General features: G+C 47.9%; 1 protein-coding gene across 1 annotated transcript; it reads right to left on the bottom strand.

Moving 5' to 3' along the window:
- Positions 1-35,504: 35,504 nt before the first annotated feature.
- Positions 35,505-121,275, bottom strand: LOC142575403 (ferric-chelate reductase 1-like). Its single transcript, XM_075684763.1, has 3 exons — positions 120,729-121,275; positions 38,335-38,542; positions 35,505-37,472 (listed from the first exon to the last, which is right to left on the bottom strand). Exons 1-3 carry the CDS (start codon positions 120,961-120,963, stop codon positions 37,379-37,381), a joined length of 537 nt encoding a protein of 178 aa, XP_075540878.1. The 5' UTR covers positions 120,964-121,275; the 3' UTR covers positions 35,505-37,378.
- Between the last annotated feature and the right edge of the window lie 22,904 nt (positions 121,276-144,179).

The following is a 144,179-nucleotide window of genomic DNA, read 5'->3' as shown; positions in this document are numbered from 1 at the left end:
ATCCCGTCTGCGCCTGTCCCGTCTCGCTTGCTGTGTGTTGTTTTTTTTCGGCGCTATAACCCTCTTCTGGAAACTTTCACATCTTACTGCTAGCTGCACTTAACTTGCTTCACCATGGTGCTCATTTATAAATAAACTGGAGCACTGAAAAGCGTGACGCCAACTTATCAGAGCAGCTATGTGCATTACTTCACCTTTGAAGTGCTGTATTATCCCATGCAGCTATGTAACATATCCCCTGAAGTTAGGTAACATTTTCTACTCGCAATCTGTATGTCGGCTGTTCGAATCCAGGCTGCGTGGCTTTTTTTCTTCGCTTCATATTTGATAAACGTCCTGAAAACACTTCGTGATTACTTCGACGTACGTCGGAAAGATTAGGGTAGTGATATAATAAAAGAGGCCCTTGGGTAAAAATAATACAGTGTGGATTTTGGCAAAACACATATTGTGGAAAAGTGTGTAATCCCAAAAAATCACCCGTTCAAATAGGTGTACAAGATTCGCCTAAAGACCCTTTTTATGGGTGTAAGGGGGTGAGCTATAGACAAGCTAAAGCACCCTTCAAGGTGCAATTTTCCTTGGGGTGTAGGAATATGCGTTTTAATTGCGTGATCCTGCTACCACTCATTCTCCTACAATGTAAGCACTATTGCTATTATAGTGCTGCTGTCGCTGTAACCTTGCTTGCGAACAGCGAATCTAGTTTTTCGGCATCGAACGTAACGTCACGTTTAAAAGTTCATCTGAAATATCTCCATTATTGTCGCGTCTTTACTGCGAGGAAGTTGTTACGTGTCGATATTCAATAAAATATAACTCATAGAAACCTTCGCTCACGGGTGCCGCCGTGGTGCCATTTCGCTGCGTCAAGAAAGTCAGTAGGCCGATAGTTATATTCGAAACACAGTTAAGCTTTTCTGTGTGAAACTGGCCGAACCTCATTAGGCTCTCAAAATTAGCAGCTTCAGCTTTTCGCATGTCTGGAACCAGTTATAAACACCTCGGATTACGGGCCTTAAACCATGCGCTGAGAGATCAATCCTGTGATTCTTTCGCTTATGAAATGTAACTAGCCTAATCTTTCTAATTTAGTTGTCTAATTACTATATCGAGTCATTTCGAAAGGTATGTCTCTGTGGTCGATGTATTCGCGAGGAAATCACCTAGTCATCGTGTCTTCCCTATATTTAGGAGAATTTCGAATGAACTTTCCGAAACACCCTTTATTATCAGATGACTGCAGTTAGCATGTCTCGCTACCAGAAAATTGGTCTAAATGGCTCACAATTAACGAAGTCCTGCCGTATATATTTCCATGTATACCGCCATCCAGCTATCCACACTAACGCACCGATGGTACTGCCACCTATAAGTCGACCTAGCGGCAAACAGCGAATTCATAGTCCTCTTTTACTCAGTTTTTTTCCTCCCTTGGTGCAGGTTAGCCAGCCGGGCTCAGTTCAGGTTTAATCCCCTGCATGCATTTTGTTGTGCCTTTTTCTCTCTCTTTCTCTCTCTCTCTCTCTCTCTCTCACTATGTGGCTCGCCTAACCGTTGCAGCCGCCCCGTAAAGGCAAAAATTTTATTCCACAAATCTGCATAACACGTAGTACATTAAAACAAGTTAGGAAAGCTTGCCGAAGACAAAGTGTCAGATGCGTGCAGCCCCTGTCATCATATCAATGGCAGATAACTTTGTCCCTGCGGTGTGAAGTTCATGCCGACAACATTATTTACAGTTTAGACTGGCACCGCAACAAAATTGAGACTTCAAGGAAAGTGTTGGCCGCTTCTGGACACTCTGCTGATCTTACGTATTTAACAATAAGAAAATACAAATTTTATAAGATGCGAGGTTCAGTGCGCAGCTGCGACGTACTGACGCCTCTACATGGTACGAAAATTTTACATGCGGTGTCCCGTCACCAGCTTTACCGGACGTAATGCGTTGATTGAGTGTGCCTTTTGAGGGCACATCGCTTCGCGTTATGCGCCGTGGAACTTCGCAGGACTGACTTGATTCGATTACATTGAAAATGTGAGAATTTTCGTCGCTGGCTTTCCCGCTTAGAACGACTGAGAGTTGAACAAGTTGGTAGGAAGAAATGGGCCGCATTCACAATGCCTTTCGTTCGTAAGAGCATTTTGCCATTGGCAGGCTTTCTTTCCTAATAACATGTTCAGCATTGGGACTGGCTGGCATTTTCTCTTGCGAACAATTTTAGCGTAAGAGATTTTTTGCGAATACAGGCCTTTGTTACTCAAAGGCCGGGGTGCAAACACAGACGCAAGTAGGAACGAACAGGATCACACAGACGCCGACCATAAATTGAAAGATCAATGGTGGAACAAAGGAAGAGACACAACCTTATCTGCGCATGCTCAAAGGAAGGCAGTGTCGACCCGTCAATCATGGACACGTGCGGGCACTCCTGAAATTAACTGTTTAGGCATGACTATGTTTATTTGTGCAGGATCTTCGAGAACGTTTTATTGTCAACTGAACAGACATATATGACATAGCCGAATAAGAAAACACATGCACACGCAGGCATACACTTTTCAGAATATCATGTCGTAATATCCCGGCGCAATGAGCTAGGCGCACTATATCATTGCTCGGCTTGTCTGCTAATGCGCGTCGGCGCAACTGTGACGACATTAATTACGGCTTAACAATTGAACATTGCGGCTGCTGCAAAACAGTACAGTGGGACAACGGCGCATGCCTGCATGATTTACCAAGTATAGTAAGGAATATGCTCCCAACAAATGCCTGCGAAAAGCGTTTTGACTCGCAGATACAAAGCTGACATATAAATTGCTCGACACATTACGCGAACAACGTGTGGGATCCCTTACCGACGTGAAACCAAGGCGTTCGGCTCTGCAGTTGTCAGATGCAAGCTTCTTTGTTCTTTCTTTTTCTGTGCAGGCCGATGTGACGTTGTGCGCTGCCGGGGCTGCCCCACTGGGTCCACGTTAAGCCCCGTGCCGAGTGACTGCTGCAGATGCGTTAGTACGTAAACTGTGTTTCCTACGTGTTTTCTACGCGTTGCCTCGCATCTTGTTTCGGGAGGAATAGGGGTGAATTTATATATACACGCGTACGGGAAAACAGCAAACTTCTGAGCTTCCTGAGCAGCGACAGGAAGCAAGAAAGCTTAAACACTACATACCGACCGTCGTGGCAATCCATTCCTATTTGATTGTGCCATGACTATGAACTTGGGCAAGCTTCCACCGTGGAATTATACATCAATAACCACTAACAAGACAACAAAGCTCCGCCGACGGGTTCAACCAATTGCAATAATTGAAACGACCGTACCTACGGGATGCTGTGTCATATGCATGGACGCGGCACTTCACTTAAGAGGACAGATAGCTTTCTAAAGTCCAACACATCCTCAGATCCAAACGACTCGCAGCTATGCAACGGACTTTTCGCACCCCTTATTAATTGAGCTGCAGGTCCAGGACCACAATGCGATAGAAACCCTTTTCAATTTGCCGAACATTAACGAAGCGCGCATATATACTGACAGCCTGAAGCAGTTAAGCAGCTCAAAAAAGTTACAAAACGTAGCGTATTTGCGAGCCGATACAAAAAAATTCACAATTCCACGCGTGTGAACATTACTGTCGACTGGGCGCAGGCACGTGGTCATGACCACAACAATGTCCTTGCGGACCGCATCACTCACTGTTTCTCGACACTTGTAACTCCTCCTCCTCTCGCCCCCCCGACTCCTCTCCCTGACCCCCCCCCCCCCCCCGCCCTGCTCTATTTTCATTGCCTGAAAAGCCATCCTCTGGCACGGGTGCCCTCATCCCCCCGCATGTTTGCTCCCTTCCCCACAATCTTTCTCGCGTGGAGGAAGTCCCTCTCCGGAGGCTTCGAGCCGGGGCGGTCCTTACACGAACCGTCACTTGTACCTGGGGTCAACCACGAGAAGATCAAGTCCAGTGTCCCAAGTGTTCCGCTCCTGCGTATGCAGCGGATGACAGCCATCTATACTTTGGACGTGACCGGGGACAAAGACAATTCACGATAGTGTACTTAGAGGTGTGCACTTGAACAGTGATCAAGCTGAAGACTATGAACGATGGATTGTGGACAACACATTCTATAAGTCACTGTTGCAGTACCCGCATGAAACGGGCCTGCATTTTTAAATTTAATTTCATACTGAGGTTATGCCGCGGCGCAATCCAAGCGCAAAAAACGAACTTAATTAAGAGACCAAGGCGCATACAGGAAACTTCAGTACCGATCTTCAAGAAAGGATGCGCAAATCGATTTTATGCGGGTATCATCTGGAAGTGACAGACTGTGATACCAGAATGGGATTCTCAGGACTGGCCTTCGCAGGTTCTATATATATATATATATATATATATATATATATATATATATATATATATATATATATATATTACAAGTTGTCCCATATAACTTGGTCATTGCTGCCTTCCGCTCCCCTTTTATTCTCGGATTATCTTGGTGGGTGCTTGAGTCTTTCCTTCGCTTATGTATACATCGAGACACATAACCAATATCAGGGTTCGGTTAATGTGTAGTGTGGAATTTACGATGGCACTATCGGTGGCCCTGTGTTTTTTGGTAACACGCTTACAGGCGAAAGATACGTCACCGACATCCTTAATGGGGCACTTGAGGATTTTCTTTGAGAAGTTTCATTGGCTAGGATCAAGGATATTTGGGATCAGCATGATGGTGCTCCCGCGCATGGCAGCAGAAAAGCTTGCAAATGGCTCCATGAAGCATCCCCGTAGCAGTGGATTGGACGGCATGGGCGCAGCGCTTGGCCGGCACGGTCGTCAGACTTAACTACCCTCGATTTGTTTCTCTGGGGCTACTTCAAGAATCAAGTATACCGGACACCAACCACAACATCACAGAACCTAAAATAAAAAATAAGACAAGTCTGCAACTCCATCTCTGATACCATGATCAAGAACGCACCGGAAGATGTTCCTATGACATGCCAATTGTGCATTGCAGCAGATGGGGACCTCTTCGAACACGAATTATAATCAAAGGGCGCTTTTTGGACCGAAGGTCACTGGAAAATCATTCCGGCCCTAACGCCACCTCCTCCCCCCCCCCCAACCCCATTACACTTTGTCGGCAGGTTGCCAGCTCTTGACCATTTCAAGCATCAAAAAATAAAGCTATGTTCTTCTTTTGTCTCCTTACACGCTTTATCGCTTCGGCACCGCTCGGCCAGCAGCAAGCATTTGCGCCGTCATGCGATAAAAGCCGCATGCCGAGATGCCTACACCAGACATAACGCCCTGTCGCGGCCCTCTCGGTGCAGCCAAACTTGTTCATCCATCGCACGCGTGAAAGCAGCACAATAACAATGCGCAATCGGCCCGTCACGTGGTATTTTTTTCATATTTCGCGGGCTTTCTTTGGAACGCGGAAGAAAGGACCACGTGAGATTTATCGCGTTGGAAACAATTTATTGAGAGCTTTCTCAAGGGGCTCTACAACTTTGCGTATCACGCTTGGGGACCGCAGCCAGTACTTCAAAAGTTGATTAATTAAACATAACCAATCCTATAGTTAAAAGGAAAATAAAACATTGTCTGAGTAACTCTAGGCCAGTGCCAACATTATGCATTCGGTTGAACACGCGTGCGGAGTGCCTTTCATTTTTAAAACTTTGGCTGAAGTTATGTATGACAACCTGGATATACCACTATTCATCCTGAAATAAACGTTCTTAATTGGAGTTGTTTGTGTATCGTGCAAACGTTTACACGCCTTCTTCTGTGTCTTAAGGAAGCACGCCAAAATATCAACAAAGATGGCGTCAAGAATGCGGCGATATATTCCTTCTAACAATACTGGCAGGATAAAGAGCGATGCCTAAGCCGCTCTTGCTGTATTCCTCTCAGCAAATTATCAATGAGCAAACTGAAAAAAGAAAGCAAGACCTCCTCACTTTTATACAAATTCGAGCAACTCACACATCAAGGGCAGCGAAGTTGTATAGGAGAATCCTCCCACCCTTCGGAAGCCCTGGGTGCATTGTACCATTGCCCAAAAATCTACCCAAGACTTAGCAAACGCTTCACTACATTTGGTGCAATTGCTCCGATATACCCGAGTCTTTTCAAACACTTTACTGCCTCCGAGCTTGGTATTTACATACTCTCCACTATAGACTTTTTAGTGGATGAGGAGTAAAGGACGGGGGACGAGCGCGCGGCGGGCATTTCCAAAACTTTTATGTCTCGTGCGAGTGAACGCGGTACTGTTTGAACGAGTGGCCGTCGCGGGGTGTGGAATAATTTCGAGATGTTTTTTAGCATGTTCTGTTAAATAGTTACGTGACGTGAGCTCATACAAGGTGGTGGGACAACTACTGTCTAGTACATTAGAGTGCCGGAATAACTGCGGAAAGCGGAAGCTCGTGGCTGTGCAAAAATGGGACCGTCATCACCAACTACGGGGGGGGGGGGGGGGGGGGGGACGTCGTTGGGAATTAGGCCGGCAGCATCGGTTCCCACTCGAGAGGAATAGCAGCCGAGTCTATGAATTTATTTATTCTATGCTACTGGCAGCGCCAATAGGCAAATCTTATTACCTTGAGCAAAGAGCGATGAAACGAAGAATGCTAGGCATAACGTTAAGAAATAGAAAGAGAGTGGTTTGGATCAGAGAGCAAACGGGTATAGCCGATATTCTAATTGACATTAAGGGAAAAAAACTGAGCTGGGCAGGTCATGTAATACGCAGGTTGGATAACCCGTGGCCCATTACGGTTACAGAATGGGTACCAAGAGAAGGGAAACGCAGTCGAGGACGGCAGAAGACGAAGTGCAGCGATGAAATTAGGAAATTCGCGGGCGCTAGTTGCAATTGCTTGGTGCAGGACATGGGGGGTAATTGGAGATCGCAGGTCGTTGTTGAGTTGAGTCGTCTAATTTGCTTAATTAAGGTAAGTAAGGTAAATGTAAATGAAAGTGGACGAAAAAGCAACTTGCTGCCGGTGGGAGAGGATGTGGGTTCCACACTGCCACAATATATATATATATATATATATATATATATATATATATTCAAGTATACCTATGCACCGGCCCTACAGAACCTTTCCTGGAATTATATATATATATATATCTTTGTGTGTGTGTGTGTGTGTGTGTGTGTGCGTGTGTGTGTGTTAAAAGTGCAGGCGCACGTACAAAAGCAAAAACATTTATTTTCGACGTTTCAGCCGGGGTCCGGCCTTTATCAAGAGTCAATCACACAGTGACTCTGATGAAGACCAGACCCCGGCCGAAACGACGAAATTAAATGGTTTTGCTTTTTTATGTGCGCCTGCAATTCTTTAAGTTGATGGAACACCGGATCCGAAGAACTGCTTCCTTAACACAGACACACGCACACATGTATGTATGTATGTATGTATGTATGTATGTATGTATGTATGTATGTATGTGTGTGTGTATGTGTGTGTATGTATGTGTGTGTATGTATGTGTGTATGCATGTATGTGTGTATGTATGTATGTATGTATGTATGTATGTATGTATGTATGTATGTATGTATGTATGTATGTATGTATGTATGTATGTATGTATGTATGTGTGTGAACGTTCCGCATGTAGTCGCGCGCTTATAACTAATAGAACCACAGCTATCGATTTATTTCGACCACCTCAGTACGACGCAGTATGATGGGGAACACTCCATAATCAAGTGCGCACCCGTCCAACCTCCACCGCTCCTGTAAGGCGCATCTCGACATTATGCACGCGCCACTCCGCTGCTCTTCCTTGCCCGTTTCTTGTCCCGTCACTTGGCCTGCCGAGAACAGGTCTTCCTGCATCGCAGAAAACGATGTTTTGTTATGTAAATGCTTCCGAATTATAAATCGCGAGAGGAACGCACATCGTGCACTGCTATTGGGATCGGCCCACCCATGCCTGTGCGATTACACCGGATCTGGGATAGGCCCGTGTTGCAAACGTGAGCGCGACACTTACGTCCCAGTTTTCAATCCGTATAATGCTATTGCATTAAAAACAAAAAAAAAACGCACCCCTTTGCTACAACCCCAAGATAATTCTGTATCACTCAGTATCTAATCTAATCGAAAAAAAAACACATTGACATACTATCGAATCTTGTTTCGACTAATCAAGTGTCTTGTATATCCTTTCCTTTCAACTCAAGCCGACTGCAGCGCCGTGTTCTGCGGCCCCTGTCCGAGGGGAACCATCCTGCGCCAGACTCCAGGAAACTGCTGCCAGTGCGTGAGAGGATAAGACAACGACGGCTCCCGTCGCACAAGACCAGGACGAAGAAATGTTTAGCGGCTCGAGCCTTACGGCCCAGAGCTTGTGTTTCTTGGGTATGAGCGAATAAAGACACTTATGTGAGCTTTATCAAGACATGTTGAGATTGATAACAACACCCACACGAAAACGATTTTACAAGTCTCATCCGCAGTCCTAATGTAGCTGCAAGTAACATAGCTGTAATGGGGTCATAAGCCTGACTCACGAAAAGGAAGGCGCTGCGCAAAAGGATTTCGCTTAGTTCAGCTTTCAGATGATAATTTTTTCAGCAGCTCACGTTCACTCCACCGTCTCAAAAATTATGATAATACATTATTTGAAGCAATAATATTGCAGGTTTTGGGGTTGTGCTGTAATCCCCACTATTAATTCGTTCGCAGAAATCACAGACAGGAGAAACGAGTGAGATAAAGCAGAAAAGCCCCTACGGCAATAGAAAAATGGCTGTGCACCTCCAGTACTGAACAAAAACAAAAAGAAAACAGGTGCTTTAACATGGTTGCGGTTTTTCTATGAAAGGTGAACGGCACCGCGTCTTCTATCTTTTCAGATGGGGATAAGCCAACCAATTCGGACTTCGAAGATTCCAGTATTCGGCCATCTTACAAAAAGAAGAAATAAAACCGTAGAAGCAAGGTAATTTGATCACGCGGACATAACCAGCTTCATACATCACGAGGGTCATTCGGATAATTCTTCAAATTACTCTAATTACCCTTTTATTTACTGCGTTTAGGGCATATGCTTATATCGCAGATTTGAAGCATGTCCATCGAAGGCGATTCAGCCTTGCAAAGTTTTTCTAACACGACTATCCGCCGAAATATCGGCGCACGAAAAAATACAGTTCATCGGCTTGATTTGAGAAAAACGTAGTGCGTCACCCACCACGGCGACGGCGCGATGCAGGCACGCAATATTCAAGTGTCGCCGAGCTAACAGTATCCACGCGCGCCTTGTCGGGGAATTCAACCAATGCCGCGAATGTAGCCGTCGAGTGGAAGAAAAATGACATGACATATTTATCCCAGAGGACATCACGATGGCCATGATGAATGCATTTACATCATACTTCGCGGGGTATTTCTAACCTGGAAACAAAAAAAAGCAACACACAGAAAGCAGATCGCCGCAAGCAACTGATATTTCTTTTCTATCGTAGTACAAATCTCAATATTGAGATTGGGCCGCAACGCTAACGAATAAGGGTTATCCCACTATTTCTTTTTCATTAGAAACAAATAAAAGGCGGCATGTGGCCCTCTTCAAGAGGCTCCCAACACCGAGTTGCTTTCATATACACAGAGAATTGGTCAATTTCTTTTAACACTTGCTGCAAGTAATGAGATTGACAGAGACAAAACAGAGCACACAACGTGCGAATCCTCAGCGTCGTCGTCGTTGTCAGCACATGAATGGAGGTCTCGCTCCTCCACTTGCTGCGCCGCGTTGTCAAAATACATTCGCTTTATGACTTCACGCCCCAAAACCTTGCGAGCTGCACGAATCGCATTGTATACCGCAGGAATTGCATTGTATGAAATGGATTAAAGATAGAGGAAGCTTATTTCATATTCTCTTTTCTATCGCAGTAACATGAACATCCAAACGTTCTTACTTGCCTATAGCAGCTATACTACTGCCCTCCGCGGAAGTCGTAAATGGTGTGTGGGGCAGCGCTTAAAAAAATACTGGCAAAATCGAAATTTTAATTATGGAGTTTAACGCCCCTCCAAGCCGTAGTTTTCGTCTCCTTATTAATTTCGTTCAACGGGGGGCTCTTTGCAGTGCATGCAGTGTACGGTAGACACGACCGCTTTTTGTGCGCTAAGGACGACACACATTTCCGTTTCTGTGTGAAGGGAAGCTGTTACGAACCGATCAATGATATGCTATAAATTTGGTAATTTCATTCCTGCGTCTTTGGCGCAAAGAAAACTGAGGCGCGCGCATGTGCTCGTGCGCACATGTGCTACGCAATGTGACAACTCACACGTTGGCTGCATGGTATTTCTTCGTTGCGAATTGCAGAACGGGCGGACGATCTCCCTCATTTCTTGCGTCGGTAAAGCGATGGAGCACGCCTGCCTGAGCAGGGTTAACGGCTACCTGGAGTCTAACGACACATACCGCAGCAACACGATTGGCTTCAGAAGAGGGATCCCTACCCAAGACGCCATGATACAATTCAAGGAGCAAGTCGTAGACACCACGGGGCTAGGCTTGAGGGCAATAATCGGACTCGATCTAAAGAAGGCCTTCGACAAGGTCGAGCACGCGGTTATCCGCGACAGAATCGCGCAACTCGACCTGGGCGAACGAACCTATAATTATATCAGAAATTTTCTTGCGGGAAGACGATCAGACTGGACGAGGAGCAGAGCATCCTGGTGGACTTGGACAGCGCGGGCACATCCCAAGGGTCCGTCGTGCCACCGATGCTCTTCAACCTCGCCATGATCGGACTATCGGAAAAACTGGAGCGAATAGAAAGCATTATTCACACCGTTTATGCAGACGACATTACGATTTGGACCACGAAGTACGCAAGCGAGGGTGACAGGGAGAACAGACTTCAAGGGGAGGTGGAGGCAATCGAGAATCATCTGCAGGGCACCGGACAAGAATGCTCGCCGGAGAAATCGGAACTGCTACTGTACCGCCACAGGAGGCTAAGCAATCTGTCCAGAGACGTGTGGAACTGCACAAAAGGGGAATCAAAATAACAACGACAAAAGGCACGAAAACGCCCATGGTCCAAAAAATCAGTCCTGGGTCTCTGGATCGAAGCCAGGGGAACAAACTCAGAAACCATAACGCACTTGGAAAAGAAAGTCACGCTGACCGTTAGGCTAATACAGAGAGTCTTCAACAGTAGAAGCGGCATTAAAGAAAGAAACTTCGTACGGCTTGTCCAGACCTTCGCGACGAGCTACGTCGCGTACGCCGGCGGCATTCGTCCACTGGAACAAGGCTGAGAAAAACAAGGTCGACGCGCTCATTAGAAAAGCGTACAGAATGGCCCTGGGTCTTCCGTAATACAGCAGAAACGAAAGGCTACTACAACTTGGGGTACATAACACACTGGACGTGTGTTATGGACGTGTGTTACACTGGACGTGTGACTAGCGCAGCTCGAAAGACTATCCAGAATGAAAGCGGGCAGAGAAGTCATGTAAAAGATCGGCATAAACTACCACGGAATGAAGGGCCCCAAGACGCAGATTCCCCCAGACGTCCGAGCCGCGATAAACCCGGGAAACATCCCGAAGAATCTGCACCCCGTGCACAATGTCGAGAGAAGAAAATGGCGAACTACAACGATCCTCAAAAAACCTCGGCGCGTGGGAGGATGGGCTCTTCGTAGACGCCGCCCAGTACCCCCGAAATCGGGACGACAGTGGTGGTGTCGGCGGTGACGAGGGTACCTCCCTCTTCGCAATGGCGGTCGTAGACACGGAAAGAAAGGCCGTGACGGCGGGCTGCGTAAGGACCGGATCGTCGGAGGCAGCGGTAGAAACGGCAATCGCATTGGCTGTAATCAACAGTCGGCAAGAAGACAGAACAACAATCATCGACTTCAAGACGGCCATTAGGAACTTCACAAAAGGCTGGATGTCCACCGAGGCAGCCAAAATACTGAACCGCAGAGCAGAAGGCTTCAAGAACGGCAAAATCCCCTCCAAATACCTCAAATGGACCCCGGTACATATGGGGCAAGTAACCACAGAAGATCCAAGAACTCCTCCTAACGTCAACGAGAAGACCCACCAAGCCGCCCGAGAACTAACCCACCGCGGCTCGGACAGTGACGGCTCAACACACCGCAGCCCCCGCGGAAGGGGGAGAACTGCGGCGCAGCTATGGAGAACGTGGAAGAGGCGACGACGACGAAGCAGCAATTTAAGACAACAGGTACAGACTGGTTACGTTCCACGACATACTGACACACTATACCAAACAAAGAGAAGCACAAACAACTCAACAGGTCTCAAGAAACAGATTGGAGAAGGTTGCAAGCCAGAACCTTCCGAAACTCAGTTAACTTAAACAAAGTAAATTCCAGACAATACCCTGAAGGTGAGCTGCAAGCTTTGTAAGAACGAACGCGCCGACATGGCACATATCTTAGGGAAATGTACAGAGATCAGAGCAATATACATAAAGGACAACATAGAACCGGACCATCTCGAGGAGCGATGGCTGAGCGCTCTGGCTAGCTCGGATCTACACGACCAACTATTGGCAATCCAGCGGCCCCGGCAGCGATGGAAAGATCAGCGATGGATCACCGTACATAATGCGCGGGTGACCTCAGCCCGGGCTGGCGACCTCGCAGGGGCTTTTCTCAATAAAGTTTTTCCGTCCGTCCGTTTTCATTGCGTCTTATATATTTTAAATGTACCGCCCACTTCTTGACCAATCCCCCGTTGCCGGCGTGTGCCATAGTATGCAAATTATCTTCATGAAATTCCATGAACTCTAGCGGAGCAAAAATAAGCACACAATGAGAAGTGGAACACAGATAAAAGAACTAAATTTCAACAACAAAATTTTATTTCGGGTACGGTTGTGCTTAAACGTACGCAAGACCACGTGCACAGTGACATCAGTGCCCACAGAGTAACTCTATGTCAGTGCCCCTATATGCTATACTACAAGCAAGCATGACAAAGATTTTCAATAACAAGAACAAAGCCAGAAAAACCCAGTTAGTGCATTGCAGATGTAATTACCTCTCTAGGCATGTTCAAATAATCAAGCTCTTTGACGGACAATCACAATGAAGGTTGACTGTCAGATTTTTCAGTGGCAGAAAGGATACGCTCTTTTTCTGGAATTAATGTTATAGTTTCACATTTACTTCTGCCTACAATAGCGATGTCCTCTGAAAAGAGCCGGCTGCGCACGTTTTGCAGTGAAACGCTGGAAAACCATCACCTGCTACACTTTTCACTTTCTTTCTGCGCTGTATCTTTTTGACAGTCTCTTGATTTCCGAAGATCGCTCTCGCGCATATCGAGAACGCTTAGGGGTCTTCGCTTATGTTCGCATCAAAGGAAGCCCTTCGCTGCCTTGGCCCTCTACCAATGCCGCTCGCAGCCTGAAGGGGCTGCAGAGTTCTGTGCGCAGGTTGCTGGGTATGTGATCATCACTACGCTTCTTGGCCAATACACCGTGTGGGTATGGGCCGTAGTATAATAATCATACTCATCAATACACGGGGATCATCTCAAAGAGCTAGTTGGTGTTGGCATGAAAGATATGCGGTTGTGTCTTCGTCATTATAGCCTCGGGTTGTTGCGCTGAAGGGCCGAGGCTCGAATCCTGCCGGCGGGCACGCTTCATATTCTTTGTTTAAAGCTAATATGAATCGACTGTGCGAGATACCGACAGAACGACCGACCTACACAGGCAATAATTTGCAATGACAGGCAAAGAAAGCTCCGCTTTAAAATAACGTCGGGTAAAAATCGGCGAAGTCTGCTGTACGTCAGCAACAGTAAACTCAAGGCAGGGGTCATGCAAAGATGCCTGCAGCCGGCCAAAGTGCACCTAAATATGTTGCAGTTTGGCCCGTAAGGTGAAGCATCGATTGCGATAGTAAATTAGTAGACAGCTATACGAAGTCAGGATAGTAGTTTTATCGGCCGTATAAACTTGTAAACATTCGCTTACTAACTGAAAATCCTCCACAAACTGAAAATAAAAACGAGTTCCCGTTTCTGCCGACTCGCCACACATGTTGAAAGGAATCTGCGATAGGTACAGAGTCTAGGCGCACCGATGGCTGCTAGCTTCGTGTGCGCTGTTCTCTCACTGAAGGTCAATTCGCCCACTGTTGCTTCCGCACTTTCTCGCGCCAGCGTTTTGACAGCGAGTGTCCGCGGTCATCGAGTGAGATGTGTTCATGTTTGTCTGTGGGCGCGTGACACCATGCTTGTTAATTTAGTCAGTAAGCGAATGTTTGCAGGTTTTTTTTCGGCCGATAAAACTATTATCCTTACTTCGCATAGCTGTATAATAACTTGCCATCGCAATCGATGCTTCGCCCTTCGGGCGAAGCTGCTACATCGTTTTCTGCTATGGAAAAATGGTGCTAAAGGCAAAACCACCCGTCTAAAGAACGTTCTCAACAAGGTGACAATATTTCAGTGGAGTCACTGCAGCCTTCACTGTCGTCTCTCCGACTTTAGATGATTTGTATACAAGTAGCGCTTTCCGGGGATCGCCATTTCAGATTCCCGAGCACGCACCGGCATTCGCCTTTTTGGATGCACCATGACGCTTTTATCGACTGGAGCGGACACTAGTAGATTTCTTTTGGCTTTTTGTAATGATCTAACCTTCAACACTCACACCATGCCACCTGATACATCAAACTAGTATGCTGCCGTGACAGTGAAGTGGGATGGCATGACCTTCATGGTGATGGCAACATACGTACCACGTCAGGCTACATTTGATGAGCATTGGCTGCAGGACACTTTAGATGAAATACCTGTAGTGCATATACTATTTGGGTACTTTAATGCGCATTACCCCGCATAGGGCGGTAAGAGGTCGTCAGGCCGTGGTCGACACCGTTTAAAGAGGAGTTTTCTTTGCCTCTTCCTTCGACGTTCTCGTTGCTACTGCTGGCTGGCTGACTGCTGTCTTACTGAATAGCTCATAAACTCTGGTGGCACTACTATCGTTATACCTCTACTTGCGGTCGCTCCAGCGTTGTCCAGTCGCCATGGTTCTTCAGCCGTCATTATTCTGTCCTAGTTATTACACTGTCGTCATCCCATTGACGTCATGCCCACGGTTTGTACTTAGAGAAGGTGATTTAGGCATGGAAAAAAATTGCAGCGCGGGTTCCATCCGCCAGCATCGGCCCGGATCGACATCGCGTTATTGTTATGTCATCGTTGTCACGCCGTCGTCGACATACAGTCCTCGTACTAGCGTTGTCATACAGTTTTGTCGTCATACAGTCGTCGTCGTGCCATCGTCGTCGCACAGTTATCATCGTTGATGACTGCTGGTCCGGGTCTTGCATGGCTGGCCGGCACAGGACATAGGACAAACACTAAAGATAACTAAACCAGCGATATCTCATGTTTTCGCCTATCTTTTTCAACAATCTTCTGCTTCAGGATGCATTCCGGACTGATGGAAGATAGATAAAATAATTACACTAATTACAAGTGATGGAAGGACGATAATTAATGATGATGGAAGATAGATAAATTAATTACAAGTCTGGTCATCCATCATCTGTTTCTAACTATAGACCCATTTCACTGACCAGATTACAATGTAAATTATTGGAACACAATATACCATCAGGAATTATGAAATACCAAACAGAGCACAATCTTCTCTTCGTTAACTAACATGGGCTTCTACAGGCTCGTTCATTCGAGGCGCAGTTATTCGAGCTAGTCTCCGACCTTATACCTAGCTATAAACTACTCATCAAAAATAGACGCTATATTTATTGATTTTGCGAAGGCTTTCGACAAGGTAGCTCACAACCGTTTATTAATGAAGCTTCCTTATTTTAATAATAATAATATGACTACGAACTGGTTTACTAACTTTTTAACTAATCTGTACCGATTTTCATCTGCTAATAAATTTTCTTCTCTGCGATCACTAGTAAAAACCGAGGGGCCGCAGTGCTCTGTGTTGGAACCGATTTTATTCCTCCTATATATACGGCAACGACATCAGCAATAATATTACATCTACAGTTAGATTATTTGCTGATAATTGCGTAATTAATAGACGAATAATCAACCCTTCCAACGCTGACACTTCGCAGTCTGACCTGGCGAAAATTACCGACTGGTGTAATCAGTGGCAAATGTAAATAAATGTTTCAAAAACTAAGGCTATAGCTTGCACTAGAGCTACTAACCCCAGAATCGTCTATTACACGACGAATTGCTTAATTTTGCAAGTGCGCATGAAATAAAATACTTGGTAATTCATTTATGTTCAAAACTTTCATGGAATCAACCCATCGATGCGATTAATGAGAGCGCGTACGAAACTCTTGGCTACGTCAGGAGTAATTTATTCTCGGCAAACAAGCCAAGGCATTAGCCTACACGACGCTGGTTCGTTCAAAAAATGGAGTACGCGTCTTTTACTTGAAACCTGCATCAGTCGTACCCCATCAATAAGTTAGAGTCAGTGCAAAACAAAGCAGACCGATTCATTACGAAAAAATTGCTCTCGAACGTCTAGCATCACTAACATTAAAATATCTCTAAATCTGCCTTCGCCAGAAAATCGAAGACTGATAGGACTTCTTTCCCATTTTCACAAGCTTTATGACCGCACGCAGGTCGTATGTCTTTCAGCACTTGCCACATCAGGTGCACCCATCCAATCTTCTCGCACCTGGATCATCCCTTTAAAATGCAGCCCGTTCTTGCGTGCACTAACTTCCTCAGTCACTCGTTCAAGAAGTCAGTGTGTTCTTGTGCTCTCTTGCTTTTTTTGTTTTACCATATTTTGATATTCCTTGCACCCATGGCTTTGTTTGAGGTCAGCACCAAGTTCCTTCTTAACATATCTACAGCGAAGCTGTCTATGGCTAGGATCTAGAAAAAGTGTGTCCGAGATGCTGACAAAAAGAAATTATCATGTGGGCCGATCGTGGTGATAGTGCAGAAAGGGTCCAAATTCAATTACACATGCCCCTGTGAGCTCGGGGCCCTGTAACGCGCCCTTGAACTACCCTTGTCACACGTGGGAACCACATGTCGAAACGTCAGTGTATATGTGTAGGTAGAGAAAAGGTAGAAAAATAAAAAATAAAAAGAATTGCCATAAGAAATACAAATAAATAAATAAATAAATAACAAGGCGAAACAAACAACGAAGTTATGCTGTTGGCAAAAACAATGCGCCGGAGCGATGAACGCCGTTGCCCAAACGCTAGTCTGTGACGATACGTGTCGAAACGTCAGTGTACAAGTATAAACTAAAAAAATGGTAAAAAGAAAACGAAGTAAAGCATAGAAAAAGACCAGAAAAGTTTAAAATTTGAGGAAATAAAAAGAAAGAAATAGAAGAAATACACAATATTAGTCACCGGCGTTTCGCACCGACCGTCAGAGCAGGGCACGGACTCTCAGCACGAGCGGCGTCTCCTTAGAAATGCGCTCGTGTTCCTCTTCTTAGCTACAATATTTAAAGAAAGACGAAACCAACAACGATGTGTTTGTGCCTTTTTTCGACCAATATAGCATAGCCACCATAAATACAGAACTTAATAAAGCCATTGAGCAATACAGCTTCGCTGGTCTTCCGTCTTCACGTAGTAGAAGGGCTCTGAATTTTTTTCTTCTTGTGTTCTTTTATTGTAACATGCAGTATCTTCTGGAATGTGGACTTATTTTAACAAGCGTTATTCCTTTGAATTATGCATTCTAGGCAACCTGGATTTATTGTAACACCCCATGTAATGGCCACATATGTCTTCAAGGTATTGGATGCGTCGTATCTTCTTTCTTCACGTTAAGTTCGATGTAGCGTTATTAAATTTCTTTCGCTTGCGTTCTTGTAATATTCCAACATGCATGATCTGTTTGAATGCGTGTACTGAACTTGTCATATCATTGATTTATTGTAACACTCCTATGTGATGCCTGCGTGGACCTTTACGATATCTGAACAAAAAAAGACACCGGGTATGCGCGTATCGAGATGGTTCGCAGCGGCAAGTGATACACGCACGCGTGGACGTGAGCGCCAGCAATAACATGCCGTCGTAGTGATGCCGTCATCCTCATTACACCACCTTCATGCCATCGTGATCATTTTTTCGTTGTCGTGTCATCGTCATACTTCCACCGTGTCCATCCTGTCGCTGTCTCTACGCTGTCCTATCGTTGTCCTCACGCTAACATCTTGCAGCCATCGTAATCAAACCATCATTGCCGTTCAATCGTCACCAGTCTGTTGCCATGCCATTGTCGTCCTTGCGTCGTTGTCGCTGTTTGATGTTATGCAGTAGCCGTCGATCATGCCAAAAGTCGTCGTTCATCGTCGTCATTTTGTCGTTGTGATTTCACTGTCTGTCATGCCTTCTTCGTCATACAGTCGTTGTCATTCCAGCATCGTCATACCATAGCCGACATGCGATTGTAATTATTTTAGCAATATCATCCCACTGTTTTCACGACACCATCGCCATTCTAGTTCTGTCAGCTCATCGTCATATTGTCGTCGTCATGCCATCGGCATGAATTGAGGATCGGTATCACGTACGTTGTCATCACGCCGTTGTCGCCACGTCGTTGTCGTCACGCTGGCTTCATCATACAGTCGTCGTCACACCAGCGTCATCATCCCATCAAGGCCGCGCCATCGTCGTCGCATCGTCGCCGTCAGAATTAACACTGTCGTCACTGTATCGCAGTCAAGCAGTCGTCGTCATGCTGCCGCTTTTGTTCCATCGTTGTTATTCCTTCGTCGTCATGCCACCGGCATCACGTTGTCGGCTTGCCGTCATCGTGATAACATCGTCGTCACTCTAGAGTAGTCATCCCACGATCGTCATGCCATTGTCGTCCCATCACTATCGTCATTCCATCATCGTCATGTCATCGTCGTCATTGTATCGTGGTCATGCTGCCGTGGTCGTTCTATCCTGTGATTTCGTTGTAGTGATCCCAGTGTCATCCTACATTGTCGTCATGCTGTTGTCATTTTTCATGCGTCATTGCGTCGTCACCACGCAGTCAACTTCATGTCATGGTTGTCGTTCCATCCAAGTTACGCCTGGCACATGCACGATCGAACGCAACAAGTTTATGCTGAGCGAGGTGGTTGCCATTGAAAATATGTCCGACAAGGTCGGGTAATCTTTACTTACAAATTGTCGCTAAGTAGGAGCAGCGTTCTTCACAAATACCAATGAAAGCTTCGCATAAACTAATAGCTACAGCACTTGGGATGCGAATTTTTTTATTTAGCACATCAAAATGACCCGGAGGTTATCAACGACGGACAGCCAACTTTCTACAATTGAGATCGAGTCAGCGCGCTCGACGACACCATGATGCTTTCGCGCCTCGTATCTACGGGGACCTGGTTCGCAGACACAGAAAGTCATAGCAGTGACCACGTACTAACCTACATCTCTTTGGCCTGTTATACACGCTACACTCAAAGAAGGGCAGTTCGCTGCGCTGACTGGCAGGTATATGCGGCGCTATAATCGAGGATTGATACCTACTAGAATTGACGTACGAGGAATTTGTTGGTGCACTAAGCCGGGTAAAACAAAACAGCGCTAAACGTCTCGAGCCACCTGGAACATGATCGTTCAAAAGCTGATATTGGGTATGAGAGCCTCTGGGCAATGGGCCGCTAATATGAGAGACATGCTCCTAAGTCATTGTCTGTAGATGACATACGTGCCGCTGGGCAAGTGCAAAGACATATCCAACGTCACCTAGACAAGCTGGACAGGGGGCAATGGCGGCCTTTTAAGCTCCAAACTTGATCCCAGGGAGACAGAAGTCGAAAAGGCAGGCAGGTTAATGAGAAGGAAGAATTTGGCTTCTTGGGAACGGGGGAGGGGGAGAGAAAGCGGTAAGAAAGTAGAGAAAGAGAGAGATAAAGGGAGCTCAGGAGCACAGCCCAGCTGGCCACTATCACCACAGATTACAGCAGAAAAGTTGCCCTTGTAGTGCTACGAATGACAATTCAGGCTACAGAAGCTTGTGCAGGTCTGTTTATCCAAGAAAACCGATGTCAGAAATGGGGATTCTATTGCGCAGCCTGAGAACTACGTCGATGCAACTGCATCATTTCTGTTCTATTGCACTGACCAGTATCATCAACAAATTGGGCGTGGCGCAGGTTTTCTGCTCCAAGATCACTGCTGCAACGGCGCCCGCAATTTCGCCCGGACTAGAACAGAAGACCGATTACAGCGACAGTGAGCACTATTGCAACAGAGAAACCTTTCTTTATTGTGGAGCTACTTGGCGCATTGGCGTCTGTGAACGAGCGTCATTTCCTGGCCGTGACTGCTTCAGCTACACCGACTTGTCATTTCGAGGCGACAAGGCGAAGATTACTTACTATCTGCTACTGATTACTACTACTTACTATCTGCAATGGCAGCTAGAATGACCGCCTTGAACCTTGCTATAAACGGACTCGTATCATCGCAGTCCTAAATCATGTCCAACAGATATCAGCTCCTACCTTCCGAGAGGTGTTCTCAGCAGTGTAGGAAAAGTTATGGAGAAGATGGTATTGATGTGCCTAGACTGTGTGCTGGTGAGTATGTATGTTTAGCTTTTGCAAATGTAGGGTTTGAAGAAGGGCTGCAGCAGCATAGATAACGTGATTAGCCTTGCTAACTACGTCATACTCAATAAAGGTGCACGTGACATTACTATTGCTGTATTCCTCGACACGAAGGGAGCGCTCGACAATGTGACTCACGAGGCTATCTTACACGCTCTGTCACCTGTAGGAGGTGGTGGCTGTATGTACCGCTGGATATCAGAATACCTTACTGATCGACCATTGTAATTGTCCAGAAAAGATGGGGATAACGCTCCGCACACAATGCACCGATAAGTAACCCAAGGTGATACATTAAACCTGATTCTATTCAACATCTCTCTCATTGGCTTAGAGAAGTGTGTTCCTACAACTGTTGAAATCTCGTTATATGCAGATAATATTTGCATATGGAGCTGTGCTCACAACCTATATTTCCTACGAGCGACATTGCAGAAAGACAATAATTCTAAGGAGGCATTTCTATTCGCATGAGGTTTAGCGATGTCAGTGGAAAAGTGTGCTGCCATCGCCTTCACTAAGCGTGATGTCTCGCGATACACTTTAAAGGTTGCGCACTCTCCCATTGTGTACGTGCGACTAGTTTCTGGCTGGGATATTGAACAGACTAATCACGTGGAAAGCTCATGTTAAAATGTTAAAGAGAAAAACAAATAGGCTCATATGCAAGCAACTTCCCTATGCTTCCAAGAAACACTGGTTGCGGCGCCGTGAAGGCTCTATTACGCATGTATATGGCTCTCTGTGAAGGCCTTCTGCAATACAGCCTTCCGGCACTACTGGGTCTACAGCAGGAGTTTCTTCGAGTTCATGTGCGCTTTGTTGCGACATTGCTGGGTCATCCACTTTCTGCAGTGGTCCTGATGTGCGGAGCATGCTCTCGGCGAATTATCAAAGCCATTGTATACCGACCATGTCCATTATCACGTAAGTGCCTGGGTTCAAGAGCAAGAGAAATACTCTCGGGCCAGCTCTGACAAGTATTGCTCTAGAGTATATCAACCCCTGCTACAGGACTCAATATCCTATCTACACTGATGTGCCTCCTAGACCTACATCATCCGCCATTGATGTGTGGATTCCGTCTGCGAGCGTCATTATCCCTGCCACTCTCAGTCACCGTACTCCAGCTACAGCCACCGAACTAGCTGCACTGTGCGCAGCCTTTGTTTACATTATGAACCAGAGAGCTGAATCTTCAGACAGATTCGCTGACTCACGAACGGCACTGCACTTCTTGAAGTCGTCACGCAAGCAGAGACGACTCGTCGTGAACATCAGGCGTTTGTGTAGAAAATCCTATGAAATACATTACAACGTTGTGTTTCAGTGGTAGCCCGCCCACTGTGATATATAAATCAATGTCCAGGGTGGTTGCGGTGCCAGAGCTCGAGACAAAACTTCGACAGAAACGATCCTGCTCTTGCGAAAAGACGCCGCGACACTATTAGCTGCCTTCGCTTGGCTTTTGCAGTGATTCCTCTGGTGTGACGCAAGCCACCGGTTCGGACCCTCCAGAAAATTGATCCGTCTTACGACTTTTATGTGCCGCGAGGCCTCAATATGCAAGATCAAGCATGCTTTCACCGCAGCAGACTTAACGGAGTCTACAGAATGGCAGCATGTTCTGTGAAGCGACACTACACTTACTGCGTGACTCAAACTTGCAGTTGCGGTACATTCTCAGCCTGTGGCAAAAGCACCACCTGCACATTACGCGATACGAAAACAATACTGATGTTTCTGAGGTTCACGGGCCTAAAGGGCACGGTGTAAATATATCTATTGCCTGTGTATGTCTGCGAGTGTATGCGCTATTTGTGTGTTAATGTGATCACTGTAAGTATCATAAGTATCGTAAGTATCACCCAACACTTGGAGAAGCATGCCAGGCGATCAGCCAGGCTAAAACTTATAGCATATCGTTAAATTATGTTTCTCTCTCTCGGAAACCCTCCTAACTGTTAGCCGTGGAAGTCTGACAAGGCCCACGCCCTGCTGCTGCGCTGCACATGTGTACATGCTAGGCGTGTGGTAAAGCCCATCTAGTGGCCCGTATTCTATTTTGGTTCTGTTGAAGGCGCATCACTTCGGCTTTCCACAGCGAAATGATCACATTACTGCGTCGCAGTGGACAACTGGACGTAACAACTCCTAGCTTGCGGATAATAACTCTAGAATCACCTTTTATGAAGTCTTCGAAGTTCACATCCCGTAGTAATGAGGGGATGCAAACTCTTTGCGTTTCTCGTAGCAGCCTGCACCATAACTCACTGGACTCAACCAAGCCAACCTCTGAGGCGCCATCGTACAACAGATCCTGACAACAGTGTTTGCCTCCTTGATAAATTGAAGTGAAGCAAGCATGTTGCATCGAATTCACATTGCCGTCGCCTTCACTGGAGACTACGCACACCCAATCGGCGGTGTAGATAATCGTAACCGACGACATTGACAGGTAGTAGAAACCCTGCTTGCAACGTGTGTTTTCTGACTACCCTCCTTTATGCATGGGAGCAGCAGGCACTCAGCTCTTAACTGCAGGCATCAGAAGGTAGATTATCCAGGAATAATTATGATTGCAGTTTGCATGGCTCGTGACCGAACACCAGCAAGAACGTCTGCGAAGGTAGTTCAGGAATATTTGCAACGCCACTAGCGTGTTTATCGTATAGCATACGCAAATATTCTTCCTATTCTCAACGGCACATTTGGACACTACTGCCCCTTCCTGCTTTCGCTGAGCAGACCTAGTGCACGCTAGTTGGGCGCCTCCTCTCTACCTTTCGCGCAATAATTTTTTAGTTGGTCGGCTTTCTCTCAATGCTCGTGCGCTTGGTGGTAGAGCCAAATGCGTGAGGCAACGATTGCACTGTGTGCATTTACGGCATTATAATACTGCTAAGCAACTCACCTGACTTTTCGAAGATTCCAGCGATACCTCACGTCACGAAGCTCAGTTCTAGGTATGCGTTTTATGCAACTGGGCAATAACATTACGTTTTGTTCTACTGACCGTTTCTACGAAGTACTAAAACGAAATTGTAAATATATAGCCATTGATCTTGTGACTTAGTGTGTTATTGCTTTTATTGTGCTGGTGTTTGTTTAGAGGTAGTTTGTGTTATTTTTGCGGTTTACTGCTCAGAGTTTATGCTCATACTGGCTATTTGGACGTAACGAGTTGCTACAATAATATACTTTGCAATATTGTGCAAGAAGGTCAAGTGCACGTAGGCTAATTAGGATCATGTAACCCCTTTTATCTCTCTAAGAAGCACACATGCACCGAACAGACCATATTCATTTTCCTATGTGATCATATGCGATTGTGGTGCGGGGCACATGGGTATTTCTTAATGTCACTCTCTCAATGTGGTGGTAGTCTGACTATACCAACAATACACTGTGTTTCTGGTGTTTCTGGTATGTTTGCAATGAACAGTACTTTCGGACAATCCCATTAAGACTTGTTCTTTCATGATGCAAATAGGCTGACATAGATCATTCTGCGATTCCGCATTGGTTCTGCCCTTTTATTGTAACACGGCTGCTGGATAAATAAACTGCTGAGAATCAAAGTGTATGGGAAGGACGGGCGGAGGTGGGCCGCAATATTTTCAATTAATTCAGATTCTGTTTGCACGTCTACCGCACCCTGTCCCACACTGGGCCAGGTTGTGCTGCTGTGAGCATCGTTCTTTTCTTTCTTTTTTGCCCATTCACTTGTGGTGCAGCTAGCCGCATTGGAGTGGAAGTAAGGTCAAGAAACCGTGGCGTGCAAATGTGTATGACGTCAAACGTCAGGAATAATTCCGGCTCAAATTATACCAAGAATATTCGCCCAACGATGAGCGCCCGCAAGCGAGGCTCTTCGAATCTCTTGTGAATGCTAGAAACCAGATAATTACGAAAGCATCGAGCAGCAGATTATTCAGTGCATCTCCACAACTTGGCTGCAAGAAATATAGAAATGCATGGGTAATTCCGACATCTGCGCCATTCCGATGCCGTTCCGGAATCGCCAATCATATATGCATAAACAGACACAGACGTTCCTCCTACGAGTGGTGGCCTTGTGCCCCTTTTTATGTACTTCCGTATCTGAATCGACTGGTTTATTGGTGCCTTCCGACGCATTTCATCACCGCCGACGCGTATCGTTGCCGGTTGCATTGATCTCTTTTCGCCACAGTGCCACCGCACTCTTTGAGTGGAACGCGCTTTCGTTGCCCTTATCGCTGCTCGGCGGAGCCATATATCCAACGCGTCGATCACATCTTCCATTTACATGCTGCTACCGACTCTCCAGATGCACAGCTCTCCGCCCTCTTCCTTATTCGCCCGGCAGCAGATTATTCCCGAGGCTTTCAACCGTTTGTTTGCGATGGACTTGGCGCGATTCAACGAGAGCCACTCCTAGCCCTTCTGTGGAAGGATCGCTCTTTTTACTGGCAGCAAGCTCCTCTTGGCTGTGCAATATCCGTTACCCACCACACTGGCACGGGCTCTCATGCACCTCTGTGGCAACGACCCTATCATGTCTCACCTGTGGAGCGTCATGTCGTCACGAAGGAAGTTGACGAAATGCTTCTGCGTGGCGTTAAGCTTTCTTCCTGCAGCCCATGGTCTTCACCTGCTGTACTCGTGAAAAATAAAGAGGGCTCCATCCGATTCTGCGTTGGCTATCATCGACTCAACAAGGTTAGGTGCAAAGACGTCTATATTTTGCCACTTGTCGATGACGTCCTAGATTGCTTACAAGGCGCCGAATTGTTTTCGTCGGTGGACTTGCGTTCCGGATACTGACAGGTTCCAATGGCTGCTTCTGACAGTCTCAAAATTGCTTTCGTAACGCTTGACGGCCTCTACAAATTTAATGATATGACATTCGGACTATTCATCTTTGGTTAGCTGGGCGACGATCCACATGAGAAGTAAGAGAAGTGACAAGAAAGAGCGCAGACTTAAAATTTTTTTTGCGCACATAAACCAGGCAATGTGGCACAGCAGAAAGCACCGATACGTGACACGTGCACGGAACTTTGCTTCCAACAGACAACATACTTTTGTTTCAATGTTTCACTTCTTTATCACACAGTGACAATGAAGGGGCACTTACTAGCGCTCTTCAGACTTGTTAATTGCGTCCGCTTCAATAATCCATCCAGTTTGTACGATTTTGTGGCGATTAATAATTTGTGTGCCTTCGAATATAGGTCTGCATTGATGTTCTCTGCAATGGATGCCAAGATCAACAGAAACGGAGTTCAAAACAGTATTGTCGTGCTCCTTTAATCGTTCATTCAGACAGCGTTCCGTCTGGCAAATATATTCCCGACGTCAGGAAATGGGAATGCTGTAAAGAACACCTACTGCACACGCGACAAAGCGGTTCCTATGGCTGCTTCTGCAGCCATCTTCTTTTTTTTTGGGGGGGGGGGGATCGCATTTAACCTGCCGGCATAAGCGCGACAGCTTCTCTGGTGCCAAAAACACGACATGGACGCCAGCACGCCGACCAATTTTCTTGAAATTATGGGACAATGTGTGGATGTATGGGATACCACTGGCTTTCTGGGTATGGTAGATTCGGGGTTCCTAGTTTTGTCTTGATTTTGCAAACTTCCCGCTACTGACGTCACAGACTACCCGGGTAACCCGATTGCCGAAAGGTTGGCTTATGTGCATAATAATAACGTCGCAGTTTCACCCGAAAGGCGAAGCATCGATTGCGATAGCAAATTATTCGATACCTATAAGAAGTGAGGATAGTAGTTTTATCGGCCGTAAGAAAATGACAAACATTCGCTTATTGACCAAATTAAGAAGCATGGTGTTCCGCGCGCACAGGTAAACATAAAGACATCTCGCTGGATGACTGCGGACACACACTTTCAAAACGCTGGCGCGAGGAAGAGCGGCAGCAGCAGCGGGCAAATTGGCCTTCGTGCTGCCTGTCGCTTCACCGCAAACTAACCGGTGAGAAAACAGCACACACGAAGCTAACAGCCCTCGGTGCGCCTAAACGGTATCTCTTGCAGATCGCTTTCAAGATAGGGCCTGCGCGGTGGCGCTCAGTCGCGCCATATGCAGCCGCCGCTGGAGTAGCACGCCCCACCGCCGTACTTCCGGTGCCTTTCGTGCGATGGAAACCTTCCAGATTCCCACCTTCCTCCATTGCCCGCGCGAGATCGAGCCACCGTCCTCAGCTCACCCTCGGGCGCTTTCACTCTCACCCACAGCACAAGGTGTGCGGCCGGATGTTATCGCACTTGTACTTAATACTAAACATCACAGCGATGGCGGAAATGCGCCTGGAGTGTCCATATAATTGCTATCTGAATGAAATTGTTGTGTCAGCGCTCTTTTCTGTCGTTTCTCTAACGCCCCATGTAGATCGTCCCACTGCTAACCAAAGATGAAACATTACCAACATGCCCGTTCATAAACCCTTGCTGACTATGTGATTCTCCTGCAAGTTCGAATGCATGATGGACATCATCTCGTGCAACCTCAAGTGGGGCATTCGCCTGTGCCACTTGGACAACATCGTAATTTTTTTCTCCCTAATTCTCAATACCCATCTCACTCTCTTCAAAGATTCTTGCGTTGCCTCACAATTACCAGCTTCTAATTGAACCTGAAGGAATGTCCCTTTGGCGCCAGGGAGCTTACCATACTTGGTCATGTTGTGTCCAAAGATGGCGTCCTTTCTAACGCAGAAAAACTTCGCGCTGTTACCGACTTTTCCAAGCCAACTTCCATCAAACCGCTACAAAGTTTCTTATTAATTTGTTCAAACTTCTGTCGCTTCGTATACGAAACTATGAGCGAAGCTCCTGAGCTCATAGCTCCTGAACGAAGCTGCTGAGTGGCCCGAGTGACCTGACCACCCTCGGGCTCTCCGACCTCAGTCATTTCATTTTTCTATACGAGGTGGCCTACTCTATTGTTGAAGCTACCGCCTTGACGGCAGGAAGTGGCTGTTCATCATCCGTGTCACTTGCGCCCTGAGCTGTGCTCTCACTTCCATACCGACTAGGAAAGCGCCCGCGCTGGCTTGCTTAATACATACGAGCGTCTACGCCTCCGGTATTATTGGCGTGGAAAGCACCAATTTGTGCGCAAATACGTTCGCACCTGCACTGCCTGCCAACAATGCAAGCCGCTTCCTATCACTCGACCAGCCCGCTGCAGCTTTTGTCGTGTCCTTCACACTTGTTCGATCGAGTTGGCATAGATCTGTACGGTCCCTTACCGTGTACAACAGCCGGCAATCACTCGATCATTGTCGCAGTAGATAATTTTAACCGATATGCCAATATTGCAACTGTTCCCGCGGCTACTGCTTGCGACGTCACTTATTTCTTGTTACACAATTGTGTCCTCCGTCACAGGGCACACCGGCAATCGCATCACCGACCGTGATCGTGTATTCGTTTCGGTAGTCATCAGAGAGCTCCCAGTTGCGTGTTGGAGTGTTCATCGTGCGACCAATGTCTACAATCATCGGACCAACGGCCTCAGTGAGCGCTTGAATCGTACCCTCGGCGACAGGCTTGCGAGCGATGTACATGGCACCCGATTGCTCCGACTGGGAAAAAGTTATTCTTTTTGCATACGATCACCACCGGTTTTTCGCAGTGTGTGTGTGTTTTCTTTTACACGCTCGTGAACTCTCATGTACCCTCGACGCAATCCTTCCTTGTCATCCTGATGCCTCAGAATACATCGCACTTTGCAACGTAGCCTAGCGTGTTGAAGAGTGCCGTTAACTCTCCCGAACATTCACCTCCGACCCCCAAGGCTAACAAAAAGACCTGCGAGACAGCCCCCATTGTCATCCCACATTTACTGACGACTCCCTTTGTTTGGCTCCCCCAACCTCCAAGTTGGCAGGGAAGTATCAAGGCCCTTACTGCATCGTGTAACGTTATTCCCCCGTGAACTACATCGTTGAGCCAGTCGTGCCTTCATCTGATTAGTGCCGTCGAGGTCGCGAGACGTTTAACGTTAGCTGCCTCAAACCTCATTACGGCCCCTCGGCGTGTCCGTGCCTTGAGCCTCCAGGATGTATCCCCTTCGTCGCTGGGGTCATCGTAGTGAAGCAGATGAAGCTTAACGTTAAAGCAACTACCATCGCTTTGACCTCCACTGCACGAGCTGTTGCTCCTGATTAGCTGTTTCGTAGTCGCCAGAGAGAGTGAGGGAGATATATAATTTATTAGAAAGGCAGAGAGGCCGGCCTGAGCTAGCATACTCTGGCCTGCTACTCTGTACAGAGGATATATTAAAGGAGACAATAAAGAGCGATGAAAGAAGATCATGAGGACAGGAAGAAGGGATTCATAATACACTAACACAGTTGTTTCTTCAATGCATTCTGTCTATTGCGGTGATGTTCAAGTAGTACAGAGCGGCCCTTGTAGAGAGACAGAGGAAAGGGGAAAGGCATGGAGGTGAACCAGAGGGGAAGATCCGGTTTGCTACCCTACGCTGGGGAAAGAGAGGAGGGGGAGGTAAAGTGATAACAAAGTAGAGATAAAGAAAGAAAGGAGCATAGACACACAGTCACAATTGGTCACTGTCACCGCACAGCACAGTAACACTCGCAGCACTATAAACATCTGATCAGGCTACAGCCGCTTGTCCAATTCTGTTGCCCTTAAAAACTGCAATGGTGCCCTTGTCGCCCTCTGCTGCGATGGCTTGTGATGCCGGCATTTTAAAATAAGTTCCTCTGTTAGAGGTCTTCGGTCAAAGCACGCTATCGCGGTTGCGAGCTATCGTTTCTGTAAATAATAGCAAGGACAGTCACAGAGAAGGTGCTGAAGAGTCTCCACGTTACCACAGTCATCACACGAGGCGTCGTCGGCCCATCCGATTCGGAAAGCGAAAGACTTGGTGAACGCCACCCCAAGCCATATTAGACAAAGCAGGGTAGCTTCGCGGCGGCAGAGTCTAGCTGGAATGCAAAGATGTAGAGAATAGTCTAGGTTGTGCAGCCGGTTGTTGTGAAAACTTCCTGTACTCCACAAGGAGAACGTCATATGAAACATATGAAACGGCTGAGCATTCGAATTTTTCTAGCGGCATCTGTCGTTGATAATGGTATCGGCTCCTCTTCGTCGCCTTGAAGAGCCGACCGAGCAGCGTTATCGGCGTGTTCGTTCCCTATGACGCCGCGCTGACTTGGAAGCCACTGAAACGTCACCTGGTGTCCTTTCTCAGTCAAGGTATGGATTAATTCTCTAATCTCGAATACCAGTTGTTCGTGTGGTCCACGCCGCAGGGCTGATAGCAAAGACTGCAATGCTGCCTTCGAGTCACTGAATATTGACCATCTTCGAGGTTGTTCTTAGCTGACTAGACGAAGTGCAGCGCGAAGAGCTGCAAGTTCCGCAGCCATCGGTGTCGTTGGGTGACACGTCTTGAAACTGATGGTGGTGGCTTTCGCTGGGAAAACCACGGCTCCAGAGGAACACTGGATAGTTGCCGATCCATCGGTATAAATATGTACATTGTTGGCGTACCTCTCGTGCAAAAGGAGCAGAGTTAGTTGTATAAGAGCAGGTGATGACAGCTCAGATTTTTTCCTGATTCCTGGTATGGTGACGTGCACTGCAGGTCGAGCCAAACACCATGGAGGAATTGAAGGCTTAGTTGCGGGGGTGAAGCCTGATGGAAGGCAGGTGTAGTACTCCGAAATCGTAGTACAAAATGATGCCTGTGGACTTTCTGACGGTAGTGTTGCCAGATGGTAGGAACAGGCATGGGCAACATGCCTAATGTGCACTCTCAACACTTCCACCGCAATGTGTGTTTGTATGGGTTGGTCCAGGGTGATCGCAATAGTCGCCACTGTCGATGTGCACTTTGAGAAACCAAGACAAACCCTGAGAGCCGAGCTTGAATAGCCTGTAGAGCACGAATACTTGACTGGCAGGTGTTGGTCAGTGCGGGCAAACTGTATCTCAAGAAGCCCGTAAAAAGAGCCCTGTGTAATCCCAACATTGCATGCATTGACATTCCCCAAGTCTTTCCGCCCAGAGACTTGAAAAGCTGGGAGATTGCTGTCAGACGCTGTTTCAAGTAGGTCACGTGCGGGCTCCATGAGAGATCTCTATCAATGATTATGCAAAGAAATCTGTGAGTCTTCTCGTAAGAAATTATCTGGCCATTTATTGAGATGGCGTAGAGTGTCATTGGTTTGCGAGTGAATGCCATCAGTGCGCATTTGGCTGACGAGATCTCAAGACATTGGTTGCGGAGGTATATATATACCTTTCAGAGTAGCAGCTTTTTGAAGTCTTGCACGTATCTGAGGACGGGTCACACCTGAAGTCCATAGACATATGTCGTCTGCGTACATTGATATCTTGATCGCTGCTGGCAGATGATCAACGCGACCAATGAGTGTGAGGTTAAATAAGGTAGGGCTTAGTACACCGCCTTGAGGAACACCTCGGTAGGTGTAGTGTCGTGCGGTTTTACCATCGCCGGTGCACACAAACAAAGATCTGATAAAAAGGTAACGAGAAAGCTATAGGAAAACTCAACCACCTAGGCCAACCATCTCAAGAGCATCGAGGATAGCCTCGTGAGACACGTTATCGTGTGCCCCCTTGACATCCAAGAACAAAGCTGCAGATAATCTTTTGCGTGACTTTTGATGCTGGGCATACGTAGCGAGATCAACAACACTGTCTACTGATGAGCGATCTCGACGAAAACCAGCCATGCAATTTGGTAACATTTTGTAGTGTTCCAGGTACCACACCAAGCGGGCAAGGATCATCGTTTCCATTATCTTTCCCACACAGCTGGCCAGCGCTACTGGGCGGTATGAGGTGAGTTCAAGTGGGCACTTGCCTTGCTTCAGGAGAGGGAACAAGCGGCTTGTCTTCCATTCTTCGGGTACCATGCCATCTTGCCAAGATACGTTGTATAGATGTAACAGTTCTCTCCGTGCGCCATCACTCAGGTTGTTCAAGGCGCGGTAGGATATTCCATCTGGTACTGAGGATGAAGAACGCCTGCATAGAGCAAGAGCCGCATCTAGTTCCTCCATTATGAAAGGAAGATCCATGCGGCAGTCACGTGAAACAGGGATGTGACTGGAGGCTGGAAAGCCTGAGCCGGTTGCTTGGCCAGCGATCCTTGCACAAAAGTCATCTGCAACATCAGGCTCTGGTCGCCCCTGGAAGAGCGCCAGTGCTTTGAAAGGGAAGCGCTGTTCAAGGAGGGAACGTAGACCCCGTATGGTTCACCAGATGTGGGAAAGTGGTTTTCGGGGGCCTAGTGACTGGCAAAACGTTGTCCAACGTCGAGATGCCAATCTATCCATGCGACGTTGAATTTTCTTTTGTAGTTGTCTGGCTGTCCTAAGGTCTTGGATGGATTTTGTACGCGGGTAACGCCGCTCCGCACGACGACGGAGTGAACGAAGTCGCTCCAACTCTATATCCAATTCCGTGCGCATCGACAAAACCGTGACCGTGCGCGTGGCGTCTGGTAATGCAGACTTGATTGTTTACTCTAATCCAGAGGACAAGCCCTCTTGACAAGCATTTTCCATGGCGGAAGTAAAATTAGTCCAGTCAATTAACCGAATGGTGTTCTGTGGGAAGGACCTGGACATCCCTTTGATGACAAGGTACGTGGGAATATAATCACTCCCGTGTGTCTCAATATCCGCAAACCATTTAACGCATCTTGTGAAATAGCTGGAGACGAAAGCTAGGTCAAGACAGCTGCCATAATTCACGCCCCGTGTAAACGTTGGGTTGCCTTCATTCAGGAGTGAAAGGCCGTGGTTGCAGGCGAAGTTTGCAAGTTTTTGCCCTCTTGTATTTGTCCTTGTGCTTCCCCATGCCATATGGTGCGCATTAAAATCTCCGTTGAAGACATATGGAGCAGGGCACACCGACAAGATGTTCGTTAATCTTTTGGGATCAAAATTACTTGAAGGCGATATACAAACGCCTACACGTGTAAACATGAGTTTGCCCTTTTTAATTGTTAGGCAAACATATTGATTGTTATCGTGAGGCGGAATTGGCTCATGGGAACATAGGTCAGTTCTCGACGAATATAAACGATGACTTTGCTGCATGCCTCAGTTGTTCCGGCTATAACAGCTTCGTATCCCGATAATCTGACTGGTTTTGACACGTTAGGCTCACATATGACAATTATTGGGAACAAATTAGTATATATATACGGACGAAAGTCTGAAAGGCGTGACTTTAGTCCTTTTGCGTTCCACCGGATAATTGACGCTGCCTTGACTTCTTCTCGAAAGGATGGGCGATGGTTGGCCATGTCTCTATTCGAGAGACTCAAGCAGTGGGCTTAAGGCGTCCAGTACTTTCAGTGCACTTCGAGCAGACGTGGTTCCAAGGTCCGACAGAATCACTCGAATGGCATCTATAAGGGGACGCAGCATTGAAATGACTTGACGATCTGCTTTGGGTGTGTCATCAGCGGCAGGAGTAGGCTCCCGAGCGGGCTTAATAATCTGTGGTTCTGTGGGAAGTTGTTGGCTCGGATGCGCAGGCCAGTCTTCCTGAGAAAGATTCCTTTCAGCTGACTTTCTTGTGCTGTTATGCCCCTTTTTGGCCTGATTGGAGAATGTGGGTGCTACAATGGAAGGGCCCCTCTCCTTTCGTGTGTCTGCCTTTTTTGAGGAGGCTCGGTGACGCCGACGCCGACGCCGGATCGTTTCAGCTGCCTCCCTGTGTGTCGAATTGTCCCGATCTTCTGCTTGAGAACAGCGACCTCTTTCTTGATGCGAGGACAGTCCCTGGACGAGGCAGCATGGCAACCATTACAGTTGCCGCACTTTAGGACAGTAGACCGGCACGTGTACTCCGCGTGAGGTTCAGCACACCGGGGACACAGTAACGAGTTTGGACAAACCGCCTTGACATGTCCAAGCCTAAAGCACTGATGTCATTGAAGAGGCTTTTATACGAAGGGCCGAACAGGGTGTCGGAAGTGACCGACTTTGACGTGAGATGGTAGGCAGTCTCCCTTGAAAATCAGCGGCCCTTGTAGCTATTGATGGTACTGTATGGTCACAAATTGGAGACAAATTAGTATTTTCAGACAGTGTTTGCCTGCCAATGCTCGCTAGCGCAGAATCCATCGTCTTCCGTTGTGATGCCTAAAGAGGGCAGTCGCAAAACAGATGTTTGAGTCTCAGGCCCTTGGCAGCGTTCATAATTCGGCTGTCCGCACGGCCATAGAGTTATGGATAGCGCTGAGTGAAGGCGACGCCCAGAAGAATCAGATAAAGCATGCTTGCTTGGCTTCGCTTGACTTTAGCCGGGAGGCGAAACATCCTATAAAAGTCTATTTCCTGCAGGCGCCTCTACCGATGTACCGGTTGAGCCCAATAAGGTGCTGCGCAATCTCGCATGAGTGCACCCAACAAAGAATTTACATCCCTTCGCCAGTATGGGATCTTTACGTCGATGGCTTTAGAGATAGCGGTTCTTGCTTCCCAGCTAGCTCGTTGCCGGCCATGTCACAGTGACCAGATACCCGTCATAGTTGGCTTTCATGTGCTGAATAATGGGAATAAACCTCCCTTATACGTTGAATGTAATTTATCAATTTCTTCTCCTAAGTAATTAATACAGACCAGAATTGCTTGTGTTCGGGGCGATCGAACTTCTCCTGTCATTTTCTTCAGCAAAAGTCACACTTAACGAACAGCAATGACAACAACTTACCAAAACATGGCGCTTGTTTACGGACTTGTTCAACGCGAACTCCATGAACATCACCTTATCCTTATGGGGTACACTGTATGCGCTGCTAAAGCTGAAGGCAGGCTTTTGTTCCAGCCACATTCAGTAGCTCCGTGTCGCGTACTCACCTTTAGTGCATATAAGTCACCGTGGGTTCGGGCGAATGAGGCGAAACGATGGCGTATGGACAAGCAATATTTATTGCTATAGGAACGGTAAAGTAAACACACTTGGGTAATGACGTCCGCTTTGTAATAAGGAATGGCGTCACATTTCGTCACACGAGATCGGCCTGGCGACGAGCTCAGTCGCCGGTCGGATACGGTAATCCAGACAGAGTTTTGTTTCGGCCAAAGAGAGCGAGTCTCCCTGAGGGACGTCCTTCAAATCTTTTTACTTTCGCGAGAGGGCTCTCCTTCTCGCGAAGGGATGAGTCTACGGATGCATGAAGGATGAAAAAAAAAGACTAGGATGGAGTGTGACCTCCGGCCGCTAGCCTCAGCAACGCAACCTTCTCTCACGCCTGTTACGGTTCGCTGTGTGCGGCGATGAAGGAGACGGATGCCAAGTGCCTGAGACTCGACGTGCCTAATCGTCACGCTCGTCAACATGAAAAGACTTGTCCGTCGGGTGTGTGCGACGGGATTATGCGCCAGTGCAAATCCTACTTTCCTTTGTCCTACGTTCACCCCATCTACTATAGGGAGTGGTTTCTCTCTTAATTCCTGCGTGTGGGTTGACCAATGAGTTGACCCCACGTGACCTATGCTCCCCACCTCTACACCAGGGAGTTATTTTTCTCCGTATTCCTCTGTGTGGATTGCCAGGCAGTGGTTTTTCTCCGTATTCCTCTCTGTGAATTTACCAGTGTGCTGACAGTGCTTTCTACCAGTTAGCAAGAGAGAATGAGGTGTCCCGGATGGTGCAGGGTATAAGGCCAGCGAGGCGTCACGGACACATCTTCTCTACTTTCGCGTACAGGACGTTTCTGTACTTTTTGTCTTGGAGCGCATCGCTGAGCCGTAACAATGTATTAAACTTTTGTTATTGTTTTTACATCACCTCGTCTTCCCTGCCGAACCCTCTTCGATGGTCATTCTGGTGCGAGCTCCAAGCAGACGCTGCTGAAGGTCGCCGAAACCCAGTCTCCGTAACAACTAGTACCAGCTCGTAACAACTGGTGGCAGCCTTAACACACCACACCTCAACTCCCTTAGGGGCCCATTTAGGAAATGGCTCTTAGGAAATTGGGCTATTGTACATAAGTTTTTACCCACAGGGATAGACTTGTGAAAATTTAATGCGTAGATAGAATACAGCACACAGAGACTGACCACATTTTTTTCTGGACGTTTTTTATTAACAATGTTGCTCAACGTTTAACAGCGCCACTGGAAACCATTTCCAGCAGCTCCAGTGTGGCTAATGCACAATGTCTTGGTTTCTTTCTGTCGAACTTGTTAAAGAAAGCATGGCTAATAGCGTTCCTGTTAAGCTCCACTGCAAGCTGCGTGTTCTTTGCACACAAAGCTGGACCACACAATCTGCATCATTCCAAGCCTCAAGTCGAAATTGCGCACTAATAAATACGTTAAGTATAGAGGTACGCTTGAATAAAACCGACTGCAACAAATGACGCATGCATTCATGGTATATCTGTGGGCCCGTAGCGGTGTCGTATGGCGAGAGTATTATTATACAATAGACCGGCGAGTGCATAAAAAATAAAAGCAATGAGTTTCGCTTGTTCTTAAAAATAATCTTTAACATAACTATTCTTGAAACAAAACTTAAAATACACAATACAAATATAGGAAGTATGGTACAAAAGAAAAATAAACTGCTAGTGTTAAGCACACACGGTAATCTGAACGAGCAAACATCATCCCTGTTATATCTATATCCTAGTTTACTTGATAGTAACACACAATCTGTTTTATCGTGGATAAAATGGCGTAAAAACGGATGGTGCGTAGCCTCCCGCGTGCAAAGCAACGTATTCAACGCAACTAAATATGTAGAAATCTATGGCTAGTTATTATAGGCCCAATTTTCCAACTGCACTGACGCTGTAGCTTCGACATGTACGATTCAACGCTGCCAAAACGTTCGACGAGTATAAAGATTTCTGGAAGAATGTAGCGTAGACGAAATCTTGCTAACTACATTCCTTTCTTTAGCAAATGCGTTCGAACGAAGCTCTTCTTTTGTATAAAAGTGACTTTAAAAACAACAAAACAGAACGATGATTCCTCACAGCGCAACTTGCAACTCGTCGAGACACGCTCGTTTCTGTACATGTTTGCGAATCCCTGGCGCCACTCAAGCACACGGGCTGGCTCTCTGAGAGCAGCAGAGCGCAGAACGGACACGTGGGCGATTCACCTCTACAAGCAAGGACTACTCTGCACAGCAACTGCGCCCAAAGTTCCAAAGACTGTCTTCGTTAGAGCCATCTTGGTGGTCCTAAACCCTTTAGGCCAAGCATGCATGCGGGCAGTACCGCGCGTATTCTGTGACAGGGTAAAAGCGCCGACACGCTGGGAGTAGCTACAGTTTGTAATGTGCCTCTATACTACATATAAGCACTGCGCAACGTGACTGTGAGGCCACGTCGCGCACGTTCCATGTTGAAGTCGCCTACCTTATGGGCCCCCATAGGTGCACCTTTCAACTCGCCACGCCCTTTGATTTCATTTCAAACACTGTGCAGGTTAAAAAATAAAAGAAAGGCTCTGTAACTATGGTATGAAAACTCTAATAGTCAAACGCGCTGTGCTAATCAACGAACGCACGGCCGGTTCCGGCTGTTGCTGAACGCAGACAGCTTCCGGAACTTTGGGTACAAAAAAAAACTGTTCTTCGCTTGTGGAGGTGAACCCGGGCGCGTGTATATGGCTGTTGGGTGCACCCCCTCCCGTTCTTGTTCTAAGTGTGTTGGCTTCCTATTTCTTCTTGATGTACTGCAGCGTCGGCACGGCAGGCACGGCTGCCACGAGGCCAGTGTAGTACCGAGCGTACGACTCCACGACGGTCGCCCTGTGGGTGAAAAAAAAAATGGCGATGTCAGAGTAACTTGACTTTGCGTTCTTTTTTTTTTATTACTCATATGCACACGCACACACAAAGTTTCCTTCTGGAGTATCGTCTAGCAGGGCACAGAATCAACGCCAACGTACGATATGGCAGCTGAAATTCAAATGCAGGGGTGGACATTATCGTTCTCGTGAATGATAGCCAGTGGGGTGGTTAGAGTGGCAGGTGAAAAATGCAGCAGTCGGCGGCCGCGAGAAATAAAGATATTTTACCGCCGTATTTTACAACGCTCCTCCGCTCGACACTGCACCGTCTCTTCAGAAAGGGGAACGCGGCGCAACCCACCACCCCGTTCCAAAGGAGATGTTCATAACATCCAGCCATCCATACATGGATGTATGGTGAGGTCCCGGATAAACAACTTAATTACTTGGTGATAGGGAGCCTACAGGCAAGGGCTGTAGGCTTCCTACTTGGTGGAGTCGACAGTTCCGTTTGTGATTATGTGGGTAAAGAATTTATGTCCGGATATGGGAGTGAATACATGCTAAAACATTCACGCCCGGTACAGAGCAGACGCAGTTGGTAAAGCACAGCAGAGATATCCGTACTTGCTTTCCGACTAGTCCGTACTAGGCAGTACTATTATCGACACGGCCGAATTCTGCCATGTTGTAGGCTTCCGCTATCTCGGCGTTTACAGCTAATCAGAGAGGCCGTGTATAGCTGCATTGTGAACCAATCAGAACTGGCAGTGATAGTGAATTTGACAACATGGCGGACTTCAGTGGTGTCAGCAACCCCATGGTTTTGAGCATCGACCGAAGCGGCGCGACTGCTCGCGAGATGGAACAGCGGTGCTCACATGAAGACCACCTCTCCCTCGGGCTGGTTCTGGGGCGGCAGCCAGAGCAGGGACACGTGACTCTTGGGGTGCGCGTCGTTGTGCGTGACGGCGCTGCAGCTGACCGGGTGGGTGCCCTTCACCTTGAGGAAAGTGCCGATGCGCTTCTGGGTGCGCGGGTCCATGGCGGCAATGAAGAAGCCCTTGAACGGTGCGCCGCCCAGCTCGACTGCGAAAAGACACAAGCAGGGAACGACGGTGAGCCCAAGGTTCTGTGACGTGCATTCTAGTGCAGGTGTAGCACACAAGCCAGCCTGGTGCGCAGCGAAATTGAAAAATAAATGAATAGAAATGTCGCGAAAGTCACGCCTGTACTACGTGGTTTATGCATTACTTGACTGAAGATCTGTGTAGCGTGATTTAGCCGTTACATAAGTTATTCATTGTGCATTACATGAAACTACGATAGCATTTCAGCGTTTTGCTTTCGTATTTTTTTTTCCTTTTGACAACTGCAGGGAAGTGTCCGTACATCTAGAAACTTCGTTTTCTTTTTCGGCAGTAGGGACGTATATAATTATGCGCTGTCAATTCTACAGGAAAACGCTATTATTTCCTAAATTCTTGCCATTATCCGACAGCAAAAGTCAATCGATATTATCCGTGTCGCATTTCCAATACGCGCTTCTATATCACTCCGATATAAATCATGCAGCGATATCAAGATGTGGTGACGAAAGTGAGAGATAACCTTTGGAGCAAAATTTTAAAACAAAAACAACAATAATAATAAAAACATAACGCACACAGTTTGTGTGAAAAGATTCTGCGAGCGTAAAACGCACAGAGATGTAACAGTTGTCAGTACCGTATGTCCCGTCTGTCGCGCCCTCACATCAGGCCCATACCCGCAGGAGGGGGGGGGGGTTGCACCCCCCCTCCGAAATCAATCGGCATACCTCCACCTCCCCGCCCACACAACCACTCCTTACACACATTCCTAAAGCGCCGCGAATTCAATCTCGAGATTTCCCAGTTATGCAGTGATCAACATTTCGCTGCCTTTTTCACTCCTTTTCGACAGCGGTATTTATCGGCATCTCTTTGGTGTGAAGGCGAGTTTTCTAGGTGCGCGAGCAATTAACTCGATATGCGTTCAGTTGTCACCATCTATTCAACCGTCACACGCATCGCTGTTGCTTCTTTAGTTCAACCTTCTTTATTTAGACTGATCCAGAGACAAGGAAACGGATTCGGTTCGTAGTGAGTTGGTCTGTATGCTCGTGGAACAAGCTGCGGCTTCAGAAAACTCCAGTTGCGTTTAACTTTTGCTTCATTGTTTCGTCGGGTGACGGCTCGCCGCGATGCTGGAAGATTCTCGGAACCATATACCCGCGATATGGGTTAGATAAGGTGGAAAATAAAATAATACGAAACAGCGTCCATCATCAAACTCTGCAATAACCGTTAAACCCATAAGCAATATAGCTGTAACTCGTTATCTCGCCTGGTTCTTCCCTAATTGTACAGAACTTCTCGTGCAAAATTGGCAACTGGAACCAAGAGTCCAAGGAGTTGAGAAATTGAGCGATCTACTAAGGGAGAGAGCAGAAGCAACAGCCAGACAGGAATGAAAAGCGAAAGTTAACAAATATAACCGTTCTTTGTGAAAATATTTATGGATCAGAATCTTTTTATTTAAAAAAGGAAGTAGATAAAATGCCGCTGAAAGTGGAGAATAATTCCGTGTGTTTTGAATGATGCTTCTACAGAAATCAGTCGAGCCACCTGACGTAGCCACTTCTCTGCTGTGGTTATGTAGGTGTTTTTCTAACTTTCCGTGGTGGGCGCAGTGCGTCCAGAACCGCAGCATCCTGCGCTCTACGCGGTTGCACGGGACTGGCCGCCACGCATCGTTACGCAATTTCCCAAATAACAATACAACTCGGTTTTGGTAGAGCAGTAAACGAGGAATCCAAAAGAACTGTGATTGTTCCGCAAATACAGATTTCTCTACAGTTCCTTCAGAGCTACTTAAAAAAAAAACGCTACTAGTTTATTTTTACACTTTCGCTTTTTTACTTGTTTTTGGCAGTGTTCTTCCTGGGCTTCTTTCCCGCGCGAGTGCAATTGATGTGGTTCCTTGTTTGCCAAGTAAAGGAGAGGTGTATCTCATAGGCGTACCTGTGAGATACACCTTATTTCATTACCTTTTGCGGCTTTACGCGTCCTTATGGCGAAAGGTGGGCATTATTCAGATTTGTATTAGTAAAGGTACCCCCACCTTCATTTGCATAGAAACGTTACCTTGGGTTGGGTTCCTCCCGAAAAAAAAAATCCTAGGCACGTGCCTGCCTCACATTGTCCCGTATTTCGCGCTTCACCGTACTCAAATATACACCAACTAAGTTTCGCACCATCATCATCATCATCATCATCATTCTGGTTACGCCCACTGCAGGGCAAAGGCCCCTCCCATACTTCTCCAACTACCCCGGTCATGTATTAATTGTGGCCATGTTGTCCCTGCAAACTTCTTAATCTCATCCGCCCACCTAACTTTCTGCCGCCCTCTGCTACGCTTCCCTTCCCTTGGAATCCATTCCGTAACTCTTAATGACCATCGGTTATCTTCCCTCCTCATTACGTGTCCTGCCCATGCCCATTTCTTTTTCTTGATTTCAACCAAGTTTGGCGTTCGCGGAGTTTTTTTTTTTTTCAAGTAAAATTCCCGAAAATACGACGAGACCCGCCGTGATTGCTTAGTGGCTGTGGTGCGGCGCTGCTAACCACGAGGTCGCGGGATCAAATCCCGGCCACAGTGGTTACATTTTGATGGGGCGAAATGCGAAACCACCCGTGTAGTTAGATTTAGGTGTACGTTAAGGAACCCCAGGTGGTCAAAATTATTGAGGAGCCGCCACTGCGGCGTGCCTCATAATCAAATCGCGGTTTTGGCACGTAAAACCCCACAATTTCTACAATACGACAAATATAAACAAAAAGATTGCTGAATGGATATTTAATTAAATTCGGGGTTATTACGTGTTAAAACCACGATCTGATTATGAGGCACGCTGTTGCGGGAGTCTCCGAGGATAACTTTTGCCCACCTGCTTTTTTTTTTTTTTTTAACGCGCACTTAAATGGAACTACACGAATGTTTTTCTGCATTTCGCCCCTCATCGAAATGCGGCCGCCGCGGTAGGATTGAATCCAAGCGGCCACTTCGAGTTCAGCAGCGCGAAAAAAACGTCATAGCCACTAAGCGGAATGAGCATTAAGACTGTGCATTGGGGGGGGGGGGGGGGGGTTCACTTGAGTTTGAAATCTGCCCTTAAGTCACACATGAAAACGTAAATGTGGCGCACCAATTCTCGCGGTGGCGCAGCCGAACACAATAAGAAGAGGTATGGGCAAAGGCGGCTAGTGTTTTGGCGCCTATAAGACGCCAGAATGAATCTATACCAACTAGCTTAAATTTAAGTTCGTATTCAACACCAAATCCGCAAACGTTTCCTCACGCGCCATTAGATTTCAACAAACGTATATGGTTGCTATAACCTCGATGTGCAGTACGTAATAGCTTTTCTGCAGTTCCTGATCAATTTGTTGCTCGCTTATGCAAAGCGCGGAAGTATTCAGGCTTTCTCACGAGTACGAATTTTCAACGGAGATTGAAGCATTTTTTTTAAAGAAACATCACTTATTACCTCTCCTTGCTGTAACCCGCCGCGGTTGCTGAATGCCTATTATGGCGTTTCGTATTCCGATGGGGGCAGTATGCTGGAACAATCGTGCACCGTGCATTAGGTGCACGTTAAAGAACCCCAAGTGGCTAAAATCGATGCGCAGTTCGCCACTACGGCGTCCCTCATAAATCACTTTTTCGGAACGTTGAACCCAACAATTCTTTTTTTCACCTAGCCGTGGTTTTTCATATCTATTTCTTCTTCGGATAAGTTCAATATCAGCAGCAATCTTCGATTGCTTCAAAAGCCGTGAGTTCGCAAGTAGTCAATAATGTTTTATCAAAAACCTAATTCACCTTCGCGTGGATCACGAATGTAGAATTGAACATTCGTAAAAAAACGGTCGTCTTCGCGGGATCACTATCGTAAATAAAGGCGTAATTACAGAGTTTATCTACACGACCGGGAAGGCCTACAGGTCGGCCAATTTGGAGCCATACGGTTCTAATAATGGCCACTGATAGCGCGGGCACTGACCGGCGGCGTCACGCAAGTCGGCACCCTCTAGAGTCAACGCACGTCTCCCACGTTGCCGGCAAAATAAGTGGTGGCTTCCCACCGCCCCTCGAGGAACGCCACAAGCTTTCTTTGCGAGCGGCAAGCACGGAGTAGGAAAAAGACGAAAGCACTGTACCGCCTTTTTTTTTCGACATCCTGATCTCACGTTTAGGCGAGCTTCCAAACTTCGTGACTGCCCGGTTAAACAAGGTACGAAACCCGGAACCCCGCTCGGCTTATATACGCGCTCGATCGCCAGCTGCTTTCTCCAGTGGCTCTCGCTTCGTCTCCGCGATCTTGCGTTCGGCGGTCGATATGTCGCGTGCGCGCGCGCTACTTCGCATGCGTGCCGTACGAAACGACGAAGCGAAGTGTGGGACGAAAAAAAATAACAAAAGACAAGAATGCGAGTGGCGTGGCGCGGAAACCTTCGAACGTTCTCCTGACGACTCTTCGAGCGCACGAAACAAACAACGGGGTTGAGTTGCTGCTGCTCTCATTTTCGTCTTATTGTTTTGCGTACGCCCTGACGCGACTGACTCTTTGTGGTCGGCCCCACGGGCGAAAGAGACACGAGCTGTGTCCGACGCACGTGATCACTGAGCCATGTACTTTTTTTTTTTTTTTTAGCCATCAGGGCGAGACGGTTCGGAGCGCGAGGATCACGTATGCACTCGTTGGGTCTCGCCTTACCGGTCCAATGGCGCCTTCCGATAGGCCAGCGGGTGAGCTCGACTAAATGTGTTCTCGCGCGGGTTGAAAGGACCCCGTAGCCAAAATTTTCCGGACACTTCGAAGTGTTCCTCTTTAGGCCGCTTTAAAGTGACTGCGTTTTAAGGAAACGTTAACTACTTCGATACAATTTTCCCGACGTTATGGTTGCGAACCTCATTTCCATGTCGTCGAGTTCGTCTCTGCCACCGTAAGAAGCCCAAAAGAAGAGTAATACGACGATGGTTTATTTGAAAGACCACCGTAATCGAGTAACACCTTTGCCGAATCTTTGCCGAACACGCATCCGACCACTTCGCTATATCGCTGCATTTCAGTGGCATTCTTGGCTATCGTACAAAAGTGAGCGGCGCACACTGAATTCCAGGATCGTTCTCCTTCTATTAGCATACAGCAACCTTATACAAGAAAAGAAGCGCAGTTGTTTAATCTGTACCAGGGTGTCAGAAGAGGCCAGTCCTCGAATGCGCGAACTTTGGGCTGCAGCAAGCCATTGCACCCGAAATCCACTTGCAGTGTGTAATCGTGCACAGTACTACCTTTCTTTTAATGCAATAATTGCTTGAAGGCCTCATTTTTATTGATTACAGTACCTTACCACATTTACAGTAATGCAGTGAATTGGGACGTTTATTTTCAGCGACATAAAACTGTTAAACAATGAGCTGTGCAAATAATACATGTGCGGGCACACCGCATCAACCAGATAAAGGATACGCATTGAATGAAGAAATGACTCGTGTATGCGTCAAAGGTGCCCATAATCTCGCATTTGACACGTCTATCCCATATACGCGTGGTTTAGCAGTTAGGACTTTAGTCCCTCGCAGTGCAGACACTGCGGGTGTTGCCTTATTTCCTGTCAATTAAGGTGTCTCACCGCAGTGCCCGTCACGGATACTCGAGGTACCGATGCAAAGAGCCAATGCGCATGCTTCACAACGAGGGCTGACGTTCTTTTTTTGTCAACGGGTAGTTGCTGAACAACGGTCCAACACAGTCGACTGCGGCGAAGACTTTCACGGACCGCAAATACCTTTATGTATACACACGAGACCTTGCATAGAGATCGCAAGGGACGCGCACAATGCCAGACAGCTCTGCCCAAGTTATGTTTGGTACGAGGCAGTTCTGTCTGACACTTAGCTCCCACTTCTTAAGAAGGTGGTCGTACATACGTTTCCCTATAAGGCGTCGTATGCGGTCGTGAGGCTGTCATGTCCAACTGTGTAAGCAATGCACGAATGCACAGCAACATCGCCTACGACCACCATTTCGTGATCAAAATAATCCGGCTTAAACATACAATGTCAAAATATTGTATGGCGAAGCTCTTCTGCATTGCCGAGATAGAATTGTCCGTTCATTATTTGCAGTAAGCGCTCTACCTATATCATTAAAACTGCATAGAATGAAAGAGTGCGTGTGTCTGTCGGCGTCTCTTATTGCTTTTCTTTTTCTTACTCTTGCGGCAAGTTGAATGGAGAGAGGTCGCTGTAGGTCATCCATTGCTCAGAAACGAATCTTTGTACCATTTTAAGAACTCGCTGCGTTGGGACCAACTCGGTCGCACGCAATGAAGTGAAGAGGCGTCACCTGCTGACTAGAGTCTATATATGTTATTAGGTGACAGTATTTTTGTGACTTTCTTGTACTGTGGAGTTATTCAACATCTATACCGTATGCACCACGTATTTTTTACGCCATAGTGTTACTGTGAAAACGTTGCTCGACAAATTGTGGTGGTTGTAGGAGAAGGTAGTTACACACGTAATCTTGAACCCTGTATGTTGTAGGTAAGACCCGTTCAAGAACCAAGGAGTGGCCGGCGCCTAAACTGCGCGTCAACGTCTCCTTATACCATATCAATAAAAAAAAAGATAAAGAGGCGCCGAATTCCCAAGGCTTGTCGTTCGGAAGTGCATTTTGCCATTGGCCATATAGCCGCTTTCGCTAATAGTATGTCCAGCATGAGGACTGGCAGTAATGTCCTCTTACGAACAATGGTAGCGAATGAGATTTTTTTGCGAATGCGCGGCCCAGATCCACGTGCTACCTTCGCGCTAGATAAGCAGTGCTTCAGACAGCGCACTGTTATCGCAAGGTCAAACAAAATGAGCAGCGCTGCACGATGGCCAAAATATGTCACAGCGAGATAAACTAATGGCTCGACTTGGCGGCGCACGCTTTGTTGTGAGCTGTCCCCATGCAAACGGCCAACGATAGCTCTTTGGACGCGTTGACTGTGCTAATAGGGTCAGCCAGGGTTGATCGACGTCAAGGTCGCGCCTCCCGAGCAAGAGCAGACCCGTGGAATTAATTGGCGCGATTAATCTCGTCGTGCAGCAACTCAAGGCTGCCACTACTCGACCACGCCTGAGCTTCGGCCGCCAGAAAACGGTGTTGCGATAATGTCTTGAAAACAGCGTGAACACGACCATCAAAATAATAATAAAAAAGGGCTAGGTTGAACAATAAAAACACACGTTCTACTTCTGCCAGCATCATTATTGCCTCCCTATATGCCCCCTGGCCATTCTTAATAGCCAAACGGCCATCTTGATTTATTTTTGTATTTCTTTAAACACATAGCTATATGTAACACTATTACGCCCACTGAATCAAGGCTTTTCTGGGCCGAATGTGAGCTTCATCTTTTGCAATGTACTCTCAAAACAGCTTTTAATTGATTAAGTAAACTATTAATTTTATTTTTTTTTATTAAGAGCCTCCACTTAGCAGTTGAGTGAAGAAAAAAAGCGGTAATCCCTTCTTCGTAATAGAGGAAGTTTTGTAACTCATTTCGAGACAAGTGTACCTTTTCCACCGAGCAAGGACACCGAAACGAATTGTACGCCACGCCGGGGAATGACGTACCCCAACTGTGTCGCCTTGACCCATGAAACCACAGACGGTCGTCTAGAAACAAAGCCACTTCTCATGCGTACGTTTGACGCGTCTGTGGTCGTGCTCGGGGTCATTTGAAAAGAGGAGGCGCTCTTCTCCCACCTGAGCCAGTTCCTTTCTTTTTCTCTTCTTGTAGCAGAGACGCCTCGAGCCAAATGTCCACCGAAATTTAGCGAGTTGAATGCAATGGGGCTCATTGTAGTGCTCTTGACCGACGGACCTAACAACTTGCACACGTAAGGGAAAGGTTATTCTAACAGTCGCTATATATACCAACTAGTAAGGGAAACTCAAGATTATGCATACAGTTCGGTGCTTGCGCATCGTGTGTAACTCGCGCTAAGCGAGTCTCGGACAATCGGTGCCGGTTTCTTTCTTTCTTTTTTTCTTCTTCTCCCCTCTGCCGCTGTGTGCCGACCTCGACAGCCGGCAGTAAACGAAAGCTAGACCGTCACAGCGGTCGACGCACGGAGCGGTCCTCGACTCGTGTCTGCGCCGACGCCACGAGCCTCCGAGCTGCAAGCTGCCGCCGCTGCAGCAACCGCGGACATCTGAGGAAAGAGCCTGCATTCGTGAGACAAAGCTCGCATTCTTCTCTAATGGCGACGCTGCCCCGTATGTGTACACGCCCCCGTATCCCGTGCAACTACGCAACGCGCGCTTCCTCGCGTTTTTTTTTTTCTTTTTTTATAAACAGCAGGGCCGTGAAAGAAGCGGCGGCATGAAGCGGGGTAAATGAGTTGCGCTGGCGTGGCTCATTTTCCGCCCTCTAGACGCGCGCGGGACGCCTGTTCGCCGCTTCGGGGAGATTCTAGGCCCCCGCAGTCAACTCGCGCTCGTTGATGACGGTGCTGAGCGTGACGGTAGCACACTGTAGTGGCCGTCTAACGTTGCGGCTCGCGCCGGACGGCCTACTGGCTTATTCTCGCCGCCGGGCTTCTGGAGCTCAGCGGTAGCGCGCGCGCGTGCAGGAGCGCACCCTATGTATGCAGCAATAATAACGGCGCCTGTGGGAACGTCTATAATAACATCACTCGGTGCGAAGAGCTCCCGCACGAAAAAAAAAAAGGTGGCGCGTTATTCGTTCGGCGTCGCACATATAAAAAGGCGCATAGCGGCGAGATAAAAAACACATGGTAATGCACACCCGTATAGCCAGCCCACCCAGCCACCCGCACCCTTTGATACATATGCCATCAGCTCGCTGAGGAACGAAGCGAAGATGATTCTAGCGCAGGTTGCGACTGACGTTGTTATAGTGGCGCCGCTGAGCGCCATGGCTATATGCATTACATCCATCCATCTAAATCGAGGCATTCAACCGCGTTCGCTTCCACAGGGCATGCACTGCGCTTGGACCGGCAGATGGCCCTTGCGCGAGCGGGTCTGAATGATCAAGACTCGAGCAGATGGGAAGGGGTTAGAAAATGATGAAAAAAGAAAAGGAAATAAATCGAGGGAATGGCGCGCCGGGACGGCCGAGCACGAAGTTTCGCTCACCGGCCCCTTTCGCTCCGCATCGGCGATGATGATGATGATGCTCGTGAATAGTTAAATGCCGCGCGATGCGTGCTATTATTACTCGCGGCGCGCGATGCGCGTGAATGTAAATGCGAAACCGCGTTTCCTTAATTAGCCACCTCTTCGTTGCGGCGGCGCATGCCTCTAGAGTGAGCGTTCTGCGAGGTATAAGCCGGTCCTACTTTTTATCGTTTTCAAGTTATTTGCTCAATATGGGCGGGGCACCGTGTTCCCGTCACGCTTTTAGTCGCCGTTCCTGCAGCTTACATGGCCCGTACACGTGCACGTAACTACTTCTTATAAAAGTAAAGATGTTATCACCTTTTCTCTCTTTTTTTCGCAATGCAATTGCGCGTTCCAAGCGTTTACGCTGCGGAGGCCCAAATATTTGTACCGTCAGCGTAAATTCATGGGATTCTGCTGTAAGTCCGTGTTTTGAAGACAGGTCTACGCAAGCGAAGAATGTTTTATTATATACTCGCATCTGTGAAAGTATATGCTCATAATCCAGAATCTGGGCCAGTATTCACGTAAACGTGCATCCACACACGCAGAGCATGATACGCCAGCACTGTTCCCGAAAGCAGAAGCCAGCCAACGGCAATTAATGTTGGGCATATCATTAGGCGAAGGTTACCGGCCAATTAGCAACAGCACTTGCGAACGAAGAGTATTGTGAATTCAGCCCTTGTTCGCGGGACGTTGACACAAGTTTATTTTTTTTCGGCTACAATGATGTGCCATTTGCTTCAGAAGTATATACAACTTTTTTTTCTGTGCCGCGTTATATTAGACGCAATGTGAGTTTAAGCAGGCCTTGTGGACTGGAACTCGGAGGACAGATATGGGCACGCGACAAATAACTACCAGACTACTTTCAAGCTTAAGCGACCTGCCTCTTCTCACGCGCCAGGAAATAGTCATCGCTATCGAGCCTGATTCATAGTTTATTCGTGGTGCGTAATGCGCGCGATTCATAATAGCCTGTTTACCGAATGAAGTATAGCTTCATGAGCGACCAATGTAGGCTAAAGCTGACCACATACGATGATACCGCTTTATACTTATCCCCCCGGTTGTTGCTTGCTTACTGGCTGGTTGGCTGGCTGGCCCGCTCGCTCGCTCGCTCGCTCACTCACTCACTCACTAACTCACTCACTCACTCACTCACTCACTCACTCACTCACTCACTCACTCACTCACTCACTCACTCACTCACTCACTCACTCACTCACTTAAACGAGATGGATGGGTCGATGGATATTATAAGCATCTCCCTCACTCCTCCATTGAAGCGCGATGGCGGCTAGCGCCACTCCCCTTTCCCCTTCTCCACGTGTAGGGTAGTCAACCGGGTGGAACCTAAGTTATCCTCCCTGCCTTTCTTTCGTGTCTTCCTCTTTCTCACGTGCCACTAAGCTAGTTATTTTTGCCATTCGCTGCATTTATTATCGCTACTTAAGGAACGTGGTTCGTGTTAGCGAGCCAACAAAATGCCCTATAACGCAATGTGATTTCATTCTGTGCGTCCCCTTTCTCAACGCCATCACAAAGCCGTCTCTTAGTATTCTCCGCTGCAGATTTGTTCACAACTCCCCTACCATCCTTAAAAACCAAGTTAACGGACAGGGCATCTGCGTCCTGCGCATGCATATATCCATCGCGGCAAATTTGCTGCAATTACAGCGCGTTCTCTGACATCCCCGTCGGGCTTTGAACAGCCAGAAGAAGAGGAAACAGAGTCACATGTGGGACACCGCTTAGAAGAGCCGGCGGACGAACTCGTCTTCTTTCGCAACACAGGGCGCAGCAAAAGAACCACAGGACAGAGCACTAGTCCCGTGGTTCTTTTGCTGTGCCCTGCAGTATTGCGTTTTTGTTAGCTGTTGTTCAACAACCCACCCGCCGTGGAGGCGTAGTGGCTTCGGCGTTTCACTGCTGAGCTTGAGGACGCGTGATCGAATACCGGCCGTGGCGGCCGCACTTCTAAGGGAGGCGAAATGCAAAAGACCCCTCTACCGAGCATTGGGTGCACGTTCAGCAAACCCAAATAGTCAAAGGCAATCCGGAGTCCCCCGCTACGGCGTGCTGCACAACCATATCCTTGTTTTGGCGCGTGAAACCCCAGAATTTAATCTTTATTTTTTTTTGTTGTGTACCAAACAGCCCAAATAGACGCGCTGAGCTCGGCCTTGCACGTTCGGTCGATGTCTTGCGCGTGCTCCTTATGTTTCGAATTGAGAAACTACAGCGCAGGAAGAGTGAAGCTAACCCAAAAGAAAGAACACGAGCTTGGAGTTTTAGGTGCCCTTGTCAAAAATATACTAGAGAGAGAGAGAGAGAGAGAGAGAGAGAGAGAGAGAGAGAGAGAGAAAGTAGTATGCAAATGGTATGCATGTATGCAAATGACACCAGTTCAGTCCATTCCGGAAGAAGAAAAGGAGCAAGGCGCAGTGTTCCAAGGAAGGCCATAAACTGAGTTCTGTCCTCGCCTTTGTTTCATCACTGAATGATCGCCGGAACGCTAGGCAGTGTCACGTGAAACAGTGCTTCACTACGTTATGTCCTTCGCACGATCAAAGCGAACGACGCAAAGGACGTCATGCTGTGTGCCCGTATACTGTGGCGACAGTGTGCAACAATGCTTGTGACTTGACTAACACTATACCGATACAAAAGAAAACAATGTACTCGTGGAAAAAATAAACTTTTTGTTGTACGGACACAAGTAGCCGAGTTTCCTAACCCATAAGACCTAAAATGTAAAAAAAAAGATATGGGTTTTTACGTGCCAGAACCACGGACTGATTATGAGGCGCGCCTTAGTGGGGGACTCCAGAATTTAGCCGACCTGGGGTTTTTTAACGTGCACCTAAATCGAAGTGTACGGTTCTTTTCACATTTCGCCCCCATCGAAATGCGGCCGCAGTGGCCAGGATTCGCTCCCGCGACCTCGTGCTTAGCAGCCCAACACCATAGGCCCTAAGTAACCAAGGCGGGTACCTAAAAAGTCAAAATTGTTTCAGTGCAGGCAATGCCGTTTCATTGAAGCGACTTGCAGTACAACGCACAACGCATTGCTATGGCTGGTTTAAACATAAGAAATTGCATTTATTGGTGGAATATTAAATAACTAATTAGCTAAAAATTGACCAATACGCTTAATTGGCAATATTAGGGCACCTGCTGCAGTCGCTTAATTGAATATTACTAGCTTGTTAAACGAATATAATAATTTATTAAAGATCACATGAACGGGGCTATAGTGCTCACGAGAATGAAATTAACCGGGCCGGAGGATCACTAACCAGTGTTGAGATATGCCGAAACATTATAGTTCTACGGTGCAATTTTCTTTCCTGTAGTATGACGTCACAAACTGGGCGTAACTGTAATTTGCACACCGATACACTTCACTGCCGATTTCGTGAACATCAGTCAAGCGTTTGTCAGAATGTAGACAACGGCACGGAAGTGGTTTGCGTGCATTACTTCTGTCAGCTTTAGTGAATATTCTTGCCATATTGGTCTAGACCGCTTTGTCGTCTCTGAGGGCGAAAAACACCCGTTAAGTGCCTTTCGAACACCGCGAATTCACACGAAAATCCAGAGCCCAGCATGAACATGCCAGCTCATCACATGATGCTACATCTTAATCTCCATGTTTAGGTCAATAAAAACGGTTTCTTTACTTCAAGGATCATGAGAAGCGGTTACCTTCTCCACTAACATAGAGATGCTGTATTCAGCATATAACCGGTGTACTTAAAGGCACAAGAAATGAAAATATTTGGTCCACCGAGCATCCGGCGCCACTCGTGGTTGCGCCGTAACATTATATTAGTATTCGAGAAGTCTGTCATCAATTTCTGTGTGCCAATGTGTGACGTTGTTGCATAGAAAATAGCCGCCTAAGTTCCCGCTGCCGCTCCTAAAATTGAACCGCTCGTGCCAAGGAGGATGTGTCGACGTAATCTCCACGTGACCTTGCTCTGTGCAGCACTCCGTAAATCAGCCAGCTCTGTCGTCACATGAGATGTACTATAGTCTGCAACAGGGGGCGCCACTACTATGTTACGTGTTTGTTACTTTCTCGCGGCAGCGAAAGCTCTGTTCTCGCTACGAATGATGAATTCGTCCTTACAGAAGTATAATCCCCTACCTGTGCCACACACACACACACACACACACACATATATATATATATATATATATATATATATATATATATATATATGACAGGTAGAGAGGGGCCTACCAGTACACTCTAGCACAGGATCGTTCCCGTATGACTGGCGCCGCGTCCGAGGTATTGTTATAACCAATAGTGCACCGAGTGAGAAATACGCAAACCGAGCAAACACTGCGGCGCCTTCCCTTTGCTTCTCGTCGGACGCGTTGCTTTGTATACGAGGGCCATTTATCCTGGACAAAGCCGCGTGCCGCAGGCCCCTCCCAATAACCAAACTATACATCCGTACAGAAGGCACGTAACGAAGCTCAGTCCAAGGCGAGGGGACCATACGTTCGGGTCATTAAGGCTTCAGTTATCGTTGCGAGTGCACTGCGTATAGTGGCGTGGTGCCGTTCCCTTAAATCAGATGCCGAATTCGCAAGGAGTTTCGCTATTAGGTGGTTTTTGCCGCTGGCTAACCACCTCGATTAATAATATGCCCGGAACAAGAATTCGCTGGAAAAGGCTCTAACGAACAATTCTCGCTTAAGAGCTTTTTGCGAATGCGGGCTTGATTCCCCAAGGCGCTTTTACACGGTGCTCTGCCACAATTTCGGGATTAGCTGTTTAAACTTGCCTGTAAGCCGACCCGTTGGTGGCGTTGCGCGTTTTTCGCGTAATTATCACGCGTTTAAACTATTATAACCCATTTATGGCTACACACGTGATTAAGCTACAAGTCTGTGCAACATTACGAAGCAGGGCTTGTACTAACAACAAGCGTTTACGGCAGACTAGTTCGTACGGAAAAATTGCAGCCTATCCTAATGCGGGACATATTATTTCCAAGGTGGCCGGCCAATGGCAAATATCATTTATGAATGAAAAGCTGCGCACATTCAGCCCCAGTAATAATCGCACCTCGCGAAAGGCCACTTAATGCTAGCAGCGCACGTTGTTTCATTACGTGTGACCGAGAGTTTGGCTCGCGAGCTTTTGGATAAGGTCCAAGGACGAGGAGAGACAATGGGACATTCCTCGGTGTATACACCGCGGGTGCTCGAGGAAGCCATGCGCCACGTATACTCGCCAAGCTGCCCCCGAACCCAAGATGGATCATCGGTGGAGGAAATTTGGACGGGGCTGACACTGTGAGCCACGTCCTACTGCAAGCGATGAAGTAACTTGTCAGCATTTGGTCGCTGACGGTAAGCGCACTTAAGAGTCGATAATGCGAGGCGTTTAGTTGGTAGAGGGTCAGTCGAATCGCGAGTGGAAAGCAATTTTAGAGAGAGCTGTACGGCGCAGCAAGGTCTTCGTGTCCGAACGAATGAACGGAATGATGTCAGTCTTCAGTTTTAGTGCATTGCAATGATACCGGGAGTACTAGTGGCTCTATTCACGAATCTTTTCGCTCACATAAGTGCGTCTACTGGTAAGTCCCACATCAGGATTGGCTGGCATTTTCTCTTGGGGACAATACCAGCGTAATAGCTTTTCGTTAATACGGACTTAGGGGCCCTATAACGTAAAACTATTCCAATATGTTTTTATTCCAATCTCCTGACGTCAAATTTACGTAGGCGCCGACGCAAGCATCGGGCGGTGACCCGCAGCGTTGCCTGAACAGCCCAATCAAGCGTTCCCCTCGTTTATAGGAGGTCACTTTGCTTTCAAAACGAATAACATTGCCGACATTGAGCGGTTTTTTCTAATCTAATTGGCTGACCAGAGGCGAGGAGCACGAACAAGTGGACAGGGTTTCTTTCGATGGGGCCGAGCCAGAGCACTGAATATAGATAACCGGATAAAGAGGAAGGCGCCGGCTTCTGTTATTGGTCCGCTTTCCCTTACTTTGCTTGAGGTGGCTGGTCGAGAATCGCGGACGCGTGCAACGGAAAATTAAAAAGGCCGCTAAAACGGATCCTCGGCAAAGTATAGTTGGCAGAGCGATGTCGTAGACGTGCCGAATGTGCTCGATAACGTTATACAGCCGCGCTTAAAGGTTTGTTATACGAAAATAAACCCATCCTCTCCGTCATGGGCGAGTAGCCAGTGCCTGAGTGATCGGCGGCAGCCATATTCTATTCCTTTCGGAACGGAGCAGCCTCCGGGTATTCAGAAAAAAAAATCCAGTTTTGTTCGGCATATTAATGCATATTTATCACGTACACGTCACCTTGACGCAATGAGTTAACGTAGTTTTGTTACGTCTAGTGAGAGACAGGTCAAGTGGCTGAAGCCTGAAACATTTTGACCAATATCAGAGGGTTAATGGCGAAACGGCGCCGAACCAGAAGTAATTACTTTTCTTTTGTTTGGTCCATTCATGCATAATCAGCGTGCACACATCATGTCAGACTGGGAGCTATAGCGCGGTTTTCGTGACGTCGCACGGCAGACAGGCGAAGGGGGAGTGGTCCAAAAAAGTTTTTAAACAATCGCGGAGCGCTGATCGCAGAATTGGAATAGAAAAGTGTGGAACACCTTTACGTGATAGCGCCCTAAGATTCTAATAGTTCGAAAGCTGCCTGGCACGCCGTCGGGACATAAGGAGTGTTGTCGTTGCGTTCGATAGGACGGATAAGCACGAATAGGGTACCTGTTCACCTTCATTACTCTAACATCTGCACGGACATCTTCTATCTATTTATTTATTTATTTATTTATTTATTTGTTTATTTATTTATTTGAAAATAAGCGTGTTCTGATATGGGAATCCGCACCCCAATTGTCGTTATAAGCCGACACAAGTGCCACCGGAGTAGATCGAGCAAGCATGGCAACTCGTACTACCTTGAATGATAAAAGGAATGAATGAATGAGTTAGTGACCCATAATCGCCGCCCAGTTAGTGCACAAATAAGCATAACGGCATTCAGCCTTAATGCATGTTTGTGCGCTAGCTGTCTGTGGCGGCTACTTAATGATTACAGTCTCGACCGAAAGGCGAAGCATCGATTGCGATAGAAAATTAGTAGACAGCTACACGTAGTAAGGATAGTATAGCTTTATCGGTCGTTCAAATTTCTAAGCATTCGCTAACTAAATTAACAAGCATGGTGGCACGCGCGCACAGGTGAACATAAATCCATCTCACTCGATGAGCGCGGACACCTGCTGTCAAAACGCTGGCCTGAGGAAGGGCGGCAGCAGCAGCGAGCAAATTGACCTTCGCGCTGACTCTCGCTTCAACGCGAACTAAGCGGCGAGAACGCAATGTACACGAACCTGTGAACCGTTGGCACGCCTGACTCTGTACTCATCCCAGATCGCTTTCAAGATAGGGCCCGCGCGGCCGGGCCATATGCAGCAACCGCCGGAGTAGAACGTCCCTTCCCCCTTCCTCCCCTCCTCCCGGTGCCTCGCGCGTCACGGGAGAGGGCGCGCTTCCTCCCTGCTTTCCTCTCTCTCGCGCGCGAGATTGAGCCACCGACCCTCGCTCGCTTTCTCTCGCACATACAGCATACGGCGACGGCGTTATCACCCTTGGACTTTACACGGAACATCACGGCGACGCGAAGTCATATACGCGCCTGGAGTGTCGACATAACTGCTATCGCAATAAAATGGTGGGCCCGCTTGCAGACGCCTCTTCAATGGCGCAGTCACTTCTCAAGAGACGATCGTCAGCACGGATGCGGCTTCATCGGGAAGCCGACTTGGTCACGCCAGCGCGAACACATACGCCAGTCGTGCCGCGTGCCAAGGTTGCCGAATGCGAAGCTAGCGGTAAAATGCGCGCGCGCGCACTATAACGGTGCCCTGCGAGTGGCCGCGCACGAGCGGGCGCGTGTAGCAACACTCTGCCCCGAGGCAACGACACAGCCGACGCCCAGTGCACGCTAGCCCAAAACCGAGTGCAACCTTGCAGCAGAGTCGCAGTGGGCGTGGCAGGCGGCTCTCGGTATAGTTTGGCGGAAACAACCACGGCTGCACAACTCCGCCGCCTCCGCCGTCACTGGACGAGTGGTACCGAGAGAGTGGACGCAGTCGCTCACTGTGCGGAGGCCGTTTTCGTTTTCCAGCTCGCCTTCTTTTTTTTCTTCTCCTCCCTTCTTGCATCTCTATGTGAAGTGCGCGGCACAGATTCCGCTTGGACGCCAGCAGTACATCGCATGCGCGCCAACGGAGCAGCGGCCGCCCACGGCTAAGCGCAAGCGACGGAGTGAACGAGAAATGGATAACGTAAGAAGCGAAAAAATAAAAGGATCGAGAGAAAAAAATGAAGTGCAACCCTGGCACCGGGCTTTTATATTTTCCTCGTCTTAGCGTTCCGGTCACGAGGCGATAGCCGCGCGCGGCAGTGGGCACCATTGGTGCCGCGGGCCGCGACGGCGCGCCTTTCGGTCGTGTTCTGGGGGCGTAGTTTCCGGATCGAAGCGACAGACACGTCAGAACCATTCGGCCAGGAAATTGAGCGATCAAAGATAAGCGGTGCGATGGAGGGAGCCATCGGACCATCGGACCGGTGGACAAGTTCCTAGTCGCCGCCGCGCAAGAGCGTGCGTGACTGAGTGAGTGAGGGAGTGAGCGAGCGAGCGATGAAGGGAGGAGATTGGGACGCAGATTGAATTTGCAGGAGAAAGAAAGCGGCAATAGCAAGCGCATGGCTTCTGCGATCATCGCTTTTGTGAGACAACTTCTATACCGGCAACACTTGGATGCCGTGAGAGCGTTACGTCGACAAGTGAACCGGCCTCTACTAATCTAGTTTACTCTTAGGCTATAGATAAATATTTTTGTTGGCACTTTAGATGCGAGTATCCAAGAGGAGCGATCATACCAGCGGCTACAAGGTTAGCTCGCGAAGGGTTCTGTGAATCGTTTTTATTTTACCAAGTATACAAGCCTTTCGCACATAATGACGATCGCAGCGCCGTTTTTTCTGGGTTTTAATGCAGACCTCTTGGCGACGCTCTTTTCTTTTTCTTCACCCACTCTTCCCGTTGACATTTTTTCGGCAGAAATGTCATATACTTACATACTGCTTAAACGAAAGCAAACTGCTTAAACCACAGCAAACTGCTTAAACCACAGCAGTTTTAGGGCAATCTGAATCACGTCAGTAGCCCCTAGACGTTGTATACATACATTGTAAAATGGACAAGTGCAGTTTCGATTCGTTATGGCCGGCGGTATTTGCAACTCTATCAGAAAGAATTTGAGCGCTATAATATGGGCTACTACATAGTGAAATATTTCACACCAAAGGGTCTGAAATAAGCAGTGATTTGGCCATAACGTTGTTTCTTTCTTGTTTTTTTTTTCGCACGCAGTCGGCGCGTGTGGGAGGGAGACAAGAAATGGGGCTAAGGAGGACTATTCTTGAGAAGCGACTATCCTTGGACGGAGGTTTACAGAGTCGCTACCAGCCAGGGCAGTACTGTGTACGCGGAGGGAAACAAAGAAAGGGGAGGGAGGGGGGCGGGCTCTTGTGACGCGAAATGCTTTTCATACTAGCAAAACAAGTACTTTGTGCTGCGGGCAGAAAGTGACCACCGCGAACCTGGCGTATGTAGGGCACGGTTGGATAAGAAAGGTGATACCTGAACCGCTCATCTGTAAAGCGCGAGGGCATAGCATCGGCCGGAACAGCCAGGTGAAGGCAGGTATCCCTCCAAACATTTTTACACCTTTATAGGCGTATTAAAGGTGTTCGGTTGTCGGATTGCTAGCACCCTCACGTTTAAAGGGTAAGATAAAATTGTTCGCAGAAAACCAATGGCGGCATCTTGTTTGCCAACTTTCTCTTGCAAGCAAGAATGAAGGCAACTGTGACAGGCGACATAAAAAGTGCATTAAATAAAGTTTCATATCTATCCCTGTGAAATTCTCCTGTCGGATACTTATTTCTGTGCGCCCAAGGCTGTCAGAACGACTACATAGTTTTCAACTACGTCTTTTGTCATCGCACGTCTAGTTAGAGCTCCGTTGTCGCACTCTGTAAATTTTTCTAAGGCCCTAACGGTAGGAGTGCTACTCGTGTGACGAACAAACGCCCTTAAGGGTGTAAACATTTTTACGGTGTACCGGGCAGAGGAAAGGCAAAGGAACAAAAATCGACGATCCGAAAAGTAGCCGACAAAATGCAGCCGACGCATCACGCAAAATGTTTTCAATGTTGTTGTCGTTTACAACAATAAAGACATGTAGGCGACAGCCATGGCTAACTGTCATAGAACAGCGGTGCTTCTGCGCTTGAAGTATGATAAAAGAGCGTGCTTGGAGTATACCTCATGGCCGCCGGATGCAAACGTACGCGCTGCGATTGTGACGTTTTGAATCAAGATGTACGGTGCCGCGTGTTCGGTTGAGCCGCAATGCCACGTGATTATATCCGTAAACTACGCATTCAACGTGAGTGTGATACCTTACATTTCAGGTAGTAACCAAATGTTCGTACTTAACGTCTCAGGGATGCGATGTGATCTCTATGCCGTAGCGGAGGTAACCGAATTATTATTGAACGTCAATGACCCCTTAGACATAATACCTAATCTAAGTACACGGTCAAAGCAAGAAGACCACTGCGTACCCATTCCTTTCTCAAGGAAAGACAATGCGAGACAGCTTTGCGTCTAGCACGCACACTCTCGTTAGCTGAGTGGAGCACCGCACATACAAGGTACACCAGACTGCACAAACTCAACGCTTCGCTGCAACTCAGACATCCGGCCGGTCTGCACCGACGCGAAGCGTCTCTTCTGTGTCGGTTCTGGTTGGGAGTTGCCTTCACGAAAGCTTATTCTTCAGTAATTGAAATGGCTGACAGTCCTGCATGTGATCTCTGCGGCTGCGAGGGGAACATTGGCCACCTATTGTGCCACTGTCCTCAGTTTGAAGCACAAAGACAATCTATGTCCAACGCATTCAGGAAACTAGATCATCGTCTTCCGAGTGAACAGACAACACTAGAACACCGTCTCCACCGATTATCGGCCCAGAAGGCACTAAAGGCACCAATGTGCTTTCTGAGAACGTCTGCCTTGTGCAGCGCCTTTGACTCTGTAGTGCTGTTCGTGTACGCCTCTCTACCCCCATCTCTCTCTTTCTCTCCCTTCTTTCTATTCCCTTTCTCCCTTCACCCAGCGCTGGGGAGCCAACCAAACTCTTGACTGGTTAACAGGTTAACGTAACTGGTGCCTTCCTTTGATAGATGTCTCTCTCTCTCTTTATTTCTAAGTGCACGAGCGTATTTACATTCCTCCCCTATCAGAATGCGGTCCACGCAAGACCTCGTACTCAGCATGCGAAGGGACGGAGCTACTGAGCAACCAGACGGTGCAACGCGCTATCACGCTAATCTTACACTAGGCGCTTACTTTCCGCCATTGAAGAGGTATACATATGTTATAATCGGTCGGAAGCGACAGGCATGCCGTATACTGGATGGCTCCGAATTGACTTCGACCACCTGGCGCTGCTAATGTGCAACAAAATCTAACTACACGAGAGTTGTTTCATTCAGACCCAGTTGCTGTGCGGTCGCCGAGGCAGGCAAGCGAACTTACGACCTCCTGTTTATTAGTAGAACGCCTAGCCACTGAGCCACCGCGACGGTTTTGAGAAATAAACATACAGTCAATCAAACATCGTATATAGGGCCTCCGGCTTCTTTGCTGCGTCATCTTTTTTTTTTTTTTTGTCCTCAAATTCACGAAACTCACGAGACAGTTTGCTTACGGCGTCATTATTTCTGAGCGATATTCATAGAGAAAACTTTGCGTGGGCAAAAGTCCCCAGGGCGATCACAGACGACCGGTCACCGTTGCAGATATCCCGTCTGCGCCTCGGTAATTGCTTTCCCGGCGTAGCTAATCATTCTCGCGCTTAATACACGGAGACGGCACGGCGTTTCCTCGTGTGCGCTGCCTGATGAGGCATTACAGTACTTCATTCCCGGCGACGAGCGGGCGCTCTCGCCCACTCCGTTCTCATATCTATCGCGATGGCCTTCTAACGCGTTCCACCGGCGCCGAGCGCCCAAATGGGCGGTGTATCTCATCACCTCGGGTGCAATGAAGTTCGCACTCCAGGTCGAGCATCTGCGGGAGTGAATGATTTGCGCGCTCAACACAAGCTGCGAACAGTATACTCCCACGCTTCTAGAAGACCATGGAACCGCAGACACTCACCCTTCTTTTCCTTCTTTTTTTTTCTTTTTAATTCGCGAAGGCTGTGGCTTGCGCAAAAGCCATTGCCGTTATGAGGAAACTTGCAGGCTACGAGATTTAAGGAGCGGCGAGTTCAGGAGGGCGATATTTGCTGTGAGCACTGGTGCCGACAGTCCGTATACACTATGCTGACCCACTCCGTCTTCCTCGCTTTCTTTCCTTATCGCGATTTAAATTTGCAAGTGGTCATCAGCAAAGCACTTTCACGAGCTCGATCATGGCTGTCGGCTTAAGGAACGTTTGATCGATTATATTCGGAGGCATAGAAAAGCACATGCAACAGCCCTCATCACGTCGACGCTCGGTTACACAGCATCACCCCTATAGTTCCAGCCAAGGCGTAATGCTCCTGCTGTTCAAACCGCGCGTCGCTTTGGGTCAATCAGCACTGCGAATGCAGCTGAGGCCCGGTGCGAGAAGCGTGCCCTTCCTACTCTATAATACTATTGTGGGCGCTCGTCGGGCTGTGTTCTCTCACAAATTTGCGCCTACCAAGTGCGCCTAATATACTCGTTCAAAGGCGGTCTGCAGAAGCCGAAACACGTGTTCATTGTAGAGCGAATGCCCGTCAGAACGATAAGCGACGTGCCAGCCTATCGCAAGTCGCGGTTTCGGTGCCGAACATAAAAACGTGGCTCCACGTGAACAAGCTGCGGTTGCAGCCTGCGTTTCGTAGCGGCCCTGGCTCGCCAGCCACTATTTGAACCGGAACAAGAAAATGAGCTTTTAAACGGCGACAGCTACTACCCTGCAGGAATGGCTCGGCCGTCCGCGCAACAGGAACAGTCACGTGACCACCAATCACGGGTAGCGCTGCGATAGCTGGCACGTGCAGCCCAGTACGTCCACTGTGCTATACAACGTGCCGGGACCAGCAACAAATTAGAATAAATGAATAAATAAATGGGAGAAATTTCGCGACTGTATACTTTCCGAGCGGGCCAATAAGATCACTGCGATTGGGCAAAGACGCCAGCAGCATTCCGCCCGCGCGTCTCTATCGCAATGAAAACACGCCTCTATAGGCGACAATAAATGTCTTGCAACGTCGCAAATATCGGCCCTGCAGTCAATTGAAATGACGTGTGTCCCTCCGAGTTCGATTGTTCGATGTAACAACAGGCGCATCGTGCCTGCAATCATCCATCGCTAGTTGCGTTCATGCGAAGACGTAGAGAACTACAATATGGAGGTTAAATATGTGCTCTTCTATACCATCTACCCATTCAGGCTCAAGTGAAATTTGCCTAGTAGTTTTGTGTTCCTGTGTAATGAGTGGGACCGCCTGTGGTTTAGACGAGATGTTATCAATTAAGAGGCATAAAAAAAGTGCGCAAGCTTGCAATACAACTTTGGTTCGGACTAGTTGGTTTATTCCTCAAGTATACATGCCGACCAGCGAGAATATGAAAAAGAAAGAGGAAAAGGAGAAAAACACAGACTGGTAGCTTAATGGGGGTCTGTGCTCGCAAGTGTCCCTACCTTCTCGGTGTCTCTTGATATAACTTTGTTGGACTCCCAGATACGTGTCCGTGTGTGCAACTATAGTATGTATACCTATACACTCTATGTCTTCTAATATATTCGCAACGTCGTACAATGCCGAGCAAGGCTGTGCAAGTGGAACCGCGCTTATTAGTGGACCCTCATGGAAATGCACCTTATCTCGCGGGAATTAACAAAGGAAGGCGTTCGCAGAGCAAGGCTCGCAAGATTGCGAGACACACGCGAGCGCGCGGAAACCGACTCCCCGTTTCTCAACTTTATCTGTCAGCGTTCCAAGCGTTTCCGGACCTTGCGGCGCAGCGACCTGGAACGATACCCCCGGTGTCGCGTGACAGACGCGGTCCGGCCGTTGTGCCTGTAATTGCCTGCGACCTTGTTTTGTATGCGCATTCATTAATAGCCGGCGCCGCGCAGTGGTGCATTTCTAAGAGCGGATCACGCTTGTCACGTCCTCGGAAAAACCGGCGAGCCACGGAAATTGAATTAGATGCTTCGGCCAAATGGAGTCCGGAAAAAAGAAGGAAAAGTAAGACAGGAAACAAAAGCATGCAATGTCCGTATGATTTTTTCTTTGCTCCCGTTTTCAATATTTGCTTTAATTCTCGTACTTTGGGCACCTGAGGTGGAAGAGAGAGAGAGAGATTATTGAGACCATTTCTCACTCCCAGCAAGATATGGCATATCACATTCTCTGTGCGCAGCCTGGAATGCAGCACCGAGATCACGTTGTGTGGTGAACGTGTCAAATGCGCCCCCGCTCGAAGAAATCGGGACGACGCAGATTGGCGTGTCGAATAGCGCGTGCGTTCTTGTCACTACAGATCTTTTTTTCATCGCCCCCTGGAAGCCGAAAGGTGAATGCAACTCCTCTCATCGATACATAGGCGCGCGTTTCCCGACATCTTGAGGACAGCGACGCTTATCGGGTGCTCAGCCGAGCGGGCCGCTCATATTTTTGTAAAAAAAAAAAGTGCTAGTGACGAAAGAAAGAACGAGGACCCGAACCATGAATTTCGAAGCAATGGATTGGCGATCGAAGGGCGGTGTTTCGTACTATAGCTTGCACCTACGCGTGTACATTACATTATCCGCGTAGCTTATAGAAAACCCTAGCTTTCACTGTGGTTCCTACAAGCACATATCTCTAACACACACGGCCGCTTTATTTAGCCAGTGACCAAACACCTCGAGTCGGACGCTGGCGTCCAATTCCCAGTTCTTCTCGTCCTTCTCGGCAACGAGTCAGCGGCGCTGGTGCTGCCACGTATATTCGACGAGACCAGTAGGACCCTCACCATAGTGATCCTGTATCAGGGACTCTAAACCGTCATATTCGGCGCACGCAACCAAGCGTTGCAGCAAAGCAGGCAGGCAGACGTGAGACGCCGAGGCGGGCGCGATCACCACACAATGCGCGTTATCGCGGGCGTTCGCAGCCCCCAAAGGAGCGTTCCGTCTGCGCCCCCCCCCCCTCCAACCGCGCACTCTGGCACGTGAAATGCCGGCTCGTTCGCTGCCTCGAAGTGGTTCAGGGCCTCCTCTCACCGCCGCCATTCTCTTCCACACATTCTACACAAGCGCCTCGGCCTGCGCCCGAGACGCTTGTGTACGCACTGTACATAGCATACACGGCTCACTGCGGCGCCTAACAGCCGGGGCGTGGACTGGCGAGCGAACCGCGAGAGTCTATGGAGATGGCCGAGCGTGCTGGTCGCCCATTGTTGCGCGTGCGGTCGCTCCGATATGCGCGCACTGCACCCCGACTGGGTGGCTTGCGCGCCGGTTGTGAAAGAAAGAAAAAAACACGCCGACACGTATCGAAAGCAGAGAGAAAGCGTGACGCGATATTTAAGGCAATTTAGAACGAGGGCCTCATATCTGTCGCTCTCTCTCTCTCAGTCTGTGAGCCTGCGTCTGCGATGATAGCCAGCTAATAACAAGTCGAGACCGGGGCAGGACGAAAACAACGGCAGCAGCGAGAGGAAACAGACCGCCGCCCCGCCGTGAAAGGCCGCCATTGTCTTCGACGCGGCGGCTATTCGGTGCGGCTTGCTGTTTGCAGCAGTCAAGCTGTACTGTATAGTGGCTATAGTGTGCACACGAGCACGCGCGCAGGGAGGGCGTGTCTCGTTAAAGGCCATCTTTCTCTTTATGTGCTCGCGTTCCTTGCCGGTGGGTTGATCGTTCGGTTATTACTCGATACGCCATGCTCTTTTTGCTCTGCATTTTTCTCGTGATCGGAAGATTAAAGCGTTCCGCCCGTGTAACGATGACCTTGAGTGACTGCTGTCGGCGTCGTCCTGTACGATACAAACTGTCTTAGCCACTTCGATAGTTTTGTGCACACTGTGGATAGGCTGTCGGGAGATTAATCGAAATAATATTTTAAACTTTGATCCGTTAAGGCTTCACGACGCTGCAGATTTTAAGTCTATTGAGCCCATCTTTTTCTCCCGAAACGTTGGAGTCTCGGAGATATGCCTCTACACTCTCACGATTGCACTATTGCTCGCCCGCTCGTCCGAGTAATGTTCTAATATTTTATTATGACAGGAGAGCTGCTGCACAAAGCACTGCTACGCAGCAGCGAGACCCGATAACAGCCAGACCTGTAGTGCTGTCAGTTCGGACATCCTTTAACATATATTCTCAAGTGAAACAAACGGATCTGCGAAGCTCGCTCAAGGTTCGCAGTCTAAATGTTGAAGATGAAAACAGTTCGCGGTAGTACACCTGACCCATGCGTGGCCACCTCGCCACACCTTCATGGGCGCGCCTCGTGGAGATGTGGCTAGACTGAAGACTCCTCACATTGAGGACTTTGACCCGGCCTTACTTGAATAAGAGTTTTTTTTCTCTCTCTCTCTTACGGTAATATGCTGAGGGCAGGAAATCCTAGTTGTTGCTATACATGCTGTCATCACAGAGGAAACTCAAACTTCTCGCGATGGTATAGCGGCGGTGCTGTCGTGCCGTTACGACGACCTTCATGGCCCGGTTTTCAGCAGCGGCTCCCCCACTGCGAGGTGAACGGAATGCAAGAACGACCCGTCTGGTAAAATTTCAGGGATCAGCGAGCCGTCCAAACGTGGGAGCGGCCCGCTGCGCGATAGCCACGTGTCTCAGGACTGCCAATAAAGTTTTTCCATCGGTCCAACCATTCATCAGCAGAGAAACTCCGTCTGGCTAAGTTTGATCCGCAGCTATCCAATGCCGGCGTCTTATAAAGTTCATGCGCAATTTCCAGACGTAAAATTCAAGCAGCCAATCGAAGCAAGATCGAAGCAAGATCGAATTCAAGCAGCCAATCGAAGAAAGACTGCAGAAATTGCAGTACGATGCTGCTTATAAATGTGTGGAAAAAAAGATGCATGTTTTGTTTTCCTTTTTTTTTTTTGTGTCGTTTGCTGTCTTTTGTGCCATGTGCTTGAGTGACTTACTCTGATATCTCTCTAGTGGGCGATCGAATTCACAGCAGTGCAGTTTTCGGACGGGCTTGCAAGTAATTGAAGCTGTTTCTGCGCCTGTCTGGCACAGGCAGTAGACATCTCGGCTCCAGTGAACGTCTACGCGTGCAGTCTTTGGGCCTCTCCCTTTAGAAGTGGAGGGCTTCAGATTATTCTGACCTGCTGGATTAATCTGACGTGCACCCGAAGAGCAACACTTAACTCGTATTTCTTTTTCCTGCTGGTTCAATTCTGGTATTATTGGACTGGGGCGGGCATCGAACCAGTGACCTCGTGCTCAGCAGCAGAACGCCATAGCCACTGAGTGCACCACGACAAGTTATCACCTTTGTCCTCGACCGCCGCTGCAAACTGTACATTACGTACGTACGATCTCTCGAATGCATCGTGATCGTGCATTCAGGTGTATATATATATATATATATATATATAAAGCCAGGTCAGTGAAGCTGAGACACCAACGGACGATGAATTTTGAGGGCTGTGGTGGTCCTTCGCTCTGAGCTTTCCTCTGGGTAAGACAAAATCGCGAGCTCGCGGCAGCCTGTTTTAGTTCTCTGGCCCCCTCCCACTGGTCCCTTCTCACTAAGTGAGCACTGTTCCGGTACATCACTCCCTCGCAACGCGGAGGCATCGTATAAAAAAGCTCATGTCGACGAAATAATTCCTCAAAGCGTCTCTACCGCCAGAACACACACGCACGTCCGCATCGCCGTGCATAGCGCCCAGCAGAAACGGGAGAAAGCTTCCTCGACGCGAGTGCATTCACTGCCGTTCGTATTATAGGAAATAATGAAGCGGCGCCCTGTTGTCCCCAGTAATTCGCGCCTGTCAGCGTCCGTGCCAGAACAATGGTCTCCGAAATGCAGCCGGCAGGCGGGCGTTGCGTTGAAAGCTCATATGCATATCACGCCCGCTTTGTCTCGGCGGCCACGGACCTCTCTCCAACAGTGCCTCTCGCCTCCGGGCTGCGTGCGTGCGTGTACTACACGCGGTAATCTTTTCGGTGGATCGCCCCGTCCATGCAGCCACGCGCGTGCTGGTGTGTTTCAGGGTTGGGGAGATCGCACCCCCCCCCCCCCCCCCCTGCCGAACGCGTCGCTTCGCTCCCGATCGTCGGACCGTGCATTGCAACTTCGCGCGTCCTTGAAGCTGCGGGCGCCCGCCAACGGCGTGCTTATTGCACGGGCAGCGTGTGTATAGCTCCTATCTGATCCGCTGGCTGGGTCGCGGTTCTTCGGCCGCTCGGCGTTCGTCGGGATGGACGGCACGGCCCCCGCATGGGCTACTCGCGAATGCGGCGCCGTCTTTAATGACAAACACGCGGGCCATTCGTGGGACGCGCCGTCGCACCGCGCGCCCAAGGGCTCCGTGTACAGGCGACCGGGAAGTAACCCGCGCGCCGTCTTTTATTCTGTTCGCTGAGAAAAAGCGAAAGCGGCGAGCCGAACCCCTCGACGATAAGAGCCGCGCGACAGGGGGGACCAGAAAAGAAAGGGGAACAGCCAGAAAGCGCTGCGTGGAATTAGTTCTCTCGTTCCCCGTCATCTGTTTTGCAAGCACGTGGAAGAACACGTACGGCGGGTGTTGCTTGCGGTCATCGAGTTGCACGACCTTATTCTTCTTCTTTTACCGGTACACGGAACTGCGTGGGCATCCAGGCGCTCGGACTTGCAATGGTTCTAGCGCCGGGTCTTTCCTTTATTTATCCTTTTTTTTTTTTCGCGCCGTTCATATAGCGCTGGCCTCGATGCATGTTATTATTTGGCGTTGCCAACGCGCAACCCCTTCTCCTTTCGCTGGCTGCGATCCTTTACCATTAGTAACGCTGGCTAGTGGGGGAAATACCCCTCACTTTCTGGCGCGATGAAGGACAACAGTGGCCGTCTTTGTGAGGATGATGACTTTTCGTCCGGAGTGGACTGGCATTCGCAGCATCCGGTGGCCGCTTAGTTTCGAGAGGAGGCGAAATAAAATGAAGCTGGTCTAGATATCACCTCATATATGGTCTATATATACAGCACTGTCACTTTCGTGGGACGAGCAAGCCGCCATCTTATACGAGCGGGGAGCTATTAGTGCGAAAACTTTGCTCACAGCCGATTAAGATCGCTATATAGTCTGTATACGCCTCTCGTATCGTCGGTCTGTAGCATTGTTCTTCATTTAAAAAATAAAGACTTTCGAAGCACAGTGGAAATGAAGGCCGGGCGATGAGAAATGACATTTCGCCGAAGATAAAGAAGAAAAAAAAGTGTGCTTAGACATCACATCAAGTGTTACGCCGCCGAAATGCTTGAGCCGTGCACGTGACTGCGTCCAGAAATTCCGCGAAGCAAATGCGAAGTTTTACCGCACATAGCTCTGGTGACGTTTCCTTCAAAAGTAAATAAGCAAATAGAGAGAGAGAGAGAGAAAGAGAGAGAGAGAGAGAAATAAATAGAGAGCGAAATAAATAGGATCACCACAGTTTTATCAGCTTAAGTCCGTGACCATGGTTGCCAGAAGGTTATGTCTAATGCTGTTCATACTCCTCCGTGCGCGCAAACGCACGGCACGTGAGAGGGGCAACACTGTATGCACTCGAAAGTATAGGCATGATTACAAGAACACATTTTACAGCAAAGCTGTTAGCCTCTAGTTGGTCTCGGGATATTTCGTGTCCGCGGGCGCAGTGCTTCAACAAAAAGAAACGGCAGCTGGAACTCTTTGTGTTGCAGTTTCCGCCTAACAAAATTATGTTTTATGGTGTATTCGAATTATAATGCGATGCTATCATGTCTGCAGGCTGTGTGTAAGTAGTACTTTGCAAGTTTTCTCACGTATTTTACTTTGAGAAATTCAACTAGTTCAATAATGCACTTGCGCTATAGGTGGAGGGCCTACGAGGATTAAGATGCACGCCGTACGGTACCGCCACCTAGCGGCCGCGGCCACTCAGACAGACCTCAAACGGCAGCTGAGAAGAAAGGGCTTTGTCTTTGAGCTTCCGCGTAAGAGATTTATGTTTTCTCGAATAACAATTCGAAGCTATCAGGTCTGCAGCTTGCGCGCAAATCGTACTTTACGAATTTTATTGAGATAGCAATTAATGAACACTCCAAGCGCATTTCTGGTGTCCGCGTCGCCGTCAGGTTCCGCATAAAGTTCGAAGGGCGATAAAATCGTCTCCGCGCGCCGTATGCTGTATGTGCGAGTGAAAGCGTGCGAGGGTGAGCCGGTGATCGCGGCTCAATCTCGCGCACGAAAGGGAGGAAAGCGGAGGGGAAGCGCGCCGTCTTCGGGGGGAGGGTAGGAGGGGGGCGCGTTCTCCTCCGGGTGGCCCGGGCTGCTCTTTCTTGAAAACTAACTGCGACGGGGACGAGGTCCGCCGAGCCCTGCGTTTTCGCGGCTTGGTTCGCGTTGGGGGGGGGGGGGGGTGCGAGCGGCAGCACGAAGGTCGCTCGCTGCTGTCGCCGCGTCTACTCACTCCAGCATTTTGCCAGCGAGTTTCCGCAGCCGTCCAGTGAGATGTGTTCATGTTTGCTCGTTCGCGCGTGAGGCCATGTTTTTTAATCTAGTTAGTATGCCTATGTTTACAAGTTTGTACGGCCGATAAATCTACTATCCTTACTTCGTGTAGCTGTCCACTAATTTGCTATCACAATCGATGCTTCCCTTTTCGGGCGAAACTAGGACTTTTTTTTTCTGACGGAACTTACTTTTAAACATTGATTTAGTTCAGTTATGCACTGGCGCTTGGCGGGGAACCTAGAAAAATGAGGATGCGTGCTGCACTTCCGCACACGTGCCTGCATGCGTGACGTACGTCGCTTGTGGAGGCGGTGGTCGTGTAACGTCGTCTAACGTCGGCAACAGCGTCGCTGTATGCATCCACTTTCACAGAGTGCAATGGAGGCGGGCTTTTTTTCAAAAGTAACTTCCATTTCTCGCGCGGCGCCCATACGTGGTAGTGAACTGTAGAAGCGCGTAGCGCACGCCTCTTCCACCTGATGCCGCAAGTTAGAGCCCTACCAGCCGCGATGGCTGCGTTGCGCGACCGAGCCTCCGCCGCGTTGCTTACAGCATACGCGCCGCTTCGGTATGTGAGAAAAGTGCACATCCGCGTACACAAGCGCGCACGCTGTGGCCATTCTTTACACATAGAGCGACGCGTGGACCACTACCGTGCTCTCTTCGCCACGCACACACACAAAAAAGGGAAAGTCCTAATCCCCGAAATCGGGGAAGTCTCCTCCCGGGGCCGAAGCATTAAGCGACCACCTTATCGGGCGCTCGCAGACTGCAGCCGCAGATTGCAGCGCTCTGCTTCTTTCTTCTATTTCAGGAGGCCGGCGGCGCTGCGGGAATATACGGCCAATAAGGACGCAATGTGGAGTTCGGCGGCCCCGTACAGCGCATATATATATAGATATATATATACACACAAAACCACCGCTGCTATTTCTCTCTCTCTCTCTTTCCTTCATTTGTCGCTATTAATTCTGGTCTCCCGGCGGCCGCGCTTCGGCTTGCGCTTGTTCAGGCTGCCGCCGAGCTTCGCGCTCTGATACTTTTTTCGTTTAGCCCGGTGGCGCTCGCACTGCGGAATCGACTCAACGACCACTTTGTTTTGTTTCGTGCTGTTTCCAGAAGGTCGTTCTCCCCCTTTCTCTTCATTTCTCTCTCTCCCGCTCGCGGCGTCCTCTACATACTCCTTCGGAGCGAAACGGGAGAATGTGGACGCGTGCATCGTTTCTCATCCGCATTCGGGCTGAATGTCCAAGCGAACCGGCCGCGTTCTCTCGACTCTCCTGTCCGCGCGTGCCGAGCTGAAAGCGCTGCCGCGGCCTCGTACACGCCTTTCAGCGGCGACTTCTTTCAGCGATCCTCCTCGCCGCCCGCACACGCTACAGCCGCGGGAGACGACGTCTGCGCGTGTAAAAATATGCAAAACGACGGGAAAAGAAATTGCGCTGCACGATCTAACTTGGTACATTCATGCGTGCGGGAATATAATGAGTAACGGTACATAAAGACAGCTCCATTTGTGTATACTAAGCTTGTATACACGGGGACCCGAGTAATACCATAGTTATTTACGATAACTTTTTTCTTCTTTTTTAATTCGAAAGTTTCTGTGTTAATGTATCGTCCCTCTCCGAGAGAGGGAAGACACACGTGGCTCTGTAGGTCCATGCAAGTACGCGTAGTATCGCTTTTCAGTGAATTTACCCATACATCAGTTGCCATGCAGGCGTTCCTTATCTCTACAAAGCTTCCGGCTCAACGGATACGGCGTTGTGCTGCTGAGCGGGGCGTCAGTGGTTCGGCTCCCGACCGCGGCGGCCGCATTTCGAAGAGAGCGGATCCGAATGCGAGAATCCTCGTGCACCTTAAAGAGACCCGGGCCCAAGCGGCCAAAGTGAAATCACCTGAAAGGCATTGTATTTCGGGGGAAATTTGTGGTTGCAATTGCCTGTGCAGCGAGTAAAGCGCTTCTGGGGCCAAATTCGCGAACGCGTTTGGCAACCATACACCGGGTGCAGGTAACTTGAGCCAGACTCTAAAGATACGCAAATGCCGCGAAGCTGGGCAGAACCAAGGTAAGGTTGTTTTCCGTCGCTTGGAGATACTCAGATTATTATTTCTTTTGCGTTATGCCTAGTAACACAATTAGTCTTAATTAATTAATGAACTTCCCAAAAATTAAAAGTGGCTTAAAAGTGGCAATGAGAACTTTGTAGAGCAACATGAAAAACTCCCGATTCCACTTTCTGTTTCTCGATACGTGCTACATAAAAGTGTTTTTTTTTTTTTTCGTGCATGAAGGAAGTCCACTAATACACGCAAAGTTCCCGCGCTACTGGCGGCCCGAGGCACGTTCCACGTACTTGCAGGCTTCTTTCACGCTCGAAAAAATAAAAACACTTTTATGTAGGACTTATTGAGAAACAGAAAGCTGTATCGGGAGTTTTTGATGTTGCTCTACAATGTTCTCATTGCCACTTTTCATGGAATTATAATATTTGAGAAGTTGATTAATTAATTAAGACTAATTGTGTAATTACGCGGTATTCAAGAAACTAAAATAATTGGAGTACCTCCAAGTGGCGGCAAACAACTTTGCCTTGCTTCTGTCCAGCCACGCGGTATTTGTATATATTTAATGTTTGGCTCAAATTGCCTGGGACACCCTACATGTTCGCTGTCGCGATTGCCCAACCCCGTTCTTATCAACTGCTGCGATCTTTCTTTCTTTCTTTCTTTCTTTCTTTCTTTCTTTCTTTCTTTCTTTCTTTTAGAAACGAAAAAAAAAAGCAATCCCTTCAGCGCGCACGATCGATGCGAGAGATATACGCGGAAGGCTCTGTTGCGGGCGCATTTCTTAGGGCGTATCCCGATGTCAGTGCTCTCCGAACATTTATTTATGGCGGAGCACACGTAGTCACGCACGACCTTTTTATGATACTCCGGGTACACAGTGTATCGCGGTGGCGTTCGTGAAACTGTTATTCTTCGTACGTGTCGCAGCCCACAGGAGAGTGGCAGCGGCGGCGCCATTAATAGCCTTTTTTTTTTCCCCTCGCGCTGCTGGTTTAAAGTTCGGACTTCTTCGAACACATTACTCAAAACAGGAACATTCCATCTTGGAGCCTTCACAAAGACAAAAAACAAAACAAAGAGAAACCGCGAGCATTGTTCTTTTTCCATCGTTCTACCGTCTCGATTATCCGTCAATACACCCTTCGCGGCGCACGTTATCCACCCTGGACATACACATTGAAGGACGCCATTAAATTGGCCCCATCCGTCATAGCGCGCTCGTTTTCTTAGCACACACACGAGCGGTCTACGCGAAGGTGCTGCTGTGGTTGTGGCTCGATGCCCTTTTCGTTGTCGATCGCGCCGCATGCGCAGGGCGCGACCTTGGCGCAGTCCCGCATCCTGCTGCATATAGGAGGCGCGTCTTCATCCGTCACGTGCAAGGACACCTCGGCCCTATACGCTGTCCCGACGAGCCGAGACAGATAGGCGCGCCTGACGGCGCCTCTCGCTCTATACGTAAGGCGCTTGCGCCCCCCGCCTCGAACAATGGCGCGATCTGTTAAAACAAGCAGCAGCCACGAAAGCGCAATCACCCGCGCACACACGTGCAAACGTTGCCTGAATTCCTATAGATAGGACGACGCCACTGAGCTACCATCAAAGTGGGCGGCCCCGGCTATAGAAGCGGTAAGTCGGGATACGCGTCGTCCCGTTTATGGCCTGTCCTGTTCACACCGCGGCCCACGCGAAGCATTCGTTTTCTGCCGTTTCATTTCCTGACGCGAAATAGATTGAAGCGCGGCGGCTGATGATATTTAGAAGGAGAGACGTGGCCTCGCCCTCCCGCTCGTTTATGTACGTATGTACTAGCTGTTTTTACTGCGAGGTAACCAGGCGAGCTAGGCTGCAACAGAGATGAATCATCATGCAGGAAGGTTGCGCGTCAGACAACAACCTTATTTTTTTCCTTCTTCTCTGTCTTTTTTTTTTTCTTTCGAGGACAACATTGGGACTAGTAACAGCAAGTTTGAGTGCTTCAGAGCATTGCCTACTGTGATTACGCATGGTCCATCGTGTTCCCGTTGGATTCAACAAACAGGTTATAGTGTACCAACGAAAACAAATATAAAGAATAGTGACATCATTTCATTTGAGAGCATTTCTGGGCTTCCGAACGCCTGTTATACACTTGCTGAAAGTAATTACATTCGCGATTTCCTCAATACTAAAGAACTACGCTTGGTAGCCGTTGTAATGCTGCTGCTGCTCGCAGCGGCACCCCAGCTAGAACATGGCCGCGACCTTTTTCTTATCTCTCAATACGTTAGCTGCAGTCTTTTCGCTTTTCAATTTCATTTTATCGGTTAAGAAAATCCCCGCGGCTCTATAGCGAAAACAATGCGCTAATAACTTTCGAAGAACACTTTGCTTTGACTTAATATTATAGTCATCTCGTCTTTGACGAAAACACTATCATTAACCATCCGCAGGCTGAGGCCATATTTATGGCGTCAGTTAACAGACATACTTTATGACCTCTCCATCCGAGTAACCAGCCCATCTAGAGTTTAAGCAATCCATTCCTGGGGTAGCGAGAGGGAAACCTGCGACCATGGTCCAAGTATACGTGTGCTTTGCTGGCGGGCACGCAAGCACCAGTTTTCCTTGCCCTAAACTTCAAACTATTCTTCACAGACAGCCACGTTCTGCTTTTGTTTCTTTTTCGTGTTTCCTCTCGTACGTCTGGCCACTGGTTTCGCAAGACCCGCGAGTGAAGAGACGGGCTACTACACCGGCGTTGATTACGTCATCGACTTGCCGTGACCGAAGTTCAGCCAGACGCGCGAGACGTCCTCGGCATGCCTGGCGTTAGGAAACAGTCGTCAGCGCTGCAGCGCGGCAAAGTACTACGCGCATGCATGCTCGAGACGAAGAGTGCGACCGCCTAATGGTTGCCGGCACGGAAGAGGTGTTAAATTGCAAGCACCGATGTTATCCGGATGCGCGCACGAGCCTGCTGCCGTGTTTAAGGACTAGCGAGTGGTTATTATTCATAACCCGGCGAGCCTGCGGCCAAGAGATCGGCGATTACAAGGCGCGGGGAGCCACGTTCGCGCCCTCAGTTAGGGGACATGCGTGGACTGCGAATACGTGCACTGCGCGGTGGCGTCCTTATGACCCGCTCTGCCGCCACTTACGTTTCAGCTCTCGAGCAGCCAATTGACAAGCGCTGCCTCCAAGGTTGCTGCGCATTTATAAGGCGTGGGGCGCCTGCTTCCTTGAAGTGCGGATTGCAGACTACAACACTGCAGGCGAGCCTTCAGCGAGATGCCCACGCGCGTGTGATGAGGCGACGGCCCTCAACGCCTGCGCTCTGCGCTGCAGCAGTCATTGTCGTGCAGCGAACAAGGACGACACGAATGCCGCCCGCGTTGGTATATAAACGCGCGACCATGTCGCGCGTCATTTTGATGCGATAGCCGCCGCCACCGTTATGAAGGTGCTGGCTAAAAGCTTCGTTGTTTTGGTCCGCTAGCAGCGCGGTTGAGAGTTACTTTTATTGGAGCGAGATATAAGCTGCTCAGTTTCGTAGCTTCGAAGCGAGAACGGCGTATTTTGGGATGGGAATGCTTCGTGCCTCCGAGAGGCAAGGGACGTGTTGTCCTTTGTGTCTCACGGGGCGGCCGGCGGTACGTCCCTACAGCAAGTGTCGATGGATAACTCATTACGCGCAAAAAAAAAAAAAAATGCATGCAAGGTGCCTTCGCAGAGATTGGTGTGAGGGCGGCTTTTAGTATGGTAGTAAAAAAACGTCTGTATAGATAAGGCCTTGCGAGGGGATGGGATAAAAAATATGGGCACGCTTTTAAGCTGCCATTGGGAACCTGCATGCGCGACAGACTCGCGTGCGAGCATTCTCAGGGCGATCTGGTACCTTCCCTTACCTAACGCCGGTACTTAATGGAGTCGCGAGAGGGTGAAAGAAGTTGTGGGATAAGGACAACAACAAAAGAATAATGACTGTGCATGTATACATATGTGAAGCATTGCTCGTTCGAGCACAATGAACTGTTCTTGCATAGTCGGCGTTTTTCTTTATTCACTGTTCGTCGTCCTTACTGCGGGAAAAGCCCATTCATCGACTGCGCCTTTCCCAGCTGGTGAAACCTGCAACTCAACCGCGTGATTGCCTGCAGCGTTAACCGATGGCATAACATCTCAGCACGTCGGGAATAAAACCATCGGGGCGATCGAGATCCGAGTACAAACGCCCACGCATATCTCTCGCAGCTCGCGCAATCCTCTGTGCGCCCGAGCGGGACAATGGAAGTACGCAACCAATTCACGCTCGCATGCAAACGGCCAGGAAGAAAACGAAGAGGGGGCACGCAGGGGCGCATCCACCCACGGATAGGCGTTTCGTGGCTAATGGCGGCACGCGACACAACCTCCTCGTGGAGCCGAGCAAACTGGGCGCGTTTACTCGCAGAACGTCGAACGCGCGCCCCACTTGTTCCACTTTCCGCTCGTACGTGCGGCAAGCTGAGCTACGCACTGGTCGGCGGATGTACAGGCGTCTGGCCGGCACCGCATCATCTGCCCGGATGTGAGCGGTGCCCGCTCCAGCGTTTACTATAGAGGCGGAAGGTAACTGTACAAATACTGGCACCTTCAGTGTGTTTGGACAAGAACCGCGGACACCTCGGCTCACTCGCACAGACGGACTTCAAGCTTGACACAAGCTTGAAGTCGTGGTTTCGCAAGAACTGTGTGCCCCACCAACTGCGTGAAAAAAACCGACCGCATGCTCCTTCCCGTACAGCGCTGGCGAGGATCCTTCGCGAATGCTCAGTTAACGGCATGACCTGATTTTTCCGCCTTGTGAAGGCAAACTTTTTTTTTTCATTTTTCATGGTATCTGAGATAGGCCTAGTTAAACTACGAAGAAAAACCCGCATATAATAGACGTATACGTAAGAGGGAGCCCTATAGCGTAGCGCTGTGGTTAAATTAAATTGTGTGGTTTTACGTATCAAGACCACGATCTGATTATGAGGCACGCCGTAGCGGGGGGCTCCGGAATAATTCGGACCACCTGGGATTTTTTAACGGGCACCTAAATCTAAGTACACGGATGTTTTTCGCATTTCGGCCCCATCGTAATGCGGCCGCCGTGGCCCGAATTTGATCGCGCGACCTCGTGCTTAGAAGCGCAACACCATAGCCACCAAGCAACCCCGGCGGGTCGCCGTGCGGTTGCGTGCGACATGTCTTCTGACGTCCACGCCGCTTTTATCATTATTATTTTTTTTTTGCTGTAGCTCGCTTTTCACAAGACGCACACCCAACAACTTTATATCACATCTCGCAGAATCTGCCTAACTGTTTCAACGTGAAGTGTGTCGATCACCGGTCGGTGATCGATTCGAAAGCCGTAGTAACGAAATTGTTTACGGAGAGCAAATAAATTTGTTCGCTTTAAACAGTCGCTACATAATAATGTCGGCCACCGCAAATGGTCTGCGAAAAAAAAGACGCCCAACGACGCGACGAACAAGACAAATACTTAAAGCACACGGCTCCACGAACGTCTTGATTTCATTGTTTAAGTCAAAGTGGAAAAAGAGTCGGCGAGCTGTCATCTTCTTGCGCATACCGCAACGCATCCGATGAATTGCACCCGTACTCTTCCTGCGCGCCAAGCCGGCTTGCGCAACGCGCATAGCGTCGCGTGCTCGTTTGGCGATAGTGTGTCGCGCACAAACGTGCCGCGTCGGCTGACTGACGTCTCGCTCCTCCCGTTCCGCGAACCTATCGACCCCGTTACACATGCTGTGCGGTGGCAGCTGGTTCTTTCGTAACTTCTACGAAAGAGCCGGGCATCGGCACAGTCTGGTCACAAGAAGATGCAGAAGTTTGCGCATCTACGTGTAGGGACCCTACGGACGGATTGCCGCGAACCGAACCGCGCGAAATTTCGAGCAGGTGCAGTCGAAGGACGCTGCGGCCGGCTCTTCGCAAAATTCGGGCGCTCCAGTGTGTCACCATCGTTTCGTGGGACCTGTTGATTTCGTGGCGAACCTCTCCGAGACGAAGAATAACTTTATTCATTTTGACCTCCGTTGTTTTGGAATTCTTGAAGCATGGTGACAATTCCGAGCATGGAAATCCCGAGCACCTCGAGCAAATCCCAAGCAGTCGCTGCGATCGAGACAACGTTGTCGAGCTTCATGCTCCCGAAATACAGATTTGTGGACTGTGAATAAGACCCTGTAAATAGTTATTCATTAATGTCCTGAGCACACAAATTATTTTTGCTAGGCTCCCCCAGGCTATTTCTTCACTCACACGGTTCTGCTGCATGCAACTTACGAGTATATATAGGCTGGTTGCGCTGCGTCAGTTAGAAACCGGTGGCACATTACTAATGCTCTTCTGGATGGGCATGGCGCACTTGCGAAACTAACGTGTCATGAATAGATGCTCGTAGTAGGCTCGAGGCGTCTGCATGTCCAGTGTCTATATGTGCATCCCTGTGGCTTGGAGCATATCCATGTTATCGACGCCTTTACTATTTCACACTTTCACCTGGCGACACAAGGGAATCCATAAATAGATAAGTCTGTCTTCTTCGGCCAACGTCGGAATCCGATCCACTGGCGGATCCACAGGAGGGCTCTCGGCAGCAAGTTCGAGGCAGCGAAAGAAAGCCACAACTACGCGCGACCTTCCTTTTCTGCCTCTTTCCCTTCTTTCGGTAACTGCCTCGCTGTGGCCACGGTGAGCGGCGCGGCGTCACTGCATGCCGTGCAGTCATGTTCGGCAATCCGACGACTTCCGTGCATGCACCATACGATTAGTAGAACCCGGTGCGTGAATCATTCCTTCAATCCGTCTTGTGTTGCCGGCTGTGTGGTTAATAGCGCAGTTTCCATCTATCTGTACCCAACGGTCTGTGCCTTTGGAACAGCGAGGAACGTCACATGCCAAGCTGTGGGCAGAGAAATGTTCGCCGAAGGCGTAGGTGGAATAGTAATGCGCCATAGCAGCACTTCGTGCGATGCCGCAAGAACCGCCTGGCTCTGCCTACGGGTACACAGCAGCGCGCATGCCTGCAGAGGCGGAGCACGCAAGGACGCCGCGAGGCGCATACGCGGCTAACAGTCAGAAGTCACTCTCCATTTTCTTTCTTTTTTTTTCTGTTTTAGCTCACGCAACCCTACGCGACCAAGAACGGCGAAACAAGCCAGCTACACGTTTCAGACTTTCGAGCAAGAAATCGGCTAGAATGCCGAGCTTCGACCACGCGCCAACCTCCGCACTGCGAAGAAAAAGAAAAACATCACCGACGATTACGATACTCCCTAATGCGAAATTTGAGCGCCGCTGTATATGTGTTTTCATTTCGCGATATATTGGCTGGTTCGGACAATCTGTCTCGTGCGGCACGTTGCAAACGGAGCGATGTGTGGCATGACTGCCTCGCTAATTCGGAGATCGCGAGAGGAAGCGCGCGGGTGACGCGTGGGCGCGATTTCCAGGAGCCGCCGCAGACAACCTCCGCAGATGCAGTGCTTTGCTTCCATACAGAAGACGCGCGCTATGGCGTTATTTTTTTTTTACAGCCATCGTCGCCGCAAAGCCCCTCGTGAGCGGCACTATGCTTATCTTCTCGCGCTTTCGCCATACCCTCCTTTTCTGCTTTCCTCCTCGCGCTCTCATCGCTCTCGCCGCTTTTTTCGTCCCTCTCAGCACTTCGCGTTCGTTCTCATCCTTCGCTGCGCCCGTTCGCTCGGTTACGAGGTCGGACGCCGACGCTCGCCGCAGAAACGGGCGCCTAAGAGCGGTGCTCTAAAAAGCGGGTATTTCTACCAGGATATAGCATACACGCGCGCATGTGCGTGCCAGACGTTCTGAAACATCACAGCGGGTTATGAAGGACGTCATAGTGGATGGCTCTGAATGAACTTTGACCCTCTGGGGTTCTTTAAAGCGCGCCCAAAGGACGCTACATGAGCGTTCTTTCATTTTGTCCCCAAGGGAATGTGGCCACCACGGTCGGGAATCGAACTGGCGACATCGTGTTCAGCAGCGCTACGCCACAGCTACTGGGCCATCACGGCGGGTGTGTGTGTGTGTGTGTGTGCACGTGCGTGCGTGCGTGCTGGAGAGATAGGTAAAGTGAAAAGACACAAAACTTGTGCTGTACTGCTAGAGAAGGTGAGCACGGTAATGTTTGAAGCGAGTTTCGATGGGAACGCAAGAAAAAGGCAGGGAAGAAAAAACAAGAATAAACAAACAAGCACGCAAAGTTGACTTCAGATAAACGCAGTTCGCTTAAACAGAAATGCCGGATAAACGATACAACGATATCAACTTTGGATGGCCATCCTTATATAGACCCAATGTTTGCAAACTTTCATTAAACGAAACTTATCTTTTTATGAACTCAGGTTAAACGTGAATTTAAGCTTAACCGCGGTACCGCCTGCATCATCTGCCTATGGAACAGCAAAACTTCCCTAAAGGAACAAATGCTGAAGCTAGAAATCACAAAAAAATATCCAATCCATCAGGCAGTTACTTGCGAGAATCTTTATGCAAATTAATTATGTGAAAGCTGCAACGCTATTTCCATCACGAGGATTTCGCTCTAGCGGTCCCTGAGCAGGAATCAAGCACTGCGGAGTAAGTGGGATATTGAACTCATGCTGTCACTACTGCTTCGTTGACACCATCAGGAATAAGCTACCTGAGATTGCGCGATTGTTAGCAGCTTTGAAAAGGCAGTTGAAAATTTAATTATTGAAGTCCGTGGCGAAGACTATAGGCCTCTATAATGTAAAACTATTCCGATGTGTTTTTATTCCAATCGTTTACCAATCAAACGCTCTCCTCGTTTATAGGTCACTTTTGTTTGCTTTGAAAACGAATAAAATCTACACTGAGCGGTTTTTCTTGCCTAATTAACTGACAAGAGGCGAAGAGCACGCTCAAGTGGACAGGGTTTGGATGGGGCCGAGCCAGCGCACTGAAAATAGATAAACCGATGAGGAGGGTGGTGCCGGCGTGTGCGATTGGTCCGCTTTCCCTTATTTAACTTGCGGTGGCTGGTCAAAAATCGCAGCGGCATGCAAGGGCTGGTTCAGAATGCCGCTAAAACGGATATTCAGCAAAGTAGAATTGCCGGAGTGGTGTCGTATATATACCGAAATGGCTCGATGACGTTATTGTGCCGCGCAGAATGTTTCATTATGCGCAAGTAAATCCATGCTCTCTGGCAGGTGTGAATAGCCAGTGCCCGAGCGATTGGCGGGCAGCCATTTTCTGTTCCTTTCGGAACGGGCAGACTCCGGCTACTTAGAAAAAAAAAATCAGTTTTCTTCGGCATATTAATGCGTCTTTAACGCGCACATGTCACTTGGACGCTTTGAGTTTTCGCGGTTTTGTGATTGCGTGACAGACAGATGATGCGGCCGAAAACTTTTGACCAATGACAGAGGGTTAATGGCGAAAAGACGCCGAATCAGAAATAATTATTTTTCTTTTGTCAGTATGTTCATCCATATTCAGTGTGTACACGTCATATCATATGGAGAGTTGTGGTTTTCGTGACGTTGCGAAACAGACAGGCGAAGTGGAATCTGACTGAAAGTTTTTTGACCAATCGTGGAGAGCTGATTGCAGGATTGGAATAGACACGTTTCCAATAGCTTTACGTTATAGCTCCCTATGGTTGTATTCACGAAGATATATATATATATATATATATATATATATATATATATATATATATATATATATATATATATATATATATTTAGTGCTCGCTGAACCACCTTGCATATATATATATATATATATATATATATATATATATATATATATATATATATATATATATATATATATATATATATATATATATATATATATATACAGGGTGGTTCAACGAACACTTTCAAAAATCTTTAAAAGTTGTCTGTGGCAGATATCACAATTCTAGATCATGAGCTGGTCTACTTGAAGCGGCGGACAATGCTTGCACAACAAATTGAGATGCAAAATCAACTACTTAATAAAGATTCCCTAATTAAGTTACTAACTAATTATATTATGACCCATATTGCAATTTACAAATTATAGCCGTGGAGTTCGCAACGCGGATCCACTTGGAAAGAATTTTCAAAATGACACCAGTTTCGAGATATAAATTCCCGAACTTTGACGAGAAATGCATTGGCGTTCCAATTAATTTGTTAACAAAATGTCGTTTCATGTACTGAAGCACCCAACTGGAACGCCAATGCATTTCTCCTCAATGTTCGGGAATTTATATCTCGAAACTGGTGTCTTCCTGAGAATTCGTTCCAAGAGGATCCGCCTTGCGAAGTCCACTGCTAAAATTTCTATATTGCAATATGGGTCACAAGATAATTAGCGGGAAAGTTGATTAGTGAATTCTTGTTAATTCGTCTCTTTTGCATTTCAATTTCTTGTGCAAGAAGTGTCCGCCGCTTCGAGTAGACCGGCTCATGATCTAGAATTGTGATATCTGCCACAGGCAACCTTTAAAAAATTTTGAAAGTGTTCGCTGAAACACCCTGTATATATAGCTTTTCCATTGCGTGTGTTTGGGATCGGACCGCTGGTACGATCTGTTGGGAACTCGGCGCTGACGCCCGTGGTTGTACCTGGGTCGCAAGCCCCAAGGGTAGCGTTGGCCTGGCGGCCTGGGGTACAACTGGAAGCATCCGAAGGTCCCGGCAAAGCAAGAGTCGACTGGTAACAACGAAACAACTTGTTTATTTTAACATCGCAAAGAGTTGGCGGTCAGGTTTGACCGAAGTAGAGAGACGGGAGAGCACTTCACTCAACAGAAGAAATCGGAGCCCTCCTTTTGGCGTCCGGGGGCAGCTGTTTTTATACTCTCGCAGTTGAGGGCAAGAAGGAACCCCTCAAAAGACGAGCACGTGAATGTACAATGGGCTAATGGTGACGCACACTGTCGTAGCGATGCCGTAGTACCATGACGAGCACGATCTCGTAGCACCCTGTCGAGCACGATCTCGTAGCACCCTGTTGTAGCGCTGCCGGTCGGGCACAATGACTGTAATGAGAGGATGGTCCCTGCTTTGGCATCGCCTGTTTCGGGCACAATGACTGGAATGAGATCCCTGCTTTGGCATCGCCTGTTTCGGGCACAATGACTGGAATGAGATCCCTGCTTTGGCATCGCCTGTTTCGGGCACAATGACTGGAATGCGAGGATGATCCCTAGGCGGTCGCATCGCCGCAGTCGCGCTTGGAAACACCTGGCGATGAGCGTTGCGGCGACGACGATCGGGCCAAAAATGTCTGCCGCCCCGCCGCAGTCGCGCCGGCAAAACCACGTGTCGCAGGCGAATCGCAACAGACCGCCCCGCCGGGGGAAGGAGATCCCGATGGACAGGGGACTGCATCCGCTGTCCGGAGGGATGTCGCTCGATGATGCACATAACCGAAGTCGGGCGTCCCTCGACGTTTCTTGAGCGCAGCGCACAGAGAAGGCCTCGTTCTCTCGTTCAGGTTCGCACGGGACACTGCAAAGTGACTTCGGGAGAGTTCACATTTTTGTTCTCGTTCCCGGCAAGCGTTAGAACTACGCTGAAACTCAACCGCTCAGTCAGCAAGCACGGCACAACCCTCACTAAGCCCTGCCAGGCTCTTTCCCCTTTTTATACCACTGCCTAGTTCCTTACAGTAGTCTAGCATCACTCAGAACGCGTCCACAAATTGAAAAATTGCACTAGAAAGCATATCATCACTTTGAAACACTAAACAAAAGCAATATGTTAAAAAAAAAATCCTGCCTCAGGAAGAAAAACATCAGTAACAAACAATTTTGAGGCTGATTCCTACGTTAGGGGCTTCGACTTAAGCCATCGGCGTTACCGTTGAGACTCCCCTTTTTGTAACGCACCTCAAAGGAATATTGTTGTAAAGCGAGGCTCCAGCGCAGGAGGCGGCCATTTTTGGGAGAGATGGTCTGCAGCCATTGGAGAGGGCAGTGATCCGTCTCAATGATAAACCTCGAGCCGGCTAGATAGCATGACAATTTCTGAACGGCCCACACGAGACACGCACACTCTTTCTCGGTGGCGCTATACGCCTGCTCACGACTGGTCAGCTTACGACTAGCATACAGGACGGGGTGTTCTACTTCTCCATTTTCCCGTTGGCACAGTACAACGCCCATGCCTCGCTCACTAGCATCGCACTGAACAATGAACCCTTTTGTATAGTCTGGCGATCGTAGCACAGGCTGGCTTGTTAGGGCACTCTTTAGGGCGCTAAAAGCTCTTTCCTTTGTCTCGTCCCAGACGACTGTTTGAGGCTCGGTCTTTCTTAGAGCATCCGTCAGGGGAGCCGCGATATCAGAGTACCTAGGGATGTACCTCTGATAGTAGCCGGCGACACCTAAGAACGACCGAATATCGGTCTTTGTGCGCGGTTGCGGAAAGTCTCGCACAGCGGCCACTTTTATTTCAGAGGGGCGGCGACGACCCTGACCAATCACGTGACCGAGGTAGACAACCTCGGCCTGTGCTAACTGGCACTTAGGAGCCTTTACTGTCAAGCCTGCTTCGCGCAGGCGGGTTAGCACTGCCCGCAAGTGTGTCATATGCTCAGACCAGGATGCGGAGAATATCGCTACGTCGTCTAGATACGGTAAAGCGAATTCTTGCTGTCCCCGCAACACTTTATCCATGAGGCTTGAAAAACAGTATGGCGCGTTCTTCAAACCAAAACTCAACACTTTAGGACGGAATGTTCCCATTGGTGAAATGAACGCCGCATACCTACTAGCCTCTTCTGTAAGTGGAACCTGCCAATAACCCCTGACAAGATCTAGGGTGGAAATAAACTGAGCGCTACTAACTTTCTCAAGGCGCTCCTCGATGTTAGGGATCGGATAAATTTGATCCTTAATGATGGAATTAAGCCTGCGGTAGTCGACGCAAGGACGAGGTTCCTTGCCCGGTACCTCAACTAAAATCAAAGGGGAGGTATAATCACTCTCACCTGCCTCAATAACACCGAGCTGTAGCATTTTCTTTACCTCAGCCTCCATAATATCACTCTGGCGGGGTGACACCCGATACGCCTTGGATCGTACTGGCTCTGTGGAGGTAAGTTCTATATCATGAGTAAGTACAGAAGTCCTACCAGGCCTCTCAGAGAACAGACCTTGAAACTCTTGTAATAGCTGGTGTAGTTCGGTTTTCTGCTCGGGCGACAGCGGTGCTTTACTGATAAGGTCACTAATGACTTGACCGGTGTCTTCCCTGTTCGTCACTGAGCCTAGTCCCGGAAGCTCGACCGGAAGCTCTTCGGGAACGTTTACCATCATGCACACCACTGCTTCCCTTTGTCTATAAGGTTTGAGCAGATTACAGTGGTAAACTTGCTGTGCTTTCCGCTTTCCTGGCAGACTTACCACGTAGTTAACGTCCGACAGTTTCTGAACAATTCGCGCTGGGCCCTCCCACTGCACGTCTAGTTTGTTGTTTAGCGATGTGCGCAATATCATGACCTCATCGCCAACCTCAAAACGACGGGCCCTGGCTGTCCGATCATAATAAACCTTGGCCCTCTGCTGGGCCTTTGTCATTGCTTCACCTGACAACTCCTGTGCCCTTCTTAAGCGTTCGAGGAGCTTAAGCACGTACTCCACCACGACTGGGTCGTCGCCCCTACCTTCCCATGATTCTCGAAGCATGCGAAGCGGAGATCGAAGCGAGCGACCGTACACCAGTTCAGCTGGCGAAAACCCCGTAGCTGCATGCGGCGCGGTCCTTAAAGCAAACATCACCCCAGGCAGACACAGCTCCCAGTCAGTTCGATGTTCAAAACACAACGCTCTCAACACGCGCTTCAGGACGGAGTGGAGCTTCTCAACGGAATTCGACTGTGGGTGGTACACTGAGCTGTGTAACAGCTTTACCCCACACCTTTCGAGAAAAGTTGTCGTCAAAGCGCTAGTAAACACTGTGCCCTGATCTGATTGAATTTCTGCAGGAAAACCAACTCGCGCAAATATGGACAGTAGTGCATTAACTATCTCAACTGAGCTGAGTTCTTTAAGCGGCACTGCTTCAGGGAACTTTGTCGCTGGGCAGATCACAGTCAAAATGTGTCTGTACCCCGTGGCTGTTACCGGCAGAGGTCCCACAGTATCAATAACGAGCCGTCTAAAAGGCTCCGTAATGATAGGTACCAATTTCAACGGCGCCCTCGATTTGTCCCCTGGTTTGCCCACCCGCTGACAAGTGTCACATGTCCTCACGAAATGGTCTGCGTCCCGAAAACACCCTGGCCAATAGTACTCTTGCAAGAGACGGTCCTTAGTTTTCTTAACTCCTAGGTGTCCGGACCACGAACCCCCGTGTGACAAGCGCAACAGATCCTGACGATAGCATTGAGGCACGACCAGCTGATCGAACTCCACTCCTCTGCGGTCTAGATACTTCCGGTACAGGACTCCACCTCTTTCCACAAAACGCGCAGTTTTCCTGGCGATACCTTCTTTGACATTGCAGCGTATGTTTTCTAGGCTACCATCCTTTTTTTGCTCGGCTATCAAAGCCGACCGGCTGACTTTTAGCAACCTATCAAGTCCGTCTGACGTAGGCGCGATGAGCAAATCAGTAGATAGCTCTTCTAACTTTCCCGAATCGGGATTTTCCTCTCCAGTATCTGGCGCCTTCAACGCTACAGACTCAATTTTATTCAGTTCGGGCGTGCTCTGAATATCAGCTTGCTGCGCCTCTGACCCTTTTTCGTTGTTTGATAACGTCGGCCCCGCAACTACCGCCTTTGCAGCGAGCTCCCGAACCTTCGATCTGGTTAAGGCCTGAACACTAGCTTCACCAAACAAAAGCCCCTTCTCGCGCAGGAGGTGATCGGACCTGTTTGAAAATAGGTACGGGTACTGGGGTGGCAGCATAGATGACACTGCCGCCTCTGTCTCAAGCGCTCCGAAAGGTCCTTCAATAAGCACCCTTGCTACTGGCAGACACACGCTATGAGCTTCCACGGCTTGCTTGATCCACGCGCACTCGCCCGTGAACATATGGGGTTCTACGTAAGACGGGTGAACTACATCCATCGTAGCTGCGGAATCGCGAAGCACTCGGCACTCTTTCCCGTTCACGAGGAGGTCTCGCATGTAAGGCTCGAGAAGCTTCATGTTCTCGTCAGTGCTGCCTATTGAAAAAAACACAACTTTTGGTGTTGTTTCCGGACACTGCGCCGAAAAGTGACCCGGCTTCTGGCACGTATAACAAACGCCCGCTCGCCTCATCTCGAACCGCTTTCTGCGTTCGGCTTCGGCTGCCGCCGTCTCCTTAGGTTCGGTCGCACTGCTTCCACTCGCATCCGCACTACGCGTGTTCCCCTTTGCTCTCATGGGTGTGAACTTCGGCCTCTCAAACTTCGAGCCAAATTCACCCTTTTGACCGTCCTTAGCTCCGCGAGCTCGACGCGTCACAAACTCCTCGGCTAGCTCAGCGGCTCTAGCCACCGTACTCACGTCTGGCCTATCCAAGACCCAGTATCGCACGTTCTCCGGTAACCGACTATAAAACTGTTCTAGCCCGAAACACTGCAGAACTTCATCGTGGTCACCAAACGCTTTCTCTTCTTTGAGCCACTCCTGCATGTTCGACATAAGCCTATACGCAAACTCTGTATATGACTCACTTCTGCCTTTCTCATTTTCCCGAAACTTCCGACGGAACGCCTCCGCAGACAGCCGGTACTTTTTTAGAAGACTCGATTTCACTGTGTCGAAATCCTCTGCCTCCTCTCTATCCAAGCGAGCGACTACGTCGGCCGCCTCGCCGGGTAACAAAGTGAGCAAGCGCTGTGGCCACGTTTCCCGAGAGAACCCCTGCTTCTCGCACGTTCGCTCAAAGTTAACCAGGAACAAACCAATGTCCTCTCCAAGCTTAAACGGCCGCATCAGGTCCGTCATTTTGAACAATACGCGTTCTCCTGCACCGTGTGCCTGACTTCCATTACGAGCGCGTTCCATCTCTACCTCAAGACGCTTCATTTCCAAAGCGTGTTGACGGTCACGCTCTTGTTGCTCTCGCTCTTTCTGTTCTTTACGTTCACGCTCTTCTTTTTCTTTCTGTTCTTTACGTTCACGCTCTTCTTTTTCTTTCTGTTCTTTAAGTTCGCGCTCTTCTTTTTCTTTTTGCTCTTTAAGTTCGCGCTCCTGTCTTTTTGCAGTCTCTCTCTCTTCAATGGTCTCAAGGCATTCCGACAGCTCGTCATCCTCAGCCTCTAACTCAAGAATAGCCTTTATCAGTTCCGGTTTTCTTAGTTTGTCTGAGACATCCAGACCCAACTCTCTTGCAAGCTCCAACAATTTCGGTTTGCGCAACGACTTCAAATCCATGGCTGCTCTGAATGCTGCTTTCTCTACTGCCTATTATTGTCTTGCCGCAACTAACCCGGCAGCAACGACAACCACAATTACCAGCTCTGTTTCTAACACTAACAAAAGCCTGGCAAAGCTCAGAAGAAGAAAGTCCCGCACTCACCAAACCTCGCAGTCAAGAGTTCCGCGCAGTCGTTCCGCTGCAGGCAACCAGTCGTCACACAGGGCTCGTTGCACTGCTCCCGGATCGTCGTTGAGCTGCTCAGCATACAGTCAACTGCATCTCTTCGCTGCTGGCCTCCGTTGTCGCGATCTCACCGCTGGCAGACAGTTGTTTGAAGTCGTAGGCGATCTCACCGCTGGCAACCAGATGTTTCGGATCCGGCCCGCTGGTACGATCTGTTGGGAACTCGGCGCTGACGCCCGTGGTTGTACCTGGGTCGCAAGCCCCAAGGGTAGCGTTGGCCTGGCGGCCTGGGGTACAACTGGAAGCATCCGAAGGTCCCGGCAAAGCAAGAGTCGACTGGTAACAACGAAACAACTTGTTTATTTTAACATCGCAAAGAGTTGGCGGTCAGGTTTGACCGAAGTAGAGAGACGGGAGAGCACTTCACTCAACAGAAGAAATCGGAGCCCTCCTTTTGGCGTCCGGGGGCAGCTGTTTTTATACTCTCGCAGTTGAGGGCAAGAAGGAACCCCTCAAAAGACGAGCACGTGAATGTACAATGGGCTAATGGTGACGCACACTGTCGTAGCGATGCCGTAGTACCATGACGAGCACGATCTCGTAGCACCCTGTCGAGCACGATCTCGTAGCACCCTGTTGTAGCGCTGCCGGTCGGGCACAATGACTGTAATGAGAGGATGGTCCCTGCTTTGGCATCGCCTGTTTCGGGCACAATGACTGGAATGAGATCCCTGCTTTGGCATCGCCTGTTTCGGGCACAATGACTGGAATGAGATCCCTGCTTTGGCATCGCCTGTTTCGGGCACAATGACTGGAATGCGAGGATGATCCCTAGGCGGTCGCATCGCCGCAGTCGCGCTTGGAAACACCTGGCGATGAGCGTTGCGGCGACGACGATCGGGCCAAAAATGTCTGCCGCCCCGCCGCAGTCGCGCCGGCAAAACCACGTGTCGCAGGCGAATCGCAACACGTGTTACTCTTCTGGGCGTGACGGCAAGAGGTGCAGTTGAAAGTCTGCTGCACTATTTTGAATGCGAGGACTGCGCATAATTATTGGGAATTTTTTTCCGCGCATGAGGACAACCTTGCACAAATAAAGCTACAGTACTAGAAGAGCATAGTTAAGTCTCTGCTTTGTTTTTCCCACCGCAGTAACGGTAAACACGGGCGCTTTTCCAATAAAACGATTCTTAGTAATTTTTGTGACCTTCGCCCGAAGGAAACGTCGGATAAACGGAGGCCACGTTTCTGTCCCTTTGAGTTCCGTTTTAGCGGAGTCTTCTTTATATGCGTTATTGTCGGGACGCATAAATTGCACGCGCAGGCTCATTCACGAGTTTGACACGCGCGGAAGCGCAATCCCCCAAAAAAGGTATATGCTATCTCGTGCAACTAATATTGTGCAGGGTTGCCGAAACGGAACCGGGGCCCGTACCTGCAAAAAAAAATTTCTTACGCTATTAACTGTTCGTAACAGTAGTCGTCAGCCAATCGCAATCTCGGACACAGGCGGCCGACAAGTAGCCAACGGCACTTCCGAATGAAAAGCTTTGCGAAACGATACGCCTTGCGATTATTCGCTAAACTATATACGGAGCGTTGGCGCCCGTCCGGGCGCACACAACTGCGTACACACCTGCGAATGGGAAGGAATCGCACCAGCGGCCTCCTTTTGGCGTGCGCGGTTTACATGTAGTACGCGCACAGCCATCAAGTGATACGAACAGCAAGGGTATGCCGATAAGGATTCCGTTAATTACTGTGAAAATCTACGCATTATCTATCGCACAGCTGCGGCTGACGCCCCTCGAATCGGTGTTCGGCGGTCGACCGATTAACTCTCCTATAAACTCATCGTTTTTTTTTTATCGATATGCGCATGTTTAACTAGTTAACTGTTTGAACACAGGTATGCCAAATGAGGCAAAGTACGCACCCTATAGCATTGCTTTTTTTTTTCCACGTATCGACCGACTGAAGTCACGTAAACCAAGTGAGTCAAACGTATTTCAAGCATGCGTGTTCACGTGTTTGTGGAGTTTCTGCGTTCAGGTAACCAGTCATCGATGGCAGTGAGAAATTGGGTGCAATTATAGTTTTTTTTTTTTTTTTTGCCAGAAACGTTCTCGAAGTGCTCTACGTGATGGAAACACCGAGCCAATTGAGATATTTCCGAAGAAGCCAAGAAGGTAGTAGGCCTTCTAAACGGCCAATTCACCTGTGATTAAAAGCTGACTAAGGGCGCTCTTCGATGGGCAAAAAGGAGTGCTTTTGAGCGCACCAAGAGATAAGTGTCGGTGCCTCAGGCCGGCCGCAGTTGTACCACCGAGATCACTTTGCGAGTGTTCCTGGAGCAGTCTTGGGTGTTCCTGTTCTCTTACTGGAAAACAACGTAATTAGGAACTTAGTTCCATAAACTTTGAGGCGTAATTAGTAATATAAACGCGATGCATCTGGTTTAATCGGCGAGAATAAGGTATTTAAAGAAACGAAGAGTCATTTTTATGTGGCTCTTCCGAAAGCCGTGCCCCATTTTCTCTGATTTTGCCACATCTTAGCACTGCTAATCGAGCGCTCTCGGTGGTTTCGTAATACCTTATAATATTGGCCGTCTGAGCGTTATGACATAGCTGCCCCTAAGATCCTTAGTAATGACTTCAACAAAATTCTTCATAAAAACAATAACCAATAAACTAAGAAATAAAGACAGAATGGTCATTGCAGTAGGCTGTGGCGGGAAGTTGGGGATAGCAAGAGCAGGCCTTCCTTCCAGACGATGGCTCTGACGTAGTACGCACTCTCGCTTTTCGATCGCCGTTTCAGGTGCGTGTTGACGAACTCTAGCTAGCAAAATAGAAGTACTACACGTGCCTTAAGGTGAAGCCTAGGTCTGTGTGTGGTGCGACGCAGCGTAAACTCGGGTAATTACAGCCGCTGTCTCTGGTGGCGTTTCGGTGAGCATATCGGCTTCGTTTCCCGCCTTTATTTCTTCTCTTGTGATGAGGCTTCGCAAACTGGTACAAATGCTGAGTGTAACTTGCCACAATCGCAAGCATATGAACACGTGTAAAAAAACGAACCGAAGGTCTTGGAGATTTCGAAGGGACGGCCACTGAACGTGCCGCATAACAAGAAATAGGGCGAGTCGACGGTGTGAATTCCGGACTCGCCGAAAGGCACGCACTTCTGCGCGTCTTCTTACTGCAGCCGCATGTCGCAGAAATTGTGCCCGTCTACGAAGTTAACGGTTTCTCTCGGTCTCCTCCCATTTCGCTGCCCATTCCATCATCACCTGTGTGAAAGGCTTTCTATACGGTGCAGGGCCAGACAAAGGGGGAAAAAAAAAGAAATTTACGAGGAAAGAGTGCCAAGGACCGTATGCACGGTCCAGTCGTGTAATAAATGTCTTACCTCCGTGGCGTAACCCGCGATCCGCGAATATGCGGCGCTCCCGGCTGGCGTCTCATTCCCCACAACGTTTCTTTTTTTCTTTTCTTTCCCTGGCCGTACTTTCCCTGGCTCTCTCGATCTGGCTCGCGTACTGTGCGGCTAACGCCGCCCGGAGCCCCGCCAAGCGCCCAGGGGAGACCGTGTCCTCGATCTCGCGGCTTATTAGCCGCAGCCCACTGTTGCAGCGCGCGGGGGCCGGTCGGCCGTCGTCGACGAACAACGCACCTTGCTCCATTTTTTCTTTTATGCGAGCTCGCAGGATTTTTGTTTTGTTTGTCTCTTCCTTATTTTTTTTTTTGTCGATTCGTGGGCAATTAGTCCACGCTGTGCGCAAGCCCATATCCTGCGCGCGCTTTTTGGCTCAACTACACCTACCCCCCCCCCCCCCCTTTCCTTTCTCGACGTGAAAATATGGGATATAAAGCCGGCCTAGGTTCTGCTTGTACATACACTACGCGGTATTTTGCCTTCTGTTTCTTTTCTCTATGCGCTCGTGCGGGCTCGCTTTGAACGATGTCTGTTGCACTTCCCAGAACGGCATGTCGCCTATAACCGAGCTCGTGTTGCACTGTTCGCCTTCTGCTATACGAGCACGTGGTTTGCTGGCTGTAGCTCACAGAGGTTGAGAGTGCCTCGCGAGTAATTTAGCGGCACGCGCTCTGCACACTGGTGAGAATGGGTTGCGAAGTGCGAGCGATGTAGATTGCGCACATATTGCTCACAGTGCGCGTACCGCGTACATGTAGCGTGTGACGTGCGTATACGTAGCCTGAATTGCGCTGACATTTACGCCGTACTTTCTTCTACAGTTCAGTTCTCCTTTGCGCGCAAACACGCGCAACTGTAGTAGCTATACAAATGCAGAAGATAATCGCGCAGATAATCGACTACTTTCGTCTAAGCCAACCGTTAATTCCCACTTACAAAATAAACAATTATTCGTCGTACAGTGATTTTTACAGTGCTGGTAACGTTGTAGGTGCCTTTTCTTTTTTTTTTAATTTTACGCGCACTCTTGGCTTATACTGCTCGGAGGCATGGATTAATGCATGTTATAGTTTCGAGTGGAACGCGACCCAAATTCTGTGGTAGAAGTTAATGTCCCTGAAGGTAAAAAAAAAAAAACGGTTTACACGATCAAGAAATCGATAAGCGTACTTCATCGCTCGGGAAACAAAAGATCAATCAGTGCACGTGATGAATGGCCGGTCTAGTCCGTAAAATGTATGCTGAAGGCACTGCAGCTGTTCCTGACGCGCGCGCACATGCTGTATATGTGCATGCCACGCAGTGACGGTGCAGCGTGAAAGATTCTGACATAGCTTAATTAGTTGGTATAGCTGCAGTGCATGGTACTAAATGAAACAGCATCGGTGGCATGATTTAGGAAAGGGAGAAAAGAATGCGCAACAGTAATGAGTGCTTATGCCAGAAGACAGTGTATTTTCACCAGCGGATGCTGTTCCCTGACTGCAAACAAAATCGGCCGAAAGGAATTCTTACATTATACCAGCCAGAATTCTTTTCATCGTCTGCCTGGGTTCGTATAATATGTAAGAATTCCTTTTACTAGATTATATTCATTTCTAATGATCTATCACTGAAGCCCGGCCGATCACAGTGTTAACGCGGCCGAGGCACTGTTTGGGCCACTGACGAAGCGCAGAAAGGAATAGCTTTGCAATACGATCGTTACATTATACAGGCTCTTAAATAAACTGATTCTGATTCTGGACATCGGGCAATTGCAAGCAACGTGAGAGATCGAATGTGATGGCCAAGGAAAACCATTTTCAGCATCTCTCAAGACACAAATCTTGTCTTGTGGAGAATGATCTCGAGAGGCGCTCTTGCTCAGTTTCACCGACGCATGTGTTGGCCGGTGGTTTCTCTCTTAGCCGGCCAGTGTGTGTGGCCTCAGCCGCGCCACAGTATCGCGTTGCCCGCGCTGCCCTTAAGGCACACCGGCGACTTGAGGAGGTCGCGCGACCATTTGCGACTCGCGACCAAAAAGCGACCGAAGGCGACTGATGTTCACACCGGCAAACCCGGCTGAGCGCAACCACAGCCTGATCCGCAAGTTGCAATCCCGGAGATTATCGTTCTCAGCGAGAACTCTCGGAATCTATGATGGGCTGCACTTCGTATTTGCCGCGACGCGGGAGGAGGCCGGATGTAGACACGAGAAAGATCACTTCCGGTGCGCCGCTTTTGCGACCACGGTCGCGAGACTGAAAAATCGAGCAGCGAGCGACTGGCCCAAAACGGTCGCTTTTTGAGAAAAGCGACCATTTGCGACCATTTGCGACTGGTCGCTTTGCGACCAACTTGGTCGCGCGACCCCTGTCAGTCGCCGGTGTGAATGAGCCTTTAGGCGTCGCCTGCGCTGGGCCGGTCGCACCGCTGTTTGGCAAATGGATTGCGTCGGCCTTCATTCCGGATATTCCGAAACGCGTGATTTTCAAAATAATTCCTCGAGAAATGGATTCTGTGAAACGTCGATGTGACCCACTTGTGAGCGACCGACGTATAGAAGCGGATAATAAAAGAAAGATGAAGGCGAGCGCAATCGAAAAAAAAAAAAGCAGAATCGCGGCAACAAATTACTGGGTTATATATGTATACCTTCAGCGTATCTAAATAAAACAGTAGTTGTAAGTTAGCGATTGTCTTTGTGTCACCTGTGTTTTTGTCCCCTTTTCGCGCCGTGTTGTATAGTTGATCCAGCCTCATTGTTTTCTAAAAATTACGAAAATAGATGTTACTTTGCGGGAAATGATCTTACCTTGTTGTTTCGTCTTTGTTGGTATGCGCCTGTTTTGTGTTTTACGATCCCGAAAGTGCATTTAGATGGATCCCCAATTTTAGTCCAGTCACCCACACTGCTGTCTATAACGTCCCCTGTCTAGGTCGTTTTGGGTTCCTTCAAGTCATGTTTAATTTGCGCGGCACAAACTTAGCACTGAAATAAATGTACCTACTAGCCCGCGAGCGAATTCTTTTTGGAACACTATATCTAGTTACACTGAGATCGCTTTCGACTGTGCAATACAAAACTGCTCATATAGATTAAACGGCGCAGAAAATTGCGGGATATGATCTAGCATACATGGTATAATGGCAATGGTCTGTATTGTTTTTATGAGATGTTACATTCGTGACACTAAATGCCGAAAGCTGTGCTCTCCTGTTCAAATAATATCGCACTTAGCGTAGATGCTGCAGCAATGGAAGGTGTGACACTCACATCCTGGTCATACGAGTTGCTGGCCATAAGGGTTGCTGCGATGGCAACACAGAATGCTGCACACGCTCAAAGTGGCACTCATCACCGAGGACCTACGGTACGCGAACGCTATCCTCACCCGTAAAATGCCGAGAGCAACGACGAGTCAAAATACACAGGTCTCTCTCTCTCTCTCAGGTATCCGTGTATTCTTATAGGGAGAATCACTATAATAGGCATGCCAAGCCTTCACTCCACAGCGACACACATCGCTATTACGTCTGCCCGCGTCCCTCCCCGCGATTACTTATTAAAGGTGGCCTCAATTTGATGTCCTGGCGCTGCTCCAAGTCTTCGAGTGTGCGTGTCCTCCCGCGGCGCGATCTGCAGCGGGCTCGGTGTGCTCGCGTGCCGGTCCACCGGTTACAAGCGATGCGTGAAAATGGGCGGCTCCTGTGGGAGACACCGGCGCGACGGCACCTGTTGCGGGCCCGCGTCGTCGTCGTCGCCGGGCTGCGCGCCAACGCACACACGAGAATACCCACACGCACGCACTGGCCGAGACGCTACAGGCGCACAGGAAGCCGTCAGTCGCGCGTGGGCAAATGCGGGCGTCACGGCTGATCGACCGAAACAAGGAGCCACTTTAGCGGGCGCTCTCTTCCGCCATTCATTCACCCCCGCCTGCACTCATTCGCGCCCCTGTTTGCTTGCTCCCTTCTCGCCACTTTGGGTCGCTGGCTCGTTTTCTTTTGCGAGTTCTTTCTTTGCTCTTCCTAGTCGATGCGACGACGCCGAAGGATGGGAGAAACTGTTCTCCCACGTGGAATTGGGTTAGTTTGGCTCCATGCATACTCGTTTTTTTTTTTTTTTCACTCATTGCCGTTTTCTGCACTTTGTTGTGGGTATGAGGCTAAGGGAGAGGCGGGTAAGGGCGGTGTTCTCCACGACGAGCCGCCTAAATACCGAGGCTCATATTCATGAAGAGCCCTCGGAGGGCACTTGAGAACGAAAAGCTTTTTGAATTCAGCGCCCCTCGTTTGTAACTGCCATCGCCGCGGCGATCCCTTCGCTATCACTCTGATCATGCTTACGAGTGGAGTGGGCCAGAACGCCGGCTAATGAGGAAACGCTCTTACGTAAAAGAAGTTTTGTGGACACATGTCCCTACTTCTTTACACTCAATGCGAACCGACAGAAATATGTGGTGCTGTGACTTCTGACACCGCGATTGCCAAAGGACCTTGCGGTATAGCACACGTGATGTCGATATGGTATGTAGAGCTAAGCTTGTTTGTCGAACAAAAGTTGGTAGTAAGACAAACAAGTGAAAGAAAGGTTCCTAGGAAGGTGGAGGTTTGAAGTGCTTAACAGTAGTAGAACAATGATCTCGTTCCACCGCTGTCAATAAAAGCATGCAAATTTTCGGCACCCGCCCACTGAAGTGATTTGGTGCTTTTGTAATGTTCTGACCGCGGTCTCGAATACCGGCTGAGAAGGCTCACCGTTGAGTGGGGCGCATTAAAAGGAACGCGAGCTTCTTCCGTTTGCCTCTTGAGGTGGCGTTAAATCAAATTTCGTGAGTCGATTCGCGCGGGAATAGATATCGGTTAGGTATGCACCGCACGCGAAACTCACAAGTCACCCCAATATCCAGAGACCCCGCGCTCTTGTGAACGAGAAGACGGACACCGCGTTTGTAGGTTTTGCCTCACTGGGAGCACCACTTCACCGAGACAAACGCATCAATCATAATTGCGAGTTACATCAGTGCAAAAACCAGATTCCAATTGCCACTTCCGCAACGGAGTCTGGCCTTCGACAGCAAGACGCGCAGCCGTGCGAAATGCCTTCTCTACAAAATGCGTAACGGTTTTTAGGCTTCGAAATCTATAATGGCCCTTGACGAAGCGCTGCAGTACAGTGAGCGGAGATGCTATACGATAGTTGAAGTGATTGAGTGTTGCAGGTCATCGCAATCTTTCATTCTTAATATTTCCCACTACAGGGAACAGACCAGCGGAAGCCGCTGTCGTTAACCTATAGCAATAGCTCGCTCTACTTATTTTCTTTCTCTCAGTGAACGCCTCGGTTTTCCCGTTCCGTATTGTCCCACCTGATGATGTCCTGACAATAAAGAAAAAAAGAAAAAAAGGAAAAGAAGAAATAACGTAAAGGAGTACTAACAATCGCCCCCTTATCCTTTGTACTTGCATATCACTTCATTCACAAGCACGGAGTGTCGTTTGTGTACAATGCGAACTTCACTCAGTCTTGGGAAAGAAAAGTTGCACCATCATTGTAACAATTGCTCCAAAGGAAAACGAGGAAAGCAAGAACACAAAAATTAGAGGCTTACATGTATTAACGTCCAGAACTAGCGCAGCTTCCTGAAACCGTTTTTTCTTCCTTCACTTTCTTTCTTTCTTTTCTTTTTACAACTTCCACCCCGACGCATGGCCGGCTAAATACCACGCAGCGGGTAAAGTGCGAAGGAAGCACGCCTTGTTCAATCCCCCCCCCCCCCCACTCCGAGTTTCTAATGACACTTGGCGCCGCTTTCGGGGCATGGAGCACCATAAGGTAACTTTCTCGGTCTGCACATCTTTATCCGCAGCAGTATCAGCAACAGCAATAGTGTGCCTACCGTGAGAGCGCCTAGAACAGCGTGTAGAGCAATGGGTTATCGCCCGTTCTTGCTGCCGAGATTTCTTCTTTTTTTGTGTGTGTGTGTGCTTTGTCGTTTATGCTCTTTTGCCCGGCATTTCGGGACCGCAGCTACCAGGACGGAAGAAACGCGCCTTTTTATTACTTTCTAGCCCCCTCCCTCCCCCCCTTCCTTTCATCCACTTCCACGCGTTCACTTCCCGCCGCAATGGCATCTTTTTGTTTCGTTTTCCTCTGTCTGTTTTCCTGCCGTAACCGCTCGTGCTAGTCACGAACCGGTCATTGTGAAAATCTAAAATAAAAGCGCTTCCATCCAGAAGCTCGACGCCTCGAGCGGGAAAGCGGGTCAGGGAACGAGCAATAAGGCATGAGAAAAAGCTCATGGAACCAGACGGCAGCGGATGCGGGAAGACGAGCGCGACGTCGGTGGGGGTTAGTCTAGGATCAGCTGTAATGACTGCCCCGGAATGACGCCCCTTCCTCGCAAGAAAAGCGAAACTAGGTTGGCAAAGAAAAGAAAGCCAGAGAAGCGACGGCGAGAGTGGCGCATGCTCGCGTGCAGCAGGGGCGCTCCCGGAATTCCCGCTTCCGGTGGTTAAAGGCGTTAATCGAGGGGCCCCCTCGCGTTTATCATATGTACACCGGGGCACGTAGCCTGACCGGTGGGTGCTATACGCGGACCGTCTCGTAGTAGCGCTGAAGGTGCTCTCCGAGCCCCAGGAATGTAGTACACGTTTCTGGTCGGCTGTTGGTACACCGGTGTTTGCTGCTGCTTCTAGCGAAATCAGTATTCGGTACAGTCTGGCGCCGGCATTCGCACCGTCTGAACGCCTGTTTCCGGGACGCATTTACCGCGTGTCGGTAAGCTTAAAGTCACGCATAAGCGTGAGCTGGCAAACGCTTGAGGCCTCCTTTCGCGCTACGTTTTTACTCCGTTTTTGTCCCAAATTGCACAATGAGGTCGCCAAAGAACCAATGAAGAAGCTCCGGCGTAGAAAAAGAAAAGAAAGAAAGAAGAAATACAAAGAGAAAAAAGAACAACTCAGAATTACAGCACACCAAGGAAGCCCTAAGCTTTTCCTTTCTTTATTTTCTTCTCTCGAGGAGAGGGGGCGTCATTGTTATGTAGCGCATCGTGGCAGTCGGAAATAAAACACATTCTTTTTTTTTTTCACGTTGTCTAGATCGAGGTCGCCACGAACGGCATGCGTAGAATTGACCACGGAGCTCAAGATTCAATCGAAGCCAGTGCATGCAAGTGGGGCTACTTATAGCTACGCGGGGCGTCATTTCTGCGGTATCGCGCTTGCGATAATGTGGTTCGATTTCGCTCCATTTACGGCTCACGTGCTGTTCGAATGCAGGAACACTTCTTTCTCTCTCTCGGTCACTCTGTATTGCGTTTTTCTTTCTGGGTTCTTTTTTTTTTCTTGCGGCGAGATGTATTTTGTGTTCTTTTCTCACATCGACAGCTGCCGCGATCACCCGTGCATTGTCGCCGAGGGTCGCTGGAAAACGTGACCACGTGGCTCGCACGAAATGGCTGGCACTGCCGACCATATCCTGCTTCCCCAACCTGAAAGCTTATGACTCGCCGGCCTACAAGGAGTAGGCTCGCAAGTCATCCACTATTCAGTAAAGTCTTATTATCACCATCTTCGTTATAGCTGTTGATTATATTCATACTGATTAAGGGCCACTTTGCCATTATAGGCGTCAAGCGTTCGAAGAAGTTGCCAAAGTCTTCTTGCAATGGCTTCACGCCATACTATGTCGCTGACCGAACTGTGTCACCGATCAACCAGCACAGAAATGGGTCGATATCTGTGACTCAAAAGCAGTTATTCAGAACGTCATATGTGCTCTACGCCACAGTAAATATGAGTAGATGATATCTGAAATCAGAGAAAGTAACCATTGTACTCTGAAAAAAAATGGCGTGATTTCATCGTTCAGTGGCCTCCGGGTCCTTGTGGAACCGTCGGTAAGGACCTCACTGGCAAGGCTGCTCGGTGTGCCCACGGGGTGCACCCAGGCTATTTCAATTCTGCTGGCACGAACGGACGCCGCGAGAGAACTTCGTTTCATCATAACGAAAAAAAGTGCGCGAAAAAGACGTAGACGAGAAAGAGAGAAACGATAAACACGGCGCTTCTCGCAACAGCTTATTTCCAAAGAAAACAGAATACGTAGAAAACTACGCTCATAGGCGAACAACCACCCGCTCAAGTGTGCAGGTGAAAACGAAAATAACGCACACGTGGTAATAGCATCAATAACTGATTTGCACAAACTGCCGAAGGTAAGACACTTTTGCCTGTGACAAAGCTATATCGAGGGTTGACTGATGCATCTGTCACCTTCCAGAAACATGTAAAAGGCTTCAGTTATTTCCCTTGTTTTCTTGCGCTCTATGACTGTACAAAATCTCAGTTTGATCAAAAACAGGGTTTACACAATCGTAAGCGGCAGTGAACCGCCAAATGTGAACCAGTGCCATTGTTTACATTGAGCGCATGTTCCTGGATCCTGAGATCAAAACATCCATTTATTTGCCCTACGTAAACCTTTCCACGAGAGCACGGTATTTTATAAACAGTTTGCATTTTGCAATCCAGGTACTTCCTCTTATGATTGACATAACATCCTGCACATTTGTCACTCGCCACTCCATTCATTTTGTTGTGGATAGCTGGACAAACCTGACCAAGCTTGTGGCCTACACTAAATACAACTTCAATGTTGTACCTGCTTGCCATGTTTATTAACTCGTGCGCTAGCTTATGCACAGAAGGAAGTGAAACTGCAATCCTTCCACTCTCAGGAGCATCGTCAACTGTTGCTTTTTCCGGAATGCCTGCAACCGATTTTGCAACCTTTTCACAAGCAGCTGTGATAAAACCAGTAGGGTACCCTGCTCCTTTTAGTCTTGATACTTGCTTCTCAAAACTATGTTGCATCCTGTGGTGGCACGATTTAAGCAAAGAGCGTGTGCAAGAAACACGAATACCAGTTTTTACTACTTTAGAGTGATCAGACGAAAATATAACTAAAGGCTTCTCTGCTCTCGGGGAATACTCCCAGAAAAAGTTATCTGCTCCAGAAAATACTATCCTTAAGTCCGCAAATTGTAACTCGTTTTCAACAGGCAGTTCATACGTGAAACTGAGGCCTTCACCACATTCCATGAACACCTCTAACACATCAACGACTCTTCTTTGCACGTCAAAGGTTTTCACAATAACAAAAAAATCATCAACATATCGCACAGCTTTAACAGCCAAGTCACCGATGTTCTCTTAAATTCTTCTGTCCACGTAAGCCAAAAAAAAATGTTGCCGAGAACAGGTGCAACGCTCGAACCAATACAAACTCCTGATTTCTGTTTAAAAAAAAAAAACCTTTCCTTTGCACCCTATGTACGTAGAGTTTAAATAAAATGATAGAATGTCTATGAAACTTTCAACAGAAACAAGACAGTTACTAATCAACAATTGTTCATCATTATCTTCGGTTATGCACTGCTTGGCACACTGCACAAACGTGTTATGAGGTAGGGAGTAGTACAAGTCCTGTACGTCAATGCTAAAGAACGTGGCAAGCAGGTACAAGATTGATGTTGTCTTTAGTGTAGGCCGCAAGCTTGGTCAGGTTTGTCCAGCTATCCACGAAAAAATACACGGAGTTTCGAGTGACAAACGTGCAGGACATTCCCTCAATCATAAGAAGCAGTACGTGGATTGCAAAATTCATGTTGTTTGTAAAATACCATGCTCTTGTGGAAAGGTTTACGTAGGGCAAACAAATCGATGTTTAAGTATCAGGATCCAGGAACATGGGCTCAATGTAAAGAATGGCACTGGTTCACATTTGGCGGTTCATTGGCGCCTAAGATTTCGTAAACCCGTTCTTGATAAAACTGAGAGTTTGTGCAGGCACAGAGCTCAAAAAACGAGGGAAATAATGGAAGCCTTTTACAAGTTTTTGGAGGGTGACAGATGCATCAGTCAACCCTCGATATAGCTTTGTCACAGGCAGAAGTGTCTTAACTCCGGGAGTTTGTGCAAATCAATTCTTCATTAGCGAGATTTCCTGTTGCCAAGCGCATGTTATTTTCGTTTTCCCGTGCACACTGGAGAGGGTGGTTGTTCTCCTTCCAGCGTAGTTTTCCACTCATTCTGTTTTCTTTGGAAATAAACTGTTAGCTCCGAGCATGGAATGAAATGAAAAAACTTTATTGATCTATATCTCAGAGAGATTGGCGGTGGGCCGGTGTCTTCGTGTCTTGAGTCCTGGTCGCTTCACAAGGTCGGCGCCCCTATTGCAGCTGCGAGAAGCGCCCGTTTTTGTTGTTTCTCTCTTTCTCGTCTGCGTCTTTCTCGCGCACTTTTTTGTTAAGATGGAGCCACACCAACTCGACCAGCTCTCAGTTTTGATGAACTTCGTTTGCTTGCTCGCACAACGACACACGCTTTGTGGAGCTGTCCCGACGTATCCAACAGCCGCCTACGAACCCTGGACCCTTTGTTACGGCTGCAAGTACCAACTGGATTCTCACGCGGCGATGCAACACTGCTCTACCACCTATGGCTTGATGCGACCTTTGCGAACGCGTTGTCTTTCCGTCTTGGAATGGCCGGTGCACCAACGTGCGGCACCTGTGGTTCTGAAGAAACCATCGAGTGCCTGCATGCAGTGCACTTGCCTCCCATTACGACGTCCATTGCAATCTCCTTACAGACCGCACTAAGCCGGCTGGAGTCTAGAAGATTTTCTGAAATGAAAATTCTTGGACCCAAGCCACGTACGCCGGCGGCGCAGAATGCCATAGTTCGTGCGCTACTGCAGTTTTTGAGGAACACCGGCCTCAGTGACCAATTGCAGTCATGCTGTGCACTGTGTGCGCTCAGTGTTCACGATCTCCCTCTCTTTTCCTTTTTCTATTCCCCCTTTTCCTTAGCCGCAGTCTGGGGCAGCAAACAAACAGGACGCTCGTCTGGTGGACCTCCCGGCGTTTCCTCTAGCTTCTTGCTTTCTCGCTCTTCACACCTAATTGCATCTAAATTATGTAGGCGAACCCGTACACCGATGCAGCAAAAAAAAAAAAAAAAAGGAAGAGAAAAAAGGGAGGGGGAGAGTAAGGCTAAATTTCTACCTAGAGTTTAAACTTCCCATCATGGATGACATTCTTTTTTTTTTCCATCTCAACTGAACGCAATCCCCAAAGTAAACACGATCAAAATCCTCGGAATGATCGTTGAGGCCAACGGAGCTAACGTCGGAACCGTGAGAAAAATGGAAGGCAAAGTCACAAGCGCCACGAGACTCATAAAAAGGATAACCAACAGACACGCGGCCATGAAGGAAGAAATCGTCATTCGACTGATCCACTCCTTCGTTGTCAGCCACATCGCCTACGTAGCCGCCTACCACAACTGGTACGTCGAGGAAAAGAACAAGATCAACACGCTCATAAGGAAAACGTACAAGAGAGCCCTGGGCCTCCCGGAATCGACGAGCACCGAGCTCCTGGCTCAGCTGGGCATATACAACACCCTGGAAGAAATAGCCGAAGCACAACGCATCTCGATCGCAGCTCGAACGCCTCTCGACCACCACGACGGGAAGGTACATTATGAACACGCCCAGCATAACGTACTACAACCAGCACGGCGAGAAAATGCAAATCTCCAACAAAATCAGAGACACATTTACGGTGGCAAACATCCCAAGAAACGTGCATTCCGATTACAACCGATGTAAAAGAAAGGCAAGAGCTGAGGCTCTGATCCGTTCATTCGGCAGGGAGAGAAACGCGCGCTTTGTCGACGCAGCCGAATATCCGAACGGCCAAAAATACACCGTCGTAGACATAGACACAAACTGCAAAATCAGAACCACAGGCAGTGTACACACCAAACACTCGGAAATAGCGGAGGAAGTAGCGATCGCGCTGGCCCTCACAGAACAGGAATGCGAAGTCGTACTAAGCGACTCGCAAAGGGCAGTAAAGAATCATGCCAAAGGTAGAATTTACAAGGAAGCCCTGTCCATTCTGACCAAAGCGGGCAGATCCAAAACCGCGACCTCGAGGATCAGAAGACGACGCGCTCCCGAACCTAAACGAGACGGTGCACCGGACTGCGCGAGACATGACCCGCCGCGCCGAACAGGGCAACGCCTCTCGCACGATATCGAACACTCTTCGCCCTGAACGGGACAGGCTCACCAGATACAAGGACATAACCAGTGCATATCTAAACGCCAGAAGGACATACCCACCGCCGAGTCCCAAATTGAACAGGAGGCAGGCTGTCGCCTGGAGACAACTCCAGACGAACACCTTCCCTAATCCATTCCGTCTGAAACGTATCTTCCCAGATAAGCATCAGGACGACACGTGCAAATTGTGCCAGGAAGGACTAGCAACACTCAAACACATGCTGTGTGAGTGCAATGTAGTTATTGGAAGGATGACAGTTGCTCCGGAGACCATGTCGTCGACGTGGGCCGCCGCTCTGCGCAGCTCAGACCTCGGAATCCAGACGTGGGCAGTCCAGCAAGCCCGTGAGGCGGCGTTGAGGCAAGGCCTTGACGTTCCCCCGTGGGAGACCTGAGCCCGGATCGCGTTAAACCTTGCCGGACGTAGAAGAAAGTTGTATCCGTCCAACTGAATGTCTATGAATCACAAACGAAAATAAACAAAAGAAAAGCGAACTTTTCATGACGACTTATTGCAGAATTAATGGAGGAAAGGGGCCGAATTCAGCGGGGACGGCTTCTATTGTTGGCCCACTTTCATCACTTTCTTATAATTACGTGGTGTTTTTTGGATGGGCATGATCTTACCTTGTTCTTTTATCATTGCCGTTATGCCCTTGGTATGTGTTTTACGATCACAAAAGCACATTTGGTGTTTTTATGTATATTTTTTTGAAGCTTTTTATGCTCGATGCGGAAAATCAAGGCACGCTCTGCTGTTCTTCCCTGACATTCCCTATTCCTACGTTTCCTGTTAGCTAAGCAGCCCTGCACTATAATAAATGTAGCATAAAAAAGCAAAAAAAAAAGAACAACACAAACGCAAAGCTGGCGAGGACACCCACTCGGTCGGCAACCCCTTTCGGCTTCCAGATTTCGCGCATGCAATAACTCATACGCTGTTTCTCCGAGGCAAGTCCCGTTCCGCGCGTTCGCATTGCCTTATCTGTATACACTTTATATGTTTGGTTTCCTCCTGCATATTTCCTTACTTTTCGGACCCCGCGCCGCAACTGCGAACAGCAAGAGTCGGCAGGTGCGTATACCATTCCGGACTGATTGTATCGCGAGCGAGACAGAGCGAGATGCGTTCGATTCCCCCCCGCCTCTTCTCGTTGATGTAACTCTTTGATACGGTCTACTTAGCACGTTGGTAGCGGTGTACGCCGCTCGGCCCGCGCCAGCTCCGCGTTTCCAGAAAAGCCCGCGCTCACTCTGAATATGTTTGCTCGAAAGCCTGCGCCAAGACGAAAGGAAACGCCGTGCTTGCGCTGAGACAGACAGAAGAGAGAAAGGAAGTGTAAGAAAGTGGGGAGGTTAGCCAGAGGTAGTTCCACTTTGCTAACCTGCACGGGGGTGAGGGGGTAGAAAGAGAGAGAAGTGCGAAACGAAGTAAGCAGTGTGCGTCGTAAAGCGGTAGCAGGAGGCGTTGGTACCGCCTCTCGTGTGTAGGCGGCCTCGACAACTCGAGCAGCGCAAATATAGCCTTCTGTGCAGAGTTCGTCTGGAAGCACCGGCCTGTAACTTTTTTTTTCTTCTGATAACGACCGACTGCCCGCTCTATTCAGCACTGCGCCCATCGCCTGCCTCTCGGCAGTACAGCGCGGGCAAACGCAGATAAGCTGTGTGAGTGTCTCGTCATAGCTACACACATGTGTAGCATATGTGGGACTGCAGTGTCGATCATTCCAGTTAGGAATTAATGGGCACTGAGCACTAGTACACTATGTACTAATTAGATATAGACGAATGATATGTTGACGATATATATTTAAGCTTACCATAGTAAAGACTTGTACGCTCGCAAGAAACGCTTTTTTTTAACACAGATCGAATGTGTTCTCTTTCATTGCGACGCAGGTTGCACAGACGGCCCCGAAAGCCTAAAGCCTACAGGACACGCGTTACATGGCAACTGTGAATTTGTGCTCTGTCAACGGATGATACTTCTAGTTCAATGGATTACTGTGTAGGTCGCAAAAAAATACTACATATTGTTACTTTTCATTGAAGGCTACGTGTCCAGGCTGTGCAGAAGTTCAGCTTTCTCGCGTAGCTTTTGCGTCGCAAGCTTTTGTGGCAGTCTGTACGTAGCGATGGCGCAGCCACGACTCGGCGCAACTCGGCGTGTCCGTCATGCAGCATACGTGCTGTGCAATGCGCCGTGTCTTGACCCAACGCGCGAGTTGTCAACGCTCCAACTGTGCGTCTGCTGCCTGAATATGTGGTGCCTGTGCAACACGTGATTTGTATGTATTTATGCATGCGTTGCGTTCCGCAGTGTGCAAATATGAATTATGCGTGCACTGTACGCTTAACGCACTGCGCTTACTTCCTCTTCGCATGATGAATTGTTACAGTTTAACGTGGTTCTGGTGGTGCCGTCCTCTGCTTTCTTCCCCCCTTCTTTTAGCACGTTCTCCTTTTAGCTTTCTTTCCTCTTCTGGCGGGCGGGCGTGGTGTCTCTTTTAGGAGACTATTTTTATCTTTTCTTTCTCTTTGGGATGTTTGGGTATGTTTACATGATTAGCAGCAGCAGCATCAGTGGCAGTAGTAGTAGTAGTAGTAGTAGTAGTAGTAGTAGTAGTAGTAGTAGTAGTAATCAATCAATTCTATTAACGTGCCTAGAAACAATCCTGTGGTTTTGGTGCTGATGCATGTGAGAAATAATAATAATAATAATAATAATAATAATAATAATAATAATAATAATAATAATAATAATAAGAAGAAGAAGAAGAAGAAGAAGAAGAAGAAGAAGAAGGCACACGGACAGTGAGAGATGTCGTGATGAGAGATCCTGATTAATTTATGGTCTCCTGGGATTCTTTGAGTGACTGCTTGGTCTTCACGAAACTAAGAGAACAGTGCTCGAACAGTCCGCATCGACCAAAATGTCGAGAGCCATTAAAAGCAAAAAAAAAAAAAACAAAAAGAGAAAAAGAGTGTTGCGAAGCAACCTCGTCGATAAAGGCATCCGGCTTGATGGCGTAGTGCCTCTGCTTGCAAACAGCTACCGTGCAATTTTATTGTTATCATTGAATTTCTTCTTCTGCTGGTCAGCCAGTAAGCCAGCGAAATAGGCGAAGCCGCCCAACTCAAGTCTGATATCGGCTGGAATAAAGATCTTCGCTCCTTCTTTAAAACGAAGGCGTGCGGAAGCACTTAGTGCGATCGCCGTCGTCTTCTCTCGCCGCCAATCTGCGCAGCCCGGTTGTCTGTGACTATTCGGGGCAGGGCTACAGGGACGGCGTTTTTTTCCATCCTTAAAACGCTGCACGACACATCGGTCGGCACGAGGAAGCGGACACGATAGAATGAAAACGAAGAAAGAAAATAGAGCTAGAGGTACAAAGAAAAAAAAAAGGAATCACACTTTTTTTTCTTCTCTATTCCAACCTGGTTCTCGCTGCTGCTCGAGAACTTTAGCAAAACCGACATTTCCGGGAAGACAAGAAAGACGGCAGCGCACGCCGGCATGCGACACGGCGTCGAGATATTGCGCGTCGGCGGCAGCGGAAAGGCCCGACGAGTGCGAGGGGTTGGCACGCGCGGTATTAGGCAATATAAAAGGAAGAAGCAGAAAAAAGAGGCGCATACACGCGGTATACAAAAACAAAATGGAGAGAGGCAGGTACCGCAGAGGGAGACATAGCACGTGCGCTTGTCTCGGCCCGGCGCACAGCGCATGCTTTCCACCCGAGTATTGCGAGCCGAGCCACTTTCGTGAGTCCATGCGAAGCGTGAAGAGTCAGGTATATAAGTAGGGGTGTTCTACAAGCGACGAGAGGGAAAAAAAAAACAGTCGCCGTACGGCTCAGTGGGCGTGGAGGCGCGTGGGCAGGGCTGGCATGAAGGCGCTATATGTGCAGTAAATTTCTGAACACTGTAGAGTGATTCTTAAAACGTTCAAATGATTTTTTTTAGGGGAAGGGGGAGAGGGGGTATTCGCGAAACTCTCTTATACTAGAATTGTTCGTGAGGGTAAGTGCAAAGCAATCATAATGCTGGACATATCATTAGTGAAGGCGGCCGGCGAATGAATGAAAAACTTTCTGAATTCGGCCCGTCGATATATTTGCTCTTTCGGTTCTCTGTCTCTGTCCGTGTGCGTTAAGCACTGGTCCGCTATGCGCGTTTGAAAGAACCTGTATTTAACTTAGACGCTTCAACTTCTTCTTGCACCAGGTGTTTATCTGTGCGGCGTAAGGACACCTTGAAGATTCCAGCGGCCGCCCTGTGAATTATCGTAGTGATTTTTCTTTACTCTTCAAGGGATGAAAACAACCTTTCTAATTTCCTGGAAGATACCCTTATTAATGACGTCGCGCGAAAGTTTAACTCTTGAAAACGTCCCTTCTTCATGGCCTGAAATGTACATATACAGGTCAAGCGCTGTTTGCTTTTTGAAGAACTGAGCCCGTATCCAAAAACTTTGCGTTATAATTGTTCGTAAGGGAAGAGTTCAGTCAACGCTGATGTTGGACATATTATTAGCGGAAGCTTTCATCTAATAACAAAGAACACTTACAAACAAAGAACTTTCTGAATTGAACCCCTGAAAGATACAGTTTCTCGGCGCAATTCTATATATATATATGCCAGGAGGTTTAAAGCCCTGTCATCCACTGACAAGCGCTCGGCGTCCAGTTTCAGTCATCTGAAGAGAGAATCAGGCAAAACGTCTGTGGCTGCAAACAGAAATACAGATGAGTTGGTCTTTTACACATTGTTTTTTTTTTCTTCTGTAAAATAAGCCGATGTTTTTTTTTTCAATTGATCCTTATTCCTTCCTACCAAATAAGCTTCTTGCTGTAACACTCTTTCACGTTTCATTTCTTTTTTTTTTTCTCCCGTTGTGCAGAATATCTTTATACCCATACCGTCCGCTGTCGGAAGTTATGAAACGATATAACTTTACACTAACTCTGACAGCCAATTCAATTCACCGTGTGCAGAAGTTGGCGCGGATATATTCTCCGAAAAGGACTTACACGTCGACATAAGCAATGACAGACTTGCGTGGCCGATCGGGAACGCCGAATGTGAGCGCGCAGCCACTGAGAACGCATCGGTTGCTTCGTCTACCGAGTGCCTTTCGGCTCAGCCGCGTTACCCCAGGAAAACTGTATGGCGGCTGCTAAGGCCGCGAAGCGTAAATGTAGCTTGGAATTGAACACTTAGCAAGCCACTGCTACCTAAGCGACTACAGCCAGGCAATTCGAGTTCTCAGTAGACTTAGCTAAACATACCTGTCAATACTACATTCGATTTAGCGTGAATAAATACACCCCTCCCTTTTGTTAATTAATCAATAATTCGTAATTTGCGCGCGTTAAAGTTATAGCAAATTCTGCTTTCGGCTGGCGACATAGTCGTATCCCATTATTCTTCAAAAAAAAAAACAGTTTGCGATTCCTGAACCCCTGGAAGTATGCTTCATGATGAGCACCGTCACCGTTTCCAATCAATTCAATTAAATTCAATTCACTTGTTGTTCCTGTGTCATAAGCACAAAAAATACGATTTATTTATTTCAACATCCAGATTCTAAGTGGGGGGTCTAAATGAAATGTGCATTCATGCAAGTAGCCAACACTTCACTGGTACGCAGAATGTAAGCAACCTGATAGCTACCGCGTTTCCATTAAAAAGAAACAAAGCGAAGAAAAGAAAACGACAGAAAATTTAGAGAAATAAAAAAAAATGAAAGCAGAAAGAAAGAACCACCGACTCAAAAGAAAGCTCGCCCCACCTATTCAAATTTAACTTGAACGAGTCGTTACAAGCCGCAGCCGTGCCAGTGGGATGAAAGCACCATCGGCTGCAGAGCCAATCAACGAACTATCAAGACTACGGTGTACATACGCACGGAGGCGCAGCGCCGAAAGACACGGTATCACCGCAAACAATCGTCTCGTGGGCGAGGCGATTCCAAGTAGCGCGCACTGCGCGCCATCGGCAGCACCATGCCTCACCTAATGGCTACCGTTTGTTTCAAGCCGCGAAGAAAGCGATGCATTCCGATATGAGGACGGAGGAAAAAAAAGAAAATCTTCGAGCCGCCAGTACGCTTTCAGCTGCCACTCGCTCTTCCTCTTCGTCGAGCCTTGTTTCATTCTCCGCTTTTTCGCTTTCGCTCGCGTTTTTCTCCCGATGTGTTTTTATTTCTTTCTTCCTTTTTTTTTTCAAACGAGCGACTTCACGCTTCCGTCACTCCACTTATCTGACAGACGGCGTGAAACACATTTGTCTGGCAGGCGGTCCGAAAGAATAGGCGAACGGCGGCTATAGCCTGGGCAAGAGTCGCGTGTGCCCATTCCAGCGCGCGCGCAAATACAAACATGCACCGAGACGATAGGCGCGCAAAAAAAGCGCATGCGCACGCAGAAGCACAGACGCACACACAGGCAAGCGCGGACAAACGCATGGGCCCAGGCACACACACGTAAGCACAATTTTCAATCTGCTGCGAATCTCGCGTTTCAGCACGCGCGCCCGATTACTGAATTGGAGGGAGGCAGTAGTCCCGATAGAGATTTCACCGTTCCTGTCCACAACCGAATGGCCGCGCTTTCGCTGCTGGCACTCGAGCGCTCGGCGACTCGCGTGTATGGCCTTCTCGGGTTGCACAGGCGCATATATGGTTCGGCCGCGCTGCCGTCCATCGGATCGTTATCTGCCGAGCAATGTAATGGATACCCCGAAGGTGCGCGATATAGTTAATGCGGGAGGTCAGCAGTGCATTCCTTCTTTCTCTCTCTTTCAACTCCCTCCCTCCTCTTTACCAACCTTAATTTTGTGTTTCTGTTCCAGTCCTTGCTCTCGCGAGCATTGCCTCCGGAGGTGCGCGCTTTGTATTTCGTTCTTGCAGTGGCGCAGGCACGAGACATTGCTCCCCGCGGGCACATTCGTGTCCGGTCGTTTATATCGTTTCAGACATTTATCCATATCCCGAGGCCACGTTTCAGCCGCGAAAAAGATTGACTTCGTCTATGGCACTTCTGCGTCACCCCCCTCGTTTATTTCCTTGCTTTCTTTCTTTTCTTCATCATACTCTCCGAACATGTTGGCGCCTTGTCGACAAGTACTCAACTATGCGCAGCCGTTAAGCAAGCCTTCCGTTAAGGTATGCGCGCGTGGGATTTGCATGTCCTCTCGAAGGACGACGCGGGTAATGTCTGCGGCAGCGTCATTCCTCTGTCGAGCCACCGGCGCGCGTGAAGGTTCAATTAAAGAAATAATAAAGGGTAGAGCGTGCCCTCGTGCGCGCGTACAACGACGTAGGCCCAATTGATTGTGCCGCGCGCCGCCAGCGCTCGAATGCCGGAAGGCAAATGGGACAAGAACGCCGATTCGATTGCGATCGGCGTCTCCGACACACGCGCGCTGTCCTCGTTATGCAGACCGCGCGGGCACCGAATGCCGCCTAGCGCGGCGACCCGCTAATGGGCGAGCGTGTTGCGCGGAATTAACGCGTTGTCGCGAGGTGATCGAGCGATGGGGGGGTCCTGACGGCCGGAGGGGTAAGGGTCGACAGCTGCGAGCATGCGCCGTGGTTACGAGTGGGCTCGAACGGCGCGAGGTCGCGAAGGCGAGAAAAGCGATCAGAGAGAGAGAGAGAAAAAAGCACAGTCTGAGGGAAACGAGTGAGGCATATTTCAGTTGGCACTGCCATATCTTATTACGAGAATAAGTAATTACAGCTGGGCGAAACTGCAGTGCCTGCGAGAGAGAGAGAGAGAGTGAACGCAAGGAGAGGAAAGGCAAGGAGGTCTACCAGGCGAGTGCACGGTTTGCTACCCTACACCGGGGGTAAGGGAAATGGGGAATAGAAACGGGAGAAGAGGGAGATATTTACCACTTCTTGCACGCAGGGGGATGCGCAGGACGGCTATAAACGGTCACTCGGAACGAATGCATCCGGCATGCACTTCAAGAACAGCACTACAAAGGCTTGAATAGTTTTTTCCGCCAGCGAGTATGTGAGAAAGTACCCGAAATCATGTGGAGAACGATACCTCGTATATACTTGAACGGTAAGTATATTCTTCAAGTATTGAGGGGTGCAAGAAGAGCAGCAGCTAAGGCTTTCAATACCTTCACAATGCAGTAGCGTAAAACGGTCACTTCTACGTCACAGTGTCAAGCGAAGGCGTCTTGGCACTGTAATGTAGAAGTGGCCGCTTCTTGTTTTCCCGTGGCTTGTTGTTCAATTGCCCATTTTGTGCTGTGAGTAATGTATATTTATGCCCATTTTTCATATGGATTCTCGTGTTTGAAAACCATAAAGTAAATATCCCTGACCAAGAATCGCAAGAAGCCAGAGATATCACAAAAGAATTTCAATGGCCGCTTGACTAACCTGTGCTGGAGAAAAGTGGTATAGAAGATAAACGACTAAAAGGAGGAAAGAAGAAACTATGCGAAACTATCTGGGCGTTGCCTCTTGGGCTACTTGGTTTGCTAGTTGTACGTCTCTGTGTGTGTGACTGTGTGTCACTTTGACAGACTGTGTGTGACAGCACTGTTTTCAGTATGCGAGCTAACCGAGAAGCCCAAAGCCAATGCCTTGTGACATGCACTTTCGCCGTGCGAACAGCCTGCTCTGTGCAGTCTCGAATGGACACATTGTCGCCGGGTTTATATACATCTCGCGGAAGGTAGGTATGTGAGAAACACGTTGCTCGCAATAGTTGTCGCCCTGCCGTCCTCTCGCAATTTATCAACTCTACTTAGTTGCGCCACATTGACGACATTCTGCTGCAAAAACAAACAAACCCGCTGCAATTTCCCACGCACCACCGTGCAGCGTTATCCTTATCGTTCTAGCTTTCTTTTTTTTTCTTCCGCCATCGCAGGCAGAGCGCGTTGACAGCAGGACGCTTTCCGTTTCTCATTGGGCCTTCCTCCTCGTTTCTCGCGGCTGCGAATCCGTCTTCCTTCCAGTTGGGACGGCGAAATGTGTTCTCCATGCGGCACGCTTTCCGCGCCGCCGCCGCCACATGGCGTCTCACGCGTCAAGCGAAAGGCACGCGCAAATGAGCCGCCGCCGCTGCATGCATGCCCGCGGCCGCGCGCACGATTTTCCGTCACGGCCAAAGAGACAACAGCGCCGAGGTGCGCCGGGCACGCCAAGCGTTGCGCGGAATGGGAGCAGTGCGAGGCCGGGTGCTCCGCGCATGCACAGGAATTACGCGAAGGGATCGCTTCGTTCCAGACGCACAGCGCGCCTGCATAGAGCACGCCTCGCAAACGCGACGGACAGAGGCGCGTACACGAGGAACCCGCGACAGCAGCGCACGCGGCGCGATGCGCCGGTCGTGTACGCGCAGCGACGTCCGCTATTCGCGAAGCGAGGGCGCAAGAAACGAAAACGCGCCGAGGGGAACGACAACTGCGGCCCCCAGCCAAGCCGACAGACGACGTTTCCATCGGGTGTATGTATGCCGTCGTCGCGTCCTGTCGTCTGGGACGCTTGACGGCCCAACGCGCCTCGCGGGTTTGACATTGAGATAGGATTCGTTTGTGCGTTACGGCTTGTTTGTTTTGCCGTCTGGTCACCTGTTTGGGAGCGCCGCGAAGCCGCGCGAGACAAAGATTATTCCCGATGCATGCAAGCGCCAACGAAGTGAGCGTGCTTTATCCTAAAGGTATCCCAAGAGATCTCTCCCCTCTCCCAGGCATTACGTTCACGTTTCTACACAGGAAAAGGTTACAAACGAAATAGACGCAAGCCAGCAAATAAGCTAGCGAGACATATCGAGATATATATATATATATATATATATATATATATATATATATATATATATATATATATATATATATATATATATATATATATTCTATGCATATATACACCGCAGGCAGTCCTGCTAAACAGACTCGCGGTCCCTTTTCCCTCCGCGGCTGTTAGCACCCGCAGAAAAAAGGTGACCGTCAGCGCTGCAGCATGCAGAAACCACGCACGCAAGCGACCCATCTTTCCCTCGTATCAGACCGACTACGCGCTCGATCTGTCCGGCTTTTCCTTGCAGAGTTTCCTCGCGGACAACCCTCTCTCCGAACGGGCCGCAGTTGCAGGCGGCGCACCGATTTCAAGCACTGGTAGCGAAATTCTTCAGCCTCAACGAGCAAGCGATGACACAAGGAGACTCCGTGCCACGCTTTGTGGACGCAATGCGCACAGGTTCGACGGGGTCCGAGATTCGGACTCGTCGAGTTTTGTAGCTAGACCGCCGCTATGTGCACCATTGCATCGCGATCGTGTTTTAATCTTACTTTCGAAAGGAGCCCATTGAAATGCGCAACCCGTCTCGGCTGGTGGCAAATTACATATCGGTCTTATCAGTCGCCTCGAGCGAGCTCCGCGCGAATCGATACGCGGCAGGGCTGTTATGCGTATTGCTGCGACCGGCATCCGCAGGCGGTGATAAGGCGTATATGTGTCGCATGCCATGGCATTCGAGCGAATTTCAGCAAATGCGAGCTGGCCGCTCGCTACCGTTTCATTTGACACCTTTGCTCACTGAGGCGGCGTGCGTGGCTGTTGCGGAAGTGGCGGGCGTTGCATGGAAGCAGCGAATACGTCCGCAGCCATGTCTGGGAAGTGGACGTTGACGGCGAATGAATTATCTGCTTCACGACCACATTATAGCCGGCAGGAAGCACAGCCATGGGCAAAGCATCTGCGATCTTAGTGTAGTACGCGTATTGCGGGCTATATAGCAAACTTACAACAGGCGGTTAGGGAGGAGTTTGCGAAGCATGTCTGGAATGATTAAAGGCAGGTAACGCTAAGCTCCAGGAATATATAAGCGCAAAATTACTGTTATACACTGCACGTAAGGGCAAAGGCCTCATGGTCATTTTTTTTTTTCGGCTCCCAAATGCCACCTCATCTGATGAGATACTTAAGCGACTATCGCCACGATATTAATTGCGGGGTTGGTACGCTTGGTTACGGTTAATGTTCAAAGCACATGTCATCGCCATAATCTTATTATACACATTCTACGCACTTTAGCGCGACTATTTTTAAGACCCCTTTACAGCCACGTCACACCAATTTAAGAGAACTCATAATTACACTGCCAACACATCACCAAGGACATGGCGCTCTTTGGCCATACCTGGCCCTTGCGCCATTAAACATCAATCATCATTCAATGGTTACGCCGCGGTATTAAAATCAACGAGCCAGAAAACTACTTTTAGGGTGGATATAGAAACGTGTCCGTCTTGCTATTTGACCCGACATTAAATTTCACGCCAATATTTACCAGCGTTGTACGCAATGTATCGCACTTCACGGTAAATCTGCACATGGTCGTTATTTTTAAGAATGGGCGCGCAACGTTCTGCACCACTAGCGCTTTGACGTCTAGAACTGTGCAGCGGTATGGCCGTAAAACATGCGCGCAGAGTATGACGTGCCGGGTTTTCTTTTTTTCTTTTTTCTTCTTTTTTTTTTACGTGTACACTGAACAATCTGCGCTGTGGCTTCATCCGCAGATTATATCACTGCCTGAAGCACCGTGTGAAGGGCGTATCAAGAAGTGTGGTGGCCGGTCCATATAATTTAATATCTTGTGTAGTCGTGTCTCTCGTGTTAAGGCCAATAATGGAGACGATCCATGTGTACCAGCACACCGGCACATTAACTGGTTGGTCCCCGCCAACCACCGGATGCAGGTGACGCCCGCTACCTGCCTGATACCAGGATGCGCACTGCAATATACCAGATGGTATACTCTGTTCCCACCTGTGGTAGGAATTGATTTTTATACGTCTGAGCTGTACTACTAGCACCTTACAGTATTTGCGTCGACGAATGGATTGTCGACGCACAGAAAGCGTATTAGCGCCCGAGTTTTGAAAGCCGTTTTGTTCTTATGCGAAACAGCAGAACGTTTCTTAGGTAAGCACCGACTAATCAAGACAACGAACGAGCTGAGGGCTACCGTGCCGGCCATGATAAAAATATATTTTCAATAATAATATCGTCGTGATTACTCAGTGCCATGAACAAGTGCTGCGACATTTATTGTCTGCGTAGCCGCTTTCCTGTGACAAGTGACGACGCTATCGAGGCATCTATTTTGACGACCACTCACAAGATAGCTGGTGCAGGAGCGGTTATAGCTCAATATCCGCAAAGCAAAAAAGAAAGAAAGAGAAAAAAAAAGTGGTTTCCGAAGGTGTATTTCCTTCAAGTAATGGGACATACGTTCTTAACGTTATGACCACATAATCTATACTGTGTGGCCAGTAGCCCGCCTTATATGCGAGAATTCTTTCTCTTCTAGCTACTTTCTCTATTTTTTTCCCTCCGAGTTTTGGTGGGGCAGCCATATGCTAAACGAATTAAACTATGGCATTGCGTACATTCTCCATGGGGGATTGCCATCACTGTTAGGATGTGAAATGCTTACAAGCACCACAGCAGGCGAAGCGTCGGGCTTCTTAACAAAACTTCTTAACTGTCGTCGTCAGCAGGCTGTGATCATATCAATAGTAAACTACTAAAAAACACATCAACGACTTCGGCTCAGATACTACAATTGATCTTTACCCAGTCTTTAGAATCCGAGGAAGTTCCGGATGATTGGAAAATTGCCCAAATCATCCCAGTCTTTAAATCCGGTGACCGCAAATTAGCCTCTAATTACCGTCCTATTTCCCTAACCAGTGTGCCATCAAAATTACTCGAACACATTATATCCACAAACCTAATGACACATCTTGAATCTATCAACTTTTTTTATCCGCACCAGCATGGTTTTAGGAAACACCTTTCATGTGAAACCCAGCTTGCAGAGTTCATACACGATTTGCTCGAATCCATGGATGCCAACCTCCAAATAGATGCTATATTCCTCGATTACTCCAAAGCATTTGATCGGGTCCCACACAATCATTTACTACAAAAACTTTCATCACTAGGAATACCCGTCAACCTAATCCGATGGATCGAAAGTTTTCTTTCAGGGCGCAAGCAGTTCACTTCCACAAATGATAGCCACTCTCCTCTTTCCAATGTAACATCGGGAGTCCCTCAGGGCGCTGGCCTGTCACCACTACTATTCCTAATTTACATTAATGACCTCCCTTGCAATATAAAATCGGAATTACGGCTTTTTGCCGATGATTGCGTCATATACAGAGTGATTAGGGCAACCAGCGATTCATCTTTTCTTCAGTCCGATCTTGACACTGTCTCCTCTTGGTGCGATAAATCCCTCCTCTCCTTAAACATTAACAAATGCAAATCCATGTCTTTCACCAGAAAACGCACCGTGAATCTGCACCAATACAGTATTGGCTCATTTTCCATAGATTCCGCATTATCCTACAGATATCTTGGCCTCCATCTAACACCATCGCTATCATGGGTAACCCACGTTCAAAACATCTGCGCTGCAGCCTCTCGCACACTCGGATACCTGCGCCGTAACTTGAAGGCCGCATCCCCCGACATAAAAAAACTAGCATATATAACATTCATTCGCCCAAAACTAGAATATGCCTCATCCATTTGGCACCCATCACAAGCGTACCTCGCCGCTGACCTTGAAGCCGTGCAGAATCGCGCCGTCCGATTTATATCATCATGCTATTCAAGAAAAACCAGTATTACCGCGCTGAAACACTCCCTGGCCATCCCATCACTCGAGTCACGCCGCATTATATCTCGCCTCTGTCTTCTTCATCATTTCTACTATCACCCACGCACGAGACACGAAAAGCTGCAACCCCCGCACAGGACGTCCAGCCGCCTAAGCCATGACCATAGCATCGCACGCATCAACTGTCGCACCCTAGCTCTAAAGTCATCATTCTTTCCGGACGCGATAGCACTATGGAATGGCCTGCCAAATACCATCGCATCATGCACTAACCGCACATCATTCCGGGATAAACTAAATGACCATTTTTCGTGAGGGCAAAAGGTTCCTATCATATTAGATTCGGCACTCTGAACCGTTGATTATCTTTATTTTTACTTGTTTTCCGTGTGATGCCTTTTTCATTGTATTTTTCTCGTGTATTAATTGAGTGCTTCATATATACATCTATATATTTTTTTTTCTCGTGTTTAATTCCCGTGAAATTTACTTTGCATTGTATACGCGTGACAAGAACATTTAACTGTTACATACTCTTTATTTGTTATAGTTATCTTTTGTCAATTTATTCTTTCTCTTTGACCTTGATTTTGCTCCCCCCTTATGTAATGCCTTCGGGCCTTTAAGGGAAAAATAAATGAAATAAATGAAAATGAAAAGGGTTCGAGTACGTCTGAGCCGCTTGGTTTACATTCGGAAAGCTCTAGACAATTTCATCGATGAAGTCCTCCACGGAGGAAAGTTATAAGGTTGCCAGGGTGCGACTCTTGCGCAAGATAATAACTTGCATTCTCCCGCTCGTCTACATTCTTACGTTGCGCGCCCAGTAAAAGGCAAAAGTTTTCAAAAGTGTTTCTTTTTTTTTCTACGGTGGGCACCTTTTAAGAAGCGAAATCTTCGCGACCTGCAGGTAGCATTGCTGCCCGTGCTTTCAAATAACAAGACCACGAAGCGGTGATGACAGGTGTTCCTCGCCGGCCCCTATAGGCGAACGACCCACGATACGCCTACAGTTGGTATGCCTACGACGAGCTTCTGAAACCCCATCCACGCCTCTTGCCTAGACAGAAGAATCTATAGCAGCAAATATTTAGGTATGAAACAGGTTCTGCGGAAAGAAGCGTTCTCGAAAGCTACTTCGCCCACAGGTGGCCTGTTATTTCGATCAGCTTTTGCTGGTTTGACGAAGCCTGTTTCCGCACGTTTTTAGAAGCGTGTCTGTGCAACCACGAGGAGGCCCTTGGATCAATCATTGACACTATAGATTGAATGGCGAGGAAGCCCGTGCAGTTGTAACTGGTATTTACCTGTAACAAAACCAACAATGAAATGCCACGTATTTACGTAACAAAGACTTTCATACTGAATACACTTTCCTTCTATTCTTGAGAGCATAACATCTTGGCCCCATTCAATATATATATATATATATATATATATATATATATATATATATATATATATATATATATATATATATATATATATATATATATATACTTCTTGCAAGTGAAAGCAAATATTCTTGTCACGAGCCGTTCTATTTTGCACACGCAAGCCATTCACAGAAAATATAATGAACGTATAGTGTATAGTCTCTAAAGTATACCATGCCACCGGACTCGCAACATTGCAATAACGCTTCCAGGTTGCTCACATAAATGCGTGCAAAAAATAACGCATTCACAAATTTTTAATGCCTTTCGGCAGTGTGATGTTTTCGGCGACACGCTCGCTCCATTGTTCATAACGAAGTGGGTACAGTTACTCCCACATTTGCGAGCAACCCTCCTGGCGACCACCCGCGCGTTACCATCATCGGCCACGGGAGAAAGGGCGCCAAATTATGCCCTTCCGCGTTTTTCGCTCGCATAATCAAATCCTTCATACGTCTGCACCTATAGTACGAACCCATTGGCTCGAAATGAAATACCGTGCAGTCCAGAGCAGTAGTGCCATAAAAGTGTGCGCATGTTAACAATGCCATCGTAGCACGGCAATATGAACAGTGTTGCCGCACAACGCTATCGCTCAACCGTTACCGCCAGCCGTAACAGAGTTTCCTGCAATATGTACAGGAAGCAACTCTCGCGCTCTAGTGTCTTCGGGAACTGCAACTATACGGCGATTCAGCTCGCATGGGTTTTTTTCCCGTTCCCACGAATTCGCTTCATCTTTATGCGTCTGGCTTCGAACAGCTTTGTGACTCTGCAAATTGAGCATGTTCAACGGCATGACTCCTTGTCTTGCTGCGTTTAGAAAACCACACGACAGCTCGAAATTTAGACAGATAAGGGGTAGTAAACAAACCCAGAGGGACGTCAGAAGCAACAAGCACGGAGATTAAACAAATCCAAGCACTAACCATCCTACTAGTTTAACGATCGTGGCGGCAGAGTTCCCTCTGGTAATTTTTTCTAGGAAGCTCCACATCCCACCAGCACTCAAGTGCCCCCTGTAAGCTTCGAGCACGCTGGCCCGGCTTCGCCCGCGCGTGAACCTTACTTACATTGCCTTACCTACAACACGCAAAAACTGGTCGAGGCGGTAGCGGTGCCCTAAACCTGTCCACAATTTCCTCTTCACGCTGTCTCGTTTGCCGCGCGAAACACTCACCGTGCGGCTTGCGGCGTCGAGCGATCACGAAACCGATCAGAGTCCGTATTCAGAAAGTAATGCTTATGCTGGGGAAACTGTTCGTAAGAACAGGTACCAGCCAATGGCGATGTTGAATGTATTAGTGACCGCGGCTTTACGAACAGCACTTACTAACGAAAAGCTTTGCGAATTCGTCCAATCTTAAAATTTCATTTCTCTACAGATGAAACTGAGCTTTCCGACACATTTGTAGGTGATGGAGTTAGTTGGCACTATAAAACGTGCGCAAACATGAAAAGCTCTACTACTGAAGAACAAAAGGAACAAAGAAAGTTATACGGCAATGCATTTTGAAGCTTTGTTGCCCCTAAAAAAAATAACAACACGAGGATGGTTATTATTGTCAATAAAACGGGCAGAAAACCTACATATTTGCGGTTGTCTCTCGCAGCAGTAGGATACCACACCGAAGAGCGCTCGTCGCAGTAAGAAAGAGTAACTTTTGGCGCTGCAGTTACGATGGTTCATTTTTGGTCAGTCTGTTGGTTTAATGCTGCAAGGTAACAGGAGACCTGAAGCGCTGAGAGGATAACGGCTAAAATTTTTAATTAGCTGGTTGCTCACCACTAGGATGGTTGCAGCTATACGCCGGGGCTATAATTGTATACGAAAAGCTGTGAAGAATGTATTGTGTACCGTGAATACCTTTGACAGCGACAAGCGTATGTAGTTAAAGCAAGTATAAAAAACGAGGTATATATGTCTTACATTCAATAAAGCGGCAATCAACTCAGGGTATGGAGGGAAAATGTTCATTCAAGTTCACATAGTACGGTGCACATCACGCAACATTCCCTAAATATCTTATGGAGACGAGAGTTTATTCTTGGCCTCGAGTGTTATTAACATAGAGCTAGGAATTGCGGCGCTGATAAAATGACCAAGACAAGCACGACGGGACAGGGGCATAGAGAGGACCATGTCCCGTCTTTGTCGTTTCATTTTTTGTCAGATCCGCTGAATGATGAAAATGCATTTGACGAAGTAGGCTGAGCTGGCCTTCTAATAAAAAAAAAAAAAGAGTTTAGCCTCGGGGGGAAATGTAGAAAACGTTGAATCTGGGTGAAATAGAGTAATGAAAACAGCGTCACCATGGACGTCAACACTAAATCCATGAGTTGATGACAACCGGCACAGAAATTATGACCGAAGCTTCTCCGAACCGCGTAGACGTTATTGGTCCGATATTGGCCAATTTTCTTGCCAATATTGGTCCAAAGCGGTCCTACGCAGATATGTACAGAGGCAATCCGCTGAGTCAGACTCGCTTTTCCGACTCCCTAGTCTATTTCACTCGTGCTTATAACTTTCCGAAGTTCAGAACAAGCCTTTCACCTACTTTTCACAGACATTGTGACAGGAGGCTCAGCAAATCATTGGCAGATAAGAAAACCAGCCTTTCTGATGTCATTGTTGAATCGAGTTGCCTTCACCAGAAAGTTTAAATACAACAATGCAAATATGTATTGAAACAAAAAGTAAAATAAGAAAGAAAAAAAAAAGCATCGGTGGCTGTACAGCCTTTCGAAGCTGTGGCACCACCGACCAAACGTGTCGTCTGGTCAACGGGACAAAAGCTAGGTGACAAAAGCAACGCACTTTCAGCGTTGCGCGGCCAGTATCACCGACGCAACGGTTCTCACCCTGGATGCCATCGACGTTCTGGTAGGAGAAACGGTTGGCAGAAGCCACGAACGTGTAGGGAGATTCGTGCGCCGGCTTGGGCGCCGTGTAGACGTGCCGGGGCAGCATCGAGTCGCAAGACTCGGCAGGACCACCCTGCGGGAAAGCCTCGGCGCTCCACTGCGACAGCACCGTCGCCAGGAGCAGGGCCAGGGGCGCGCAGGCCAGCGACGTGCAGACACCGCGGTTCTTCATCGCTGTTATGGTATACAACCGTGCGGAACGGAGAACGATTGACGCCGAGGATGCCGACGGTCGCAGGTAAAAAATCCGAGGGTGCCCGGGTGGCCTTTTCGTTTTTTTTCAGTCAGTTCTCCGCAGCTTCGGAGATCGCGGCACTCGCTCACAGGCTTTCGCAGAAAGACGCGCCAAATCCTGCTGCTGCTCGCGACGATGGTTCGTTCCTGGACTGCTCGGGATGCTGGCCGTCCCGCGCTGGCCGGGCTGACGGAAGAAAGGGCAAGGGGAGAACCGAATCCACACACTCACGCACTCCTCTCTCGGTCATACTCTCCGTTTTTTCCTCTCTGAAAGTGAGCCTCCCCGTTGGGCCCCGTCTGGCTACTGCCCTCTCCCGCTCCACCTTCTTCCGTCACTTCTGGAGCAACGCTGGTTTCCCTTTTCAAACGCGGTGGCGGCTTTCGCCGCTGCGTAAACCCCTCGCACTGCCTCTCCCTTTTCGTGCGCTCTCTCGCTCGGCTAGGCCCGCTTTCCCTCGCTGCACTACACGGCCGGCTACGGCGGCGTGCCGCTGGCGGCGGTGCTCGCACGGTGGTCACCTCTCGTCGCCGGCGGCGTGCGGGGCACACGCCCTTGCGAAGAAAGTCCCGGCCGTCGGCGATGCCCTCCAGGGCCGGCCACCGCTTTGGAGAAACTAGTTTCTGGTTCTCTTTTTCGTTCCTGTTCTGCACCGGCAGCCGTAAAGAACTGCATCCACCGATTCTTAAAGGACACCATACGTGGAACCGGAGAGGAAATGTCCCGAGCAAGCAACGAGTCGGGCCTTGCCAAGAACGGCAGAGGACGTCAGACAAGAAAAATAAAGTGAAGCAAAGAAGCAAAAAAGATAAATCAAAATTTAGGCTTGTCCTGCAAGGACAGGGGCGCTGGGTGATCGAGTGCTGGGGTGGCTTTGTGTTGACTGCGGTATCTGTCGGTGCGACGGTCAGCGTAGGCCTTCTGGATAGCGCTGCAGTCCGTCTGCAGTTCTCTTACTCTGAAGAAAACTATTATTATTGTTAATTATTATTAATTATTTTATTATTTACAATATTGTAAATAATAAAATAAAAACTTAACTCGTAGATGAAGAAATATGTGCCACAAGGACGGGGGAGACAGCAGAATTGTCCATGGCGCCCGCTTGCGAAATTGCTGTATCGCTACAGTGCGTTAATTTTACCTCGGTTCATCTAACTTTAATCCCTGAATAACTTATAGTTTAACAAAATAACAAAACAGTCACCAGTTAAGATTTGCAACAACATGAAAATGGATCGCACATTTAATCATGCGAGCAGATTAACAGGTGACCAAGTTCCACTTAATTCTTTTGTTTTCTAGCGTGCTACTCAGCAGCTTTCATACATTCTACAGGGTGAATCACGTAACGTTGGCTAAGCTTAAAGAAATATGCGAATGCCACGTAGCTGGACAGAACCAAGGTAATGTTGTTTGCCGTCTCTTGGAGATACTCAGAATATTTTTTTTCGTTCATCTAATTGGATAATTATTCTTCATTACTTAATCAACTTTTGAAATGTTATAGATATATTAAAAGTGTCAATGAGACAATCGTAGAGAGACATGAAAAACTCCCGCTACAGTATTTTGTGTTCCCCAGAACGTGCTAAATAAAAGTGTCTTGCCGAGCCTGAAAGAAGCCAACGAATGCACCCAAAGTGGCTCGAGCGGCCAGTCGTGCGGCAATTTTTCGCGCATTTGCGGGCTTCTTTCACTCTCGGAAAAACTTTTATGCAGCGCGTATACGGAGTAACAGAAAGCTGTGTCGGTAGTTTTTCATGTCTCTCTGCAATTTTCTCATTGACACTTTTAATCTAATTATAATATTTGGGAAGTTCATTTATTAATTAGGACTAATTATGTAATTAGGTAGAAAGAAAGTCATCTGACTATCTCCAAGCGATGGCAAACAACATTACCTTGGTTGTCTCCGGCTACGTGGCATTCGCATATTTTAAAACTCTGGCTAAAGTTGCCTGGTACACCCTGTATAAGGCCAAAGTAACGTGTGAGCGCTCTGCATCAAAAGTACCCGTTTTCTTTAATATTTCCTTTAATTGAACACTATCAAGTTAATTTAGAATAACAGCAGCCGCACATGGTGTACTTTTTGAAACGGCGAGCAGCCAATAATGAGTTGTTCCAATAAATCAGTCATACATCCGGTTCACTGATGCGCGTAGTACTCGCACAACCTCTACCCGTAGCACAACTTCTACCATGGAGTGCTCGCACAACCGCACGCAACCTCTACCTGGAAGTAATGGTAGGGGTGCAGGAATTGGTGGCGGACTAGAAGGTTCCATGTGCGTCTTTTTTTTTTTCGCTTCTCTCCTCTCCATTATTCTTCTTTTTTTTTTCATTATCCATACGACTGCGGTGTCTCAAGTGCCGTGCTCAGAAATACCTTTAGGTAATGGTGCATGGATGAGCATAGCCTATCGGGTCAGTCGTCTAAACCCCAGTGAGTGGCGTTATGATGATGCGTTACCCGACTATAATTAGTCCAGGAAACAACCAAATCGTTCGGTTGTTCCGGCCCCGCGGGCCTGACGTAGACTTTGGACGCCAAATGTACATGTTCTTCACGTGCGTTGCACAATTCGAAAAAGGTCATCGATGGCGATTTAAAAGGAAATGATTGGCTCAGTCCAATAACCAGCGTCATTTAGTATGAGGCTGGGTCAGGGTACCATAGATTTGAGTGATTGACATTGTCGAAAGTTCCGGCGATCGAAGTCTACGAATAATGCGTCAGCCCACTGCCCTGAGTGAATAGCACAGAGTTGAGGTCGTTGTTACACTGACGAAAGCTTCTGAAGTGCTTTGAGATTACTGGCACTCTCATAGTTTGCATGCTTGAGAGGTTAATGGCATGGCTCTGTAAATTTATCAAGAATTATTTCTCAGGAGTTTTGATTGTATAGTTTAATAAGGTTTACATGACAAATGTAGAGTGTAAGTTGGAAATAATTTTTTTTTCGAAAGCAACAATTACATGTTGGCTCGTCCAAATAGTATGGTGACGGAGATAGGTGTCACTAGTGTCATATAAGTTAGAGGCGGACATTTTAGCATCTAAATGTCAGGTCGATCTTGAGGCACGACAACATGTCAGCTCGGCCATAAACTGTGGCGCGCGTGTTACATAATTAGGAAAATTTTGTCTTATAGTAACCAGACATAGTCGTTGAATGCAATAATGAAAGCGTCTAAGTGGCTACATTATTTATTTATTTATTTATTTATTTATTTATTTATTTATTTATTTATTTATTTGTACTGGAAACCTACACAGCACATGCTGAATTACAGTAGGGGCGTTAATAATACAAACTAAATGTAAAAAAAATAAGGTCGAAGCAAATAAGGTCGAAGCAAATAAGGTCAGTGCATACTCACTGACCTGGAGAGGCAAAGCAGAAGAGTGGGTCTAAAAATTAATCTGCAGAAAACTAAAGTAATGCTTAACAGTCTCGGAAGAGAACAGCAATTTACAATAGGCAGCGAGGCACTGGAAGTCGTAAGGGAATACATCTACTTAGGGCAGGTAGTGCGGCGGATCCGGATCATGAGACGGAAATAATCAGAAGAATAAGAATGGGCTGGGGTGCGTTTGGCAGGCATTCTCAGATCATGAACAGCAGGTTGCCATTATCCCTCAAGAGAAAAGTATATAATAGCTGTGTCTTACCAGTACTCACCTACGGGGCAGAAACCTGGAGGCTTACGAAAAGGGTTCTACTCAAATTGAGGACGACACAACGAGCTATGGAAAGAAGAATGATAGGTGTAACGTTAAGGGATAAGAAAAGAGCAGATTGGGTGAGGGAACAAACGCGAGTTAATGACATCTTAGTTGAAATCAAGAAAAAGAAATGGGCATGGGCAGGACATGTAATGAGGAGGGAAGATAACCGATGGTCATTAAGGGTTACGGACTGGATCCCAAGGCAAGGGAAGCGTAGCAGGGGGCGGCAGAAAGTTAGGTGGGCGGATGAGATTAAGAAGTTTGCAGGCATGGCATGGCCACAATTAGTACATGACCGGGGTTGTTGGAGAAGTATGGGAGAGGCCTTTGCTCTGCAGTGGGCGTAACCAGGCTGATGATGATGATGAAGATGAAATGCATCAACAAAAGGAAAACACGACAACACGACACTCAAGGGTAAAAACAGGGCGCATAGTACAGCAGGGTAACAAAATACTACAGGGCAGCAGTCAAATGAATGCAGGGTGACAGGTTCCCACCATATTATCAATGTCGTATAAGAAGTTAGGCATTTTGAATAGTTGTTGCGCACAGTTACAAACGAAAACAAAAAAATGTCATTATCTGCCGAGACATCAACATAAACATTACCGACCCTAATAATCAGTCATGTTTGGATTATCTAGGGTGTTTTCTTAGCTACGGCCTTGCTTCTTTAATCGCCCCTCCAACTAGATGCGACACGGCAGGATTTAATACGTTGATTGATCACACTTTAACAGACTTCACCGCGGATAATACAGCAGGAGTCATTGAGCACAACCTAACAGATCACTACCCTATATTCCTGACTTTGGGGGAAAAATTTTTAAATCTACTAAAAACAGAGAGAAAGTATATTTGACTCTAAAAAGCTTATTTCTATGATATAATCAACTAATTGGACCGCAGTACTACATGAATCCTGTGGTTAGAAGTCTTATCAGTTGTTTTTGGCTGAAGTTACGCACTGCATTCATGCATGCGCGACTACATTTACCATAAATTGTTCTTTTTCATTTCTCCTAGAAAACTTTGGTTCACGAGGGCGCTACTTCGATGTACCGATGGCTCCACAAAACGGTTATTTGTGAGTCATTTAACTGTGAACTTAAAGCTCGTTTCAAGAAACATTCCAACACACTTGCAGCCGCACTTAATTGTGCCAAACGAGATTACTTTCAGAACAATATTTTGAATAATGGCAGTAATACGAGGCATAACTGCCAGGTTATCAACAAATGTTGAAATAACAAGTGTCATGACTATCTAACAAAAATAAAAAAAGTGAGACACGAACATATTGCCATCCAACTGATATGGCGAATGCCTTTAGTGAGTATTTTAGTAGTACTTGCGATTATCAAGCAGATACCCCATTAGCGACATTGCCTCGCCATCTTCATTCTTTCTACTAGCGAAGTTTTCTACTACTACTACTACTACTACTACTATTCTACTAGGGAAGTTTTTCATGTTATATCTTCGCTAAGGTTCACTGGATCTGGCCCTAGACTCTATTCACCCATCTCGTATCAAGTTAGTTTGTAATGAACTATCTCCTATCATAGCAGATATTGTTAATAAAATGTGTAAAGGAGGCGTATTTCCCAATTCTCTAAAATTTGTTAGAATAACACCCGTTGATAAAAAGGCGATCGTGCACTTCTCAGTAACTACATACCTATTGGCATTCTTTCATTTTTCTTCTAAAATAATTGAACGACTTGTTCATCCGCGTTTGCCTCCTACCTAGCAAAATTTAATCTACTATCATCTAAACAGTACGGCTTTCGTCCAGGTTATTCAACCGAGCTTGCGCTTCTAACCTTCACCGATAAAATCGAGAAGGCAATCGAACAAGGCATGCTGGTTGCAAGTGTATTTATAGATTGAACAAAAGCTTTTGACACCATTAATCACCAAATCCATAAACATAAACTTGAATCTTACGGCATAACTGGCCCGCCACTTCAGTTTATCTCTAGCTATCTAATCAATCCCACTCAAGTTGTTCAGATTGACGGCAAACTCTCATCTGCTATGAACATAAGATAATGTGTTCGTCAGGGCTCGATCCTTGGCACGCAGCTTTTTCTAGTATTTATTAACAAGCTAGTTAATGTTTTCACCACTACCAAGTGTATCTTATATGCAGATAACATGGCTGCATTTACTTACGCTAATAATGTCGACGAGTTACAGCGAAAAGGTAACGCTGAGCTACATAACTTCCTGGTGCCGAAAGAACATGTTGACCATCAATCTGCTAAAAACAGTTTTTACGGTTTTTCATTCCTTCTCGACACTAATTTCAACATCTATATCTGTATGTCTTTACCCCTTAACACCAATGTCTGATAGCACAGTTTCTTGGCGTAGTTTTAGACAGACACCTGAAATTGAATCTTCATGCGTAATCGCATGTCCATAAGATTTCTTTTGGAATACGCGCCATAATCAAAACCCGCTCATATTTTCAGCTGCATATTATTCATTCCTTTTATCACGCACGCATTCACAGCCATTTATTTTATTACGTATCAGCCCGGGGCAACACACTCTTCACACACCTCAGCCAACTTCAACGCCTGCAAAATCAGGCGCTTCGTCTCATTACTTTCAGCCATCTCTTATCCAATGCAACACCACTTTATTGTAGTTTAAACATTCATAACTCATCTTGAGCTCTTTCAGTTTAAGTTATCTATCGTGATATACAAGCTATTCAGTAAAATTGCGCAAATAAGTGGCGTTGTAGTTGACATTATTGTAAATACTAGCATTACTAAGTTATCTGAACTCAATAAACGTCCTTTAGCTAAAGTGCGCAGAAACTATGGTTAAGCTCACCACTACATTTGCGGGAATCAAACTGTGGAATTCTATTCTATATACCATCATCGCCCACAGAGCATGCATTCAAGAACCAAGTTAAGAAACATTTTACGCAACAATTCTCTTCATCCTAACAACGGACTTTTGTGATTGTAATATTAATCATTGACGTAGCAATAATACTACTTGTTATGTTCCTACCATTTTATTGTATTGTTAATTGATATTGCTTGTTTATTCCAGAAGTTTTCGTTGCCATTAGTGTGTTACTAAACAGCTTTGTATTTTCTTGTTTTTCGCACTGTTCTTTACTTTTTCAAATTATTTCTAATGTTACCGTAACCACTGCTTGATGTATATCTCGTGTTCTCCATGTTGTTAATGTATGGGAGTCCCCCTGACAGTTTCTAGCTTTGGGGCTGCCTGTGCAGTACAAATTTTGTACGCACATTTCAATATAAAACCGACATCGTTGATGAATCAGCTTGAAAATTAAAACATACTGTCTCATCAGATAGCTCATTCCATTCGAGAACTGTGTTGGGAAAAAACGAATACTTGAGAACGTTATTGCCACAGTTATATTCTCTCACTTTTTTACTGCTGCCTTTTTGCTTCCATATGTAATGCAGAGGTAAAAAAACTTACATTTATCGATACCTGTGCAATCCTTGTAAGCGTAAAAAAATGAAAAAGAAAATCAGAGTCTTGTTCAGAAAAATGTATAGAGTTTGACAAGGCAATATTTAGCACCAAAAGCTGTGTGGATTACTTGAATTAAACTGGAAGCGGAAATAGTTCGCTGCAGTCTTTCTTTCGGAAAGTTTTTGCTTTGGGCTCTATAATGTAAGGCTATTCCATTCGGTGTGTATGCCATTTTTACTATTAGCCCTACACTATTTGTGAAACATTTTTGGGTCACGCCCACTTCCCCTACATTTCACGCGATGTCACGAAAATAGCGATAAATCCCGATCTGATATGATGTCTGCGCAGTGATTATGCATGGTTAGGCCAAAGAAAAGAAAATATTTGCGATTCTGCGCCTTCTTTGCTATTAGACCTACGCTATTGGTTAATTTTTTTTAGCCTGCGCCCACTCCGTCTGTCTCTCATCCGACATCAAAAAACAACGAAAACTGACACGTTAAATTGACGTGTACGCACTAAAAATTCACCGACGATTACGAACGCCTAATGCGAATTTTGGGCGCGGCTCTATACGTGCTTTAATTTCGTGATATATTGGCTGGCGCTGACAATCTGTCTTGTGCGCCCCATTACAAACGGAGCGCAGTGTGGCCCGACTGCCTCGCTAATCGGTAGATCGCGAGAGGCAGCGCGTGGATGACGTGTGGGCGCAATGCACAGCAGTCGTCGCAGGCACACCTCCGCTCAAGCAGCACTTTGTTTCCACATATGGCATCGGTGGACGCGCTCACCACATGCCATCGGTGAACAGACGACGGCGCGCTACTCTGACGCCGACTCGTAGCGGTCTTCGCCGTAGAGCCTCTCTTGCGCGGCACTGCGCTTGTCTTCTCACGCTTTCGCCATACCCTCCTTCTGCGCTTTCCGCCTCATTGTTCTGCTGCAGCCACCTCCTCCGCTTTCCTCCTCGTGCTTTCTTCGCTATCGCCGTCTTTCTTCCCCCGCAGCGCTGAACGTTCGCTCTTTTACCCTTCGCTGTGATCATTCGCTCTGTTACGCCAAGAAACGACGACGCTCAACGTAGAAACGGGCGCCTAAGAGCTGCGCTCTAAAATGCATTAATACGCCGTACGAAAGTGACATCCTTCCGGAATAGCAAGAACACCTCACCGTAGGAGAAATAATAGGAGATGGCTGTGCCCGCAAATTGGCTATGACACTGACTAATCGGAGCAGCCCGGGAGGATAGATTTCTTAGCAAATAAAAAAAATCATCAGCCCTTCCATTCTGTGAAGTAGGACAAGCAGCGGTAGGTATTATTGTTGTTATCATTATATTATTATTATTATTATTATTATTATTATTATTATTATTATTATTATTATTATTATTATTATTATTATTATTATTATTGAAGGACACACACAGCGGATACATCTTTTGGCTGTGTAGGGATTTATTCTCATTCTTTTATGAAGTAGTGACGTGTGCAAGTACCGCCGCATGGAAGACGGGAATTCCACAATATTTACAACTTCCCTGTGAACTACATAATAAAGAAAACTAGATGAAACTCAGCGTGATGTTAGAGGCGTTTTAGCAGCTAATTGTCATATAAATTGTTTCGGGATTGTTTCGACAAAACAGGAGTTAGAAGCGTTTTCTGTAACCATACTCCTTCCGTAGATGGCCATGTACTGACAGCAGGCGGGAGTTCTATGTTTACAACTTCACTGTGAACTAACTAATTAAGACCAGGAAATGAAACTCGACATAGTGATAGTCGTTTTTAGCGGCCAATTTCAGTGTAATTTGTTCCAAGATACCTACATTAGATTAAGAGCTAAAGAGCATTCGCAAGAAACTGGAGTGGAAAATTTTTTTGTGTCGACGCGACGAATAGATGGACGGACATCGACCACCACCGGAGGGTAAATATATATACAGCTTGGCTGTAAAAAATTTGCGCGGCAATATAACGTTGTGGAGTCCTTTGAGCGCGTACGAAACATTGCTCGGCTAACTCTTCTTCGTTGAGGATTCGTTTTTGTGACATTTTTAACCTTCCGTTGCACGCCACCGCAATTTTCGGCCAGCCACCGCAAGTTAAGCAAGGGGAAGCGGACCAGTCGCCGACGCCGGCGCCCCTCTCTCTCATCCGATTATCTACTATTACTGCGCAAGCTAGGCCCCACCGAAACCTTCTCCATTTATGCACGCTCCTTTCGTCTCTTGTCAGCCAAACAGAAAAGAAAATTTTGTCGAGATAGTCAGTGCTACTCGCTGCTAAGGACAACAAAGTGACCTCTTACAAATTAGGAGGGCGTTTGAATGGACTCTTCAAAAAACGCTACGGATAACCGCCTGATGCTTGCATCGGCGGTTACGTAAATCTAACGTCAGGAGACTGGAATAAAATAACAGTGGATTAGTTTTACGCTATATATAGGGAATATGATCTATTGTTGAGTAGCCAGGATTCCGTAAAGGCTACTCAACAATAGATCATATTCACACTATCAATCAGGTGATAGAGAAATGTGCGGAATATAACCAACCCTTATATATAGCTTTCATTGATTACGAGAAAGCGTTTGATTCTGTCGAAACCTCAGCAGTCATAGAGGCATTACGGAATCAGGGTGTAGACGAGCCGTATGTAAAAATACTGAAAGATATCTATAGCGGCTCCACAGCCACCGTAGTCCTCCATAAAGCAAGCAACAAACTCCCAATAAAGAAAGGCGTCAGGCAGGGAGATACGATATCTCCAATGCTATTTACAGCGTGTTTACAGGAGGTATTCAGAGACCTGGATTGGGAATAATTGGGGATAAAAGTTAATGGAGAATACCTTAGTAACTTGCGATTCGCTGATGATATTGCCTTGCTTAGTAAGCCAGGGGACCAATTGCAATGCATGCTCACTGACCTGGAAAGGCAAAGCAGAAGGGTGGGTCTAAAAATTAATCTGCAGAAAACTAAAGTAATGCTTAACAGTCTCGGAAGAGAACAGCAATTTACAATAGGCAGCGAGGCACTGGAAGTCGTAAGGGAATACATCTACTTAGGGCAGGTAGTGACGGCGGATCCGGATCATGAGACAGAAATAATCAGAAGATTAAGAATGGGCTGGGGTGCGTTTGGCAGGCATTCTCAGATCATTAACAGCAGGTTGCCATTATCCCTCAAGAGAAAAGTATATAATAGCTGTGTCTTACCAGTACTCACCTACGGGGCAGAAACCTGGAGGCTTACGAAAAGGGTTCTACTCAAATTCAGGACGACGCAACGAGCTATGGAAAGAAGAATGATAGGTGTAACGTTAAGGGATAAGAAAAGAGCAGATTGGGTGAGGGAACAAACGCGAGTTAATGACATCTTAGTAGAAATCAAGAAAAAGAAATGGGCATGGGCAGGACATGTAATGAGGAGGGAAGATAACCGATGGTCATTAAGGGTTGCGGTCTGGATCCCAAGGGAAGGGAAGCGTAGCAGGGGGCGGCAGAAAGTTAGGTGGGCGGATGAGATTAAGAAGTTTGCAGGCATGGCATGGCCACAATTAGTACATGACCGGGGTTGTTGGAGAAGTATGGGAGAGGCCTTTGCCCTGCAGTGGGCGTAACCAGCCTGATGATGATGATGATGATGATGATGCTGATGATGATGATAGGGTCCTTGATTAGGTTAAACTGAGCCCTCTGGAGGATCGATCCTCTGGAGGGCTCAAGTCAAATAGGTGAGATCTCACCTATTTGACTTGTGCACTGTAATCTGACAAGACAACGCCGAATTAAGATACTGCATTTTGCTGATCAACAGGGAAATTTGACTATCTTTAAATGCGTGACTATGCATACCCAACAAGGAAACCTGGCCGTCCGTTTCGTGAGACTAATCGCTGTAAAAAATTTAAAAGAAAATAACAAATGCGAAAGGAAAAACCTTGGTGGTGGTGAGTTTCGAACTTATGTCCCTGCGCTCAGAAGCCGAATGTCGTACCCACTGGGTTAAATAACCCACGCTTGCAGAAGGTGAATATATCTGAACCACATGATTGTGTTGTACTCCTTCAGGCGTACGGTTCAACTCACGGACTCGCCTATGTGCTCTGAATGTGACGTCCCTGAAGACCTGCAACATGTTCTGTGCGACTGCTACCGCTACGCTACAGGGAGTCTCTGAAGGTGTCACTGCACCTTCAACGGGGCTCGAGCTTGGCACTACAGCACATCCTCGGCCCATGGCAAAGCACCACCTGTGCATTACGCGCCACGAAAGCGCTGCTGACGTTCTTGCGGGCCACGAACCTTACCGAAACTTTGTAAGCATGTATCAATATATCTATAGTGTGTGTGTGTGTGTGTGTGTGTGTGTGTGTGTGTGTGTGTGTGTGTGTGTGTGTGTGTGTGTGTGTGTGTGTGTGTGTGTGTGTGTGTGTGTGTGTGTGTGTGTGTGTGTGTGTGTGTGTGTGACTGTACGCGCTGTAAAGTGTTTATCACTGTACATAACATAACCATCACCAAGCACCTGGAGTAGCATGCCAGGCGAGCTGCCAGGCTAACAACTCCAGCACATAATTAACTAAAGTTTGTTTCGCTTTCTTTTGTGTTATACCGGCGTTACAGAACGAACGTCAAAGGAGAACAGTTTCTATAAAGGCTGTTGATGGTGGAATGAAAGCCACCTCTAGCTTTGCACGTGGACCCGACTTGGAGCATTGTAGACATCTGAAAATTCCGATTTTGCGAAAATATAATACCAGACACGCCACATCCTCGATGTGTTTCGGTGTTCGCGTGATAAACCTTCCCTTCGGGTATTCCTACATCGACTGAAATGCTACCGATTTAAGTGCTCATGCACTTCGCCGGCTTCACGTCGGGTTCGACGCGAATGGATAACGTGCTAAAGAGCGATAAGGACTTATAATGGTTGGAGCAATTCTGGTAAAGTTATTAAGGAACGAAATGGATTGACCAGGGTCGGATCAAGTCCGATAAGGTTGATAAGGACCGATAAACGTTGATAAGGATCAGATCATGTCAGATAAGGTGGAAAAGGAGAGATCGGGTTTGACTGTAACCACTACCCTCTGTAATGCTACTTCACTCTGAGGGTACAATAAATAAATAAAAAAAAGGGTTGGATCGATGACGTTGATAACGACCGGTATTGGTTGATAACGATCGTATCGAGTCCGATAAGGTTGATAACAACCGGTAAGGGTTGAAAACGGTAGGATATACTCCCATAAGGTGGATAACGACCGATAAGGGTTGACAAGCGTCTATACTGGTCGTATCAAGTTTGATAAATTGATAATGACACCGCGGTGCGGCACACTCCCTGAAGGGGCTGGATCTCCCGCTCCTGAGTACAGGGACCAACTGTTAACCTACAACGAGATCACCAAGCACTATTACTTAAGGCGCAGGACATTCCCCCTGCCACATTATAAATTAATAGGCCACATGCGGTTACATTAAGGCTTCTGCAGACACGAACGTACCCTAACCCGGTCATCATGAATAGAATTAATCCGGACTGCGGGGTTTCAGTCTATTGTACTAAGTGTGGAGGCTTGTTCGATTTAGAACACATGCTTTGGCGCTGCTTGGCATTGTACGGTGATGGTTCTCGAGGTGAACAGTGGTGACAGCGGATGCTGCACAGTGAAGTGCTGGCGGACCAACTCAGGGCTGTTCAGAGGGCCTGTGTGACGGCAGAGGGGCTCGGGAACGGCGTGGGAGCGGCCCGCATCAGTCGCAGACTGATCCCTCAGGACCTAAATAAAGTTCTTCATACCATACCATACCGCGCTGCGAGGAGATGAGCAAGTGGCACAACGCTTACGCATAGTTAGACAACTCCAGTGGAGTTTCTGCATAATTTTTTCTTTTATACTTTTCTTTTTTGTTCTGGTTGTTCTTAAGGAAAAAACTAATAATTTTGGTCAAACAATAGACTCGTTTTGTTTAATTAACTATATGGGCCCTATAAAGTAAAGCTATTTAAATCTGTTTTATTCAAATCTAATGACGTCAATTTTACATAACCGCCGACGTAAGCATAGACCGATGACTGGCAACCTTGGTTAAACCCCCAAATCAAACGCTCTCCTCGTTTATAGGAGGCCACCTTTGTTTGATTTCAAATGAATTAACATTGTGTACTTTGACAAGTTCTTGTTATCTAATTGGCTGGCAAGAGCCGAGGCGCATGCAGAAATGTAGAGGGTTTCGGTGGGACTAAGCGAACGAAGTGAAAGTAAATAACTGAATGAGGAGGGCGGTGCCAGTGTCTGCGATAAGTCCGCTTCCCCTTGCTTAGCTTGCGGTGGCTGACATAAAATTACGGTGGCGTAAAACGGAAGTATAAAAATGTCGCTAAAACTGATCTTCAGCGAAGAAAAGTTGGCAGAGTAATGCCGTATACATGCCGAATCGTCTCGGCAACGTTATACTGCCCCATAATTTTTTTTATTATACTCGAATAAATCCGTTCCGCCCAGCAGCTCCAAGCAGTAAGTGCCAGAGCGATCGGTAGACAGACGTCCTCTATACCCTCTGGAACGGCGCCATTCTTCGGCTACTCCGAAAAAAAGTTCAGTTTTGCTCGGCACATTAATGCATTTTTAGTGCGTACACTTCACTTTGACGTGCTGAGCTTTCGCGGCTTTGTGAGGTCGCGTGACAGAAAGGCGAAGTGGATGCAGCCAACTATAGCGAATGGCTAATGGCAAAAAAGATGTCGAATCAGAAATAAATAGTTTTCTTTTGTTCGGTCTAATCATGCGTTTTCAGTGCGCACGCGCATGTCATATCTGATGTGGATATTTCGCGGTTTTCGTGACCTCGCGTGACAGACTGGAGAAGAGGGAGTAGCCGAAATGCTTTTTCACTGATCGTAGAGGGCTGATTGAATCAATGAAATAAAATCAGTTTGGAATAGCTTTACGTTACAGCGTAAAGCTGTTTCAAGGTAGTCGGAATAGCTCTTCCCTAGTTGTCTAACCGATGACCCATCATCATCATCAGCAGCAGCAGCCTCGTTACGCCCACTGCAGGGCAAAGGCCTCTCCCATACTTCTCCAACAACTCCGGTCATGCACTAATTGTGGCCATGCCATGCCTGCAAACTTCTTAATCTCATCCGCCCACCTAACTTTCTGCCGCCCCCTGCTACGCTTCCCTTCCCTTGGAATCCAGTCATTAACTCTTAATGACCATCGGTTATCTTCCCTCCTCATTACATGTCCTGCCCAAGCCCATTTCTTTTTCTTGATTTCGACTAAGATGTCATTAACTGGCGTTTGTTCCCTCACCTAATCTGCTCTTTTCTTATCCCTTAGCGTTACACCCATCATTCTTCTTTCCATAGTTCGTTGCGTCGTCCTCAATTTGAGTAGAACCCTATTCGTAAGCCTCCAGGTTTCTACCCCGTAGGTGAGTACTGGTAAAACACAGCTATTATACACTTTTCTCTTGAGGGATAATGGCAACCTGCTGTTCATGATCTGAGAATGCTTGCCAAACGCACCCCAGCCCATTCTTATTCTTCTGATTATTTCCGTCTCATGATCCGGATCCGCCGTCACTACCTGCCCTAAGTAGATGGATTGCCTTACCACTTCCAGTGCCTCGCTACCTATTGTAAATTGCTGTTCTCTTCCGAGATTGTTAAACATTACTTTAGTTTTCTGCAGATTAATTTTTAGACCCACCCTTCTGCTTTGCCTTTCCAGGTCAGTGAGCATGCATTGCAATTGGTCCCCTGGCTTACTAAGCAAGGCAATATCATCAGCGAATCGAAAGTTACTAAGGTATTCTCCATTAAATTTTATCCCCGATTCTTTCCAATCCAGGTCTCGGAATACCTCCTGTAAGCACGCTGTGAATAGCATTGGAGAGATCATATCTCCCTGCCTGACGCCTTTCTTTATTGGGATTTTGTTGCTTTCTTTATGGAGGACTACGGTGGCTGTGGAGCCGCTATAGATATCTTTCAGTGTTTTTACATACGGCTCGTCTACACCCTGATTCCGTAGTGCCTCCATGACTGCTGATGTTTCGACAGAATCAAACGCTTTCTCGTAATCAATGAAAGCTATATATAAGGGTTGGTTATATTCCACACATTTCTCTATCACCTGATTGATAGTGTGAATATGGTCTATTGTTGAGTAGCCTTTACGGAATCCTGCCTGGTCCTTTGCTTGACAGAAGTCTAAGGTGTTCCTGATTCTATTTGCGATTACCTTAGTAAATAGTTTGTAGGCTGATCGGTCCAGTAAGCTGATCGGTCTATAATTTTTCAAGTCTTTGGCGTCCCCTTTCTTATGGATTAGGATTATGTTAGCGTTCTTCCAAGATTCCGGTACGCTCGAGGTCATGAGGCATTGCGTATACAGGGTGGCCAGTTTCTCTAGAACAATCTGCCCACCATCCTTCAACAAATCTGCTGTTACCGGATCCTCCCCAGCTGCCTTCCCCCTTTTCATATCTCCCAAGGCTTTCTTTACTTCTTCCGGCGTTACCTGGGGGATTTCGAATTCCTCTAGACTATTTTCTCTTCCATTATCGTCGTGGGTGCCACTGGTACTGTATAAATCTCTATAGAACTCCTCAGCCAATTGAACTATCTCATCCATATTAGTAATGATATTGCCGGCTTTGTCTCTTAACGCATACATCTGATTCTTGCCAATTCCTAGTTTCTTCTTCACTGCTTTTAAGCTTCCTCCGTTCCTGAGAGCATGTTCAATTCTATCCATATTATACTTCGTTATGTCAGCTGTCTTACGCTTGTTGATGAACTTCGAAAGTTCTGCCAGTTCTATTCTAGCTGTAAAGTTAGATGCTTTCATACATTGGCGTTTCTTGATCAGATCTTTCGTCTCCTGCGATAGTTTACTGGTATCCTGCCTAACGGAGTTACCACCGACTTCCATTGCACACTCCTTAATGATGCCCACAAGATTGTCGTTCATTGCTTCAACACTAAGGTCCTCTTCCTGAGTTAAAGCCGAATACCTGTTCTGTAGCTTGATCTGGAATTCCTCTATTTTCCCTCTTAGCGCTAAGTCATTGATCGGCTTCTTATGTACCAGTTTCCTCCGTTCCCTCCTCAGGTCTAAGCTAATTCGAGTTCTTACCATCCTATGGTCACTGCAGCACGCCTTGCTGAGCACGTCCACATCTTGTATGATGCCAGGGTTAGCGCAGAGTATGAAGTCTATTTCATTTCTAGTCCCTCCGTTCGGGCTCCTCCACGTCCACTTTCGGCTATCCCGCTTGCGGAAAAAGGTATTCATTATTCGCATATTATTCTGTTCCGCAAAATCTACTAATAACTCTCCCCTGCTATCCCTAGTGCCTATGCCATATTCCCCCACTGCCTTGTCTCCAGCCTGCTTCTTGCCTACCTTGTCATTAAAGTCGCCCATTAGTATAGTGTATTTTGTTTTCACTCTACCCATCGCCGATTCCACGTCTTCATAGAAGCTTTCGATTTCCTGGTCATCATGACTGGGTGTAGGGGCGTAGACCTGTACAACCTTCATTTTGTACCTGTTATTAAGTTTCACAACAAGACCTGCCACCCTCTCGTTAACCCTATAGAATTCCTGTATGTTACCAGCTATATTCTTATTAATCAGGAATCCGACTACTAGTTCTCGTCTCTCCGCTAAGCCCCGGTAGCACAGGACGTGCCCGCTTTTTAGCACTGTATATGCTTCTTTTGGCCTCCTAAATTCACTGAGCCCTATCATATCCCATTTACTGCCCTCTAATTCCTCCAATAGCACTGCTAGACTCGCCTCACTAGATAACGTTATAGCGTTAAACGTTGCCAGGTTCATATTCCAATGACGGCCTGTCCGGAGCCAGGGATTCTTAGCACCCTCTGCTGCGTCGCGATGACCCATGAGACGATTGGAAGACAGCATTGTAGTCATGGGAGCATTCGCGATTTGTACTCTTCACCAGGCAGCTTGAATGTCAGATGGCGCTATGGTTACGAAATTATTATTTTGAAGCATCATGCGCCTCCTGATGTACATGGAAGCAACAATTACAAGTCCCTGAATGATCAATATGTTGATAAATGCAATGTTCATTCATGCAGTTGAGGTGTGTATACTTATTCGTTACTCTCACGTGGGTGTCCGCAAATTAGCCGTGATATCTGTGCATACAAAAATAGGCGCCACTTCTTTTAGATATTTTAGAGGGTACAAAAAAAATGTTTTTATGACTTTCGCAACATTCCCAAGAGGGCATCGTAAAAGGAAGTGTTGTTCCCACGGCAGATGACGGTCCTTAAAAATTAGCCTGCCAACTAGTAAGTACCACTCAAAGTACCACCGAAAGTACCACTGAAACTGATCACTAGATCGCACATGCACGCTGGCGAAAATCATTATGACTTAAATGCCAGCGCCAAACGTTCACGGCAGCGTCTTTAAACCTACTATTCTGTGAACCACCCGCCAATAATAGAAAACATTGCATTGCGGTCACTGCCTCCGCTCCCTAGATCTCACGACGGCAAAAGCTTATTGGTTTCAATCTATGAGGAACGATAGAAAAGAATGACATTGATAGGATGGGCAAAAAAGCAAGTCAAAAAGCACGGACGAGATTATGCGGATTTAATGCCTTGTGGGAGCCTGTTTAAGGGAATATTCCTGCGCTGAGGGCTCCACTCTCTGGGACTTCATTACCAAATTACAAATAAAGTTTTCTACTACTACTACTACTACTTCCTTTAGTGTTTGCGATGAGCGCTCTTCTTGTTAAGTGACCACTAGCAAGTGTAGAGCACGCGACAAAGTTGACACATCTGACAGCTGACCACATCTAACAGAAACCAAAACACTACACACCAACGAACACTTCCTGCACGGAAGCATTTGTTTGCGCCTTTAAACAGCTCAACCAAGAGAGAGAAAAAGAGAGAGAATATCCATCCATCAATCCATCCATCCATCCATCCATCCATCCATCCATCCATCTATCTATCTATCTATCTATCTATCTATCTATCTATCTATCTATCTATCTATCTATCTATCTATCTATCTATCTATCTATCTATCTATCTATCTATCTATCTATCTATCTAATCTTTTTTACGACGACCCAATTGCTCAAGTTCTCCACCTGCTTGGGCCATTAGGCATGTGCTCGTGGTCGTGATACCGTCGTGGTTGTTCCATTGTCGTCATTCCATCTTCGGTCATCCAACACTGGTTGTGCCGTCGTCGTCACGCCATCGTTGTCATGCAGTCGTCATGCATTCGTTGTCACATCGCCATAGTCATGCCGTCGGGGTGGTTCAATAGTCGTCATTCCAGCTTCGCGATCTGACTCGTCATGCTGTCGTCGTCACGCCTTCTACTCCGACCCAATGGTCCAAGTTGTTGCATCACTTAGGCCACAAGGTATGGGTTCGGGGTCATGATGCCGTCGTAGTCGTTGCATCGGCGTCATCCCAGCCTTGCATCCCACTCTCGTCGTGCCGTCGCCATCACGCCATCGTCGTCACACAGTCATCGTCATGCTGTCGTCGTCACGCTGTCGTTTTATCATTGCAATCCCTTTAGTAACATCATTTCATTGTCATCATGTCATCGACGCCATACCACCTTCGCTGTTTCATCGACGTCAGTCTTTCTTCGTCATCGCGTAGTAATCATATCGTCGTCATTCAATCATGATTATGCCACCCTTGTTATGTCGTCATCGTTAGACAGTCGCTATCACGCTCCATCGTCAGACCGTCGTCGTAATACTGTCGTGGTCGTGCCATCATTCCCACTTCAGCTTCGTCATCCGGCTCTCGTCATGCCATCGTCACGCCATCGTCGTCATACAGGCTTTGTGATAGTCATTGTCACTCCGCTGTCATCATACACTTGTCATTCTATTGTCCCCATGCGGTTGTCGTGCCGTCGTCATCGCTGCATCGTCGCCATACAGTCGTCGTCATGTATTGGTTGTCATACCACTGTCGGGATGCCAGCGCGGTCGTTCTATCGTCACCATAGTAACTTCGACATCCGACTCTCGTCATGCCGTCGTCGTCATACGTTTGTCTTCACACCATCGTCGTTACGCTATCGTTTCACCATCCTCATCACTTCAGTATCATCTTCCCATTGACACATTGCCGTTGTCCTCACACCAACTTCTTCGATCCATCAACGGCATTCCTTGTTCGTCATTCTACCGTAATTATGCTGTCGGCATTCAATCGTGATTATGCAGCTGTTGTCATTGCGTCATCGTCACACAGACGCTACATGCATCCGTTGTCACACCGTCATCATCATGCCGTTTTATTAACCCCATCGCCGTTATTGCCGCTTCTTCATCCGGTTGTCGTCGTAGTGTCATCGTCACGCTATCATCGTCATACAGTCGTCGCCATCTCATTGTTTGCATGTCATCGTCACGTTTTCATCGTTATAACATCGTCATAATTTAAGAATCGACCTCACATTGTTGTTATGCCTTCGTCGTTATATCCCTATGTCGTTCAATCGATTGCCACGGCGGCCGCATTTCGATGGGGGCGAAATGCGAAAACACCCGTGTGCTTAGATTTAGGTGCACGTTAAAGAACCCCAGGTGGTCAAAATTTCCGGAGTCCTCCACTACGGCGTGCCTCATAATCAGAAAGTGGTTTTGGCACGTAAAACCCCAAATATTATTATTATTATTCAATCGATTATCATTCCGTCTCCTTCATTTATCATCACTGCGTCGGCGTCATGCCTCCATGATTGTGGGCCACCTTGGAAAGCGACTGACATAACAAAGTGCGACGATATCGGAACATGTGGCATATAGCCGAAACAATGAAAGACTCAGAATTACCACTACGTCACCCAGTCTTAAATAAACGTGACTTAGGAATACGGTCTGTCCCTACATTGCCCGAGTACTATCCGCATTACCATCGAGATTCATTATAAGATGAGTTCCGCCGTAATTTCTTTTTCTCCACCCGCCGTGGTTGCTCAGTGGCTATGGTGTTGGGCTGCTGAGCACGAGGTCGCGGGATCGAATCCCGGCCACGGCGGCCGCATTTCGATGGGGGCGAAATGCGAAAACACCCGTGTGCTTAGATTTAGGTGCACGTTAAAGAACCCCAGGTGGTCAAAATTTCCGGAGTCCTCCACTACGGCGTGCCTCATAATCAGAAAGTGGTTTTGGCACGTAAAACCCCAAATATTATTAATTTCTTTTTCTCTGTGGTCCAGTCCTTAACTGCCTAATACGAATAAAGCATTCGTTCATCTACAAAAAAAAAAAGATAACGACGCTACGGGTCATGGAAAGTCAAATCTAGGACACCTGCTTACGTTGATGGCAAAACGATTATTGTATATATTTCGAAGATGGATTCGTGTTTTGAAATACGAAGGGTAGTGCAGAAATTGCAGGGACAGTTATTGCAACGCAATGTCTACATTATGAACGTCAGGCACTGGAAATCACTATTGTAATTTCGCTAAAAGAGGAGCTCCTTTTAAGACAGCATTCGAAGTCTGCTAGAATCTGCTAAATATTCTCTCGACCACTCAAAAAATGAGATTACGATAGATACCGTAACTACGACTCCCCTCCCTTCCCCGTGTTTGAATCGCACCGCTGGTACGAGTTGTTGTGGTCGTACCCGCTGGTACGATTTGTTGGGAACTCGGCGCTGACTCCCGTTGTTGCACCTGGGTCGCAAGCCCCAAGGGTAGCGTTGGCCTGGCGGCCTGGGGTACAACTGGAAGCATCCGAAGGTCCCGGCAAAGCATGAGTCGACTGGTAACAACAAAACAACTTGTTTATTTTAACATCGCAAAGAGTTGGCGGTCCGGTTGACCGAAGTAGAGAGACGGGAGTGCACTTTACTCAACAGAAGAAATCGGAGCCCTCCTTTTGGCGTCCGGGGGCAGCTGTTTTTATACTCTCGCAGTTGAGGGCAAGAAGGAACCCCTCCATAGACGAGCACGTGATTGTACAATGGGATAAGGTGACGCATACTGTCGTAGCGCCGTTGGTCGGGCACAAAGACTGGGAGGAGAAGGTAACCTCTACTCTCGTAGCGCCTCTGGTCGGGCACAATGACTGGGAGGAGAAGGTAACTTCTACTCTCGTAGCGCCTCTGGTCGGGCACAATGACTGGGAGGAGAAGGTAACTTCTACTCTCGTAGCGCCTCTGGTCGGGCACAATGGCTGGGAGGAGAAGGTGACTTCTATTCTCGTAGCGCCTCCAGTCGGGCACAATGGCACATACACTCACACACGCACATGAAGACACGTGGCATCGGAACATGCCTGGACGCGCTTGGCGGGGAGCGTAGCGGCGACGCCGAACGGGCCAAAATGTCTGCCGCTTTGTTGCAGTCGCGCCGGCTAAACCGCGCGTCGTAGGCGAAACGTAACAGACCGCCCCGCCGGGGGAAGGAGATCCCGATGGACAGGGGACTGCATCCGCTGTCCGGAGGGATGTCGCTCGATGATGCTCATAACCGAAGTCGGGCGTCCCTCGACGTTTCTTGAGCGCAGCGCACAGAGAAGGCCTCGTTCTCTCGTTCAGGTTCGCACGGGACACTGCAAAGTGACTTCGGGAGAGTTCACATTCTTGTTCTCGTTCCCGGCAAGCGTTAGAACTACGCTGAAACTCAACCGCTCAGTCAGCAAGCACGGCACAACCCTCACTAAGCCCTGCCAGGCTCTTTCCCCTTTTTATACCACTGCCTAGTTCCTTACAGTAGTCTAGCATCACTCAGAACGCGTCCACAAATTGGAAAATTGCACTAAAAAGCATATCATCACTTTGAAACACTAAACAAAAGCAATATGTTAAAAAAAATCCTGCCTCAGGAAGAAAAACATCAGTAACAAACAATTTTGAGGCTGATTCCTACGTTAGGGGCTTCGACTTAAGCCATCGGCGTTACCGTTGAGACTCCCCTTTTTGTAACGCACCTCAAAGGAATATTGTTGCAAAGCCAGGCTCCAGCGCAGGAGGCGGCCATTTTTGGGAGAGATGGTCTGCAGCCATTGGAGAGGGCAGTGATCCGTCTCAATGATAAACCTCGAGCCGGCTAGATAGCATGACAATTTCTGAACGGCCCACACGAGACATGCACACTCTTTCTCGGTGGCGCTATACGCCTGCTCACGACTGGTCAGCTTACGACTAGCATACAGGACGGGGTGTTCTACTTCTCCCTTTTCCCGTTGGCACAGTACAACGCCCATGCCTCGCTCACTAGCATCGCACTGAACAACGAACCATTTTGTACAGTCTGGCGATCGTAGCACAGGCTGGCCTGTTAGGGCACTCTTTAGGGCGCTAAAAGCTCTTTCCTTTGTCTCGTCCCAGACGACTGTTTGAGGCTCTGTCTTTCTTAGAGCATCCGTCAGGGGAGCCGCGATATCAGAGTACCTGGGGATGTACCTCTGATAGTAGCCGGCGACACCTAAGAACGACCGAATATCGGTCTTCGTGCGCGGTTGCGGAAAGTCTCGCACAGCGGCCACTTTTATTTCAGAGGGGCGGCGACGACCCTGACCAATCATGTGACCGAGGTAGACAACCTCGGCCTGTGCTAACTGGCACTTAGGAGCCTTGACTGTCAAGCCCGCTTCGCGCAGGCGGGTTAGCACTGCCCGCAAGTGTGCCATATGCTCAGACCAGGATGCGGAGAATATCGCTACGTCGTCTAGATACGGTAAAGCGAATTCTTGCTGTCCCCGCAACACTTTATCCATGAGGCTTGAAAAACAGTATGGCGCGTTCTTCAAACCAAAACTCAATACTTTAGGACGGAATGTTCCCATTGGTGAAATGAACGCCGCATACCTACTAGCCTCTTCTGTAAGTGGAACCTGCCAATAACCCCTGACAAGATCT

This window comes from Dermacentor variabilis, chromosome 1 (genome assembly GCF_050947875.1).
Source record: "Dermacentor variabilis isolate Ectoservices chromosome 1, ASM5094787v1, whole genome shotgun sequence".
Taxonomy (NCBI): domain Eukaryota; kingdom Metazoa; phylum Arthropoda; class Arachnida; order Ixodida; family Ixodidae; genus Dermacentor; species Dermacentor variabilis.
The sequence above is the reverse complement of the archived record's forward strand: the minus strand, read 5'-3'. Positions and strand labels throughout refer to the sequence as shown.

Excerpts from the sequence above, each read along its gene's own strand:
- LOC142575403 (XM_075684763.1), bottom strand. The coding sequence starts at position 120,963 with ATGAAGAACCGCGGTGTCTGCACGTCGCTGGCCTGCGCGCCCCTGGCC. Across the intron at positions 38,543-120,728 it reads GAACGTCGATGGCATCCAGG|TCGAGCTGGGCGGCGCACCG; the intron begins GTGAGAACCGTT and ends GTCTTTTCGCAG. Across the intron at positions 37,473-38,334 it reads GAGGGAGAGGTGGTCTTCAT|GGCGACCGTCGTGGAGTCGT; the intron begins GTGAGCACCGCT and ends TTTCACCCACAG.